Source organism: Lytechinus variegatus, chromosome 5 (assembly GCF_018143015.1).
Source record: "Lytechinus variegatus isolate NC3 chromosome 5, Lvar_3.0, whole genome shotgun sequence".
In the NCBI taxonomy this organism is placed as follows: Eukaryota; Metazoa; Echinodermata; class Echinoidea; order Temnopleuroida; family Toxopneustidae; genus Lytechinus; species Lytechinus variegatus.
In genome coordinates, this window is record NC_054744.1 from 13,592,760 (window position 1) to 13,725,367 (window position 132,608).

Genomic DNA, 132,608 nt, shown 5'->3' on the forward strand with positions numbered 1-132,608 from the left:
ACTTGTATTTCTCTTTGCTTGTCTGTTTTTCCAAGGAGTTTTTCTAGTTCTGCACTATTCTCATTTTAACTTACTTTTTCTTATATGTACTTTCTCTCTTCTGTTAATACTGGTGGTGATCTATTTGCTTTTCCCCTCTGCACTTTTTCAATGGGCGTGTTTTATGTTACTCTCTCTTCCTGTATTTACGAAACTGGATCTGTTTACCCGGACTTCTTCAAAAGCCATTGGAGTATACAGACTCTCACTTGGTTTGCTCTGGCAAAAATGAAAGGCATCAATTTTCTTGAATGGTTTCTACACATGTTTTCATTTGTAATTTTGCGGTGATGTGGTCCATTGGTTTTACGTCCACTGAATTGAGTTTCAGTTGCTGTCGGAGTAATAGGAAACCAGCACAAATGAATCCTATTTGTGGGTAGATGAAAGGAAATGTATTTCCGCCCTTTTGGCTATTGATAACAGAGAGTAATTAGTGTATGAAGTGTTGATTCATGTTTCATTGTTCTTAGATGTGAGTTTTGTTATTGTTGCTGGAGTTACCGACAAATTTGAATTCACAAAATTAACTAAGATTTTTCCCACTTGGCAGGAAAATATTGCATAAAATATAATTATTTGAATTGGATCAGTGATATTGTGATAGAGCTGCCCATAGTGCATTTGCATCAATCCTAGGATGACCTCTCTCTGGAATTTGGAATGGTGTGTGCTGATATTGTGTACATGAGTGTGGCACTGTTTACATAAGATGTTTAATTTGCACTTCAAATTCAACTTCAGTTAAACTTAGATATCGGCTACATGTTGTTTGAAATGCTCGTCTTTGTCATTTTGCAAAATGCAAGATTTTTTGTATTCTTTTGTGTCAAAATATAGGCCTATTTATTTGGAATAAAAAGTCCATTGAAAAAAAAATATATGCAGCTGAAAATTGTTAATGTACATGTATGTTTGTTGAATCGTTCTTTGAGTTTGTCAGCAGTAAATGATAGTAATGTCACAATGACTTAAGAATTGTAACGTAAGACGATAACAACCAACAACATGGGAAAAATAAGAACATAGCACCCTCTTTTTCTATGCAGGATCAAGCACATTAGAGAACAGTTCCTAATTCTTTTCGGTGAATTTCAGAGTCTAACACGTTTCTGGCTGATGCCCCCAGTACTGTAAGCCATTTCCAAATGCAGTATGCATCTCTTGCAGCTGAAACGAAGATGAGATTAGAAACACCCCGCCCACCTTTTTTCCCCTATTACTCCCTTTTCTTATCCGTGCCTTTCGGAATCAGGTCAACAAGATCGGCTTTCTGCTTTTGGTCTGTAGACTGTAGATCGTACGATATTGTTTATGAAATATCACTATGAATTCATCCTCCTCTGCTGAGCAGTAGATTTATGAAGGTGCAGCTTACCATTTTCAAATTACCTATAGCTCAAGGGATAATAAAGCTTGTGTAAAGTCGCTTATAAATCCACATATATATCAGAAATGTATTGCATTATTTTACAAGAGGGCATGTTTAAGGGACAGAATTTATCAGCTCAGTTCACTTACTGAAATAGTTGTATAAGTATGATTTTTGAAATAAATTAAAGCAGTCTTTGGACCTAATAGTTGTCTGCTTCACTATGATATTTTTTTTCTTATACAATTTTAATTAAACCTATGTCAATGACCAGGGTAGAAAATAGTGTTAATTTTAGGGGACTATTTAAAAATATATAGCTTGGGGGTTTGGGGCAATTGCTGAATTTTTTGTAGCTGTTTTTTAAATTTCTAACTACATTTTTTTTTGCAGAATGAGCAACTATGTGGTAGAGGCAATTATGTCATTATTGCACTGTATGTAAACTATTTATTTTCTAAAACATGAATATTATTTATGGCAGATCTACAATGGTCATCCCAAAGCATTTCACTTGGAAATTTTTTCAGGGGGTTGACTGTCATGAGGGCAAAATCCCCCGCTGCCCAAGATTGTTTGAGCTATGGAATGAAAAATAGTGATTGTACTGAAATGAAATTATGTTGAAATAGGAAGAGTATAACCAAGTATGAACAGTGCCTTATCAGAACAGTATGCTATGTGGTGAGCTCAAGAAGACATATTAATTGCACTTGGCCTCTTAGCTCTGTTGGAGACAAGACCATCATTGTTCTCATTGTTGATGCCTTCTGCAGGAAAGTGAAATCGAGCTGAAAAGTGAGATTAGGACTTGTAAAACGAGAGAAAGAATGAAAGATAGGGAGTGAGAAAATGAGAGAAGCGGAAGGAAGAGAGAGAAAAAGAAAGAGGGAGGGGAAAGAAAGAAAGAAAGGGGAGGAGAGAAAGAAGAAGAGAGAGGGAGAAAGATGGAGAGAAAAAAAAGAGGGTAAAAGAAAGAAAGGGGAGGAGAAAGACAAGATAAAACTGGTTCTTTCGTCAAGATGATAGAAAACTTTTGGGAGTGAAAGAAGATAAGATAATGGTGATAGAGAAAGGAAGAAAGAAGGTAAGACATTTTGTTTTTGAATATGAATAGATTAATGAAAATAGAAACAAGCAAATGTCATGGAACTGTTAATGCTTTCTATTTCAGGATCAAATCAGGCATTTGTTACATCCTAACTTCTAAGCATAGTTGCATCCATTCTCATTTAACTTTGATCGTTAACACAGATCATAAACTAAAAAGGTGCATTTACTTTGGGCGTCTATCCAAATAGACAGTTCCTGGGTTCACGCCATCAATTCTAACTTGTTTAACTGACGATTATAAAATTGTTTTTTTTTTGGTATAACAACATGATAAAAAAATTAAAAGTATGCGCCATAGTTTATTCTCACCTCCCAGGGTAACGTAGCAAAGAAGTATAAATATTACTCAGTGGAAGTGTGTATTTATGATGAGCGCTTCAAAATGCTCATTATGCCTTTACAAGGAATGCATAAACACACCTCTCGATGCACTGTTTGAAGGGAGTTGTGTCTGGCAAGGATTGGTATGAGTAGTCTTTTCTAAATTTGTATTAAAAAACTTGATAAATATTGGTAAATTGTATTTTTTGGGGTGAGAGAATGATGTAAGATTGAGAGGAGTATGATCCATGGGAAGGTAAAACTAATATTGGCAAGGTAATGAAAGATGATGGAATGAGAGAAAAGTGGGAGGAAAAAAAGATAAAGAGAGAATGTAATGAAGAGTGGAACAAAAAAAAAGAGGGGTGGAAATTAATGACATGTATATAATACCCTTTTCATGAACCCATCCTCCAATTAGCCGCCTAAGAGTAATGCGGATAATTCAATAAAAATTGCGTTCACAAACTCCGAAAATAAGCCGCATTATTTTTACGAGCGCCCGTCCTGAAAAAGGCGGATAATCGTCATGACAACTGGACACGCCCCCTCCGATGCGGTTGTGTTGGAAAAGGGTGACCTTGTGACCGCACCATGGCAATTATCCGCATTATTTGGAAATGCGTTCATAAACTCAAAATCTTGTCCCGATGCTGCTATTATGCGGATAATAGCAGCATCAAAATAATGCGGATAACTCTGGTCCTCCTCCAATTTTACGACCAAATTATGCTGCTATTAGCCGCATATTTGGGTTTATGAAAGGGGTATGATATGAAGAAATTAGAAAAAAAAATATTTTTCAATGGTTTATACTTAGATATGATTGCAAGGTGCAGCTAATATGGATAAATAGTGAAGACAAAAAGTAATTGAGAGGATGGAGAAGGGGAGGGAGGCATCTTGGATACGGGGAGTTAAAGTGGTGGGAGAGAATACCAGTGAGATGGGGAAGATATAGGCTTATGCGTTTGTTTCATTAGGTATAATGCAGGTGATCAATTGAGATGAGTCCTTGCTGTCTCTTGTCATTCTAACCCACTCCATTTGACAGATGGCACATAGTTAAAGGAGAATGCTCTCATCTCGGAATGGGAGAGAGAGAAAGGATCGCATCATCTCACTAATACGAGCCTGTTCACACTACTGTACAAAGCAGCTCAAATTATCATCACATGAATGAATTTGCTTGTATTAAATAGTTTGATTGAAGAAACTGTTAATGTGATGTACATGTATTTCAATATTACATCTGATATGCAAATTTCTATGTTTGAGAGATTTTTAAGGTAGCAACCATAGAGTGTTAACACTCTGCACCAACCAATGAATTTTCCTTGTCTGAATGGGGCACTGTCCCTGCGCATTTTATGGATGAATATATTCACTCTCATCATTGTGATCAGATTTATGGGAAGGTAAATGATATGAAGTAATGATAACATGAGGCGGTTTCAAACCGCCTCGATCACAAGAATCCCCGTTAAATTACGAGAACTTTTTAAGGCTAAAAAATACCCGTTAATTATTCCTGCATTCACACCGCCCCAAAACACATCCTTCGGGATAAGTTCCCGAAGTTACGAGCATGCGCAGTGTGGTCTGATAAGCAGGCAAGGCGGGAGATTCAAAATCTCTAGCCCAGCAGCCACCCACGCCGCCGCGCCCAACGACACGCTGGGATAAAAGTTCCCGTAATTTGCTTTCACATCGCCAAAATACCTGCGACCTTGGAAAAATCCCCACGAAAGTTCTCGTAATTTCGCCAAGTACCTACTATTTAGCGGGTATTTTCTTTCGGGGAGATTACGCGTAGTTTGCTTTCACATTACCAAAATACCTGGTATTTTCTGATCGAGGTAAATTTCCCGATCAGAGAATACCTGGAACTGGCGAACTTCGAGGCGGTCTGAAACCACCTATGGTGAGCAGAAGGGAGGAGGATCACGGCGAATGATATCAATCATAATTCTGTGATTCAAGGAACTAGTCATAGAGATTAATGATAGTTTTATTCAGATGTTCCTCAGGCTTTGGAATCTAAACTTTAAGTTTATGAAAGACTTTATTTCATTCAACCGTTGCCATATCATGCATGGAATTGATGAATGAAACTGAAATAAAAGTTTGAAGAATTTTTATTTTCTTGATAGATGAAACATGTAGGGTTTCATTATTATTATTATTGAAAAAAATAGGGTAGAAAACTTCTATGGGTGATTTCATGATGGAAGAAGAATGTCAGGGTGCTTGGACATCAAGCTAGCAATAGTAGCATGGGCCTAGGTTCATGGTACTAATAATCTGTAAACATTGTGACAAACTGCTACCCCCCCCCCCCCACACACACATCAATGAATTAATAAGAATATAGAAATGAAATTAAAAGATAAATAAATGAATGAATAGATAATGAATTAAGAAATATAAAACATGCCTGGCATAATTTCACTATAATGGTTATGGGAAACTATTAGGAGTTGAAGAGTACCTTCCTTTTCAGAAACTGATCAAAATCCTGATCGGAAAATCTAGATAAATGGATGAAGCCAAAGCAAATATTATAGGGCAAAGTTGTTTTCAGGGCGGGCTTGGCTTTTCTTTTTTAGAGAGAGAGAAGAGACCTCCAAAGATGCACTATGAATTGGCTGGGTATTTTCATCTGATCATCCACATCCCTGCTCTGATCTTAAAGCGATGCCCTTATTACATTGTGATATGAAGGTTCTCTCTTCACCGGTGGTAAAGGAAATATCCGAAGGAGAATTTTAGCTAAATATGCTTTACCATAGGGATGCAGGGGCTTCAACAGCTGAGCATGTTCCCACTACCACAACTTAACGATACAAAGCAATATAAATCCTTTATATAGGCCTACCGTGTAGGCCAATATTCCACAGACCTGTGATTGAAATCTTTGGAGGAAAATGAGCATGTTATACTAGGGATGTGAGACGGCTCTCATGTCCCTGGTTACACTGATAAATGTTAGTGTGCATAGTATTAGCAGTGGAAACAGAGCCAAGTGTTTTTGTATCCCAGCGCCCAAAGCACTGCGGTGGCAGAAATTGATACGGCTGGGACAAATCCACCCCATGTTGAAGTTAAACGTCCAAAGTCACGCTTAGCCAACCTTCCTTGTTTTATACGCTGTTGCTAAATAGCTGTCTGAGACTTGAAAAAATACTGCCCATCTTTAGATATCTTTGATTTTAATAAATCTTGCATCTACATGTGTGAAGGCCTACGTGTAGGTGGATGGATATTGAGTGATGTAATTATGAATATTTATGTAGCTTCTTTTCTTGTTAGTGTCAATTTAATAAGGAACTGAAACTACATCAATCATGTTTCTCATCCACTCAAGAAAAGAATGAAAGACCAATTGATGAAGATTTGAATACATTACAAAGTATGTATTGTATGATTGTTTTGCTTCATAATGTACATGTAATTACTTTGTGGATTATGCAAAATGTTTTGTAATATCATTCATTTATAAAACTTGCTTAAGACTAGTTCTTATGAATCTTGAGTAAAATTGTCAACTAGCCTAGCATCCTTAATTCAGACTTCAGAACTCGAAGTTTTATGAACATGGCCGAGATTTGACTGTAAACTAAACTATGAGCTTTAGCCTTGCATTGATGACCCTGAATTTGGCCCTTGCAGTTTGCAGTGCTTGATGCTATCAGTCACTCTGTCATGCAATGTGACTCTACAGCAGTCTATTGAATGTTCATAATAACCAAGGGTTCAAGTACTTGAATTTCTGTTTCTTCCTTGTTTGTCATGGGGAGTGTTTCATCAATATATTTGTCCGACAAGAAGTCAGATCTGACAACTTTCCTTGATTCTGATTGGCTGAGAAGCACTTTCATTGGAGTAGCAGTCAGGTGAAACCTCTATAAAGTACTCTCATGAAATGCTCTTCTGACTTTTGACTAAAAAAAATTAGACCTATAAAAATGCAAGATATGGTGAAAAATCAGATGACAGTTGATATTGAACCAATTTCTCTTTTTTTTTAGAAAAAAAGATCTTTCTTGTAAAAAAAGATTTGTATAAGAAAGAAGTTTAGTTTGTAGGGAAAAAAATTGGTCATTCAGCTTTCTGCAGTCATTATCACCCCTTTTCTGTATTTCCACGCTAGACGAACAGGTTAAAAATGGACAAGGCTCAAACATGTATTTGCATAATTTTTATATTGTGCATATATGCTGAACATGTGTTTCCAGCATGTTTTTTTTACATCAGGGAGAAAATGTTTTATAGAGCTGGACAAAGACTTTTTTTGAGGGGGGGGGGGTCTAATCTAAAGGTGTGTAAGATAATCAGTGGGCCAATGACACCTCTGTGATATAGGCCTATATTACTGCTACTGTGCATGATGATAAGCATGATTACTAGTTATTTTCTCATTGAGCTTTTGACTAAAGTTTTATAAGTCTAATATCTCCATAGTTGTAGGTCTATGGTTGTATCAAGGATAGAAAGTACTTAGTTATTGATGTGAAACCATGAAACCAAATATCTGGTCATTGATGTCAGCAGAGCAGCATTGATGTTTGGAAATCATGATTAAAGGTACTGTTTAACTTTGTGAGCAGCCGATTTAAAAAATTCTCAAACCAAGATGAAACGTGTGTACAAGTGCATGTATTAGAACTAATAAACCCTGAAAACAACCATTATTGAGAGTGAAAAGCTAAAACTACAAGGCAAACCCCGATTTTGTAAATAGGTGTCTTATAGACGCCTAAATACTACACATAAGTGTATGGGACGAAATTTAGATGGTGTTTCCGGTCACTTTATATTTCAATTTTTGAAGCACTAAATGATTATTTTCGAACTCGATTTTTTCTGGGCTTCATTTTTGTATCATATCACAGACACAGGTGACAAGTGTGACCTTCTAGCTCAGATTTTTTAAAAGTCAAACCAATGTTAACCAATCACTTTAAGGTGTCAGACACATTGGTAGGTGTGTAAGCGTATTGAATATAGACATGCATGATTTCCTTGATTATTGTGCGGTTTATACCCCACCACAAAACAAAGAGTCATAAAACTGATCTGTTTGTGGAAACGAAATTGAAATTACTGGCAGAACGTGACGGAAGAGTACACATCAGTGACTGAAAATTGATTGAGGTGTGCAAAATTATTTTTGGATGTTATTTAATCTTTTGTGAATGCGGAGACAGGGAAATGGTTGTTTGCGGTCGGGTATAAAAGATGGATAGTCATTATCATTCTGATGACACATGGATGAAGAGATGGAGGTGTTTAAAGAAAAAATGGAAAACGAGCTTTCATCAATCATGGCTTGATCTACGTTACACAGCACAATTGGTGTCATGATTAAGCTTGTCAACAAAACCCTATTCCTCCCAAGAGATAGGGGTGCTGACAGGCCCCTTCTCCTCCCTCCAGCACCCCTGCCTATGGCATCATTTTGGGTATGCGTATTTGCTGGGGAATGATGGAATCACATGTAGGAAATGGATTATTATGCCCCCAAAGAAACCGGATTGTTGCCTGATTACTTCAAATTAACGGGTAGGCAGGGTAGAGCTTTGTACTTTTGGAGAAAATAAAAATCGTAATTCTATACTTCATCTCCCATTGAGTTCATAATGTCATGGTGATAATGGTGAAATGAAGTATATAACAGCCCTACCATTGTTTTTTTTTATGTCTTTTTTTCTTTGGGTTGTGTTAGTTCATTGGTGAAATTTTTTCTGGGTATACCTGCCCTGTTTTCTTCAATCTACCAATAATATGATAACGGTATACGGATATAATTTCCAGACTATATATATTGCTTTTCATTTGGTTTATTTTGGCATGGAGAGGTTAATTCATCTGTTGATTTCGATTTCACATTCTTGATACCAAAGATAAGGTTTGTTTTACGTCATCCCCACAGACTAGCTTCATGTCCAATTAATGTTTGGGTGTATTTGATTGAAAGATTAGTAATTAACAAGGTTTGGATTTGAACCTAATGCGCAGGAATGTAGTTATCACTGACAGCAGCATGGCAGCAAACTGTTGCACAAAAGGAGGTATGCTATTAATATCAACCTTTTTTGATAAAAAAATATCCATGTTGAGAACCAGAAAGATGTAGGACCTAACTCCTTAACATTAATTTGATTTTTTCTTGATCTCATATGTACTGTGTTGTGGGCACCTTTCATTGCCAGACACTTGATCACTCTCTTCCCCCTCTGTTCCTTTCATAAATTGACTTAATTATATTACTAATTATTATAATGTGGTTTGGTGCATGTCCAGACAAATATCCACACCCCCCCCCCTCTCACCTCAAACAAAATCCATGCTTATTTAATTGCCTATTTTTGAATAAAGTCATTCATTGAAATTTTGTTTAAGAGTGAATCCTTCTTGGAACACTTTATCCGAGCAAAACATAAACATTCCATAAAAGATCCCAGGCTTCAGAACATGATAGCTGTGATCACATTGAAGGAAATGGCGCATTATCCCTCTTCGTTTGGACGGGTGTCGCTCAGCTAACAGAGCCTCACGTCTTAGTCATTTCTGGTCTTAGTCAGACGATATCGCAACAAAGAAATGTGCATTGCTGTGGCAGTCAGGGACAATCATCAAGACTTAAAAAATCTTTTTCATGTCTAAAATATCAACTCTGCAGATTTTCCAAAGTTATTTGTCAACAGTTCTACATAAATACTCTGGTTCACATTATGGTTGGAAATTGTATTCCCACTATTGACTGGAAAGGTTAACTTTTATATAACAAAAAGAAAATGTGTAGCCTTCAGTTCTTTCAAATAAAGTATAATGTTCACACCTTGTAGATATCAACTTAAATGTTGGCAGAGGTGTTGTTGACAAAAAAATATCCCATCATGCTGTATCTTGGTGGCCTCACTTGGCCCAGACAAAGAGATTGATACTTGGTATATCTTGGTGTCTGATAACTTAAATCTATTTGCATCATGCAGGGAAATAATATAAGAAAGTTTTGAACCTAAGTATTCCAACATATTTTCAATGAAATTTGGGGGGTTATATTTTAATCCTTAGTATTTTATTTTTTGAAGCAATTCCTCCATGGGATGTTATTTTTAACGACGGGAAAAGGGGTGTATTAGTTGTTTCTCATAATGCATACTTTCACCTGAGATGTCCATTATTCAAATGGGGTTTGTGGTTTAGATTGAGAGTTGGATGCGGTTCTGTATGGCGTGCCAAGTGTACGCCAGTATATTCTGTGCAATTCAAGCAATTCCGTACACAAAATGTGTTTTTATTCAGACGAAAATCTTTTTGTCATGACGCTTTTCTAATTTCGTACACGAAATTTATTTTGTGTCACACAAAATCATTTTCGTCTCGACGAAATGCACAAAATAAATTTCGTTTAGACAAAATGTAATTGCGTCCACAAACTTCATTTGGCGTGCCATACAAAATGGCGCACCAAATGTCCGATGGTAAATTCCGTCCAATTCACGTCATTCCGTACACAAAAGTTTTTTTGTTCGTATGAAAATGATTTCGTCATGACGCAGTTTTATTTCGTATACGAAATTATTCTTGTCACACAAAATAAATTTTTGTCGAGACAAAATGTAATTTGGTCCACAAAATTTATTTCGTACACACGAAATGAATTTTGATCTAACGAAATAGCACCCCAATTGTCCAAAGGAAAATTCTGTAGGAAAATATGTGTTTCACTCCAACGAAATTCATTTCGTCATGATGCAGTTTGATTTCGTATATACGAAATTTATTTTGTGTCACACTTATAATCAATTTCCTCGAGACGAAATAAAATTGCGTCCTCGAAATTCATTTCGTTGCGATGCAAATATTTATTCCGTCAACGAAATGATTTTGTGTCACATCACAAAAAATTCCGTCGACGAAATGATTTTGTGTCACATCACAAAAAATTCTGTCCATGTAAAATAATTCTGTCTCCTCTTTCTGGCAGGGAATATGAGATCGTCGCTGATTGGCTGCACCTTGCTCAAGCCGATATCTTCGCTCGATCGATATCCGGGCGCGGGACGGTCACACTCACAGGTCGGCATGTTGGTGAACCTTTCTTGTTTAGCTTAGATTTCACGTTATTCATGTCAACGAGAGCTGCAAACAACTTCTCTAATTGGTAGAATGTGGACGGACATTGCATTCGTAAGTTTAGCTATGTTTTCGACTTCAAAATTACGTTGAAAACAAAATGGGAATTCGTTAGTCGTTGCCAAACTTGCATTTGCAAGAAGCTGTGCAATTTATAGTCCCGTGTATTCAAGTTTGTGTAGGGTCCTACTGTAGTCGACCATGCCCATGCCAGGCCAGGGGGGATTGGTCTTTTGTGCACACCTAAAATGGTAATGAATTATACAGGCTGATATTTAGGCCTAGATTTTGATAAATGGTGTAAAATTCATACTCAGACTGACTCAGAGCAAAATGCATGTTGAAATTGGAAACTTCATTGGATGACAAATTTTATATAATTATTGACTGTCTGAGACTGAGTCAGTGATTGACGTGATTTTATTTTTAGATTATTAAAAACAGCTTTAGCTTGGGCACCCACACGCATTGCGAGGTTAGTATTAATACTGGTAAATTAAACCATTGAACCATGTTTGGCAGTGGATTTCGAATTGACAGTTAATGAGTTAGTGGGTCGCGCATGCTGGCTTGCTGCGATCCCACTTCTGCAAGTGATGTCCACGTCCATAAGGCATTAAACACACCACTTCTAAGTAATGGCTTGGTTTTTCTGTGCGCTGTGGCATGTCAGGGGCGGATCCAGCTTTTATAAAGGGGGGGTTGGGGTGGTATGTGAGGGAGCGTAGCGACCGAGTCCAAGCGAGCGGAGCAAGCGAGGGTGTTTGGGGGGTGTCCCCCCTCCCACGTAGGGAAAATTTTTGAAAATCTGTGTGTGAAAATGGCGTTTCCTTGCATCTAAAACACCACTATTTTTGATATAGAGGTCGTTGCCAAATTAACCCCCATGAAAATTTGTAAAATTAAGTTGCAATCCCCCATTTTTTTTTTTTTAATGGGGGGATTTTTGTTTGGGGATGAGAATCAGCAACCCTGGCCTAGATTGTCACTTCCGCGGTGGCCCGTGTCCTCAAAAAAGCTGATGGGGGGCAAAAAGGACTATGTGACATTTGTTCGCCCAACCCTCCCCCCAAATAAATAATAATAATAAATTAAATGAATACTACATAGAAATAGAATAAAATAAAATTACAAGTTTTTTAAAAAAGATAAGATTTAAAAAAAATGGTCCCCAGATTTTTTTTTTTTTTTGGGGGGGGGTTGCAACCCCCCCTCTAGATCTGTTTCTGCATGTAATGAACCCTTGACTATGAGTTGGGCTTGTCCGTAGACTCTAATGTTAGAGTCGAGGCCTATCTCGGCTCGGGCCCAAAGATGCGCCACCGCGCACAGAAAAATCATGTGGTATGGACACCAGAAGTAAGAATGAGATCCCATGCGCGACCCACTGACTTAGATATCCACTGCCAAAACGGTTCATGGTACAGGGTATAGGGCAAGTCCAAGAAAAGGTCACCCTAGAAGGTAAAATTTTATCTCCAATTTAAGAAGTTATCTTTGGAGGGGTAAGAAAGCCTATCGCCTGTTGTGGTAGCCTAAGTATGTTTGGCCTAGGTCCTAGCCCCACTCATTACTAGTACAAGTTTAGTTACTTCGAGCGATGTTTGTGCCGGCTCCACTTCACCACCACTACTATACGCTCCATCTGGCTGAACATCGTGTCCGTTAAGTCGATCTGATATTCCGAGTGACAAAGGTGGGATTTTATGGGGAAATATAAAACTCATGGAACATCACGATCTTTAAAAACAAAACTAATATAGGAGGGGGTCCAGTGTCCGGACATGTTATCTTTTGGTTACACTTCGTAATTCAGAAGGTTCGTAATTCCAAAACACGTGAATTCATTATTGCCTGAACCACAATGTTCGTTAAATCGAAAAAGGGTTCGTTAATCCGAACATTTGTGGCGTAATTCCGAAGGTTCGTTAATCCGAAAAGGAATAATGAGTGATAATTCCGAAGGTTCGTTAGTCCGAAAACGAAATGAGGTTCGTTAATCCGAAAACGAAATGAGGTTCGTTAATCCGAAAAAACTAAATGAACAACGAACCTCATTTTTTTTCGGACTAACGAACCTTCGGAATTATGACTCTCATTATTCCTTTTCGGATTAACGAACCTTTGGAACAACGAACGTCATTTCAATTTTTGGATTGTCGGACCTTCGGAACAACGAACCTTATTTCGCTTTCAGATTAACGAACCTCCGGAATATCCAAACCTTCGGAATAACGAAGCTTCGGAATTATGAATGTAAACAATCTTTTTGAAGCCTTCCTTTTTGTCTTTGGATTACACTAAAAATATGAATTCAATACTTGTTATCATCTTCTATTTTGTTCTTTATATTTCCCAACATTTTGTACTAAAATTTGATGAAACTTCGCTTCTAACTTTTTTCAAATGACTTTCTAACATTGATCGTGTGGACACACAACCTGTACGGACACACAACAACTGAGTGACCTGAAACTCAGGCAGGACGTTTAGCAATACTTGATTAACCTTATGCCCAAATTTCATGAACTAGGTTTCTAAGTTTTCATTTAAAAAACACAACCTTTTGTTAAGATTTGGTGTTGATGCCGCCACCGTCAGAAAAACAGCGCCTATAATATAATTTTACTCTCCTATGCAGGTGAAACAAAACGGAAGGAAAGAAGGGAAAACACAAATTTTGTGCATTTTCATGTATTTATTTTCAATAGTCTCGGCAGTGCAGCCGTCCTTGCATGGTAACTATTATATAAAGATTATCCAGCAGCTTGCAAAGGAAAGTCAGTTTCAAAGTAATTTCTTCAGTGCACAGATGAGGCGAGGGGTCTTCGGGCGCTTGCCCCCTCTCCTCTCCTACAAAAATAAATTATGACCAAGAAAGTAGAAAAGAAAATGGTGAAATATATTTTTTCTGAATATTATGCTTTCATTGGATATTTATAAAGTTAAATATTTTTATTTTTTTTGCTCGCTCACAAAAAAAAGATCTGCCCAATTATTCATATCTAGCCCCTTCAAAACTTTGGCTCACTTCGCCACTGATTTGTTTCATCACACTTCTATGCAAATACTTACGCCTATAGAATAGAATACATTATATCCTACATAGAGTAAATCATGTATAGTACTATTGGTTCAAGTAGCATCATGTGACCGAATATATTTCAACTCTGACGTCATACCTCGATATATTTTTGGATACTAGTATATCGAGGTCTGACATCATTATTTCACAAAACTGGATCTAGCTAAACTCTCAGGCACACCGGCCAGCGCGCTCTCTCTCCCGGCAAGTCCAGCGATGTGTCGGCACAGGCACTGATCTGCGTTCTGCTGAGCACGATGGCTCAGAGAAAAGTAGGTAATTCAACTCAAGTAACCGGACTTTGCAAGCTCATCACATAGATTTTGGTTATAAATTATAAAAAGTTGGATAAAAAACAAATATATCAGTCGTTTCATTCGAAAGCATAGTGGGAATTATTAATCCTCGGTTGGACTGGCAAAACTACTATATTTCCCTCGGGGCTTCGCCCCTCAGGAAGTAATTGTCAGACCAACCTCGGATAAATAATTCAACTATACTTTCTCAAAGCCTGATATATTTGTTTACTATTTCTCATAATTCCATATGGCTTTGTGTAATTATTTTGTGTCCAGAATTACTTCATTAATATGAAATTTTATTCAGAATCACAAAAACTGCAAGCTCTCTTTTTCTCCTAATAATCAGAGACAAAATGAGCCCAAGATTTTGAGGGAGTCAGATGTGTCATATCAGGCAAAATTCAATAGAAGTTGTGAGCGAGCAAGCTTTTCATTAAAAAAAATCACATTTTGTAGCTTGACATAAAAATATTCAGAAAATGTTATATTTCATTTTTCTTTCCCTTTTTTTTTTTTGGGGGGGGAGCATCCCAAGCCTCCCCCCATCTATGCACCTCTGTCTAGTGTCTATATTACTGTTATATTGTTATTTCAAGACTAATTTTCATAGAAACGATTGGTTCAGAAAAAATATTAAACACATGCAGCCTTTCATGGAAAGTTCCCCCGGTTGTCCCGAAAAGGTGTGTTTTGTTTGACTTTCCTCCTCAACCCACCCTTTCGAGAAAAGCTCTCGCGGCATATCTCAACGTCCGTATGACATATTTGTCCTGCCCACCAGAGGTGAAGGCGAGACTAAGGGATCCAAATGTCGTCTGTCCGTCCGTCACAAACCTGTAATGACACATAACTCCACAACCGTAAGTCGCTTTTAAACCAAACATGGATGGTAGATGGACCTGGGTGACCTGCATGTTGAGCTGCAGTCAGAGGTCACATGGTAAGGTCAAAGGTCATTTTCAGGTCAACGTTAAAGTTTACATGCAACACTTTTATGACACCTAACTCCACAACCGTAAGTCGCTTTTCAACCAAACTTGGATGGTAGATGGACTTGGGGGACCTGCATGTTATGCTGCAGTCTGAGGTCATATGGTAAGGTCAAAGGTCATTTTCAGGTCAACGTTACAGTTCACATGCAAGACTCTTATGACACCTAACTCCGCAACCGTAAGTCACTTTTCAACCAAACTTGGATGTTGGATAGACTTGGGGGACGTGCATGTTATGCTGCAGTCAGAGGTCACATGGTAAGGTAAAATATCATTTACAGGTTAAAGTTTACATGCAAGACTCTTATGACACCTAACTCCGCAACCATAAGTCACTTTTCAATCAAACATGGATGGTCGATGGACTTGGGGGACCTGCATGTTATGCTACAGTCAGAGGTCACATGGTAAGGTCGAAGGTCATTTTCAGGTCAACGTTAAAGTTTACATGCAGGACACCTAACTTCGCAAATGTAAGTCGCTTTTCAACCTAACATGGACAGTAGATGGACTTGGGGGACCTGCACATGTTACGCTGAAGTGGGAGGTCACATGATAAGTTCAAAGGTCATTTTCAGGTCAACGTCAAAGTTTACATGCAAGACTCTCTTATGAAAACTAACTCCGCAACCGTAAGTCACTTTTCAACCAAACTTGGATGTTGGATAGACTTGGGGGACGTGCATGTTATGCTGCAGTCGGAGGTCACATGGAAAGGTCAAAGGTCATTTACAGGTTAAAGTTTACATGCAAGACTCTCTTATGACACCTAACTCCGCAACCGTAAGTCACTTTTCAACCAAACTTGGAAGGTAGATGGACTTGGGGGACCTGCATGTTATGCTGCAGTCAGAGGTCACATGGAAAGGTCAAAGGTCATCTACAGGTTAAAGTTTACATGCAAGACTCTCTTATGACACCTAACTCCGCAACCGTAAGTCACTTTTCAACCAAACTTGCAGACTTATGCTGCAGTCGGATGTCACATGGTAAGGTCAAAGGTCATTTTCAGGTCAATATTAAAGTTTACGTGCAAGGCTGGTATGACAAGTGTTATTCCATCCCAGTAATTTCACAATGAAGTTTCGATATAATTCTTGCGTGCCCTCGCAAATCACAATATTTCTGGTTATTTTCATAAGTGGGCGAGACAAAAATTTCTTTTGCCTTGTTTTTTAGTCATGTTCAAAATGAATTAGTGATGATTTCATTTTTCTCGGCATTTTAATCCCCAAGTCTGCATGGTTTAATTATGTTTGATGCATGATTTGCCTTTAGTAGACAGCTGGCAGCCCTCTGTCTCGAGGAGTATTTTTATATCTTTTTCTGTATTTGGTGAGTGAAGCCAACGAAACTCAGCTGAACAACCAACATAAAGGCATGGTCACACCGGCCGAGCGTTGTTGGAGCGGTAGGGAAAGAGGGTAGAATTTTTCTCTCAAAATGGGGGAAAAAATCGAAAACAAAAAAAACTAAAATCGAACTTGAAAATGGTAAACGGTAGCGAGCAGTGATGATTTTTTTTTCTCTCCGCTCCACGACCGCTCCAACAACGCTCGGCCGGATGCCTTTACACTTAAGGGGAATCCAGCCTTGGTCATAAAATATAGTGTTGGAAAGGAGAAAATTAGATAAAACAGAATGGTGAAAGTTTGAAAGAAATCGGACCAACAATAAGAAAGTTATGGCTGCTTTAAAATTGAAATCCCTATGATTATGTAGATTTCAAAGTGGCAACTGGGTAAGTAAATTATGACAAGAGGCAAGGACAACTTTCCCATAGGCCATGTACTTAATTATCAGGGATTTGTGTTTTTCTCCTAACTGCCCTTCCCCTGGGGCAGTAATCTAAATATAACCCTGGTAGTATATTGTTTTATGTCCTCATGTGAAAGAAAAATAAAAATTTGAAGTAAAACATTTGAAAAAATGACATATTAGCCATTTTATGTATTGGAGTACATGGAAGAGTAGTCCTTGCCTTACATCACTGTGACATCACATATGTGGCCAATTTGCAGTCTCGTGGATCTAGGGATTACCAATATTCACAACTTTAAAAAAATAACTTTCTTATCTGTCAGATAGTGTTCAAACTTTCACCTATCAACTTGACTGATTTTTCTTATTCCCCTAAGAACAAGTTTTTATTTGGGTTGGATTCCCCTTTAACAGAGATTGAAGCTTTTGTTCTAGTTTTGGCTCTGCTATTTTTTTGATTGGATGTATTTCCTGATTTATCACAATAATTGCAAGTTTTATCATGATTTAACTTTTTGAAAATTATGCTATTATGTGATTAAGGCTACATCTCTTGTACTTTCTACCGATAGTCTCAATATAACGTTATTAATGGATTATTTCTTGTAAAAAATCCTAAAGATAGGAACTAACTCTGTGGTTAGTAGATAAATATGACTCACTTGTCCAGGTGTTGATAAACGGGCCGCTGCTGAGTAGGCCTAGAGTTTTCTTAATTATATATAATTGATTTCATGACATGTGTTTACATTTGCTGCAGATTCCCATTCAGCCGTTGGACTGAACTGGTACTGTAACACAGTATGGATGGTCAATATGAAGCAAGCTTCATCGAATTCCTCCAAGAGCTCTGAACTCTGTTCTGATCATTTTGAAGATGCTTGCTTTGACAGGACTGGGCAAACGATTCGTCTAAGACAGGATGCTGTCCCAACCACATTTAATTTGCCGCCTCGTCATCAGAAGGTACAGTAGATCTATATCATACGTGTTTTAAAGAAATATAATCTCTGTATTATCTATCTACCTTTGGTTTGACAGAACAATGTTTTGAATATTCCATTCTCAGTAGCCAAAGAGAAATGAAAATTATCCTATTCGGGAGGGTCACCATGGACCTCGGCCTATACTGTGTACCAGGGGACTGTGTATTTTAAGTTAACGCTTACTAAATGATCAAACAAATTAAAAATTTGGTTTAGCCCTACATAATTAGCATGAGCTTCTTTGAAATTGCAAAGCTAAGGGTGTATTGCTGATTTTTCATAATTTATTAAAATTCATTTTTGATAAATTATTTTATGCATAAATAGAGAATTCTCTGCTGTACAGTTAAGTAAATCTCTAAATAAGTTCCCAAGTTCTACAGTGCGTATGAAAAAATGGGATAGATTTGAAAAGTCTATAAAATTTTTGTTTCAAATTATGATCTCAATATTTTGGTGTCAATACATGCTATGGAGTCTTATCCTTCAAATGCTATTAAAATAATTTGGTTTTGTTCGTGCTTACGCAAACACAAATTTTTGTTTTGTCTGGGGTAAAAAAGGAAGCTTGCGCCAAAATGGCATAATATGATGGTCGGACTTCTTGCTATCAGCAGAATTCCTCTTAACCTTTTCATTATCTTTGCCATAATTTTCGAATTATGCAGTCAAAATTCATTTCCAAATCTACTTATTTATTTGGATAGTTGTGGTGTTGTTCCTTTTTAATATGTTCTCTTTTAGTTTTGAATATTCCTTAGGCAAGAACATTTTTTTAAACCAAATTATGGTAGAGCGTGTTTTTTTTCGAATCCTTTCATTGTGTTCTGCAAAGGTAATGATGCCTTTGAACAGTGGCATACTGAGGGGTGGGGGCTCGGGGTGCTCCCCCCCCCCTCCCAATACAAAATTATGACCAAGGAAAAAAGTGGAAAGAAAAATAACAGAAAACATAGAAAGTGAAATATGATATTATTCTGAATATTATGTCAAAATCACAAAATTGGATATTTTAGTAAAAACTGGAAATTTTTGCTTGCTCGCTTCACAACTTTTTAATGCATTTTACCTGATCTGCCATATCTTCCTCCTTCAAAATTGACTCAATACACCATTGCCATTGAAAGACATGAATATTTTCTTGTTTGTCCTGTCAAGCACATAATTAAACTTGGTGAAGGATTCAATGACCCCTTGAAAATAGGATTCATGTCTTTTATAGGTACCATTACATAAATTGTTTCACATAATTATTATCAAAGGTACCATAACATAATTTGTTTCACATAATAAAAAGGATTTGAATGATTACAAATTCTCCCAATTAAAAATGCAAATCTTCTCACTTGGGTTGACAAGAAAGTCTCTTCTTACTTATGAAGGAAAATTCAAAGGTAAAAGAAGTTCAAATTAAAACCAATGTAATTCAGGTAAATGAATAAATTTATTAGTGAAATTTGACAGCATTTTTCGAAAATTATGGCAAAGATAATGAATATATTATAAGTCTGCTGATTAGCCAAAAGTCTAAAAGTATAAAACGTCCCGTGTTCGCTCAAGCATGAATTTATTTTTTAAATGCCATTTCAAAGATAAGATCTTAGAGCATCTATTAATATCAAAATATAGATATAATATTTTGAGACAAAGCAAAGATTTTATAATTTCAACCAATAAGTGCAAGAATAATGATGCATTTGTCATTTATGATTTAAAATAGAATTTCCATTGGATTAGATTTGTAAGAAAAATAATGTTTTTGAGCAATTCTAGGTCCGACATGAACTCATACATTGTTGCATTACTGCGTATCCGGATGCCGCAAACTTGGTCCCTAAACTTCTGCGAGACTTGACCAACAAAAAAAATATGAGGACATGTTTCTAACTGTGGAATTATTGCAAAACATGTGGAGGGGGGCTTATTAAAGTGATGGTCCAGGCTGAAAATATTTATACATGTAGCTTAATAAATAGAGTAGAAGTCACTGAGCAAAATGCCGAAAATTTCATCAAAATCAGATGACAAATAATCAAGTTATTGAATTTGATAGTTTATAACAGTAGTTTGTGAAAACGGTCGTCATGAATATTCATTAGGTGGGCTGATGATGTCACATCTCAAATTGTTCTTTTGAATTTTATTATATGAAATTATGTTTATTAAATTTTATCCTCCAAGAACTAGAAAAATTGGATTGACAACTGATTTAGTACATTAGATATTAATTGCTGAAACTTATTTCATCATAATGGAGACACATCATTTACACATGTATGAAATAATGAAAAAATTATGATTTTATGAACCAAACAGAAAGTGGGGATGTGACATCATCCCACCTAATGAATATTCATGATATGACTATTTTCTCAAAATATTGCTAAACTTTAAACTTCAATAACTTTATTATTTGTTATCCGATTTTGATGACATTTTCAGCATTTTGCTCAGTGGATTCTACTCTATGTATTAAGATATAAATATTTTCAGCCTGGACCATCCCTTTAAGACCCCCCCTTCCTCCTTTGGGGCCAGATAGGGTTAATAAATCATCATGAATATTTAAACATGTTTATTTTGCTGCAAGTCCATTGAAAAGGATTCATTTCTAAACAAATATTATTCTAAATGTACTATTGAATATTAATTTGACAAATTTAAAGTCATTTTTTCATTCTTGCATCTCGGTTTATTCAATTTTTCTTCTTTTTTTAATGTTTTTTTTTTTTTATTCACTCTTCTCGTACAGAATGCACACAAACCAGGGAAACCCTCGAAAGAAAGTCATTTAGATTCAGCAAGCAACCTCCCAGATACTGCAAAGACACCTGTACCAAAGTCTTCAGCACCTTCCCTGGGACTACTACTCAATGCCAAAAATCTAAGAGGGGTAAAGTGGAAGATAACAGCAACATATATCTAAATGGGGTATTGTACAGTATGATTGATCAACCAATGATACCAGTTGTATTCTGACATTTAAATCCATGTCCCTCTGACCAATGTTGTCAAATAAAAACCTTGCTTTGAGCATAACATCCTCAAGGTGGTCTGAAATTCTATTAGAAGGTACATGTACTCTTCTGTGGAAGTTCATTTTATGCTTTGACTGCTAATCTATAAGTTTTATTATCAATATGCTAGTGTTCTGAAGTTGATGTGTTAATAATCAATTGTTTTAATGTTTTATTCTATTTAAAACATAATAGATGGAGACCAGCAGCATGGCAGCAGGAGCTAATGTTGGTCGTGATGAGGCATATACCACCATCAACAATGCTGCAATTGCAGTCACCACCACCAAGTCTGCTTCTGTCACTGCCATCACCATTGCCACCGCCATTACCAAGACCACTCCTGACACAAAGCCCCCAAGTCCTCAACTGACCAGATATTGCAGCTGGAGAAGGATATACCAGGAACTTCAAAGCCAGGGCTTGCCAGTCTCCTACAATAAGAAAAATGCCATGGGCCCATCTAATGAACTAGTAGTAGAATATTTGGCCACAGTTGTAGAAATGCAGAGACTAACATACTGCCACAGGTAAAAATCAATGTCAGATATGATGGATAGTCTTTGAAATATGGGTTGCAGAATGAATATCAGTAAAACCCATCATGATGTGCTATCTGATTTAACCCTAAAAAGGCCGTGGGAGCCCAAAAATTTTCACGATAAATCCACAACGTGAAAGATTGTGCCGCGTCATTATAAAGCCTTTTTTAAAAAAGTTTATGAGTGTTCAGACAAAATTTGTGACACCTGGGTACCCGGTTCTGCAATTATGCAACATTGTGCATTGTGTAAGTACACATGTCAGAATTGCACTAAAATGTGATTTCATGGACAAATCCAATGCAAAATCTGTTTCTAGCCAGAATTCATAATTGTATCGTACCGGTTAATGTTTATTTTTACTGATTAAAATCTATTAATTTCATTGTGCTTATGATCAGAAAATTTTGTCAACAATATAAAAAAAGTAAAAAAAAACAAAGAAATACTTAAGAAAGGAAAAAAATACATATGAAAGGTATGTGATATCAATTAATTTTTATGTGTCTGAACAAAAACTTCAAGGTCTGTGTTTATAGATTTCCAGCCAAATTCTAATTTCATGCATGATTTAGTAAAACATATAATTCTAAATAATTTTAGAATGATCAAATATACAATTTTTTCATCTGTGGCAGGCATTTTGCATTTCTTCACAATTGCGCAATTAACGGTCAATCTTGAGGGCCCCCACTCCCCTTCCGCCCATCTTTCCTGCCTCCAAAATACCCTGGCAGTCTTATTAGGGTTAGATTAAGTCTACATTAAGCAAACATAAAATTCTTACAATTGAATTCAGTGGCGTAATGAGCCAAATATTTTGAGAGGGCTAAATATGGCGAATGGAACAAAAGTTCTCCAAAGAGAGCGAAGGGAGTGTGCAAAATTTTAGAACTTTTTAATACAGAAATCAAAATTTGGAAAGATTTTGACGTAATAATATCCAGTAAATACTCTCTATTTCACCCTTTCTCGTTCGCTTTCTTTCTTTTTCTCCTTTTCTTTCTTGGTCGTTAAACATTGGGGGGGGGGGGCAGTCAGACCGCAGGTCCCTATGCTAATGAGCAAAAAGTCCAGATACATCCAAATCATCTCGTGGCTGAATCCTTGCAAAATCTTGTGATTCATGAGATTTTCTTTCTCGAGTCTAAGAATTTACCTGTTTTAAAGAGAAATTCCAGTATTGGTAACGATCTCAAAATGACTTTTTACAGAATCTAATATAATGACCACCCAAGTGTCTGTTTGTATGAATAAAAAATATGTGCCAAAGGATTCTGGAAGAAATTGTGTAATTGCTGAGAAATAAGCAAAATAAGCTCATATTCCAGCAATAATAATACACTGTCCCACGTGTGCCTATCTGTGTTGGTGATCTTCAGTGTGAACATTTTTCAGCGTAGATTTCAAGATTTCACAAAGTTCAGTTTATGTAACTTTACCAAATCTAGATCCTCGATGATATACTGACAATTAAGCCAGACTTTCTCATGAAATCAGTGTTTACTGCAACTACTGGCATTTCTTTTTAACCTCAAGTTAAATTAAATATTATTGCACTATCAGATAGAGTAAAAGTTACTCTTTCATATTGGTCATTTATTTTGTATACAATATTTTGTTAAATAAGTAAATTTCTGGCCTGAAAGTGTGCCTCAAAACTTAATTTTCTTCTTCCATTTTCTTTTGCACATTGTGCAAACTTTTTATTTTGAGCCTCAATGATATCCATATCACCATAAAGCTGAACTTCTTTTCTTTCTCACAATGCCACTCTTGATATGCGGCACCTTTTAATCGGGTCAAGATCACACTTTTCCCACTAAGGTACAATACGAGATTTCTGTAATTTTGTACTTGCATGAAATCCAGAGTTCTGATTGGCTGGATAAGGTTCACAGAACAACAGGCACAGGGTATTTGAGGAGATTACCACATGGGAAGTGTGACCTTCCTACGAACCCTGGCACTGGAACCGTTGGAATTTGCCACTGGGTGGTCTATTTGACCAATCAGAATGCAGTATTCTTGTTTTCAAACTGCTTTATGTACTTGGCAAATGAAAAGTGTGATCTTGACCCGATTAAACCAATTCTTATTTTGAAACCTATATCGTTTCAAAGCATACATATTCAGCTTTATCATGATATAAAAATCATTTGGGCTCAAACACAAATAAAGTGTGAAAATAGCAACTTTTGTCTGGTGAAAATATTTATTTTATAGCATATTTTAGATCAAACTTTGAACCTATATTACAAAATCTTTGAATAAATCCAAACATATGACATGAAAGAATGATTCTTCTTCTTTACAATGGTACCAAATTCATGAAATTCGATGCACAGTTAGAGCAGCAATGACCGAATGAAAAGGTGTTATGGTCCGCGTCAAGCTCATTAAATATACAAAACATCTCAAGTCATGAATATCATTTGGATGAAAGAAGCCACTCTCTTGGGACCTGCAGTCTGACTGGGGGGCATGGCCCCCATCTATACATCAGTGATGGATTTAATACTTTTTGCATGTACGATGACGATGCTCGCTCTCTCTCACCCATCCTCACTATGTGTATATGTGTGTGCAAGATGAATTATGAGGAATAATTGCATGAAGTGACGTTTTTCAACCAGAGATTGATCCTTATATATTATTTACTATTGCATTTTTGTTCATCATATTGACCCATCTTGACCCCTTTACCCCCCCCCCCCCCTGACAAAAACCTAATAGTCAAATGAAGTTTCCTTTTCTTTTCTTTTGATATACATGTAATGTATTCATGTGAGAAAAAAAATTATAGTGCCAAACATTTTTTGAAAATTTTAATTTATTCCTTCAGGTGAGGTTTTGTCCACAGTTCCAGAAGGACACAAAATAGTATCAGAAAGTCATGCCAGAATCAACAACTGAAGGGTTTGAAGAGCCAGATAAAGAGCCGAGAAATGTGATTTTAAAGGTAAGTTAAACTTATTTATAATTCTGATTCATTTTGGCATAGAAAGTAAGTCATAATAACAATTTGAATTATTTTTGTCTTCTTGATTTGCTCTTTGTCAGGAATCCAAATTTTAGAATTAAACTCTTAGTTTGAGGTGTTGATGATTTTTTTTTCAGCTGCAAAAGTAACAAACCAATATCAATCATTGGTCGATAATGTGACTTGCTTTCTCTTGCCAAATTGGTACATGTACATGTATATTCTGCATTTCTATAATGATTGACCCCACCACTAGCACATAAGATGCAACATGTCAAATAACTGTCAAACTCACTTCATGTATTTAATTATTAATATTTCATTAAAGGAGTAAAAGGACTCAGAAAGATTACCCGAAAAAGCTCACAGAATTTTTTTTACTGGTAGACCCTTTACATTCATTTGATGAATTGAGTTCATGCAAAATCAACTGAATGTTATGAGTACAAAATCCTGTTAATACACCTTACTGTGAGGCTATTCTGGTAGGTCATCCCGGGAGTGCCTGAGGATCTTGTCCATTTGGATAAATCTTGCAAAGTACCAAGAGGTGCCTCCACCCCCCCCCCCCACTCTATTAAGGGTTAACAATGAAATTGAAATTAGGAATAAGTTTAGTATCTTCCGGGGGGGGGGCACACTCAGTATATAATGCATAGTGGGTATGTGCCGCGGAGGGGACCCCCATTTTCACACTCAAATTTCCGTTCCAAGGCATAGCATTTTTGCCTTGTTGATAAAAAGAACAAAGAAAGCCGCTCCAAGGCATAGCATTTTCTTCTTATCGAGAAAAAAGAAGAGGGAAATCCGCTCCAAAGCTAGCATATTTTTCGTTACGCCGCTCCGATCGCATTGAACGAGTCGAATTTTGGTGAAAAGCGGCCGCAGAGCTCCCCCGGCGGAGGCCGCGCTAGCTGCATCATGCACGCATGACCGTTCCGTGGGGATGCATACGCACTCACACGCTGGCGATCCGTTCCAAGGACCCCCGTTTTCACAAACATTTGTCGTTCCGAAGCCCGTTCCGAGGACCCTCCTTTTTACAATAAGCCCGCTCCAAGGCCCCCGTTTTTTGTCTCGCCCGCGGCACACCCCCACCACATTTTTGGTCGAGTGCCCCCCCCCGGGAGTATCTTGCTCATATGCATTATAAATTAATTACTATTTCAGGTACTTCAATCACATGCACAGTAGGAGCAAAAACAGCAGCAAACACACAGGAGATGTAACACTACATTGACCAACAGCAACAACTACAGCAGCATCAACAATTTCTGCAGGAGATGCAAAAACCACACTGGCAACCTCAACAACATCAAGGTGTCCAACAAGCACTCCGGGAACGTTAACAGCAACCACAGCTTCAGCTGGAGTTTCAACAAACACATCAGAAAAAAACCAACAGCAGCAAAAAAAACACTTATGAATAATGAAATGAATCTAATTGAAACTCAAAAGCCAATGACGCAACATCTTTGACAAACTGAGACAATTATTCATTCTTTTACAGGATAAAGAAATACTTTTTTAAAGTGTAAATTTGCAGGAACACAATGGATGTTCCTATGTATCTATTTAATGAAATAAATTTGACTTTAATAAATTCAGTAAATTCAATTCAATAAATTTAGTGATTCAATAAATATCTACTTTTATTTGTCAATGAGTGAAAATACCTGTATTTTCTATTTAGAATGACAAAAAGCAATTTATCAATTCAATATCATCAAAAACTTTAGCAATATGGTTGTTAGGCCCTCCAAATTGTTGATATTTTGATGAAAAAGCCGTTTCTGCTGCAATATTTGACGCAACTCAAATAGATCAAATATTGTCGCAGAAATTGTCATTTGCCCCTGAAAGTATCTGCGGCAAATATTTGACGCAGCTCAAATAGCTGCATCAAATATTGCCGCAGAAATTGTCATTTGCCGCTGTTTTGAGATTTGCCGCAGAAAATGGGAGTTGCCGCTGCGGCAAATGTTTTATGAAACGGGCCCCAGGTCAATCAAAATATTTTCGAATTCGTGCTGGTGAGCAACACGTTCACTCCCAGCGATAGGGACTTGTTTAAAAATGGCATAGGAAATATGCATTTTCTAAGTATGGTAAACTCATAGTAGAATTTAGGTGTTGCAAGAATTAAATTGTGAATGAACTGTATTGGTAGGTAAGACATGCGTAGAGGATTATTTGTCTTTATCCATTTCTATTTTCCACATTTTTCTTTTGTTTGACTTTATTTTCTAGGGGGAAGCCCCACTCCCCCATTCCTGTGGATGCCAATTGGTTGGGGGCTTGGAATAGTGCAAGTTAAAAGGGTGAACCTGAACTTTATAGATATCAAGAGAGAAAGAATTGGAAAGTTAAAATGAATAAAAAGAAAGATGGAGAGAGTGAGAAAGATGGTGGACTTTCAAGGGGCATTAAAAAATCTCATATTAAAACATCATTTTTGTTTTTGTAATTATTCTATTTACCCAGGGTCAGTCAAAATATTAGCATCCACAGGAGGGTGGGATCCTTCCCGCCTTAAAACTGAAATCTAAAGAAAAGTGTAGAAATGGATAAAAGACAAAGATCCTCTGCGCATGATTTACCAGCAAATGCAGCTCATTCAGAATTTAACTCTTAGAGCACCTAAATTGTACTATAGGCCTACAATATGTGTTTACCATGCTTAGGAAACACATATTTCCTAAGCTATTTTAAAACGAGTCCTACTGCTCGGAAGTGAACAAGTTGCTTCCTTACTCATATTCAAGAACGTTTTGACTAACCTCCTTTTTTAATTGGTTGCTTTGCTCCCTCACATACCCAACAATTTGTTGTCCTCTACATTTCTTCTGCTTGGTCACTTCGCTCCCTCTTACATATTCCTCAAATCTCTTGGCCCCTGCATTTTCCTTCTGTCATTTTGCTCTCTCGCATATATCCCCCCCACAAAATTCTGCTCTGTCGCATTCGCTCCCTCGCACATATCCCAAAATTGTTTTGCCCCACCCTGCATTTTTTTTTTGCTGACAGCCATGTCCTGCCCAACCTCTCTCTCCAATACCTTGAAATGATGGGGGGGGGGGGTAACTTTAGATATGAGAGTGACCGAACAATTGTAAATCAGTGAAATATTTGACTTTTCTTTTGATTAGTTAATATTTTCTGTGAGAGTGATTATTGCAAAGGATTATACCCCTTTCTGTACACAAAACATACCAGTATTTTGAGAAATAACAACAGAAAAAAGACCACATTCTTCCTGACTGTTCAAATCCTTAAAAAAATAAAATATGGTAATTTTTACTTTCTCAGGCATTCATCACAGGCTCCCCAATTCCTGTCTCTATTTCTCTATCACCCCCATTCTTAATTCATCTTTTTGTCTCTATCCAACAGCTCATTTATAACTGTGGCCTTGTTCTATCCTACATGTATTCTATTCTTCTGTCAGCTTGCCGTCATTCCTACTTTTCACAAACTTTTTTCTCTTCTGACATTCAAATCAGAATGAATATACTGTAAGACATCTTCAAATTCAATGAATTCATTTTTGTTACATGCCCAGTGATAAACGTTTTCATTGAGCTATTTTAAATAATCAGAATCCACACAGCGTAAATTTTTTGTTGTAAAGTTGTGCAAATCAATGTTTGTCCAAACTTAAAAGCAAGTAATGTATAAGGTAGGACTTCTGTGTGGTTTTCAGCCTCTTCTCCAAGTTTTAATACAGTCCATTATTGTTGTTGACTTCCACTTTACCCCTCTTGGACTTTCTGGTATTCAGTAGGAGTGGTCTTCGAGAAATTAAGGTGCTGAAGACTTTGGCACTGGTGTCTTTGCAGTATCTGGGAGGTTGTTTGCTGAATCGAAAAGTCTTTTGGGAAATACCTTGGTTTGGGTGAATTCTGTAGGAGACGAATTAATAAAAAAATAAGAAAAAAGAATATTGAACAAAAACAGATACAAGAATGAAAAGATAACTATTCAAAGATAATTTTTCAATCAAATATTCGATTATCCATGAAGAACAATATTCGTTTAGAAATCAAACCTTTTGCAGTGACTTGCAACAAGATAATTTTTTTAAAAATATACATGATGATATATAAACCCTATCTAGCCCGGGGGGGGGGGGGGCTTAATAAGCTCCCCTCCCCATCCACATTTTTCATGATAAGTCCACAATGAGAAATGAGGTACCATGATTACTTTTTGGTCAATTCTGCAGAGCTTTTGAGACACCCGGATATTCAGTTACGCAACATTTTATGAGTTTATGTCGGACCAAAAATTGCTCAAAAATATTATTTTGTATACACATTTAATCCAATGGAAATTCTATTTTCAGTCATAATTGACAAATTTATCATTATTCTTGCACTTATTGGTTGAAAATAATCAAATCTTTGCTTTTTATAATCAGAATAGTGCCATGAACAGATCCCATTAAAAAAACTATAAAATACATAAGGCCCCAAAACAAAGAAATACATATGGAATTATAGAAACAATAAAATACATAAGATTAGAAATGTCATTTACCATTTATTTTTGAGCAACTTTGTTAGAAATCATAGAATTTCGGGAATTCTTTAGAGATTAACCTTTAAAACAAAGAATTCTCTATTACGCATAAATTAGCATTACTAATTTATTAACAATAAATAATTTATTAACAATAAATTTTAATGAATTCTGTAACCTTTAGTTCCATGCTTGCAGATTACATTGATGTTGATGTGTGCATTGGTTTTCGTTTTGATCAGAGGCAAGATCTGAAGAGGGGGACCAAAAAAGCCCACCTCCCCCTCCCTGGGCTATGCAATCTCAAAGTAGCCCAGGATTATGAGTTAAACCAAATTTTAAAAAATATATTTATTTAGTAGTTTACTGTAAATACACAGTATAGGCCCCGGTCCATGGTTATCCTCCTGATTAGGATAATTTTCATCTCTATTTTGCTACTGAAAATTGAATAATTAAAGCAATGTTCTATCAAAACAAAGGTAGATAAAACAGAATATATATTTCTTTAGAACGCATGTATGATATAGATCCACTGTACCTTCTGAAGACGAGGCGGGAAATCAAATATGGTTGGGACAGCATCCTGTTTAAGACGTATCGTCTGCCCAGGTCAAAGCAAGCATCTTCAAAATGATCAGAACAGAGTACAGAGCTCTTGGAGGAATTCAATGAAGCTCGCTTCATATTGACCATCCTTACTGTGTTACAGTTCCGGTCTTGGTACCGGTTCAGTCCAATGGCTGAATGGGAATCTGCAGCAAATGTAAACACATGTCATAGAATCAATTACACATAATTAAGAAAGTTTGACGTGTCCAAAGGAAACAGATGCCCCCGCAGAATTGTAGTACAAAATGTTTTTTTATTGTTTTATGATGCAATTTTCTGTAAATCAATTAAACTATACACTAAATAAAATAAGATTTCAGTTCTTGATGTTTTAATAAGAGATTACCACAATTTTGTTTATGAATTTTGAACAGAAAAGTTGATATTTCCCCCCAAATTACTAAATCATGGAAATTGAATGCCTACAAAAAAAAACACTTTATAAGTAATATGACATTTCATTCCTAATACATGATTATATACGTGTTGTCCCTAGGTGTCCTGAGTCTTGTCAATCGAGGGGGGGGGGGCGAGGAGAATTTGCACAATGGAAAAATTGATATACATTGGGTTTCAAAGCTTAATTTCATTTCGGGTAAATCAATATGCTTTATTTCATTTGAATCAATTATACCAATTTTAGGGCATAAAATACAAATTCAATTCAAACCTATAAATATAGCCCTTGAACTACTTATTTTTTTAATTCAGGAATTCTGATCAAATGTATATTAAAAACAATCAGTAGGCCTATATAATGTTTTTAACCCTTATGAGACTGGGGGCTGATTTACCCCCTTGTCATATTTTGCAATAAATCCACTGCACAATTTTTTTTACCGCATCACTCACAGACTTACAGCATCACTCACTTTTTCGAGTCTCGCGCAACTTTTGAGACCAAAATTGCGACCCCCTGGTATGTGCTTTCGAAATTACACAACATTTTGGAAGTGCATGCAGACCAAAAGTTGCTGGAAAAATGTGAATTTGCGTACAAATCTATGGAAATAGTGTTTTTAGCCATAATTCATAAATGTGCCATTATATTTCCTTTTACTGATTAAAATCAATTAATTTCAACTTTTTTACGGTCAAATATGGTCCCCGACTATTTCCATTGAAACAACAATAAACACATAAGAAAATAAGTGTGATGTTGAAATATATTGAGTCTGTGAACCAAAAGTGATCATTTCAGGGGCATTATTTAGTTAATTAGAGCAAACTTTTGATTTTACGCGTAAATTAGCAATGAGATTTAGGCAAAATTTGATTATAGTTTTTTAGAATATACCATGGGTAATGCGTTTGCCAATCATCGCTGTGATCCCATGATTGACTGCCCAGATCATAAAGCCCCCCCCCCCCCAGTCTTCTTAGGAAATGAAATAGCCCAGTCTATGTAGGTTACTGGTAATGTTTTTTTTTTACTTTTTCATTTTTCTTATGTACAGATTTTCAAATTTATTACTAATAGAAATTTTCAGCAATTTCTGAAAATAATGATACAGATACAAATTTTGGCAATGACTCACATTGAGTTGTACATGAAATCAAGTTTTTAAGCAATTCGGGATCTGATAATATGCACTTGTGTATATCATAACTGCGTAACCATGCATGCATTCCAAAAATAGTCTTGAATGTTGTGTGGCCCTGCCATGTTTACGAATTTATTGTAGATAAAAGTGAGCTAATCACATAGATTTGTTTGTTAAAATGATATTCTTAATATTGATTGCTGTGCAAGATTGAACAGGGAGAAGAGGAACATGACAAAGCAATCAAGAAAGAGTAAAGGGGGGAAGAGAAAGAGGATTTATTTATAACACACAAGTAAAAAAAATGTGTTTTAAAACACACTGGTTAAAACGTGCCAACCCGGGCCCCAGTTAACGCGATCAGAAATCCATTCAATATGATTGAACTTAATATCATGCAGAAATCAATACGCATATAAATATAATCAAAAAAATAAATTTTGAACCAACTTGCATAATGAGCTGTGAACTTAGCCTGTATTTTGGTGACATCTACCTACACACCAAATTTTTTTAAATCCATTGAATGTTTTTCAAGTTATTGCGCGGAAACCAAGGGGGGGGGGGCTGACAGGGGCAACACTTAATGCCCCCTCCGGGCTTCATCTGCAGGGGCATAAAAACTCTAGGCCTACTCATCAGCAGGGGCCCGTTTCTCAACACCTGGACAAGTTAGTCCTATTTATCTACCAAACACAGAATTAGTTCCAAAATTACCCAAAAGGATTAACTAGAATCCATTAATATCATATTGATACTATTGGTGGAAAGTACATACCAGACGTAGCCTTAGTCACAAAATAGCAAATTTTCCAAAAGTTGCAAAAAATAGAGGCAAAATATGCTTAAAAAGTACTTAAACATGCAGACATGGGCATTAAATTTCTGAGGAAATGAAATTAACACTAATTCATATCATGATAAAAAAAATCACATGTAAGTGGACATTGAGATATTTATCCCAAGATATAAAATTTGAATAGTTTACGTAAGTAAACCATAAGGCTTTCTTCCTAACATGATGGTTTCTAGTGTTGCTGTTGGATGTTTGTGGTCTATATCATGGTTGTTCCACTTTATATGTTTGTCATTTTGCCTCCGACGAAGATTCTGCTAGGATCGAAAGCTTAGGCCCCTTTTGACTCTCTAATTTACTCCATTGGCTCTTTTTTTTTTTAGATAAGCAGTTTTCAGCAGCTTCTTTTTGCCTTTAACATGATGATAATCAAACAGATTTTCAGGATTCCAAACATCATCAAAAAATATATTATCATGGATTGTTAAACTCTTTAGATACCTAAACGCACAATTTTATGAATGCTATGCGTATATTAGAGGAAGAATTTATTAAAATTTTGATAAGGGTCTGAAAACGAGTCCAATTATGGATGACCTGAAGTGGTAGAATCTTTGTCAATTCAATTATTTTACTACCTTAAATTAACACTTGTTATAATTTCTGTGCATTACAATTACTATTGAATGATTTATCCCACTTGTTTGCTATATAATTCATTTTTCTTTAAATTATTACGTAATAAAATTTTCAAATTTCGAGGCTCATTTGAATGTCACAGTCTATCCACATGATATCACTACATAAAGGACAAGTCCACTCCAACAAAAACTTTATTTGAATAAAAAGAGAAAAATTCAACAACCATAACACTGAAAATTTCATCAAAATTGCATGTAAAATAAGAAAGTTATGGCATTCTAAAGTTTCGCTTCATTTCACAAAACAGTTATGCACATCTCGGTCGATATGCAAATGAGAAACTGATGACATCACTCACTATTTCTTTTGTAATCTATTATATGAAATATGAATTATTTTTATTTCTCGTCATTGTCATGTGAAATGAAGTGTCATTCCTCCCTGAACACGTGGAATTACATTATTTTAACATTTTGTGCTTCAGGCAAGGAGGTCCTAATTGTCAAATTTGTAAAAAATGAAATATTGTATAATTCAAACAATAAAAAAACAAAAGAAATAGTGAGTGACATCATCGACTCTCTCATTTGAATGTAACTGGCTCGTTAATATAACTATTTTGTTCAAAATAAGCGAAACTTTGAAATGTCATTAATTTATTATTTTACATCCGATTTTGATGAAATTTTCAGCATTGTGCTTGTCTGGTCTTTCTCCATTGATTCAAATCAACATTTTTTCTGAGGTGGACTTGACCCTTAAGAAAGAAGTAAGTTATGACAGGTTTGGAGATGTCATAACTATTTGGTCAAGTTGTCCCCGATCTTGGCAAAGAGGGATTCGTGAAACAGTTCGCTAACAGGTAGCTAACTATTTCCAATTTAGTTAAGAAGTTAGAAGACTTAACGGTGTTGAGAAACGGGCCCCAGTCTACGCAAGCAGAACCAAACAGAATCAGTTTGCCACACTCAAATTCCCAATTTGCACTCGCATCAATTATTTAGTTACGTACCTATCATTTTATGATCTAGTGCATAGAACAAATGACCATTTTTTTTAGGTCGGAATGTCAACAATTTTCAGCTCGTGCTTCGCATTCCCATTATTGAAATATGTACCATCCTCATGGTTAAACAGTCCTTAACAGGATCATGCTAGAACACTTATTAAAAATTATGTTCGTGCTTGGCATTCTCAGTAATTATCTAGAACACACACATCTTGTTCAGGATCACAAACGGTGCCTAGAATGTTAAATTTTCAGGACAAAATACATCCTAAATACATATATAAAAGTTCCAAAAAAAGTAAGAAAAAAAATTGCTTGCCTTTGCACTTTTTATATAAGGCCTACGTGATTATTTCATATTGATGTTATTTTATAAGAAACCAACTCGCATATTTAATGACCCAGTGTAGTGGTCCACCCGGATACCCCCAACCAGTAATTGGGAGGAGATACCTGCGGGTCACAGTTCTGTGTGCGCACCCTTGTAGGCGACCCAGATTGGCTGGCTCCTCCAATACGCCTTGGAATGTCTTTAACAGATATATGGCACTATATAAATGCTGTGCATCATCATCTACCAACACACCCAAATTTTAAAAAATCTGATGACTTTTGATAAGATATCGTGAGGAATCCAACTCGCATATTTAATGAGCTGTGATCTTTGACCAGCATATTCCGAATTCGAACTTAGCCTGTATTGGTATCATCTACCTACACACCCAAATTTGTTCAAATAAGTAGAATATTTCATAACTCATAAAAAAGACATTATCATGCGGAAACTAAATTGCATATTTAATGTGTTTTGACCTGCCGACTCCAAATTCAAACTTGGCCTGTACTATCAGAGGGTCGTGTGTTCGAATCCCGCCATGGACTAGCGTCCTTTGGCAAGGCGTTAATCCACTTTGCCACTCTCCACCAGGTGTTAAATGGGTACCTGGTAGGATGTGAAAGCCTATGTATAATGTAGTATGCCTAGCAATTGAGTCTTGGAACTCTTGTTGGAGTGCTCCCCAGGGAGTGGAGAAGGTGCATACATTGTACGCAGGCATACAAGGTTCTGATGACCGTGGTAATACTGAGTCTGGAAAGCGCTTAGTCTCTTAGAGACGTCGTTCCGATGCATTAAGCGCTATATAAATATGTGGAATATTATTATTATTACTATGGTGTCATCCACTCCTATGGTGTCACCCACTCCAAGCTGTGGGGAAGTTACACATTGATGCAGAGGTTCGAGCCCTGATCACGTCTTTCGGATTGTGACATTAAAGGTCGGTCCCAGACGTAAATAATCAAACCTGATTGATATACGTCTGTCAAAAACTCAAAATACACACACACACTCCTAGTACCAATGATTAATGTTAATGTTTGGACCTCATAGGCGACATTACCCAAAATATGGGTTGCCGGTTGGACAATGCTGTTCTGAATCTGATTTCAAACTCAAGACTTTGGTAAATGTACGCCTTAATACAAATTGGAGTTATGCGATATGACTTTCATTTGGTGGGAAGACATTTAATACTTTATAAAATTAGTTGAAATTAAAATGGATTATATTAATGCTCACTGTTGGTGAGCATTTCTACACGATCCCCCTATTGAGATTTATAGTAAATATTTTGGAATTATATTAGTTATGCGACCCCTCCCTCATGATGATCACAGCATTATTTGTAATGGGGATATATTTCGTTCATATTCTTGTCTCTTCTTTCTCTTTTTAGCCTTTTTTTTGCTTGTTAAAACCTTTTCATTTTTTTTTGGGGGGGGGGCTTGCCAAATTTTATGTGGGTCAAAATTACATTCATTTTTTTAGTGACAATCTTATTTTTCATTTGTCAAATTTTACGCAAGACAAAATTACCTTCGATCATTATTACAGTTAAAACCTTTTTTTTAATTTTAATTTTTTTTTTGGGGGGGGTTGCCAAATATAACATGGACAAAATGACTTTCCCTTTTCTTATTTATTTTTTTGGGGGGAGCTTGCCGAATATCACGCGAACGAAATGACTTTCATTTTTAGTGACCATCACTTTACGTGAGACAAAATGACCGGTTTTTTTTAAGTGAGAACCTTTTTTGGGAGTTGTCTAATTGTACTTGAGAAAATTCACCCCACCCCCCCTACTTTGGAAAATCTTGGATTTACCTCTAGTTTTAATCATGATTAACCCTAAATAGACTGGGCTATTTCGATGCCTAAGAAGACTGGGGAGGGGGGCTGATTCAGCGCCCCCTTATGATCTCGGACGTCGATTGCGCGATCGCGACGAAAATTGGCACACATTACCCATGGCATAATCTACCAAATTATCACATCAAATTATGCAAAAAATCTCATGTTTCATTAATTATGCTAATTTTTGCGTAAAATCATTAGTTTGCTCTAATTAATAAAATAATGCCCCTGAAATGCTAATTTTTGTTTCACCTACTCTAGATAGGCATCTGATCAAATTTATTTTTAAAAAATTTCAACATCATGTTTATTTTCTTATGTATTCTATTGTTTTCTAAATTTCTTATGTATTTCATTGTTTTTCGACTTTGTTTTTCATTGTTTTTTCAATGGAAATTGTCAGGGACTTTATTTTGACCATGAAAAAGATAAAATAAATTGATTTTAAGCAGTAAAAGGAAAAATAATAATACATTTATGAATTTTGGCTAAAAACACTATTTGTATTGGATTTGTACACAAATTCACGTTTTTGAGTAATTTTGGGTCTGCATGCACGAACGAAATGTTGCGTAATTTCGAAAGTGTGTACCCGGGGGTCACAATTTTGGTCTCAAAAGTTGTGCGAGACTTGAAAGTAAAAAGTCAGCGAGCAACGCGGTCAAAAAGATTTGCGCGGCGGATTTATCACGAAAAATGTCGAGGGGGGGGCTGATTCAGTCTTTTTAGGGTTAAGATCATGCGTATACCACGGCAGAGGCGTAAACCGCTGCAGGGGCATGCAGGCTGGCCCTTGATCCCTAGTGGATTTCACCGGAAAAAAAATCCAGATAAGAGAAAAGGAAAGAAAGAAAGAAAGAGAGAGGGGGGGAGAAAGGGAAGACTGGGAAATAAACGAAAAGGTCCCCCCCAAAAAAAAGGAGGGGAAAAGAGAGAAGAAAAAGCGAAATCATTAAAGGGGTGTAGGCCTATATTATAACTTCATTTATAATTGTTTTTCCTTCTTTTATGGGGGGGGGGTCAAAAAAATAAAAACCTTAACGAAATGTTTTTCTATAATTACATTTAGGTCTACACTCGCGATTTAATAAAAAATAGTAGCCATCTATATACAAATGATGCGTTAGAGTGGGTCAGTAGGAACTCTGTGTACAAGGTAACCACATGCACACAGTTCCACTGACCCACGAAAGAAACCCATGCATCATCTGTTTTATAGAATGGAATTTTTTTTTTAATAAACCACAAAAATTAATGATTTACTGGATGCATGATAATTTCATGCGTCCGGTAAATTTAATTTACCGGACACATGATTTTTTTTACCGGACGCATGATTTATTTACTGGACGCATGATTTATTTACCGGATCGATGCATGAAAATTCCAAAATCTAATGCAGAGCGCAGACACTTTGATAACCCTGGACAACATAAATATGGGCTTAACTGGATAATGTTGCCACAAAGATATTGTTATACCCAAAATGCCAGATACAGCTTTGCATTGACTATATCTTGAGCAGTTGAGGCAGCCTCCGACCTCCAATACATGTAGCTGTGTGTGTGTATGCGGGCCGCGCCGGGGGCCAGCGCCTGCCTGGGCCTGCAGTGGATATTTCGCTGTGCACAGCCAGCCCAGGGCAGTATAGATCTAACGTTAGATCGTACATGTATGTCTGGACTTCTCAACTAACGAGTATGTGGGCAGTTTTAATCCCAATGACAATTACGGTACCGTATTTGTACTTACAGATCATTTTGCATCCTTTGATTCATTCTGCTTTGATCGAAATTCAAATTTTGACGTAAACAAGCGACGGTAACAGTACATGCGCGATGACATCACAATGACCTTTTCGGACGATTGCTTGTTTACAGTGGATATCGTTGCGTTTTGATTATCGGGATATCGTTCATGCAGCCCAGTAAAATTTTTGCATTGCTCTCAACCAATCAGATTGCAGGGATTTTCTCATCCATTACAACTATAAAAAGTTTTAAAATTGCTAAAGATCCAGAGATATCAAAACCCACCTGCTGATTTAGCACTGGGGTACACAAGCCAGGGTTATGCCCAGTGCATGCCCCCCGAATGTTCTACGTACAACCAAGATATAAAAAAATGAAGGGAATTAAAGAAACCAAAATTAGGAAAAGTGTAAGGTAAGATATCTGTCTCAAATTTAGATTTGCACGAAAGGTTTTTTCTCGCTTGCTTCATTCGCTTGGAACATATAAAGCAACTTTATTCCCACGTGCCATATGTTTCGGCCTCTTTCTACTATTTCATTTTTTTTACTCATCATGCTCCTGCCACACAGGGGTTTGCCCTAATGCATGAACAATCATTAAAAAATATCATTTTCATACCATGTGACTGGGATTTTTTGCTCTACCCCTCCCCCCTCCTCGATCCCTGTATCGATTTGACTTGACATGGGCCTATACCTGATGTATTCTGCTTCAATATAAAATCATAACGGATAGAACGCCTTGAATACAGGCCAAACAGCCTAACGACACACACACACACACATTGCCGTGTCACGTGACAATCAGTATTAAACGAGGATGTGTACAACCCTATGGCGACAAGGCTAGTCGCAAAAGTTGAGCAAGTTCTGGACGAATAGGCTTCAATACCCCAAGAAAAGAAGTAGTATCTAGGGACTAATTAAAAATAGTTTTCTTAATGGAGTTCCATGTTAAAATCTAGTAATTTAAGTCCAACTTTTAATTCGCGTGCACTCACTTTTTTAACACAGGAATTAATAGGCACGGTGCCTAGAGTGTCATCTACCAACACACCTAAATTTAAAAAAAAAACAATCAAATATATTTCAATTTATTGCACTGAAACCAAGTGGGGGTGGGGGGAGGCAGGCAAATCAATGGACAGGTGGAACGCTTAATGCCCCCTCCGGACTTTGTCTGCGAGAGCATAATTACAGAGGAGCTGAATTTGAAGAGGGCCTGAATCAAGACTGAAACATCGCAATACGTGTAAGTGGAGTAGGCTAGGGCACTCACACTAGTACGAGGCCCGGGGGGGGGGGGGCACTCAGTATATAATGCATAGTGGGTATGTGCCGCGGAGGGGACCCCCATTTTTACACCCAAATTTCCGTTCCAAGCCAAGGCATAGCATTTTTGTCTTATTGAGAAAAAAACAAAGAAAGCTGCTCCAAGGCAAAGCATTTTGTTCTTATCTAGAAAAAAGAAGAAATTCGCTCCAAAGCTTCGCATATTTTTCGTTACGCCATTCCGGTCGCATTGATCTGCTGCAATTTTGGTGAAAAGCGGCCACAGAGCGCTGTCCGACCATCGTCTCTGAGCGAGCGCACCCGGCGGAGGCTGCGCTAGCTGCATCACGGATGCCCGTTCCATAGGGATGCATACGCACGTACTCACACGCTGGCGATCGATCCGTTCCAACTTCCAAGGACCCCATTTCACAAAATTTTAGTTCCAAACCCCGTTCCGAGGACCCTCCTTTTTACAATACTCCCGCTCCAAGCCCAAGGCCCCCGTTTTTGTCTCTCCTGCGGCACACCCCCACCACTTTTTTGTTCAAGTGCCCCGGCCCCGGGGTACGAGGTTAGTGAGGCTGGGTAAACTTGCGCCAAGTTGCGGCCAAGCCCGCCCAACATGCCCAAACTGTTGAATAAATTTGTTATTTCAAATTAAAAAAAATATATTTGTCATCTGATTTCAATGAAATTTTCAGCATTTTGCTCTGTATGAATTTTACATTATTTGCTAAGTTCTAGGCCAAAATATCTTCAGCCTGTATAATTCCTCACCATTTTAGGTGTGCAGAAAAGACCAATCCCCCCCCCCCCCTTTGTCTGACTACAGTACACAAACTTGAATACATGGGACTATAATTTTTACAGTACACAGCTTCTTGCAAATGAAAGTAGCAGGTATGGCAACCACTACGATTTCCCATTTTGTTTTCAACGTAATTCAAACATAGCTGAACTTACGAATGCAATGTCCGTCCACATTCTACTAATTAGAGAAGTTGTTTGCAGCTCTTGTTGGCATGAATAACCATGATAACGTGAAATCTAAGCTAAACAGGAAAGGTTCACCAACATGCCGACCTGTGAGTGTGACCGTCCCGCGGCCGGATATCGATCGATCGAAGATCGGCTTGAGCAAGGTGCAGCCAATCAGCGACGATCTCATATACCCTGCCAGAAAGAGGAGACAGAATTATTTTACATGGACGGAATTTTTTGTGATGTGACACAAAATCATTTCGTCGACAGAATTTTTTGTGATGTGACACAAAATCATTTCATCGACGGAATAGATATTCGCATCGCAACGAAATGAATTTTGAGGACGCAATTTTATTCCGTCTCGACGAAATTGATTATAAGTGTGACACAAAATAAATTTCGTATACGAAATCACACTGCATCATGACGAAATGAATTTCGTTGGAGTGAAACACAAATTTTCCTACAGAATTTTCCTTTGAACACTTGGGGTGCCATTTCGTTAGATCAAAATTCATTTCGTGTGTACGAAATAAATTTTGTGGACGAAATTACATTTTGTCTCGACGAAAATTTATTTTGTGTGACAAGAATAATTTCGTATACGAAATAAAATTGCATCATGACGAAATCATTTTCATATGAACAAAAAAACTTTTGTGTACGGAATGGCGTGAATTGGACGGAGTATGGCACGCCAAAAAAAGTTTGTGGACGCAATTACATTTCGTCTAGACGAAATTTTTTTCGTTGAGACAAAATTAATTTTGTGTGACACAAAATAAATTTCGTGTACGAAATAAAACAGCGTCATGACGAAAAGATTTTCGTCTGAATAAAAACACATTTTGTGTACGGAATTGCTTGAATTGCACAGAATATACTGGCGGACACTTGGCGCCCCATAGTTCTGAGGGTTCCCATGAAACCAGTGTGCAGGGGGAAGCCTTGGCAACCTTTCAGGGGGATAGAGGTGCTGTGATATACCTCTCACTCACCCGTTTCCTTTCCTATAGCAGGTGCTCCGTCTGAACCTAATTCCCCTCTTTCCTTACCTTTTATTCTCTCACTTGGAATTTGTCTGTCTTCACATCTAATCCTCTTCTCATCACCTTACCTATGCCCTACATGAATTGAATGGGGCCAGCCAAAGAGGCCTAAAGAACTCACTTGTAACCTCTTTCTCGGCTTTTATCCTATTGTCATTCATGACAGCTGTATAGAACGCGACAGAGACCTAATTTGATAGCCATTTTGTCATTTTATGAAGCGCTCTAGGAGTTGCTTAATTATGAGAAATAAAAGCCACCAACTGACTATTAATAATTGCTTCTTAATTGAATTAAAAAGAACGTATATGAATTTTAATCAGTTTATTCAGTTTTGAATGGAGGCCAAGAACAAAGCACTCTTCTCTTTTCTGTATTGCCTAGACAAGTGTCATTGAGATCAATATAGCATTATTTGGATTCAAGCTTCCTATATTTTGTTTCAATATTTGCTTGAATGCCATTGATATTGTTGCACCCATAAACTTGAGAATAATAACAGATGCCAATTTGCCCAAGCATGAGAGCAAATAGTCTCCCTTTTCAATGCTACTATTCAGAACTGTTGTGTTGGCTTGTGAGAAAATGGTGTGTGTTTTACCACCAAGGGATTAGCTTTTAAACTGGCTTTCAAAAGAAAATTGTGAAAGGAAGCTGCTTTGATTAAATCATCATTTTTACAGCATTCATATTTTTCGTCCATTTGCCCATGTATTTTTGATAGGAATGATAATGGGAGCATTCCAAACAGCATGTTGTAATTGTTGAAAGGAGTCAAAACTGTTTGGCAATAGATGAACTGGAAAGATTTTTAACAGTCTGCAGATCGTCTGACAATGAACACAGGGCCTCATTGGGAAGGTCAGTCAAGGTGACTGTATAAACTGGCAAAATGCTTCTAGTTGCAATGAACTAGACTGTGAACAACTTCTGCGCTTTACAGGAAGGATTTATTGGGTTTGGAAGATAAGACTAGGAGGTTGTATGACAAGGCAGTAATCGGATTACCTGGATTGTTTGCAAAGAATGATGAGCATTGCCCTTTAAAGAGGTGATTAAGGAAGATAATAGCATTATTTTTGTTCATGGGGGATTGAGAGTGGGTGAGGAGGTCTTGTGTGGAGGCTACCTCCTACCTGTGTGAGAAAGCAAATAGTGAACCACTCACACAACAGGAAATTTCACCTGTCAACTAATGCCTGCTCATGTGTACTGTGAGTGTGTGTGTTTGAAGGGAATATTTCCACCTCTTTTGATCGAAGAGGGTGCTGAGATGATGGTGGTAAAGCTGGTATTTCAACATTCTTTGTTCATTTCTGTGTTTTGCAGGTGCAGTGACTTGTTTGGATTTATACTCTCTGGATCACTCTACAAGTTCTTGGAGCCTATGGTGTTGGATATGTGCAAGTGATACAGCAATCTGATATCTAGTGATTTTGTGGCTTCTTGATTGCTGTCTGTGCTCCCGCAGCCCAGATGTGATTGTTACCAGCCTTACCGAAGAAGGTGTCACAGTGCGGCTCTTTGTCGCACTCCACCCGATAGCTTACTCCAAAAGGCATCTTGGCCCGAGTGTCACAAGATGGACAGTAGCCACACTCGGGACGATACCAATGCACCAAGTTACGACAGCAGCGACGAGTGGGAGATAGGATTGGGTAATCTCATCATCGACCTTGATGCTGATCTAGAGAAAGATGGTCACCATGAAGGTGCTCCTGCGCATCTGGATGCCAGCCCCATGAAGGTCGGCAAGATGAAGATCAAACGCAAAGTTAGCAGTAGTGTCACCAAAGGTGAAGGGGTTTCTCCTATCACCGTTCGTAAGGACTCGAATGCAAGCACAGGATCCTCGCCCGCCATGGACGATGTATCTGGTGCTTACGCCTCTCCGGATCGGTCGGGGAGGACTGAAGACCTGATTGGAAAGCCAATGAAGATTGTCGCAGCACCCTGCACCCAGAGTGGAAGTAGCAATAGCAGTGGTGCTAAGCGAGAGATGAATCCCGGGTTAAAACTTGATAAGCTCGTCCCGAACCTTGCAATTAAACCCATGGCAACCATGAGCAACACGTTGCAGCTAAAGACTCCCAGTACGAACCTCCTCAACCCCTCTCCTGCTACCACGTCTACACCCCCTCAGAACCCTCCTCCAACCAGACCTAGCACCCTGCACCTACCTGGAGAAGGGAACAGTCAACAGAAGAGCCCTGGTGAGGAGGGGGAAGGAGAGGAGGCTAACAGTAAAAAGACCAAAATGGAGAAAGACTGTAAGGTGGATGGTGCGGTCGGGAAGAGGAGTGGAGAGGCCAGCTGTAGTGGAAGGAAACATGGCGGAAAGAAGGCTAAGGTTGATAAGGTAATAAACTTATTCTCATTTTAAATTCATCGATTTTTGCATCCTCTACATCTGTGTGCTAATTTATTTGTGAGTCTTAATTTTTGTGCCTTTTCTTTTTCTCTACCATTACTGTTCCTCTTTGTTTTATCTCTTCATATTTTTTTAGTGTCATCACTGCATTTACATTTTTTTGTTAAATTACTACTTTTTGTAAATCACAAAAAATAGAAAACATCTTTTAGTCAAATTCACACATGATATCAAGCCATGGTGAAGAAGTTGCTTGTATTTATTTGTTATGAATCTGCCAGCATTACTTGCAAAATAGGCCTGGGATGTTATCCACTGAAGCAGTCATTCAGGTTTAGATTCTCTGGAAGTCACACGCACTCGAGTGCCATCCCACGTTTCTCGTTTGGAGTGGCTGATTAGGTTCAACCTCACAACATCCCACGTTCAATCCCAAGAATGTGATAATAGACCTCATAATCACTTGTGATGGGCCTTCAGCTTATCGCCGCTTTGCACCCATTTCATTCAGAGTTGCTGTCTCCCATGCTGCATGATTCGCCGCCGCAGTAGATGAATGATAATCATTTCTAATATCCTTCCTCCTTTTACTGATGGGTCAATTTGCCATGTTTTGGGAATCGGGGGAAGGGGAGACCTCGGAGAAATTACAATTCTTCCCTGGTATTGATTCACTATTGAAACAAATTAGCTTTTAATTGTTATTCTCATGAATGAGGCCTACGTAACATTGCAGATCATAGATAGAATTGGAAAATTTTACATAGGTAAAGAGATACACAAGGTGAATTTTTTTTTTAAGTAATCGGTAATGATGATGATTGTGTCATGTACCACCATCGATATAGTTACTTTGTAAACCAAATCTTCACACCTTTTGGAATTGGGAAAGCATTCAAGAAGAATTAGTATTTCAAAACAAATAGGGCCTACATTCTGTAAAATACCTTGCAGGTTAAAGGTATTATTTAACTTTGTGAGCAGCTGATTTAAAAAAATTCTCAAACCAATATGAAACAAGTGTACAAGTGCATGTATTTGAACTAATAAACCCTGAAAACAACCATTATTGAGAATGAAAAGCTAAAGCTACAAGGCAAACCCTGATTTTGTAAATAGGCGTCTTATAGACACCTAAATAGTACACATAAGTGTATAGGATGAAATTAAGAAGGTGTTTCCGGTCACTTTATATTTCAATTCTTGAAGCACTAAATAATTCTTTTCGAACGCAATTTTTTTCTGTGCTTCATTTTTGTAACATATCACAGACACAGGTGACAAGTGTGACCTTCTAGCTCAGATTTTTGAAAAGTCAAACCAATGTTAACCAATCACTTTAAACGGGGAATGTATGGCTGTTTTCTGATCAAATATTACTTGGCTTCAGCCTGCTTGCTGAGGGATCAAGGGGGATAGGTGGTGTGTCACCCTGTATAAGCTTACCCTAAATTTAGGGGTCATTCAAAGGGGGAGTGTGCTACTCATTTCCTTAATGGTGCAGTGCCAGTCTGTATGGCTGGCCAGTCGAGCACCAATAGTCACATCATGTTTCCCCTGCCATAAGTTTGTAAAATTACCTGGTACTGTAAATTCAGGAAATATATTTAAATACATTAGAATAGAAAATTATATTAATTAAATCCAGCTTTTAAATAATTGTTTTGACAGGCCTTCTCTTATTTTTCTGATAAGGAAATATTTTAATAGTTGCCTACTTCAAATTTTAACATTGGAATGTCGTAGATTGATATGTTTTTATTACAAGAAAATCCCCCATTAGCTTTTTCTACAGGTTAATGCATTCTATTTTGTTATTGTTATTTTGCTATTAAAGAAGGTTGGAGGGCAGATTAGATCAAGTATTATTTATTGAGAATTCTTGGAGTTACGTAACAATAGGAATTAATCAGGCTGGTGACCTAAAGGAGGCCACAGTGATCGACTGATTGAATAAAGTGGTCATTAAATAGGCAATAGAGTTGTTTTATGTCAGCTTGTATGCATTCACACTCCTTTTTAAATATTGTCAATTCCCTGGGTTGAAATCATTTAATTTGCTTTAAAAATATTTAGCCTGAGCATTCAGACCATTAGAATTATTATATACCTGGAATTTATACATGTAGTTTACATTCTGTTTTGTTTGGTGTTATAGGAGCTTTCTCACTTTGCATAATTTCCTTATACAGTTTTCAATGTACTGCAGATTAGCTTTCTGTAGATTTTCTTCTAGTGTGCACACACCAAATCCTGATGGAGGGCAAATTCTTGTGTACTTACATGGATGGGTACACACGGCTTAATACTGAAATGCTTTGTTATGTACCTTCTTTTGTATTCAGATGTTCTGCAAAACTTTTCATTTTATAGGCTTGAATTACCTGTGGAGGGATTAGAAAGATTGATATCTGTGAAATTTTAATGACATGAAACATTTTAATTGTTAGATTGAAGAAGTTACTCTGGGGGATAATACTTTGTGTGAAAGGTGTTTATGGGGAGGTTTGAAAGTTGAATGGGTTGTTTATCAGACAGGGGGAAGCCAGCTTACTTCCAATTGTTGATATATTTGAGTGACTTATTTCAGTGGAATAAAATGAAAATATGTCTTAGCCAATTTCAGCCAGTAAGATAAACAATTCTGGCTCTAAAGCTATCTATAGGTTGTTTCAGACCGCCTCGAAGTTCATCAGTTCCAGGTATTTTCTGATCGGGAAATCTACCCCGATCATGAAATACCAGGTAATTTTGGAAATGTGAAAGTAAATTACTTGTAATCTCCCCCAAAGAAAATACCTGCTAAATAGTAGGTACTTGTCAAAATTATGAGAACGTTCACAGGGATTTTTTTCTAGGTCGCAGCTATTTTGGCAATGTGGAAGCAAATTACGATGGCTAAATAGAAATGCTTGAGCAGTTTGCACACAAATTTGACTTTGCAAATCCGCACAGAAATGATTATGAAGCATGCAAGATATGGAAAACAAATTCTACCATGTCTTGGCTCCATCATCCATGAGATTTCTGCATTTGTTTTATGTATCAGGCCCTCTTCATTGCCATCCATTCCTATGAATACAATTGAGTTCATTTCTGTCTTTCATCATCATGCCAGCATGAATTGCAGTTCTTCATGAGCCAGCTGTTCCGTACCTATCTTGGGACCTTTACCATCGATCTTCCAACTGGACAAGCGCGCAAACTACGAGTAGTCTTTGGATTATGACATTTTGTTGGGAGGGCAAATCTCTCTGGACTTGGTTGACTGCTGATTCAATGGGTGATTGAAAATCAACCATTTCTCCGACCTACTATTACATTTTATCAACCCTTTACATCTGTCTGTCGAGGAGACTACTGCTTTTCTAACCCTGTTCACATTTATCCTCCTGATCTGGACCCCACTGGACCAATTCGATAGTGGAAACAGATTCAGGAAGGTGACAAATGTGAAAGGTCCTTTCTTTCCCCAATCCTTTATTTACTGTGAGAAAACTGGGAAAGAAGGGGGTAGGGGGCAGCCACAGAGTGGGTTGTCAGGTCAAATTTCCTGACTGGTTTACCACACTCCTGCAGTACTTCCTACCTGTGCCTGTTGCCTGGCTGTTTTTCATTCATAGTTCATCACACTTCAAACCCCCTGGTCAGACAGAAAAACCCTTGGGTTTTTTTTCAATGATTTTTATATGTAAGTACCATAAAAAAATCTGAAATATTCTTGATTGATGAAGACCTGCTGAAAAATACGGACTTGGCCCTATGATGTTAGAAGAAATTTGACATGCTTGTGTAGGTCAGAATTCATTTGCATGTTCAACTTGCATCACTTTGCTCTTCCACAGTTTCAACATAATTATGATTTACTTATTCTTTGAAAATTTTCCATATAATTCAATATTCCTATCCATATATTTTATGCTATTTACTTTCCAAGAAATATAATATGATCAAACTCACTCCAGATTTTAATGCCTAAATGGTCAAATCACTCTTTTCCCATATTTAGTTAATAAGTTGTGATTAAATATTGTATGATTTTATTCAAGGTTCTGAAATGACGAAAATCAATGCCTTATTTGAAACTTAATTGACCGATGTCTTGAAGGTTTTTAGTCAATGGAATCTTTATCTCTGAATCAAGCTCTTATAGGAGACACATTTCCAGGATATGTAGTGTAATACCCCTTTCATAAACCCATCCTCCAATTAGCCGCCTAAGAGTAATGCGGATAATTCAATAAAAATTGCGTTCACAAACTCCGAAAATAATCCGCACTATTTTTACGAGCGCCCGTCCTGAAAAAGGCGGATAATCGTCATGACAACTGCACACGCCCCCTCCGATGCGGTTGTGTTGGAAAAAGGGTGACCTTGTGACTGCACCATGGCAATTATCCGCATTATTCGGAAATGCGTTCACAAAGTCAAAATCTGGTCCCGAGGCTGCTATTATGCGGATAATAGCAGCATCAAAATAATGCGGATAACTCTGGTCCTCCTCTGATTTTACGACCAAATTATGCTGCTATTAGGCGAATAAATTGGGTTTATGAAAGGGGTATAAGTCTCCTGATAATCACCTTTAGCTAGTATGACTAATGTGATTCAAACTGGCCATTATTATAGTACTGTGAAGTGTGGTTGATGAGTTTCCTTGGAAGGGAGTTAATACCAAATCCCCTCGTGCATAAAAACTAAACTAAGTTTACAAAGGAATATCTGATCCTTAAAATGCTCTTTAACATTAACAATGTTCATTCTTCTTCCATTTCATTATCACAGTCTCTCAATTAGGCCTACGCTTTGTTATCATATTTATAACTACCAGGAAAATGATCTTGAGCACTCAATATTATTACAAGGAAGTCTCTTGTAATAATGCAGTGACAGGGTTACTATTTTTGTTGTGTTCACACTCGATAAGATCCTGGAGAGTGGGAGGACTTGACGTCTACAAAACATTTCTGAAAGAATATTTGTTTAGACGTCTACAAAACATTTCTGAAAGAATATTTATTTAGATTGAAAGAGAACTTTAAAGCTAAATTACAGTAGTTGCAGTAAAACACTGATTTTGTGAGAAAGTCTGTAAAACCAAGGTGAAGTAATACTATATAATCGTCGATCTAGATCTGGTACAGTTACATAAACTGCACTTTGTGAAATCATAAAATCTAAGCTGAAAAACAATCACACTGAAGATCGCCAACACAGATAGGCACACGTGGGACAGTGTATATTGCTGGAACAAAGACCCGACGGAAGTGCCCGAATCCGCGCTTATATTGCTTATTTCTCAGCAATTACACAATTTCTTCCAGAATCCTTCGGCAAATATTTTTTATTCATATAAACAGACACTTGGGTGGTCATTATATTGGATTCTGAAATACTTAATTTTGAGATCGTTACCACAACTGGCATTTGTCTTTAAAGATCATTATACCTGTGATTGAGTAGGAGTAAAGACGAGTATAGTACTGATGTTATGAAGATCTTACTGTGCTGTCATCACTTTATTCCCTCATGCCTACATTTGGTTTGGTTTTGCCACGTTAGGTTGTTTCAGACCGCTTCTGATTTCGTCAGTTCCAGGTATTTTCTGATCGGGAAATTTACCCCGATCTGAAAATACCAGGTAATTTTGGAAATGTGAAAGCAAATCATGCGTAATCTCCCCGAAAGAAAATACCCTCTAAACAGGAGGTACTTGTCAAAATTACGAGAACTTTCGCAGGGATTTTTCCAAGGTCGCAGGTATTTTGGTAATGTGAAAGCAAATTACATGAACTTTTAGCACAGTGTGTAGTAGAGCACGGGCGCTGTGGGTGGCTGCTGAGCTGGCGAATTTGAATCTCGCGCCTTGCTTGTATACTGCGCATGCTCGGAACTTATCCCGAAGGGTATGTCTATGTATTTAACAGGTATTTACTTGCCTGAAAAAAAGCTCTTGTAATTTAACAGGGATTTTTGTGATTAAGTTGGTTTTATTGATGCATATACTGCAGCAGTAGCACAGCATCTCACCTGAGATCAAAAATTATCTGAGATGCATCCACACTATAGCCAATTTTCAAGAAAAGATTATTTAAGAAAAAGTCTATTCATTGATAAAGGAATAAAGTTTTTTTAAACAACAAAAATGTGGCTTCTAAAAACACATGAAAATCAAAATGATGAAAACAAAGACCTGGGTAAATAACTGAAAAAAAAATATTGTTGTTAATGATAGTGAGTTAAGGAAAACAAATATATGGCTAAAAAATTCTTCAAAATATCCAGCTCTTTGGGAAACCATGGGAAGAATAACCTCTCATTTTTTAAATATCAGACATATACCCTTTTCATAAACCTATCCTCCAATTAGCCGCCTAAGAGTAATGCGGATAATTCAATAAAAATTGCGTTCATAAACTCCGAAAATAAGCCGCATTATTTTTACGAGCGCCCGTCCTGAAAAAGGCGGATAATCGCCATGACAACTGGACACGCCCCCTCCGATGCGGTTGTGTTGGAAAAGGGTGACCTTGTGACCGCACCATGGCAATTATCCGCATTATTTGGAAATGCGTTCATAAACTCTAAATCTTGTCCCGATGCTGCTATTATGCGGATAATAGCAGCATCAGAGTAATGCGGATAACTCTTGTCCTCCTCCAATTTTACGACCAAATTATGCTGCTATTAGCCGCCTAATTATTTAATGGGGTTTATGAAAGGAGTTATAGTAATTATATAGTTATGGTATCCATTGCTGTTAAACGATTATGTGTTTTTCCTTTTGATGATACCATAATGTCCTTATTTTCATACAAATTTCAGTTTAAAAATATTGGCATAAACATTCATTGTGGCTTGTCATTGTGCAATTATTTTTTTCAACTGAGTAACACATATGTTTATTGAAATAATAAAGTTCACTGTCTAAATACCATCTTCTGTGAAATGAAGTTCAATGTAGAGTTGAAGCAGTGTGAACACACCTAGTCTTAATTTCAGTCTCTGTCAACATCTACTAGATAGTGATGCACTGATTGAACCAGGGGGGAATAATTAAGAGAGTCTGTTTTTCTCCCTCGATCATGTTTTCAAAATCAGTTTCGCGTCTCTCACTCGCGACTTCCAGCTGCCCCATGTGGAATTACGGGAAAAGCTAGTAATAAACACTTCCTATGTAAATGAGTGATTTTCCAGAGCTTTAGATTGTCTATACATGCTTTTGAATTGTGACTGTTGAAATTGGAAGAGACTGTTTAAAAGATAGAGAAAGCCAAAAGACACATTGTAAATTGAGAAACTCAATTCTTATCATGGATCTATGCACTAAGAAGTCTCAAATTTGAATATGAAATCAAAAATGATTTTTCGTCCTGAATAAAGATTTCTTATTTTCAGCAAAGTTAAATATATCTCCATTTATTCTGGATTTATCAGGCAAATCTTTAGCATGGGAGACCATTGCCTCTTATATGAATTGGAAAAACAAATCAATTATTCATTCAATGAATAAAGACTTGACAGAAAGAATATTAGTGAGGATTTAAAAAAATTGATGAATAAGTAATATGACAACGACAAGAATATCATATTCTGTTGTAGGGCAATAAGACACGCAGGGAAGGAATTCAGTGTAACAAATAGTCATACTTTTTTCATGTTCCCAGTGTGTTGATTTAGCATGAGAAAAAAGTTCTTTGCACTGTTATTGAATTATTGATGGTAATTGTCTATCAAAAGCAATTTCATATTCCTCTTTCGTTTTAGTTCATCATAGAAATTGTATCTTTGTTTTTTTTTCTTGCACTGTAAAACTATCAATTTCATATATTATACTACATTCTATATTTTACAATTTATTAGTCACAAAAACATACCAGCATAAAGAAAGCATTTTTATTATGGTATAAAATTTAATATCCCTATGTGGCAAAGGAAAGTGAAGTAACACAGAATCCGGTTGCTATCGAGCATTTCACAATCAAGGATAAATGCATTTCCCTTTTTTTTTACATTATCTATTCATGCTTTTAGAAAATTTGGGTTATTCTCACAGAGCATGACTCATGTACAGTAGCTGTCAAAGGGGGATTTATTCATGAAAACAAATTATTCAAGCCCTTCGTAATAATTAAACGTAAGAGCATTTTTGTGTATTGGAGTAGAATGGCATTCGGTGTTGCATTATTAGTCAAAGAAAATAAATTGTGCTCATCACCATTATGGATGTATATTTGATGGGGAGAATATAATTTTGCCTACATGAATATGTGCCTGTGGGATTGAGACAAGATTGCATGCCTGCTCCATATTTCCCACGGTGAGAATCTATCACGGCCGAGTGTTGTACCGAAGAAGCTAAATCAGCGGGGGATTTGCTTTTAACATTTGCACTGCAGGCAAGCAGGGGAAGTATCAAATTAGCCTGCTTATTTTACAGATCATGATGCAAACAAATTTCATCTCGCTGTGTTGCAACGAGAGACAATGTCGTTTATCAAAACGCTGTGGCAGAGATCATGTTGGGAGCTCTTTCAGGTGGTGTTCAGGTGACAAAAAGAAGCATCGTGCAGAACAGCCCTGAATCAATAAAAAAACAATCACACGTTATTGCAACAGATATCTCGGTCAAATTGTATTCTTATTAAGAAATATGTCACACTGCTTCACAAAGCTTGAAGCACTATCAGCCATACTCTAAGAATACCCCCCCCCAAAAAAAAAATGGCTTATTGATTTGTGCTATCAATTGCGATTATGTTTTGGGGCAAAGGAATTAGTGTGAACATACCCTACAGAATAACTGTCTCCCCTTGATGTTGCATGGCAGCTGAATAGCTCTACATTTTCAAGTGTCACAGTGTGTGATTAATGCCTCTTAATTCTAACCAGCTAGCTGGTGCTGGATCATAACTATATTTGACCTTAGCTTTGATTGGCAGGGACTTTTCTTTAACAGGGAGATTTCCTACAATTTTCCTTACCACTCCCTGTGGATATGTCCATCCATACTCAGACTCTAAAAACAAAAATGATTTCATTTGAGAGTGCATGGAACAATTTCCATCTAATGAACATGTGTATGGAATTCAAATTATGAACCAACTTGTTCAGTGGTTAGAGAGGGAAAAATGAAGTGCCTAAATTAAAAAGGAACCTACATAAAAGATTATAGGCACAATAAATAATAGTTTCATACCTTATAGGAAATTACCCTTTCTTCAATATTCTTTAAGAATGTGAAAGTGCCCCAAGAGACAAATAAACCAAACACTGGCAAATGAATCCGATTTCCGACTGATATAAAACTTAATGGAATGTTATATTCCGGATTTCATTCAACAATGAATATTGATCAGTAACAATGAAAAATTACTCATGTAATCATAACCAAACCGAAAGAATGAGGAATAACAATAAGGCTTTTTCCTGCTCAATTTTGGATTTCCCTTCTCGACTGATAGAACCATTTAAGGATATATACAAAATTTAGAATATATTTTAGTGCATAACCTGGAGGCTATTGTTTCGGAGTAAAGATATAATTACGTTAGCACATGGCGGGGCTTTGTACAGGGGAAGCTTTCGGAATAGGGAAGGAAATGTTTTCTGCTGGTTGGTTTTTCCAAAACTGTTTCAGCGTGGATTTGACACCGACTTGTCTTATCTTGTACATCTATCCTGCAACCTCTTTGTCTGTCATATTTTTCTTGAGGAAGTTACTCAAATTTGCCCGTGAACTCTTGTTTCTTTAGTGCGACGCCTCATGACACGTCATGTAGGGCTCATTAGAGCTTTAACTCCCATGCAGCATTCTTTGAGCAGTTAGGATTCTACTTGACAATCTCCTGAGAATAGCTTAGCATACTGGGTATTTTTTACCCATGAAGTTAAGGAATATTCATGCTAAAATGTCAGATGACTTGGCAGAGGTAAGAATACTTTGTTGTTAATTGATATTATCAATATTCTGTCAATCAATTCTAATGTGAGGTCTTTAAAACGTTCAAAAGCACTCCTGACAGAGTTGTCATTAATAGGCCTAATCATTTACATCCATGACTTTATAGGGGCTGTGATAATACACCTGTGTTTTTTAAATGAAAAAAAAAAGGTAAGGAAAAAAAATAACTTGTTTGTTTGTCTTCTGCGTTTCTTGTTCATGAGGGGGTTGTGAGAGGGTGTCCTTGGAATGTAATGGACTTGCTTCCCTGTTCTGTATATCGTTGATAATTCATGTGCTTGAAAGTTATTGAATTGTCCCTAATTATGTGCAACCTCAGTTTTTTGTGTTATTGTTTTGAATTTCCCCTCAGGTATTTCTTACCAATTCTATTATTTGTTCTTCTCTTCATGGAATAAGAGTTTGTATATTAAAAAAATGTATAGATTTTTGTTCTCCATAAATGATAAAGAATTCCACAGCCTCAGCCTAAATTAATTTGTAGCTATCCTTCAGAAAAAAATTTTAAGGACCATTGGTTAATAACAATAATAGGCATTTGTATAGCACCATCTATCTAGAAATATTCTATTCGAGGCTCGCTGTTATTATTATTACCCCGCCTTTAGCTCGAGCTGCCTCTCAGCGCTCATGCATTCAAGGAATTAATCCTGCCGAGTACCCATTCACCTCACCTGGGTCGAGTGCAGCACAATATGGATAAATTTCTTGCTGAAGGAAAGTACGCCATGGCTGGGATGCGAACCCACGACCCTCTGTTTCAAAGTCAGAAGACTTATCCACGGGGCCACAACGCTCCAGATTCAGTTCAAATTGTGTTAGAAGAATAGCATTTATGTATAAAATTCAAAAAAATTGTTGCCCTTGCATACATGCAATTTTTTGTCATCATTCCTTCAAATTTTACCGTAGCTCAGCTTCACTTTTGTATTTTACTTGATTTTTTTTCTTCGATAAAATAGCAGGGATTTAGCATGCTTGAGATTTGCATTGTGATTTGCATTCATGCAATTTCTTCTATGGTGATTCTGGCAAAAACATGTTTGAAAAAAATCAAAAGGAAATACTTTTTCTTGTTTTTTATCACAAGTGTTCAAAAGCCTTTTTTGGTCCCCTCTTGACTACAAATATATTCCAAGCTTATTATTTGGCCTCCCAAATCAGATACTTGCCTGCATGTAAATTACATTCGATATGAAAGATTTTCACCTTCATCTGGAAAGGTTTATTTTCAATTTGGTCCAATACCAGTTCGTCCAATTGCCAACTTGTTTACTATCATTTGGTCTACCATCAGTTCGTCCACTATCCACATGGTCTAATTGCTATTTCGTCCACTCACCATTTCGTCTAATAACCAGTTAGTCCAATAGTTATTTGGTCTATATACCGTTTGGTCTTATTAGACTACATGTTAATGGGGCAAAATGATTGAAAATAAAACGAATATTAGACCAACTGGTTATGAGACGAAATGGTCATAGATGAACTGGTGATTAGACAAAGTCATGATTGGACCAAATGATTATTGGACCAAATGGTTGTTAGACGAATATTGATGGCAGAATGGCATGAGACTAAATGAAGGTAGACCATGTCGTGAGTGGATGAGTTGGCAGTGGACGAATTGGCAATTTACCTCTAGAAATACGAATATGTAGGCCTTCATGGATATACTCTGAATTCCCTGCTCCTTGTATCAGTCAGGAGTCTATGCAGGCGTACAGGTATGTTTTTTTTTGTATGAAACTGTTTTACCATGGTTTTACAATGGATGTGGATAAAAACAGGTAAAGTTGTGGTTGGGTAGTGGTTTTGGCATTAGCTGTGGGAATAAATTATTCTTTCATTGTGGTTAACAAGAGAAAAGGCATGGCAAAGCAGACAGCCATTGTTATCAACTAGGATCGTTAATGGATGCTTTCACACGTGTAATATCCATGTTTATTTTCTATGTTTTGTGAACACGGTGATCCGTATGAAATGCAGAAAGCGATTTCAATCTAGATCTGATGTAGCTTTAAATCCAATTTGTTCATGTTTATTCCTGATGTTTAATAATGTTTATATTGTTTGTTTTGTGTGAAATGAGTCTTGGATTGTAGTGTGTGCCTACTACTTCTCTCTACTTAGCTCATCACCATCTGTCCCTGTGGTGTTCACACGGTCTCTCATCTAATGTCTTCATCTCTATCTTATTTACGTTTTATTCACCATGGAGTGAACATAGTTTCAGGGTCCTACATCCTTGCCTTATCATCTGTAGTCTTGCAGTTCTAACCATCGTTCACTGCTACATTCATTATGAAATGTCTTTTTTGTGTGAACATAGTTCTGGGGTAGATTGGTACAAGTAGTTAATGATTCACAAGCCAAAATGCAGGGCACATGGAGTGTGAGAATCGTCTTTTATTGATGTGTCATGACAGACGGAGGGGGAGAGCGTTGATCGCTTGATTCCTCTTCCCCATCATACAACGTGTGGCAAGCAATCCATCTCGGCTTATCAGTAATTCACCAGCGTTCATGTCTTAAGAAGCTGCATGGGCGAGAAAGGAAAGAGAGAGAGAGAGAGCATGACGAAAGGAAAAAGGCGCATGTTTGGCATTTCACTCACTCATGTAAATTACAATGTAAATTGAACATTAAGCCGTGGCTGTATTGGTGTGCATGCCTGAGTACTGTTGCGTGTAGATTATAGCTATATTTATAGGCCTGTAATTCACCAGTAATGAATGTACCATAGATTTGCTGCTCCATGCCTCCATGAGCATAGGAAACAATTAGAATGTAAATTTGTTTGGTAATCTTTGCCACAACCCTTATTTCTCCGGAAAATTTTATTTCAGTTGGGCGGACTAGGCGTGTTTCAATTTTATCACAGTCCATTTTGTATAAGGCTTTTAAGATTTATTCTTCTTAATTTTTAAGAAACTTGCTCTCAATTATGTAAGTTCTGTGTGAATTTTTATTTTGGCAAAGGCCTTTCCCAATCCCATAACCAACATAGATCCTCAACATTCTAGAAAAAATGCTGCTTCTAATTTATGTTGATTGATATAATTGTCAGACTGTTTAGATGAGGAAAGGTTGCTTTTAAAGTTTAAATTACTTTATTAATATTTGTTATAGTGTTTATCATCAAATTTTCATGCCCAAATTTCTTGATTTTTTTTCTCAAAGGAGATGAGAACGATCATGCCATTATTTTGATGGGTGGGTGGCTTATTTGAATAATGTAATTGCTGATCATAAATCCTAGTATGATCCAATTTGATTTTGAGAATTATTTATTGCTAAAAACATTATCAAGGAGATCTTTCAAACCTAGATTTCTTCTAAATTACATACTGATCTCAATTCTCAATGATTAATCTTGGACCTCTCATACAGAAAAGGTTATCAGAATGGTTGCGATTGAAGGGAATTTCCCATTGCTTTTTTATAAGACTTCATTGCCTTCAGACTCTTTTCATTTCCGTTCAGTGTTTTTCTTTGTTCCTCTCAACAGAAAACAGCCTCTGTACTTGTTTTTATTGATTGCCCATGTTTATCAGAAATCACTGATATTTCTCAATCAAGCACTGATCAATATAATCTCCAGCTTCTCATTTGAATTTGATCAAATGTATTGTGTCATGATACACTGCCTTAAAATGTATCTTTTTAAGTGATATCATGTAAAATTGTTTGCAGCAATATCTCGTTAAAAACATTTTATGTTGAATAGCTATCATTTGAATGCTTCCAGAAGTCATATAGTTTTATGCTAATATATGTATCGGGATTGTAAATGTCTGTTGTTGGAGACCTCTACAGTGTGATTGAGCTCCTGGGAGGATGGCTCCCCTTGAAATAATGTCATAGTTTAATATCAAACAAGAGAATGGGTTGGACCTCTCTTGTCCGTCTAGCTATACCATGTCAAGCCTGATTAAGCGCCCATGCAAAGATGTGTTAGGAGCATCGCTTTACAATCAATAGGAGATGAGCGGACCAACAAATAATAGATCAATAAAAGTGATGGCATTGAGCCGTTAACCTGATTGTTAACGACTCCCTATTAAAGGCAAGTCACATCGTTGAGATCATGCCAATTGGCAGTGAACGATTGGATAGAATGATCATGTTTTGGGTTTCGCTCTTTTTTTCTTGCTTTTTATACTTCTCATCTTCTCTCATTCTTTGTATTTATATCCTTGTATTTTTTCCTCATTTCCTTGCTTTGTTCTATTCATCTTATATGTTTTCACTCCCATTTCCTGTATTTTTTGTCTTTCTTCTGTCACGTTTTTCCTTCTTTCTCTTCAACACTATCTCTTCCTTTATTTCTTGTTCTGTAAAAAAAATATTTGAGACTGTGAATCAGCTGGAGTATTGCAACTAAATTAGGGCTTACATGCATGTTTGTAAATCAATTATCTTTTAAAAATGAATTATCGCTTACAGAAATGAACTAGGTCCCTGCAAACTGCTGAAAGATAAATATTCTGTGTACTTACAATCTTTCAGAATAATTAGATCTTTTGAGATGGCTCCTCTAATGATGACTGCAAATGTTCCCAAAGTGATTTTAAACAGCCGTATTTTGAAAGAAGACATTTCTGGTCTGTACGTCTCAGTGATCCTATACTGATCTACCCATACATCAAATTATATTACCTGGGCAGTACAGTGGCAGGAGAGCTGGGTTACACATCCCAAATGCCATTTTGAAAAATCATCAATTCTCTGGAGTGCCATGTACAGCAGTACCCACGGAAAATTTTATGAATGTAGTACTCTAAAATGTATTCTATTGTTAATCTTTTAATTGAAAAGATATCAAAAGACCCCCCCTCTCCTTCTCTTTTAAAAGCTTTTGTTTGAAGCACAATTATAATATTAATTCGAAAGCCTCCTTGTAAAGTCTATAAAGCATAAGTTAGCTGTTTCATAGCTGTTTGTGTAAACCCAGCTACTAAAAAACATCATTAGGCGGTGCTGCACCATCCCGAGTTTGCTCAATCTCGAGATTTTAGCCCGATCGATCCTCTTCGCGATTAATCTCGAGATTCAAGAAACCCCGTCTCCACCATCGCAAGAGCAATTCCTGCTTGAGCGAGGCATCGATGCATTATGGTCTGACGCCATGAATAAAATAATCCCGAGTGCGTCTGCACCTACGAATTAGCGCGATAATTCGTGAAATAGCGCGCTATTTTGCAAATAATCCCATGTTGACTTGGGATTGCAATCTCGAGATTAACCCTACGAACTAGCGCGATAATTGCATCTCCATTGCAAATAATCTCGAGATTGTCCAGATCGGGATAATTTGCCGGATCAGAAAAAGCGCGCTAATTTGAAATCTTGGGATGGTGCAGACGGCCCTTATGATCCTGTTTTTCTCCCCTGCCAGGTAATAGTCTGATAAAAATCACAGTCACTGCAATGAACAGGAATTGAGATGAGTTCTTGTCCGCCTTTTTCAATCTCACTTCCGATCTTTTCCGCCTCTCTCTCTCTGGATCAATAGGATCATGTTTAATATTTAGGTCAACTGCCTAATGTTGCCTTTCAGTTTTATAACAAACATTTTTATGTCATAATGATTTGCAAGTGCTAACGTAGAATTAGATGTGATGGTAGTTGCTTATCACGCATTAGTCTTCCTTACAAACATGTTTGGGTAGAATGGAGTCAATACTCCGAATGTAAAGCTATAGAATTCTATTCATTGTTGAGGTTTTACAGGTTCTTTTCAATTTTCATAATTAGAAAATGCACACTATGTAATCAAGGTGTGATATGAATTTTTACTGTTTACTTTGATTGAATAGATGTTTCAGTACAAAGTAAAAACTCATGATTATTTAATTTCCTGAAGAAGAAGAAAAAAGAGAAACGCATTGCATCATCAGAGTATTCACCCCAAACTATAAGTAGATGTTAATGCCAGGCATTCATAGGCGAAACCACATTGGTCATTCAAATGTTAGTGACCTGCTGGTTTGCCCATGATGTAGCGTGGAAATCAATATGTAGGACTGTGTGAAATTGAATGAAATTGCGGATACTGTAAAGTGTTAAGTTTCCTTTGAATAAATGATCTATCTTACAACTTTACTTCTCTCCTAATGGCAGGCTTTTTTTTATAGCTCTCAATCCCCCTGAATCTCATTACACAAACACATGTACCCCATCTCTGCAAATGATTGCAATAACGTTTGGTATTCATTTGCAAGTTTTTTTAACCACAAATTTGTAGGTAAACACTTTTTCATGTAATCTAAAAAATTACTTCAACAGTGCAAAGTGGTATAAAGATCAATACAGACTTGAATGTCACTGGATCAATATTACCAAGTACATTTTATTATAACATTTATTTTTCTATATACGGTACACTGTAGGAGAATCAAGGATATGAAGAAAAAAAAATAGGTGCGAAAGGAAAGCAATACAGAACGTGTTTGTCAGGCTGTAAGCATAACTCAAATGATACTTAATCACAAAAGCATCGGTATTCTGTCTATTTTCTTTCATTAATGTTGAGTTGCTTATTTGTCACCTTGGCTCATTTGGATAAAATGGAATGATACAGAATCTGTTTATTGAACCGCAGACACGTTGGCATTAGCACAACGCGACTTGCTCTCTGGATTGTCAGGGGCAATTTACTCTTTTATTATTGTGCACAGGAAATGGAGGTTATTGTGCTCACTGCTTCCATCAAGCGGAGAACTACTAGACGTCAAACCCATACCCATTTATTTTTCCAGCGCTGCAATTCCAACAACATGCCTTTCGATTCTCACTATTACAGGACTGTAATAGAATGTACTCTGCTGTATCGTTTGCGTGAAGGTCTTTGTGAGTTGGAAGTTATTGATTTAATTGGCCTGTGTTTGTCACATCGTTTTGAGAATGGAAATGAAATTTTTCTCTGGGCGCCTTGCTTGGGATCATGGACCTATTCCAATTATTGTTATAGGTCAATGTTGGAATAGAGTTAATGGATGGTGTCTGTGATGATAGACAAAGTGAGAAAAAATGCTGATGATTGAACTTTGTATTATCCTGGCTCTTGATAATTTATCTTTCATTCCTGATAGTATTGCATTGTGCTTGGTGTGAATGGAACTCGTTCTTCGGGTATTTTGGTAATGTGAAATGGGAGCATTAATTGGGGCACTTGATTAATTGGTATGTTCTCTGTAGTTAATTTGATGTAACCTTGAAAGTGTTGACTTTTGCATTACATTTATCATCTCCTTGGGCACTATTCAATGACACTGCAATCAATTGCATATTATCACTAATTATAGACCAACTGCAATCAATTCCTTTTTTCTTATTTTAAGAAAATTTGCCCGTTCTCAGATTAATGAAATTTTTTTACCTGGCCTTACTTAAAATCAATTAAAAAAAAATTTATATGCAAAATCTTCTGAAAGCAATTTTAGTAATCTCTTAATTTGATCAAAGAAAAAAATATGTTGGCCTTATGCAATATTGATTTGCTTGGAGGGTAGAAATTCCTGCGTTTTTCAAAACAATACAGTTAATTTACATTTTTTAATTTCAGGAGGAAGAAATAATTGCCAGTCTTGTTATTTTACTGTATTGATTTGTTTTCCTTTCTTTGCCTGTGGTTAAATTGTTTTGTCAGATTTGTCGGTGTAAGGAAATCGTGTCAAGCTGGGCGTAAACTCCTCTGGATGTCTGTAAAATTTGATTGTGATGACACTGAAGTGATAGTATGCATTATTCATGATTATGTTTCTCTGTGAATTCCCTTGGTCGTTTGATGAAAACTGCGATAAGATTAGGTTTCTGGATCCAAAGAATGGCGTGGGAAGGGAAAGATAATGAGAGATCTTCTGTACATGTCATCATTTTCTTGAACTTGATATCTTAAGTCTACAGATAAAAGGCTGTTTGTTATTTTTTAATAATGACTTATTTTTTCCATTTAAAAGAATAGAATGATAGTGATTTGTTGTATTTATATTCCCATGAACAGGTAATTTAAATGTTTTTTTTTTTTTCAGAATATCCATAAATCCCTTTTTCCAAGCTACGCTTTGCTAAGTTCAAACCTTTCTTATCTCGGAAAAAAGCACCTAAATTTTTTTTAATACACATCTACACAGGCCTTCACGATATGAGCATTTCTAAATCAATATATGGGTTTGTTTTATATGAAGATAGCAAATCCGCAAAAGTAAACTATTAGTTTCATAATACAAAGAATTTAGAGTATGAACTTCAGAGGTGGATCTGCAATTTGGCAAAAGAGAGCCGATGTCAACTGACCTCGTTAAGTTTGTAATCTGATCTGATTTATCCTCTATTACAGTTGATCTTGATTGGTGTAGTAATTCTATAGGCCTCAGCAATATGTAGGAGTCGGTTGCATACAAAGCAGTCAGAGCTCCACATCCTGACATATATATTGCATGTTCTAAATATAGGATCACAGAATGCCTATGAGGAGGCATTGGTACTCCAATACAATGAAACTTATACTGAAGAACAGAATTGCTTTTATTGTAAATTGAGATTGAATCAACTTACCAGTCATTCTTACATTATTAAAATCTAATGTTTTAATATTATATTTCTACAACATATTTCTTTCAGCTTGTTATTACTGTTATTCACAATCCCCCCCCCCCCACACACACACACAAACAGATATTTGTTTGGATGATAAGATAGTCTTTGTTTTATTTAATGATAACTGTATTCATGTTTTGGTCTTTTTGTTTTTTAACAGTTTTAGACCTTCATTCAATAGGAAATAAAGATAGAGGCCCTATCTATAAAACCCACTGTTGAAAGCTATGGAATTTACCTGACTTGAATTATGTATCTTCGATGACAAAATAGAATGAGTTGTCATAAAACCAAATGTAGCCAATATAATCAAATATTCCAGCTCTCTTTTACCGCGAACTGAAGAGAGTGGTGGCTGTCGCCATCTCATCTGTCATAACAAGTTGGAGAGACAGACAGTTAGGGGGGGAGGAAAGGGCAACAATACAATGACACTTGTGTTACCAACTCGGCGTAGTTTGGCTCCGAGCCTTCCATAACACATGTCAAAACCTGTATGCTGTTTATGGCATTAAATTGGCAATGAATGTTCTCTCGGTGACCTCGGATGCCTCTTCCATGGAGCTGGGAATGAAGATTGTTTCCAACATGAGCTGTTTCTGTAGACTTGTATTTCCTTTTTTTGTCACAGGGATGTAGGAGTTTCATTTGTCTGGATTCATTTGCTCGTGATTAGATCTCTGTTAGTATTTGATTAGCCAGTCATTGGGGCATTTTACATGATACGGCTGCAGTTGAATGAGTAATGGGCCCTGATAGGAAGGTATGAGAATGAAAATGATGGACTTCGTGTATGTTTTCATAGAATACTTGTGGTTCCAGGGGCCCGTTGCAGAAAGAGTTGCAATCAAACGCAACTCTAAAAATCATGCGCAACTTGATTTTCAACCAATCAACAGCGCGCATTTTTGACTTGCGATTGATTTTTTGACTTGCGTTTAAACGCAACTCTTTCTGCAACGGGCCCCAGGACTGAAGGAGTCTCTGTATTAAAGGGAATAAAGAGTTGGCCCCTTTATAAACATCAATACAACGAAACAATTTATAGGCTAAGTATAAGTGAATTCAAATTCAGAGTGATCTTAATTCTCATAGTTGTGCTTTACCTCCCTAAAACCCCCTGAGATTTGGGACCTGAAATTCATGAATTCAAGCATGATGCCTTAGTATAAATTCTCTTTTTCTAAGAATTTAAACATCTTAAAAATTCAATCACAAAAAGTGCAGTTGGAATCAGATGTTATTTTGTAAGTTGTATTCAAACCTCTTCAATTATAATTTGTTTATACCTGTACATATTTTATGAACTTGAAATGGCTTGGTTTTCTAATTCTTGTGGTTTGGGAAGGTTTTGATTTGTGTAGAGGTCGAGTGTGGACCCACCTCCTGATAATCAGACATTCCTGACTTGACTTCTACTGTGACCTTTTTTCAATCCTTGAGTAAATAAACAGCCCTTCAGATAACAGCAGCAGAAGGGCTTCCATCCAGTCCAATATTCAGACTCTACCTCGGCGTGTTTATGCTTTCATTTTTCAGGCCAGAATCAGTGTTTCCAAACGTGAATAGTCCAAAACATGGTTGCGTCCATGCTTACTTTCATTTAAATGCTGATTTTAAACGCCGATCGTAAACTCACAAAAGTGCGTTTGTAAACATTGTTTGACCAGAATCAGGCTTTCCCATATCCACAGGTTTTTAAAACAAATCAATGCATATATCTAATTCTCCACATATACCCATGTTATTTCACACATGGTTCATGTTTACCTATAGGCTATAGGCCGACATTTACCCCTCCACAAATTATAAATCCTGTAAAGCCTAAAACATGCCTCTTTTTATCACAAGAATTTTAGTTCACATTGAACTGAAAAGGGAACAATATGCAAATCTAGCAAAACAATGCAAAAAAACAACCCACAAATGAACACGGATCCTAGAGTGCTTTTGAATTTATCAGAAATTCAGAGGCAAATCAGGCGATACTTACAAAATCTATTCACATAATCAGCATTCACTCCGAGACACCACATACGAAGAGTGAATCAATTATAACTGCAAATTGAACAATCAATTATGCAGCGCCTGCCTTATTTGTAGTCGCTGGGGGTGGTTGTTTGCAGTGCAGAATCGTGTGCAATTTATCAATAATTTGTTGATGTGTTTACATTTTCAGAGTTGATTGAGAAATGGCATTGCCCTATTAATGGAATGGATAGTCTGGATGTCAGACAGCTAAAAGGCTTTTATCATTAGAAATTAATGTGTCGTTTTCTTTTCTCTCTTATTTCTAAATTGAATGATGTCCAATAAAGTGCTGTTTTATTAATATATTTCTTTGATTGAAATGATTATAAAGGAAAATGTCGTAGCAACTATCTGTTTATAATCTTTAGGAATCCATTTTTGTCTCCTTTGGATGTGATCTTCACCACAAGACCATCTTTTTTTAATTTTTTTTTTATATCATTATTTTATTGAAGATGCATCAAAGAGCTCATATTCATTCAAAATTCAAATTGAATTATCTTTTTTTTATTATTACTTTAAAAAGATGCCCTTGTACCTCAGTCACATTTGCTCTCCGGTGGCCGTTTAGCTAGTCGAAAACAGCCGTTTTAACATTTTTGTACCAGCTTCATGTAGGTGGTTATAGTAATGAGGAATTGGAGGTGGCCTTACAGTCTGAAGATAATGTTTTTATCGTAAGCAATCCCCGCTTTTAATTCATGACCGTCTACATATTTGTTTGATGATAATCCCTGTGGCGTTCTTTATACATTTTAATTGTGCCCTTGGGTCCCCGTACACTGTTTGTCTTTTGTGGGGGGCCTAACTTCAAACTATCATTATGCATATACAGTGAATGACTGAATATCTATGTCAATCATCTTTCATCACACACGATGAAAATTGCCTTCTTTTTTCCCCCCTCCTACGATCCCACTCCACTTATTATTGATTTTGGTTAATTAACAAATCAATTGTCCATTTCATTCTGCTCACAGCCTTTACGTCATTCAGTAGCAGTGGATACAATGGACATTGGTGTAGCGACGGAGCCTGAATCCATCGGACCATGTGAACCTGGTACCTCCGTCAACTTAGAGGGCATAGTTTGGCATGAGACAGACCAAGGTGAGATTTTGTTGACTTCAGAGCTTTCATGTTTGATTCAATTCAAATCAACATTTTTTGTAAGAGTTTGTGATTTCTTTTAAAGTTTAGTTTAGGGCATTGATTTTATGTTCCCTGTGATTGATGCATAATTCATATTGTTTTTATTCTTTAACTGTGTGTTTTTATGATTTGTAACTCCCAGTACATTGATTTTTTTGCTAATTTCTGTATTCAGTTAATTTTGGATGTATGCAAAATTAAACTGGAATAATTATCAAAGTGATAATAAAGGGGTACTCCAGGATGACATGATATAATTTGAACAAATAAGATCAAATCAGAAAGTTCTGTAAATTTCATCAAATGGGACAAAGAATAACAAATTTGTGACATTTAAGTTTTGCCTTACTATGGTAGAGCAGTTTTATGCATGTCTTCATGAATTATGCAGTGAGCAAGCTGATGATGTCATATCCTCACTTTGTATTTTGTGTTCTGTTATATCAAATTAAACTTATTCAAATTTGGTTCTGCAAGAATGAAAAAAAATTTATGATTTAATGTATAAGAAAATTACTGCTGCTTCAACATACGATTCTGCAAGGGAGACATATCATACACACATGTATGATAGATGATTATAATTTCATGTAATGACATAACAAAAAATGGAGAGTAGGGACATGACATCATCAGCATACCTATTGCCTACTCAAGATGGCATGCATACAATTGTTATTGCAAAATATTGCTTAACTTTAACATTTTTCTTTTCTATTTTAATTTTTTCTCTGATAATTTTTTTTTATATTGATAAGAAGGAATGAAAGGTTTGACAATTTTAACTTTTTTTAGTATCGCATTCCTGATTGGTAAACAATCTAACTTTGTTTGGTTGTTGATTTATTTTGCAGGTGTGCTTGTTGTGAATGTTACGTGGAGAAACAAGACGTATGTTGGGACTTTGATGGACTGTACACGACATGATTGGGCAGCACCAAGGTATGTACTAAACATTCTTCATCATACCCTAATATCATGAAGATGTAAAAAGAAAAATAGAAAATCAGTCATACATAAATTCATCCTTATTTAAAATTATGCAAATGATGTTAGGTGAAACTATTTGATTATTTTTAGTGAAATTATGAAATGAGACAAATACAATTATATATGTGATTATTTTAGTATATGGATTAAGTAAGCAAGTCTAATTATTAATATTGAAATAGATTTATCATTCAATGCACATATAATCCTAATTTCTGCTGAATTCTTTGATACAGCCTTATTTCAAATAATTGTAGATGGTATGCAAAAGTTTTGGACAAAGTAAAAGACAAAGAAAATCTAATATCTGATTGAATTTTTGTTTACAGGGATGTTTTAAACTAGGTTACGATTTATTAAAATTGAAATTGATTCAGTGCTTAGATAATTTATCACTTTTTTATTTTATTCTTCATGAAATTGATTCAGTGCTTAGATAATTTATTACTTTTTATTTTATTCTTTTTTTCATTATTGTCAGATTCTGTGATTCTCCAACAAGTGACATGGAGAGCAGAGGCAAGGGTAGTGGACGTCCCAAGCGAGGAAGGAACAACAACAGTTCCAGCAATGACCTCAGCAACTACACAGAAACTAGGTCCTCGATCCACAGCAAGCTACGCAACTCAACTAAAGGACGACGCGGCAGTAACGCTTCCAACGGCACACGCACCCCTCCTTGCACCTTAGATAAGAACACCAGCAAGAGAAAGACCAAAGAACCAGATGTCGAGGAACCCGCGCCGACCAATAAACGCCAGAAGACAGGTGTCCGACCAAACTCGTCTGCCAGCGAGGATCGGCATACTCCAGTACTTATTGAATGCCCACAGCCGAACTGTAATAAAAAGTACAAGCACAAAAACGGCCTCCATTACCATCTCTCCCATGCTCATCACAATAACTTAGACAAGGATGGTAACTGGAGAGAAAGGACAGACTATGACGATGACAGCAAGTCAAATGCTTCTGATGATGTGGGTGTGCCTCCTGTTCAGACAAAAGATAAAAAGAAAGACTTGAAAGACAAGAAAGAATCTTCTAAGGAGGAAGAGGAAGAGGAAAGGATGGAGGTTGACAAGGGTGATGTCAAAGCGAGCGTTACCCCAGAGGAGGAGAATGCACCAAGTTTGCAACAGGGCGGTTCTCCAGAGGGAAACGTTGACAGCAGTAGTGAGACTACAGGTCAGAAGAAAAGTGAATCATCAAAGAGCAAAGATGGTACAAAGAGTCCAAAGACACACAAAACACATGTGGACAAGTTTACAGCGGGAATGAAATGTTTGGGTATCCCAAAACCCAAAGAGGCTAAGTCTAGCCCTTCCAAAGCACCAAAGAACGATGCTAGCGGAGAAAGAACAAGTAAGGGTGCCAAGAAACCTCCTGCAACCAGCTCAGATAAAGATTTGTCAATATTTGACTTCAATTCTGCTCCTGATGAGCAAATGACAGCCAATGCCACGCCTGGAAGCACACCTGAAAAACATGTCAGTGTTAGTGTTATACGACCCAACCCAGAGCCTACGACTGTCAAGTCAGAACCTGTTAGTCCCAATACTATTGCCAAAGCAGCAGCTGCAGCAGCAGAACATGCCAAAGGACCAAAACAACATTCAAATACAACTAGCGACAATGGGCCCGAGGATAAGACCTCAAAAAAGACTGATAAAGACAAAGTTAAAGCTGATAAGCATAAGAAAGCGAAGCATGAGAAGGTGATGGTGAAGGCAGGAAAGACAATACGTCCAATAGCTCCAGCTCCATCACTGGCCTCTACTTCTATTCCACCCACGACTCAAGCTCCACCTCCACAACTCATAGCCATACCAACTGCTCTTGTTCAAAACCCTGTGACTGTTTCATGTGTACCCACTGCAAATACTATCCAAACAAAACCACAAGCATCACTTGTTAGTCCCGCCTTGAAACCCATACAGCCTAAGCCAGCTACTATGAGTTCAGTACCATCAAATGATGCCAGTGGTAACATTTTAGCAATGAAGGACAAAGATAAGAAATCCAAACAAAAGAAAAAGGTAAAAGGTGATAAGGAGAGGGAAAGGGACAAGTTGCCAGGGTCTCCAGTGGACAGTTTGAAAGTTGCAAAGGAGCAGCTAGGTGAGCAGAGGATTAAGAACAATCCATTGTTACCTGCTGTGCCAGAAACAAACATTCTAAAGCAAGCCTTGACTGCATCTGGTATAGTTGAACCTGACAACAGTGATAAGAACAAATCAATTGCTCCTGATGTGTGGAAACGTGATGGTAGTAAAAGTGATGGACCTATAGACAGAGTTACAAAAGTACTCCCATCGCCACAGGATAAACCTGCCAGTACTGCCCCTGTGAGCAATGTGGCCATGCCTCAGATCCCAAAGTTGATACCTACGAGCAGTGTGACTGTACCAACTAGTAGGCCCATGAAACAACTTCCTCTGTCCTCCCAACACCCACAGCATTTAATGCAACCAAGTCATCTTCAAAACCCATCTCAACTTCAGCAACCCCATCCTCACCAACCCTCTATGTCCTTGGCTTCAGGGATGAAGCTGTCAAAGCCAGAAACCACTGGCCAAGATAGGGCTTCCTCAAACCTTTCTGTGCATACATCACTGGCCAAAGATGGGCCTAGGAACACTCAATTGTTGTCCCCTCCTAGCGGGAATAGGACTGGAAACATAAGTCCTGCTTATTCAGACATTTCAGAAGATGGTGTAGATGACCAAAATAAACAGGCAAAACCCTCAGAGACTTTTTCCTTTGAAAGGCCAGACCATCTGAAGCCTCACTCAGAATCCTCACAGAGAATAAATGAAAGCAGTTTGGGAGGGGAACGTATGCCAATGTTTCATAGTAATGACAGAACATCTGCAGATAGTGTAGGAAGTGCAAGCATTACACAAGGAAAGCCAACTCATGAGAGAGACGAGGGGAGGAAAGGTGATGCCAAAGACCAAAGTACTCCAAGGTCTTCTGTAAACACTTCCCTTCCACCTCCAGTACCTCACATATATTCAGGTGGTCATTACCCTTATCTTCATGGCTATGTTAACATGGACCCTTCCTATCACATGCGCTTGATGGCTAGTGATCCACAGTACAGACAACAGCAGGAGAGAATTATGGAAGACCACAGAAAGAGAGCTGAAAAGCATAGAGGTCAGGAGGGTTCAGAAAAACCTGGTGAAAATAAGGCTGAAAATTATGAAAAGAGGAGACCCATCATTAACATTCAAACAGAACCTATTACACCACCTCAGGCCCCAAGACATCCAGACAGTAAATCAAGAGACAAAGAACTTATAACAAAGTCAAGACATATAGAGTTTTCAAAGAAAGATGTAAGTTCACCTAGCACTGCAAGGACTCCTGAAAGTGACAAACAAAACAGTGCTATGTTGCATGAAAAGAGACACAGGGAAGAAATGAGGCAGTATTATTTGTATCAGCAGAAGTTAATGGAACAGCCGCAGCACAGGCAGGCTGATGAGCCTAGGAAAACTGTAGAACAGGAGATGCGAAAAAAGGAAGGACATGAGTTGTCAAAAAAGGACTTGCGTACCCCTGAGCCAGGGGAGAAGAGTAGAACCCCGACCCCTACTCATAGAAATGTGAGTACCCCCACCAAAGAAACATCAGGTCGACTCAGTGCAGACCCGGACAAAAGAGACAGCAAGTCCCCCTCAGGAAAAGGGTCTAAACCTGATGGTAAGAAGCTCATAGATGGGTACCCCTACCTCCAACCCCCTTACCCCTATGGAACTATCCCATATGACCCATCCCATCCAGCCTTCCAATCTATGGTGTATCCATCATTCCTTCATCCAGACCTCCGCTACCCTGCTGCTGGTGCAGGGGTTGGTCCTGCTTGGAAGTCACCCAGTGATAAGGCTGGCTTTGAGCAGGAACCAGAGCGAAGCTCATCCTCTCCGCATAGTCTTTCCTCCAAGGGTGGGAAGTCACCTGACAATCCAGACCTTCCAGCCCGGGCACTGGACGTCCTTCAGCAACATGCCAACCAGTATTTCAGTCCCCCTCAGAAGCACGGCTCCAACTCTCGCCCAAGAACACCCGAGAAAGGACGGACCACCCCGGTGCAGCGGTCCCGATCGACATCCCCAGCAGCCAGGAAGACACCTGAAACATCATCAACGTCGTCATCTGTCTCATCGAGCAGGGAAGATGGGAAGAGAGCAACAGTACATCAACACATGCATACACATCAGCACACTCATGTTGGGGTGCCAGTAGGAGTGACGTATCCAGTACTGCCTTCATATGATCCATATGGTGAGTATATTAAAAGCAAGTTTCTTTCTTTGCTGACAGGTCAACCTATCAAGTACTGATCCAAACTGACTTTTCATAAAACTTGTTATAATAACAAAGTTACAACAGTTGAAAGCTTTTGAAACTGTTCAATCTTATCTGATAGTTAATTTGTTATAGAAAGTATGCATTTGTCTTTATATCAAGTCTTTAAGAAGCAGGGTCCCTGATTGGTATATTAAATTATAGTCACTGTAACTAGATTATGTAGATGCATTTATCCAGATTACTGACTTAATCTCAAGATACTACTCAAAAAATACAATCCGCCTGTATAATGCACAGTACCAACAATTCAGTTTCAAAATTTACCAAAGTTACATAATCATTACGGCACAATGTCCATCAGCTTATTGAATTGAATGAAATATGTTCTCATTGATGTTTCAGGATGACGTAATTTCTCTTTCCATTCTAATTTCAGTTATGGCCAGTCAGCAAGCAGCAGCAGCTGCAGCAGCCAGTGCCAGTGCAGCAGCTGTTAATCAATACTCAAGAAGGTAAGTCTCCAATGTCAGCATCTATGATCATATTGTCGCTCAGGTGTTAAAATCTTGTATCTCAAAATATAGGATGGCTCAGAAAACACTTGATTTTCTTTTTTTTTTAGTTTAAGGCCTGGTCACACCGCAGGAGCGTTGTTGGAGCGGTCATGGAGCGGAGAGAAAAAATCATCACCGCTCACTACCATTCACCATTTTCGATTTCGATTGTTTTTATTTTGTTTTCGATTTTTTCCCCAATTTTGTGAGCGAAATTCGACCCTCTCTCACTTCCGCTCCACGACCGCTCCAACAACGCTCGGGCGGTGTGACCAGGCCTTTAATATCAATAGAATTCCGCTTTTATACATAGAAAGTGTTCTCTACCTGAATTAAGAGACAGTTTTCTGACCATACATGATTGCCTAAAAAAAACACAATGTTTTCTGATCTGTCAGATTTAAACACCCCAGTGGTGATATGATATACTTTTGTTATGATGTGTAGAGACGAGATGTGTAGCTTACAATAGCTTACCTTCATGACAATAGATGAACAACAGGGCCCTGTTGCAGAAAGAGTTGCAATCAAACGCAACTCTAAAAATCATGCGCAACTTGATTTTCAACCAATCAACAGCGCGAATTTTTGACTTGCGATTGATTTTTTGACTTGCGTTTAAACACAACTCCTTCTGCAACGGTCCTGAACATTATTCTCAACCCATATTAGAGATCAGGGGGTGGCTTCATTTAATATTTTGTCAGTTGTATTTAATGACAATAGTTCTAAGGCTACATAAATCTTTGCATCTTACGATTGTAAAGAAATATTTCAGTGAAAATCACTACAAGATGTGTAATAAAACGCTGGGTGTTGTATGACCTTTCTTTTTTGTTATTGTTGAATTAGGCCTATATCTAAAACATTTTTGTGGCCCTACCTTCCTCTTTGTTGTTAGATTATATTGGAATTTCATCTTTGTTTTCTACTTTCTTTTTTCTTTTTGACAGGGAAAAGTCATCATGAGCTGACTAATGTTGATGAAGTGAATGGTTATAGAATTGGTGATCATCAAGGCTCAAATATCATTCCTGGGGACTGCCCTTTTTTTAGCAATGATTGATGAGTACAAACTTTTACCCAGATGGGACTGAACAATGAGAAATAAACTTATGGGACTAAGCACCAAACTCAAACACCACTAACATTCTATATGGAACAAGATAGAGCAGCTGAGAATACCTTTTCATTGTTCCTGTGGCCAAGATGCAGTTCATTGACACCAGAGTAAAGGATGAAATGAAGCACATCTCAAGCAAAGAATGTCATCAGATATCACTTGAAAGGTTATGGTGCATTTCAGTAGCAGCATCTGTAAGAACTTGTAAGAACATCATTGGGGAGCACTTTACAAGAACATCATTGAAGAATTTGTAAGAACATCACTGAAGAATTCATAAGAACATCATTGAACGAATCATCCCAATGCCAATCTGGCTTTTCCTACTAATTGCAATTTGCAACAATTGTGCCATTTGGTCTGTCATTGTTTTTGAGAAATGTATGGAGATGAAAAATGATTGATCATTTGAATGTTATTATGAGTATTAAGATGTTAACAAGATTGGCTCATGTATAGATTGTACACAGGTATACAGATTGTACAAATGTAGAGAAAGGTTGTGATTTGTACAGAGAACGGTCAATGAAGAATTTTGACGGATCATGTTTTAGTGGAGTTTCTTCATGTTTTACACTTGATTTACTGCTCTCTACTGCTATCCTCTATTCTCCGGACTCTGTCTTTTTTCTGTCCGTCTGTCTCTCTTCTCTCTCACTTTCTCAATCCTTGTCCTAATATGCCTTTATGTCTCTTGGGGTTGATCTTTCGGGGGGGGGGGCAATAGTCTTGCAATCACAACAGGCATTCATTACTCACGTATTCTGTTGATTTCGGTTACCCCAATCATGCCATCAGTGTTTCACAGATACTTCATTGAGCTGTGTATAATTTTATTAATGTTTAGTAACGAGCTTTTTTATTCTTATATCATTTTGAGATATCCCTGTTATCTGAGAAATGCACAAAATATTGTTTGGTTGAAACAAAAACAGAAACAAGGAAACTTAGTGAAAATAGTAATGTTCTAGTGTCCTGAGGATATGTTCTTGGAAAAAAACAGTTATACCAATAATTTGTTGGCTAATCTAGGGCCCGTGACACAAAGCTTAACAATCATAGTAGAACTTTTTTTTACGAATGATTACATTGACTACAATGTACAATATATCATGAAAATCAAGCGTACAATTATAATAGCTAACCTTTTGTGTTGCAGGACCCTGTTTTATCAAATGCAATGGTTATCAGTGGTACCACTACCAGGGGTGATTCACTAACAGCTCAAAACAATTGTGAGATAAACTCAATTCTATTAGACGTGATACTTCTGATGCCTCTAATAATTGATTTCAGCTGTTAGGGGATTACACCCAGTTGGATGTATACATCATTGATCATTCCGAATCTTGAATCCTCAGATCTTCATTTACTGTAGCAGTTTCAACCAATTTTTTTATTTTTTTTTATTGTATTGCAGTTACACACAAAAACATTCTAATCGCCTAGGGAATATCAAGGTGTATATGATCTGAAGAAGAATGACTTCCACAGCTTTTCTCTGTAGAGATGAGATGGATTTTGATTGATCACATGGTTTGTGTAGTCTTGTGAATCCTTCTGTATCCAAAATATAGTTGGCATGTGCCTCATCTACTGAAGACAGTGTTTGATTTATACCAATCTTAACAGTGGAAAGCCAACAACTCTATAATTCATCATTTATTATGCATATTTCATAACGTAGTGCTCCTGATAGATGACTTACATTAATCTTATTCTTGAATCACTAAAGGCCACCGCACACCTTACGACCCGACCGGTCTGCAACTGGCTTGCGTCTGAGTGAGGGGAGATTAATCGCAAGGTAGTCATAAGCCTCGACACCGCACACCTTGCGATCCGACTATCATGCTGTCTGCGACTCACGCATGTTGTTTATCATATACGCGTCATGCACCTCTGCTGTCTGATTGGCTGGAAGTTGGATTGAGCTTGTGATCCAGTCATAAGGATTCAACTTGTGAAATCCTTACGATTTTCCTTGCAACTTATCTCTGACCGGTCTGTGACTCTCAAGCTGACAAGAGCTGTGACGTCACACCTCCCCTCACTCGGTCGCAAGCAAGTCATAGACCAGTCGGGTCGTAAGGTGTGCAGTGGCCTGAACTTGACCATCTGCCATTCTTCATTTCTTAGCAAGGAGCATCATATGCCATTTACTAGTAGATGACGAGTAGGACATGGCCAGCTTTCCATGTAAGATTGATTTGAATTGATTGCACCATTTTGTTAGATGGGGCCAAGGAGGTGCTCTAACAGCTACCAATTTTTACCCAACAGTTGTAACACCGAAAAACTGTAGATGTCGGCATTACCATATAACTGTGCTGTGTCATTTGGAAGCTTGATGCTCCAGTGAGTTTTATATGGATGCAGTGGCTGTTTGCATCAAAAAGAGGGTATTTTAAACAAGAACTTTGTTTGTATATAAGCATGTACAGATTGTCTTCCAGGACAGAAGGTGGTGTTTGTTACAGCTGTCCTGGAAAGAAGATTGTTCATATGATCATGGGCTGATCTTTCTAAAAAGTGTATGAGAAGCTGAAGATTTTTTTGCTTGAAGATGGGAATATGTGAAACAGAATGGTTGGATCAGGATCTGTGTTACCACAAAGCTCAGTCAAACAGACAGATTTGAGTTGCATGTGCTGAAAAAAATTTGCAAAGAAATTTGTGAAATGTTCATTTTATTACTTTCTCAGATCCTTCGGACAATTCATGCTGCTTGCAAACCTCAATGCATATTTGGCCAGCTTGCATAGTGTTGAAATTTTGACATTATATAGACTTAATAATTTGAATCCTGTGTAAATCAGTTATGTGCCTCTTGAAAAACGGTCTGTTTTAATCAAAACTATAATGGACTTTGGACATGGACCCCCTGATCCCCAGTGTTAAAGATTAATCAAGAGAATCTGCACGATTCTTCTGAACTTCACTTGACCATTGTGACTTTATTGGCTCAGTTCATATAGATTTACATTCGTGGTACATATACTTTGCCATTACGTTACAGGTTTTGAAGAAGATGCAATAATGACAGAGTTACAATACTTGTTTGAGAAACAGTCCTTATGAATATACGGCATAAATTGCACCTGTACTGGTAATCAAATTCTTGTAGCTCGGTTTTGTCATCTGTGTTAGTGTGTGAGTTCTTATTTCTATACTTCAAGTATTGAATTAGCAAGTACCCTGAATGTTTTCAGGCCCATAGCTGAGCTACAGAGTTTTGAATCTCATAATTGTCTTTAAACTACGAGTTGTTTTGTTTCTAGTCTTTGTTGTTGAGACTTTAATGCAAAGATCTCAGATACATAGAAAGTGGTGATATTTACCCATATTTTTATCTCTATCAACAGCTTGTAAAGCAGAAATTTTCTTAATGTTTTGTTGCATTTCAGTTGAAATGCAACAAAACAGAAACTGTAAAGCTCTCAGTTAATTTTTCACATGCAACAATGATTTTGATTTGCCATTGCAAGTTTTTTTAATTGATTAATACTTTTGTGTCATTGAGCCCAGAAGGGTATTCAGTCCTATACCAGTAACTATTAAAGCTCTCTTTCAATTAATTTTTCAGTCAGCATTCAAAGACTATATTCACATTTTTATGTAGCTGCACATGCGTGTGTGAACTTTCACAATAAATAATTGGAAGAGGTTTATCACTCTGTCTTCTTTTTGAAACCTTAACATCTCTGGCCCTTCTTGAAGGGGAATCTTCCCACAGAGTAGAGCGATATAGCATATTCATTCCTTCCCATGGCAACTACTTTTTAGCAGATTACAGCCCAAACATTTTATAATATTTCAATGGCCTCTTATAATACAAGTCCACTGCTCTCATCAATTGATGCCTGATGGTACAAAGATTTCTTGTTCAGAACAACTGCTATGCTGAAATGCGAGATGGTGATATCTTTTGTTTCTATTGAATATGGATTCACCAAGAAAAGTACTATTCTCTTATGAATCTGTAGTTGTGTACATTATGTCACAGTACGTAAAGCTGCTTTTCCTTCAGATTGGGAGAACCATTATGTCCTTTTGGAATTACGCCTTTTTCAAGCCAGCCCAGGATAAAAATGTTGGCTGAGATTAATTTTTGCCCACTGATTATGTCCACTATTGTTGTTCATTTTAAACCTTAGAGAGCATCGTGTCTTATTGTAGTGTTAAAGAGAAAATTTCCTTGTAATTTGTCACCTTGATTTCTTAATAGAATACAATCAAGAACATTCTGTAAAGGCAGATTATTGTTCACTTGGTGGAATACTCACTGCAGTACAGTTTTGTTTTGTGTATTATTAATTGTGAGCTCAGATGTGAGATTAAAATGATAGACAATTGGTGGACAATGGAGGAATTATACAAATCATATATATTAAGGCAAAGAGTTGTGTTTCGTTAGTTTCTTTTTTGTATTCATATTTCAGTGAGAGCATCTATGTGAGACATTTATACCTTGTCTATTTTTTGTTTACAGAATTTCCAAGTTTTGTTTAATTTTGATTCATTTCTCAGATCATCTTGTCAATGTTCAAATTATGAAGAGGAATGATGTGTTTATTTACTACAAATGTGTAATCTTCCATTTGGAAAGCAAAAAAATAAAAATTAGAAATCAGAAAAATTATCCAGACTATAGTGAAATGTTTGGGATAGCTCCATTGTCTAAATTGTAAAATGATCTTTGTACATTCTTGTATAGTATTGATGGTACATCCATTAACTGTTGTCTTGTTCTTTTAGACGATCTTTTGTTTTTGAGGAAAAATTAAACATGGAATATGAAGCGTTAAAAAGAAAGTAAACTTTGGATTTGTGATTTTGTTACTTGTTGAAATGATGTGTGTTTAGTGTTGATATATTGGAAACTCTAGGCCCCATAGCATGAAATCAAAGACACTTCCGTGAATGACTTGTTTTATGATTGATGATATTAATGGCAACGTTCATTAAATTATAGAAATCAATTGTAGAATCAATTGCGAAGCTTTGTGAGAGAAGGCCCAGGGGGCCGTTTCATAAAGCTGTTCGTAAGTTAAGAGTGACTTTAAGAACGACTGGTTATCCTTTCTTATGCGGTAAGCTATCGCCAATTTATTATGTCATTTACCACAAGAAAGGATCGCCAGTCGTTCTTAAAGTCGCTCTTATCTTACAAATAGCTTTCTGAAACACCCACCTGGTATTGTTTGCACTGTGAGAATGAAAGATTCGATTTTGATGCCATGGGACTTATCACATTACCTGGCTGACATACAAGGGCATTAGGATTGATACCTGGGGGCCGTTTCATAAAGCTGTTCATAAGATAAGAGCGACTTTAAGAACTGGTAAACCTTTCTTGCGCACTAAACCATTACCAATGAATATACATTTACCACAAGAAAGGATCTCCAGTCGTTCTTAAAGTCGCTCTTAATTTACGAACAGCTTTATGAAACACCCACCAGCATCAATTCCTATTCCTATTGGTCAGGCAGATCATGTTAATGTGGAGTTGAAAATTATACAGAAGCACAATCACACATCAAATGGAACAGCAAATGGAGAGGAGAAGATGGAACTTCACTCTGAAGACACAGGAACAAAATTGAAGTTAACTCAATGAAGTCTGGTAGTGCACTGCTTTATTTGCTGAGCTTCCTTGCCTCAGTAAAACTCAGAATTGCATTACAAAATTAACATATATTCAAATTATACAAAATCAACCAATGAAAATAGAGAGATTGGGGAAGTCAACTGAAAGTTGAAAAGTCTAAAGACATGTTACATAATAGGAATGGAATGACAGGAGAAGTAGCTTGAAAGTCATTTAAATGTAAATGGATGACAACAGAAGCATCAAGAATGTCCCAAAGCTAAACTAAATACCAAAGCTTGAACTATAAATAACTAAACTATGAAAGGAAACCAAATGTCAAAATGACAGTCCTACATTAACTTGCCCTGTACATTTTGTGTAGCTTACAATAGAGATGCACATGAATTAAAGAGAAATTTCAGTAGTTGCAGTAAGCACTGATTTCACGAGAACAAGGCTTAATTGTCAGTATATCATCAAGGATCTAGATCTGGTACAGTTACATAAACTGAACTTTGTGAAATCTTGAAATCTACGCTGAAAAATGTTCAGACTGAAGATACCCAACACAGATAAGCGCACGTGGGACAGTGTATAATTATTGCTTTGAATGTCGGGCCCGACGCTCTACCTGAATCCTGTGCTTATTTGCTGATTTCTCAGTAATTACACTATTTCTTCCAGAATCCTTTGGCGCATACGTTTTATTTATACATACAGACACTTTGGTGGTCATTTCATTGGATTCTGTACGAACTTATTTTGATATTGTTACCAAAACTAGCATTTACCTTTAAAGATCACTTGTGAACATGCATCCTAGCACCCCTCTGCCAGCTAGACAAAGATCTTGACGTACAGTAAATAAATGTGTATGGTTGGAAGATGGCCTGGTTATGGACAATGGCACCCAAATTACATGAACCCAACTATTTTCCTGAGGTGTTCAGCCCCAAATGAAAATGGTTGCCTTAATGTAACTGAGGGCACCATAGTAATAACCACAAATTAACTGAAATATATAGAGAAAAGATGCACAAGGATAACGATTAACATTTCATCAAGATCAGAAGTAAAAAAGTTATTACGTTTTTGTGTGCGTGCTCATTTTCACTTTAATAAAAGTTACAGTTGGCTATATAGCAAGGGTGGGGAACCCAGAGATGCCAAGTTCAAGACCAGCTATGCATGAGATTTTCTGTGAATCTGAGTGAGATCACACCCATTGTGTACAATGTATATGAGGATAGGCTGTGATAGTTGCGTTAGAGATTTGAGGGGATGAACAAGAGTCCAAAATGCTTGAGTCTCACGCATAATGTGTGAGACTTGGTAGCTCTGGGAACCAATGATGTCACAAGCTTACTATTTTATAATATGTGGAAGATTTCCATTTTCATTGCTTTCGTCATTATGGATTACTCTTCTGTTTGATAATGAATCATGGTAATTGTAATTTTACACCTTCCATGATGATTCAAGCCAAGTTTTAGATTATCGAAGGAAAATCTTCTCTAATTGATAAGATAAAATACAAAATAATAGTGAGGGTGTGGTACCTGATTTGCATACTGCTTATGATGTGCATATACATGTATCTGTTTTGTGAAAATAAGCAAAAGTTGAATATATCTAACTTTCCTAGCTGTAAGATCTGATTGTGGTGATATTTTAGGTGTTCTATTCATTTGACATTTTCTCAATTTGTTCTAAGCAACTCTGATTTTGGGTTACAAAATTAAATTTAAAGTCACACTTTTTGTTTGTTTTTACATCTCAAATAGTATTAATTTTTTATTTCAACTTCACAAAACAGTCATGTGCACATCTTGCTTGGTGAAATTAAGGTTTGACATCGCTTACTCACATTTTATATTCTAAAGTGGGGTTAAGACGCAGAATGTATTAGTTACAAATCAAATATTTGTAACACAAAAAGAAGAAAAGATGATAAGCATGTTACTGGATTCGATGACGACAATGATGATGATGTTGATTATAATGATAATATGTTGATGATTTTGATGATGATTATGACAGTCACAGTGGCCTAATGAGCCAAAAATTTTGAGGGGGGCTCGATATGGCATCTCGTGTAAAATTAGTAAAAAGTTGTGAGCAAAGCGAGTGAGCCAAAAATTTTGACATTTTTATTACAAAAATCCAACTTTGTGATAGATTTTGACTTAAAGGGATGGTCGGGGCTGAAAAGATATCTTTATACATAAGAGTAGAATTCACTGAGCCAAAAATTTCATCAAAATTGGATAACAAATAATAAAGTTGTTGAAATTCAAAGTTTAGCAATATTTGGTGAAAACAATCGTCATGAATATTCATTAGGTGGGCTGATGATGTCACATCCCCACTTTCAGTTTTCTTATGTTATTACATAAAATCATATTTTTTTCATTATTTCATACTTATGTGAATGTCTCCCTTATAATGAAGTTATAAGTTATAAGTTATAATAAGTTGCAGCAATAAATATCTAACTGTCTAATGCATAATTCAGTTGTCAATCCAATTTTAGGCCTACTTTTTCTTGGAGAACAAAATTTGAATAAACCTAATTTCATATAATAAATACAAAAGAACAAATTGGGATGTGACATCATTAGCCCACCTTATGAATATTCATGACAACTATTCTCACAAAATATTGCTAAATTTAATAATTCAGTATGTTTGTTATCCGATTTTGATGATTTTTTTTTAATTTTGCCCAGTGAATTCTACTCTATTTGTAACTATGAATACTTTCAGCACGGACCATCCCTTAATATTCACTAAATAATATATTTCACTCTTATCTCTCGTTACTTTTTGGGGGGGCCAAGAGCCCCCCAAGTCCCCTTCCCATCTGTCCGCCAGTGGATGATAATGATTAACCATTGTAGGACTGTTATTTTGACATTTTGTTTCCCTTAGTAGTTTAGTTATTTACAGTTCAAGCTTTGGTATTTAGTTCAGCTTTGTTTACATTCCTGATGCTTCTGCTGTCGACTTTCAACCTCCTACTCCTGTCATTCCTTTCCTATTCAGATGTGTTCATTCATTACATTCCCCACATCTGATTCTTTTGTTCAACATTCTTATTATGTAATCATCCCAACATCTTATTCATCTCCATCCTCTATCTCTCATAGGTTATTTTTATGAATTAGACTTTTCAGTTGGCTCCTCCATTCTCTTAATTTTCATTGGTTGATTTTGTGTAATTTAAATATATGCTAATTTTGTATTGTCATTCTGAGTTTAGCTGAGGCAAATTAGCCCAGCAAATAAACAGTGCACTACCAGACTTCATCGAGTTAAGTTTTGTTTTGTTCCCGTGTCTTTCGAGTTAAGTTCCCTCTTCTCTCCGTTTGCTTCTGTTTGATGTGTGATTGAGCTTCTGTTATTCCCATCTTCAGTTGAACATTTATTCCCCCATAAACTGTATCAATTTTTCAACCCCACACCCCCCACACCATCTTAATCACTACCACCCCAGGCCTTAAGCACTGTGCAGTTAATTTTAAACAGAGGCACTGCCCCCCCCCCCCCCCATTCGCTACTATACTCGAATCAAATTTAGCGTGCCGCGCGCCATCGATCGATCGCCAGAGCGCTAGAATACCACCACCACGCCACTGGGAGCTGAGGAACGTTAGGCTGCTAATTATACGGAAAGAAAGGAATTGCGGGTAATTAGTGCCTTTTTGTTTCATACATGCATGCACTTAATGAATTTAATCTGCAGATATACTGAGGCTAAAACGTACAGTGTGAGAGTTATGATTAAAACAAGATAAAATTAGTTTTGTTTTCCAGTAGGCCTAAGGCTAAGGCTGTATACGGTATCGAGGAGATGAGATGTTCCCACGCCTGCACCTGCGGCTTGGAGCGAGGGGCTTTATCGCCTCTGCCTCCGGTGGCGCTGGGAATTGGGGAACTGTATGTGGCAGTGTATACAGCCACACGCGTGTGGTTATATCCAGAACACCTATCTGTGGATACCGCCACACGCCGCCAGTAATAACAGTAAAACGCGTATGTAGGTCTGACCGTCTATATCACGATCAAAATAACCTCATTTCTCCATTAAATTCTTACATTCTAAACCACTCTGATTTCTTTAAATCGTTTCAATTTCATTCTCACCGTCTTCTTTCCTTGCTTTTCTTGTCTTGTTTTGTTACAAAAGGCCCCCTGTTAAATAGCAAATTTCCACACTTTTTCTACCTGTGTCGATTCTCTACTGACTCTAGGCCATAGAGTTAAATACGTATGTGCGCGTACGTGCGTACGTACGAAACTCGGGATTCGTGCATGCTTAATGCATTCGTGCATGTTTTCATTTCATCTCCTGAGGCTATCGATATCGTTAGCAGGAGATCGTAAAAATGAAATCATGCATATTCATGCAAGCACTACCAAGACGTACTACTAAGTTATGAATATTCATAATTCGTACCAAACGTAAACCCAAACTGTGTATGTCTACTACTGCGCTGCGCTAACGCTGTATGGGTCTGCCACCGCGAAGGAAGCCAGAATCGACACAAGTAGAAAAAGAGAATTTGCTGTTAAACAGACGACCGTTTGTAACAAGACAAGAAAAGCAAGGAGAGAAGACGGTGAGAATGAAATTGAAACGATCTAAGGATATCAAAGGGGTTTAGAATGTAAGAATTTAATGAAGAAATGAGGTTATTTTGATCGTGATATAGACGGTCAGACCTACATACGTGTTTTACTGTTATTACTGGCGGCGTGTGGCGGTATCCACAGATAGGTGTTCTGGATATAACCACACGCATGTGGCTGGATGGTAAAGACACACGCGTGTGGCTGTATACACTGCCATGTTCTTATTGGCAAAACATTGGCAAATTTTGTTACCCATTTTGTGTCTGCTCTGAGAAAATTCGAGCTTCTTGAGAAGCATCAAGAAATCGCCAATTTGCAAGCAGAGGTATCCAAATAAATGAGTCAAATGTTATACCAACCAAATTTATTGCTTTTTAACATCCATTTGATACAATTATCATGCCTTTGACTTCAAGGCTTTGTTTAATTTCTGTTCTATAAATAAAGCTTAATTTGCAAAACGATGGTGCGAAAATTAAGGTCACACTTTTTTATGACACTTTCAGCCGAGCGCGCACTAGACGATCGCCATGGAATCTTGAGATTGGATATACGAGCAAAACCCTTGACCTACTTCATAATTCCGTCAAGCTTATTTGACTTTGGAATCTTGCCTGCCATCTGGTATTCATGATTTAAATTGATTTTGTGTGAACTAAGAGAAATTTTGGATTGAAAATCAACTTCATGATAATTTTTAAAATGTGCACAAATTATGGTCACCCCATCATACCTCAAGTGATGTTCGTACAGGCTCCACTCCACTACCGCTACACAACGCTGTACACCTACCCGAACATCAAGGTCCAAAACTAGCTCTGATACTCCGAGTGGCCAAACGTGGGAAAAAATGCATATTTTTTGTAAAAATTATAGTATGTCGAAACGGGCATCAAATAAGAATAAACACTTAATTTCTTAATTTACACCCTATTTTCACTCTTTATCCATCCTCCGGTTAGCCTCAAAATTTTTAATTTAGAGCCAACATCGAGTTCCTCACACATATAAATAATTCACTGCCGTTTTCAAACCTTGCATGTGCATGCACGAGGGTCTGAGCTCTGATGCGCATGCGATGTTTTGAAATTGGCAGTGAATTATTTATACGTATGAGGAACTTGATGTTGGCTCTAAATCACCAATTTTAAGGCTAACCGGAGGATGGATATGGAGTGAAATTAGGGTGTAAAGTAAGAAATCAAGATTTAATTCAATTTTGATGCCGTTTCGATGTATAATTTTCACAATAAATATACATATTTTTTCCCAACTTATCCAAGGTTAAAGGTCATTTGAAGTTGATAAACATTGGCCATGTTGTACAGGTAATTGTTGAATTGCCATCATAATTTTGAAAGTTTATAATTACATGTATAGATATAGTTAATGAAATGAAGACATAGGGGTAATCCAGTATCATTGCGTGCACAAGACGTAGGTCACTTGATCAAGGTCAAATGTCATTTAGGGGTCATTTCATTCATTCATTTCATTTATTTCAAATTCTCATTAAAAAACATACAACATACAAATCAAAGAATACACTACATGTATATACAGATAAGGATACAAAAATAGAACAACAGAATAAATGAGAATATGAGGGAGCCAGCATAGGCCAAAGGCCTTTCTAAGGCTGGGCTCCCGAGACCATAATAAAATCATAATAATTGTAGATGGGAGAGAGAGAGAGAGAGAATGTAAAGTGTGTGGGAGTAAATGAGGCAATTATAACCTATAACTTTCAGATTTATATATAGGCATCAATAAGAAATTTTTTATAGCTGTTTTTGAAGGAGGCAAGAGATGGGCATCTTTTTATTTCTTTGGGTATTTTGTTCCATAACATAACTCCAGAATATCTAACAGAATTTCGAGAAGATTCATAATTTAACAAAGGTAAATATAAATCACTGGATTGTCTTGTTGGATATGAATGGACATTTGCAGTTAATTTAAAATATTTTGTAAATATGGGAGGAAGCAACTGGTGCTCAAACATATACATAAAAGATGCTATTTGGAAATTATAAATATCAAAAATCTTAAGTACTTTAAACTTATAGAACAAAGGTCCAGATGGTGTTCTAGGGTTGGAGTTATTAATTGCTCGTAATGCTCTCTTCTGTAAGATAAAGACTCTATTTAAATGTGTTTGAGCACAGCTGCCCCATGTCATTGTGCAGTAAGATAAATGTGGTAAAATTGTTGCATTATAAATATATAACAGAATTTGACGTGGTATGAAATGTCTTAATCTAAATATAACACCAATGGCACAAGATATTTTTTGTAAAATTACATTTACATGAGGAGACCATGACAGGTTTTCATCTAGAGTGATTCCTAGAAAATTAATTGTAGAAACTTGTAATATGCTTTTATTGTTCATGAAGATATCACTGAGATTGTCAAGAAGTTTCTTATTTTTTGTTTTGAATATCATATAATTTGTCTTAGAAGAGTTAATAACCAACTTATTTACAAGGAACCACTCTTCGATCCTAGGTATTTCTACATTCAGGATAGAATTTAAATCAACAATACTTTTACCTGACAAAAAAAAACTTGTATCATCCGCAAAAATAATAGGGCACAATTGATGACTAACATATTGGACATCATTGATATATAATAAAAATAATAAGGGGCCGAGGATTGAACCTTGCGGCACGCCTGTGTTTATTTGCAGTAATTGTGAATTTATACCATTGATGGATACAAACTGTTGTCTGTTACTCAAATAACTCTTAAACCATTCTAAAAAAGTACCTCTTATACCATAATGATGAAGTTTATATAACAGAATTTTGTGATTTATTGAGTCAAAAGCTTTTGACAAGTCGAGAAATATACCCAACCCAATATTTTTGTTTTCAAATGCTGTATTGAGATTTTCAATAAATTCCAACAGGGCCATGCATGTAGAATGTCCAGATCGAAATCCAAATTGTTTATTGTATAATATATTATGTTTGTTTATGAAGGACATTAATTTGTTATAAACTAATTTTTCAAATACCTTTGAAAAAATAGATAAAAGTGAAACTGGACGGTAGTTTGTACACAAATGTTTATCTCCTTTTTTAAATAAAGGCAAGACTTTGGCTATTTTCAAAGATTCTGGAAAGCATCCAGTTTCAATAGAAATATTGAATATATGTGACAGTACTGGAGCTATTACATGAATTGACTTTTTTAAAACTCTGCTATCGATTTCATCATGCCCTGGGCTCTTGCCATCTTTTAATCCCAATACAGCATTTATAACATCAGCTTCAGATATGGCTGTACAAAAAAATGAATGTGGGTAAACAGTAGTTAAAAAGTTTGATGGATTCTTGGTACAAGGAGGTATTGTATCAAGAATACTATCTCCAATAGAAACAAAATATTGATTAAAATGCAACAAAATATCACCAGGTTCTGTTAAACATGTATTATCAACCACCAGAGATGGAAATTCAGATTTCTTTTTGTTTTTCAAAACATTATTAATTACCTTCCAAGTTCCCTTTAAATTGTTCTTAACGGAACCAAACTTTCTCTCATAATAATCTCTTTTAGCTTTTCTAATAGCAGAATTTACAATATTCCGTTGCTTTTTATATACAATTTCTCTGTATGATGTTGGATTTTTAATAAACTTGTGGTAAAGGGAATTCTTTTTGCGACAAAGCATTTTCAATGATTTATTATACCAGGGGTTCCTTTTTATTTTGTTTTCTCTATATTCAAGCTTTGGAAAATGTGTATTATACAATCTACTGAATACATTCATAAATGCATCATACATATTGTTTACATCAAAATTGTAAGAGGAATCAACAAGTACAGTATTCCAATTGATGTCCTGCAATGAAGAACAAAATGATAAAATATTTTCTTCATTAATAACTCTAATCCTTGGTGATGAGTGATATGACTTTTTCCCCGGTGAATCAATATCAGACAATGTATAACTAAATATTGGCATGTGATCACTTATCGGGTATGTTATAATACCAGACAAAGAGATATTATTAAAATCATTTACAAAAATATTGTCTAACAAGGTAGAAGTTTCGATCGTGACTCTGGTGGGTTTATTAATCACAGGTGTAAATGCATATGAACTCATAAATTGTAGAAGTTCAGATGACTGTACCGAATCGTGTAAATAATGATCGATGTTAAAGTCTCCCATTATGTAACAGGATTTGTTTTCATTTACAATTTTAAAAAGCATTGGTTCAATATATTCTTTAAAAGAAGTTACTGACTGAGATGGCGGTCTATAAATAATGCCCACAATAACATTATGTCTATTGAACTTCAGTTCAATAAATAATGTTTCAACTTCATTAACAAATAAATTTAGGTCAATACGTATTTTATAATTCAATGTATCTTTTATAAAAAAACCAACACCACCACCGGTTCGATCCTTTCTTCCTTTGTTTACAAAATTATAACCATCTAAGCTGAACACTGGTAATAAATTTTCATTATCTTTCAACCATGTTTCGCTTATCCCTATAACAGAGAAATTAGTATTTATATTTGTTACACATGAATGGAGTTTATCAATATTCTTCTTAAGACTTCTCATGTTACAATGCATAAAAGACAAAGATGAAGTATTGCACAAAGGTAAATCTTTTAATTCATAATATGATGAATCTAAGCATTTAGTAGGGACATCGTCCATTAAGAATGTGCATAGGTAATTGTACAAAGCTCAACCTTGCCTGGCTCACAAAAAAGCTGTGACCTATAACAGTTTGTATAGAAATATCCATTGAATTGCCTGAGAAGTAAACTGAATAATAAAGATGCATTAAATATGGCAAAATACAATGAAAAAAAAAATGGGGGAATGTGAATGCAAATCTAGATACAAAAGTAATAAATAACAAAGGAAAAAAAATTAAAATCCAAGATAAATGTATAAAGTTATGAACACTACAATAAATTAGTATTGGTTAAAACAATATGATGAAAATGTCATCTGAACAGTTTTTCTTACTAGATGAAGACAGTTTGTAAATTGCACTGACCCTTGATACATGACGTAGATTACAATTTCAGTAAATCTTCTTTACAATGTATGAAGTGCTTGGCTGTACTGCCATTACTCTTCGTAGTCAGTGCAAATATGTGGCCATCGGATGACCATGCAGCTTGAACTTTATCACAAGTCTGTGTTGCGTGTAGAAGATCAAAGTTCTTTGATGTCAAGTCTTCATATACAGCGATTCCTGTACCTTTGAGTCGACTTCGGCCTTTTATCAACATTTGACGAACACGATAAGAGCAGAGCTTCGCAATTATTCCACGATTCTTCTTTTTGTCTTGATGACGCTTACCAACGCGATGTGAACGATCGATCTGCTCAAGGCGAAGTTCGATTCCCATCTTGTTAGCGACAGAGATCACAATGTCATCAGTAACTTCATTCTGCTTTTCCTTAACACCGAAGATGCGAATGGAAGTTCTACGCGAATATTGCTCCAAATCGTTGACATCATGTTGCAGTCGGTTGATGGTGTTGGACTTAAACTCTAGTTGACTCTCAAGTGCAGCTAGTTTTTGGGCGTTGGAATCGGATAGATTCTTGACATCCATCATCAGCGATTCAAGCTTCTCATTCATGGAGTTTAGGTTTGAAGATTTGCGATCGAGATCTGATTTCATATCCCACAGGAGCTTTTCAGATCTTCTTGAAGTTGCTTCAAGATCAGACATATTGCTTTCGGATTTGCCAAGTCTATCCAGAGTTGGTTTCAACTGGTTCTCTACAGCTTCCGCAATGGCAGTTAGGAATTCCTCACTTGACAATATATCCTTAAGCATTTTAGTGAAGTTTTTAGTGCCAGCCATGATAAAGTAGCTAAACTCGGAGTGATGATGTAAATCAGTTTAACAAGTAATGGAGGATACCATCTGACTACACTAAAGTGTAGGCATAGAGTCTAGGCATTGATAGCCTACAATGTGCGCATACATGAACGTGTGCAGTTTGCTTGTTCTGTTATACTCGTTCTCCGTGCTCTGTGCACTGTAGTACAGTCACACAGAATTCAGTACGTGGGACCACACAATAAAAATTGAAGTCGCTTCCAAAAAATTGACGACAAGCACAGACAAATTCAACAGTTTCTTACCGCATTCTGTTCATTGTGACGGCAACTGATGTAAATAAGATGATTTACATGGTATCGAATTGTTAAAAAGATCTATGAATCTTAGGGATTAGCTGGTCTTTCTCGATCTCGTTCTCGATCTCTCCGCCGGTGCATCACATGATTTGTAAACTTGCAAAAGAAATGAACATAGTAGCATATATGAAAGGTGTTTTTTGTGAATGATGATTTCATAGTCATTTTCAAATGAATTGCGTAATGCATCGAGACTGCCAGAAACGCTCCACTTGTTTAAATCATTTTCTGATATTTTTTTCAACCTTCCTCCTACACACAAAATGTTCATTATCTCATAGGACTTGTAATAGTGCAAAAGTGGTATTTTTGAATCTGCAGTGAAGAAATGATCCAAGGCCATGGCCTCCAATACCCAAAGAAATGGCTTTGAATGTCCCCTAATGTTAGCACTGCCTGAAACTTTTTGAGCAGCCTATTTATAAAATTCTCAAACCAAGATGAAACATGTGTACAAGTGCATGTATTAGAACTAATAAACCCTGAAAACAACCATTATTGAGAATGAAAAGCTAAAACTACAAGGCAAACCCCGATTTTGTAAATAGGTGTCTTATAGACGCCTAAATACTTCACATAGGTGTATGGAATGAAATTAAGATGGTGTTTCCGGTCACTTTATATTTCAATTTTTGAAACACTAAATAATTATTTTCGAACGCAATTTTTTATGGGCTTCATTTTTGTAACATATCACAGACACAGGTGACAAGTGTGACCTAGCTTAGATTTTTTTAAAGTCAAACCAATGTTAACCAATCACTTTAACTGCCCTTGAAGTGCCCTTATAAATAAACAGCCTTGCCCCCTTTGAGTTCTTAATTCTAGCCAGCTTGCATTTATCTCTTTTATTTCTGTGAACTGGAGTCGTTACACTTACGGTTGGTTTCTCTATTTTTCTTTTATTTACATGATCATGATGTATGATCTTACATGATTTGAATATGTAAATTTGATTGTTCCATTGGTAGGTGAAACTTGTTAGCATTGCATTGTTTCTACAATGGAGAGAAGTCAAGACGAACCAGTTGATGGGCCATCGACCTCAGATGCTGTCGTTTCCAAGTCCAAGTTATCTGCAGCTCAGAGAGCTAAGGTAGAGAGGAATCGACAGAGGGCACTTTTATTAAAACAAGCTCGACTGTCAGCAAGGCCTTATCCTGAGGGACGGGGAAGTAAAAGGTATGAGAGCATCTCAGCATGGATGATGTTGATTCATTCTATATCAACAAATAAGAATTAAATAGTCTGTAAAATTGGTATTCTTTCTTGAATTTTGCATGTATATACCGATATTTACCATTTCTCCGGAACTATAATTTAAGTGGGTGATTACCGGTAGCTGAATTTCTACACAGTAGTTGCATCCTGTGTTAGGTGGAAACTCTACTCCAGTTCTAGCATCAATTTGGATAAAAAAAAATTCCACAGCAAATGTGATGAGGAAGCAAACAGCTGGCCTTTGGATGATATGGTATCTTAGAGAGTTTACGCTTTATTCTGGATTATAATTAATTCAAAGGCTCTTTCTTATTTTGATTGGAGTATTCTTACGCTTTCTTTGCTTAAACATGGTAGTGGATTAATATAAAAAAGGGGGTACTATTTTTTAGTCAGCTGTAAGTCTTTGAATGAGATGGACATCAAATTTGGGTCAGGGTTCGATTGATATTTTCCTCTACAATGTCAAGTGGATTGATATTCTGGACACGTCAAATCTTAAGAAAATACATCCAACAATATTTCTGTTAACTGCAGTTCTGGGAATGCTGAGGTGTTGCTGAAGACTGGACGAGTAGTGGACACTGGAGCAGGGTTCCTACTAGAAGAAGGGGATGAAGACCCTCTTGACATTGTTCCTGTGCCTCAGGAACCTGGTAAGTTCAACTATCTTTTACAGTAGATTTTCTTTTTTTTAAGCCAATATAATTAGTAATTCATATTTGTAGACATTTCTTGTCTGAGGCCATATTATGCAAATATGTAACAAAAATTTATAATTGAATTGTAAAATTGACTGTTTACAAAAATCCACTTGGTCATTGGAGATGCCAGTGTCCAGCATTTTGTATAATTTCAGACCCTGACAACTTCCCATTTCTGGCTTTTTCAGGCTTTGCCGGCTTTATCAGTGTTGTTAATTCATTGTATTTGTGTGTAGTGAAAGTGTCATCATGCATTTCCCGTTGGACACTACTTGAATGTGCTCAAAATCTTACTCCAATACCTTCAGTAGAACCCCTCAGATCTAAATGTGGTAAAATACATGTACCTCTTTGTCTTTCACAGGCCCAGTTCTTGGTGGAGATCCTCTACGATGTGACGAATGTGGGCGTGGCTTCCAAGACTCTTACCTCTTCAAACACTTCGAATATACAGTCTGTGATGAGTGCCGGTAAGAACAACAGGAACAATAGTCATTTAAATGTGTGGTTTATCTATGGTGATAGGTCTGAGCCAGAATCTGCCTGAATAAAAAAACCAAGTCCATATCCCCCTGAATGAAAGTTATTCGCAGGGAAATTGGTTTTGGTTTATTTTATATAGCTAACATGATATTTGATGTCTGTTATGATGACAAGGCTAGAGAAAGACTCAACAAAATAATAATTAGCAGCCCGTCGTAACCCCTTCTGAACATATACCCTAGACATCTGCCAGTTCACAACACATCGGGTGGCCGGGCATAGCCGCCTAGGGAAATGTCGTTTAGAGGGGTATGAGAATTGTCCATAAAATTTCGATTAACAAATGTACCTACCGTCATGAAATTAATTTCGACTTTATTCTTAAGTCATTGATTGAAAGCCTTGAAGTTCCCTGGCAAAGTTCAAACAGACGCCAAGCATACTCAGTAAGATTTTGTCACAGCCGAGCGAGAGTCAAGTGAGAGCTTGCGTTGTGGTAATAGTGTGACTTACCCCTCGCCCGAAGTCCCGTTAAGAAATTACTCGTGCACCAGCTTATTTTTTCTTTCGTTTTTGCTTTTCATAAGTTACCACCACACATGAGAGACGGCACGAAGTCGTAAAATACAACTGAAAAAATTTCTTTGTTTCTTGAACCTTCCTGTTATCCTGTACCCAAAATTCATGCTAAGACATCGAATGCTAGACAAATTCTGAAAGTGATAGTGAGGTAGTGATGCAGGAAAATGTGAATGTTTCTTCCTCTCCTACACGGGTAAACATACAGTAGCATAATTTGATGATATCGTGATTTAATGTATGGTATCGTACTTTGCAATGTACAAGAACGGCAGTGCTGTGTGTGTGTAATACTGTGAGGTGAGTGTGTAAGTGACCAATAATGTTGGAACCTTGCTTTCTTGCTTTCATTTGTAGATGAATTGATCAAGAACAGCAGATTTCCGTATACCAGTAATCTCTTTTGATACTTTGAAATCTTTAACTTAATTTTCGTTACTTGGTACCTCAAATATGCATGTAAATGTCAGAAGGATTTAATAGGAGCGTGATAAGTATTAAGTTGGAGGTGTAGTTAATCCATGGGTGCAATTTATAGTCCGTTTCTTATGGTGAAATGTATCTTTGCAAATTTGCAATCAATTTCATTTTCAATCTTGTACTAAATTTGCATTATCTTTGCAGAGACAATGAAGAAAAGCATGCCCTCATCACCAAGACTGATGCAAGGAATGAATTTCTTCTGAAGGATGCTGACTTTGACAAGAGAGACCCACCTCTCAAGTTCATCACCAGGAAGAATCCACACCATGTCAGATGGGGAGAAATGAAGCTCTTCCTCAGACTACATGTGAGTACCATTTCAAATAAAAAAAATTGTAATGTAAAAATGCCATTAAAACAGGTGTGCCCCCTCTTTTTGTTTTTGCTTTTGTTTGTGTACGAAATATCCTTCATTTGTGGCTGAAAACCACAAATGGGGGGGGGGGTGGCTTTTCGAAATTTTCCTCTGAAAAATTTGCCCCCCCCCCTTTGGAAAATCCTGGATCTGCCCCTGGTAAGACCGGGAAATTTTTGGGTCTTGCCCCTCCTGGCCACCGACCCCTGTTATGTGAGTACCATTTCATACACTCTATGGCCTGTATTCTGAAGTCTATTTAAACTTAAGCTGTGGTCCAACTATCTAATAAAATTATGGAAAGCCCAACATGCCAAAAATTTGGGTGCATTGTATGCTTGTTATTTTTGCAGCATTCTTTTCTCATGTTTTAGTTTAGTTATCATTACATAACAGTTATGAATGATTTGAGTGTCAAACAGTGCTGAAAATTTTGAATCTGGATTCTCTCAGATTTGTGTCACCATTGGCTTTCCATAGTTAAGCAACAACTTTAGGTCAGAGTTTAAATTAAACCCGTGTTCATAACATGGGTCTATTAGGCTTAATACCTGTTTACAATTCTGTAAATTTATAGGATTTTGCTGATGCCTGATCATTGGTTGGTTTGTGTAGAGTGGCATATCCTTTACATTTTAAGGATCACCAATTGAAAATACACTAAGAGAGCTAAATGTAAGAAAATGCTCTTTGTATCCCCTCTTTCAAAATTTTCTGGTGTGATATTTTATTAGTCTTAAATAATGTATCAATTTTGCTCACAAAGTGGCCTCTTAGAATATGAAATTGCAATACAGATTCTTTGTAGATTGGTGTAGAGTGTGTCATCTTGTTAAACTTTGTTATCATAAAATCAATGATGGGTTTGAAATTGTAAAGCCAGCCTAAACTTATCCATTTCAGTGAATGGATGCTCAACATCAATTTAGATAATCCATTCCCTTGGTATACTGTCTATCCATATCAAATGAATGATGAATTCTCTTTTTTAAAATGTGATTTAGGTAGAGAAGAGAGCGTTGGAGGTTTGGGGTGATACTGAAGCATTGGAAGAAGCAAGGGAACAGAGAGAGATCAACAGACAGAAACAAAAACAGAAGAAATTTGACAAGAAAGTTAAAGGTAATGAGAATCAATCTTCCCGACAGTAGTGAATCAACTGTGGGTAAACCCGAGGACATCATGAACAGGGGGTTGGGATGGTTCAACACATTCTTATTTGATTCAAAATCTGCTTGTCCGTAGTGCAATGGTATTTTTTGTAGCAATCAAAAGTGAATTCCCTTTTATTTATAGGAAGCAAGAACTCCAGTCTTATCAAGAAGAAGAGTTGGATGAGTTAAGAATAGATTTAGAAAGGAAGAAAATAAAAACCAAATTCATTTTTTTTTCAAGTGCAGGGAAAGGATAACTGATCAGTAAAAAGATCTGTTGTTATGCCAAGTTCAGCTAATGGTATTTTAATGGTCTTGTTTATAATTTTATCTGTATCAGACCTCAGACGAGCAGTACGGACGAGCATGTGGACAAAAGACCTTAGTGTTCATCAGCATACGTACGGTGAGGAAACATGTGATGATGAGGAGACAGACATGTACAGCAAGACATGCTCAGGATGTGGCCATGTTGTAAGCTATGAAAAAATGTGAACGGGGCACGATAAAGTTGATGTTCAACGCAATATTGTGCCTTTATTGAATTTATGTTAAAGGTATTGTTTAACTTTGTGAGCAGCTGATTTAAAAAATTCTCAAACCAAGAAGAAACATGTGTACAAGTGCATGTATTAGAACTAATAAACCCTGAAAACAACCATTATTGAGAATGAAAAGCTAAAACTACAAGGCAAACCCTGATTTTGTAAATAGGCGTCTATAAGACGCCTAAATAGTATACATAAGTGTATGGGATGAAATTAAGATGGTGTTTCCGGTCACATTATATTTCAATTTTTGAAGCACTAAATGATTATTTTCCAATGCAATTTTTTCTGGGCTTCATTTTTGTAACATATCACAGACACAGAAGACAAGTGTGAACTTCTAGCTCAGATTTTTTAAAAGTCAACCAATGTTAACCAATCACTTTAAACCAAAGTTATTTATTTCTTGAGGATATGGATATCATTCGGCATTGCCCTGATGGAGTCATGTTCACATTTTCAGAGATGAATCACAGCCATTTATTGCTGGGGTATTTTAAGTGTACCTGAATGTTTTGTATCTTTGAACAAACACACATTTCATTTTCATAATGCATTTGTAGTGTAGGGTTAACCTTTGACAATAACATATGCCATTCTTCCATTTATAATATCTTGGCCTTGTTTCTTTTCTTTTGTTTATAGGAAGCTAAATAGGAATATGAAATGTTACCCCTCCCTGGGTGGGATGGGCATTAAACTGTAAATAATAATGAAGAGAGAAACAATGGTAACATGTAGCTTGTATGGCATCAAAAAGGTAATGATGACCAACCACATGCTTGACATCTGAGATAGGGAATTTGGGTTGCTCCACTATAAAATAGGGGTGTGTAAGAGTTCTAATTGAGGGTTGTACAATACACTGATAATGAATGGATGGTATATGTGAATAAGTAAATCTGAGTGAATTTTGTAGGGGTGCCCTTTATTTCGAGGGGCCTCACATCTTTCCCTCCTCAAAGAAATGTCCTCATTCTGATATCCCCACACTAGATCTAGATCTATATAGGCTAAGTTCAGGAAAACATATTTTGACTAAGCTAGAGTGAATTCACTTCCCAAATCGCTGATATAATCCACATTTATCCTTGAGAATCAAGTTTTTGTACCACGATACGGTCTCGAAAGCATTGCGCAATCACACTCGGAGCCAATATGAGAATCACCAATTGCAACAGTGATCGTTGCATATTTTATGCTGGTGCACATGTGCTGCAAACTCAAGCTCCTCAAATTGAAAATAAAAAATGATAAAAATCAATCAATAATTTCAGTTCCACTTCAGGGGCAATCCGTGCAATGATCTCCAAACAAAAGAAGGCAAGTGTTCTGTGACATTGTGAAAGTGCTCAATTACAGCGGTGACAACTTTGACAAAATCATCTGTTCGCTGCTGCTCATGTGTATATAAAAAGTAATATATTGAGGAGCAGCGTATTATAAAGCACGGTAGCAGTGAATGCATTGATAATTGCATGGGTACAGTGAACGTGAATGCTGCTGCATAAATCTATCACATGATCGTCAGGCTAGGGCCCGCACCGCACTGACGTAATTCTGCTGCCGTGCAGCTCGCAGGCATTCTTTATTCAATTGTGCCAATTAATGTGGATGAATGCTTCTACTTTTACAGGTAAGCTTTACACTCGTGACTTTGGCTAGACCCCTATTTATTTCATGTCGATGTGGGTGCGTGCATCCGATTCATTGTCACATTCTGTTTGGGGAGCTGATCAATTAGGGTTAAACCCGGTCCCCTCGGGTTGACTCTTGCCTGTTTCCCTGGTTCTTCTTCCTGCATCCATGGGCATACCAGTAATGTTCAGATGAACCATACTTGTAACAGTTCTGGCAGTCATTTCCCCGACAGTGTTTTCGGCATTTCCTACATCTCTTTGGCCGGGATGGCCTGCCTTCTACGGATGTTGGTCCAGTTGAGGGTTTCCGATCCCGCAAGGCTTACACATGTGCTTTGAGTTCGGCCAGTTGTGCCGCAAAGCCCTTTATCATCTCGAACTCCAGGTGCTGGCTCTTATTCTTTTGTTTTGCAGGTTGTTCAGCGTTGTCCTCTGCGATGACGTTCACCCGAGCTGAAGGTCGGATCCCAGCTTTCAGTTGCCGCTTTGATTCAAGGGCAACTGCAGTATGCTATTTGTCCAGGAGCTCCTCATCACTGGTTGTGGCAGACAAGGATGATTTAAAATCTTGTCTGATCTGGTCATTGCACAACCCAGTAATGATCGTGTGGATGAACAAATTCTGCACAAGGCTGACTTCATATTTCAGTGGTCCAGTGGTTATGTCCTTGGATACCCAGATTGTCCGCTGACGCAGATCCAAGGCCCATATCACGAAGCTCTGCGCTGACTCAGCCTTCCCCTGGGTTGCCTGCGAAAGCTCTTGGTATAATTCTGTGGCATCCTGCTCCTGAAAATGTGATTTCAAGAACGCATTGAGAGTCCCCAGATTGAGATTGGAGTGGCTTTCCAAGCAGGATCGAAGCCTTAGGTTGGTGTGAATGGTCTTTAAAACACTCCTCACCACCTCAGCTTCTGAGCATCCTTTCAATAGGGCCACTTCTATCTGGTGGTTGAGGATAGATAGAGTGAGCCTGTCCTTGTGATTTGAATCGCCCACTTGGCCGCCAATTCACAGCTCCTGTCTAATCATCTGCCGTGGTTGGGCTGGAACTGGAATCATAGGCTTCTCTTCCATTGCATCAGCAGTTGTCGACCAAATATCGCCTCCTCCACCTCGAACACCAAATTCTCGATGTCTGCCATTTGATGAAAGCTCTATTGTGGATCCTCTAACTGGTTCTCCTACCACTTGTCTGCCCTTGTAGAACATTATTGGTAGTCTTACAGTTCCCTGTCCACCTCGTTTTTCCACCTTCACATCATCAACGATTTGAGTTCAGACGTTCAAACTTCTAATTGGCGCGGTCACATCCTGAATGATTCCAGGTGGTCGTCCATAGACAGCAATTTTGAAGATTTACATCTAAAGTTGCTGTCCTGGCAGGGTCGCCAAAATGTTACCGATCCCTGGTTGGGATGGGCGTTAAACTGTAAATAATAATGAAGAGAGAAACAATTGTCAGTCACATGTAGCTTGTATGGGCATCAAAAAAGTAATGATGACCAACAACATGCTTGACAACTGAGATAGGGAATTTGGTTGCTCCACTATAAAATAGGGGTGTGTAAGTGTTCTAATTGAGGGTTGTATAATGCACTGATAATGAATGGATGGTATATGTGAATAAGTAAAGGTGAGTGAATTTTGTAGGGGTGCCCTTTTTTTGGAGGGGCCTCACAGATATATTATCAATATCAACTTGCGACTGATATTAAAACGTACTGGATTCTTGGTCTTTAGTTGTATGGCTGCCCTCTTTGATGTCGATTGACGTCTTGATGCTGGTTCAGAAGACATGACGTCACACCTTCTATAATCACTCTGCTGCAAAACTTTAATGCTCTTCGATTGTTATTGTGGCTGCCTTCGTAAATCTTCATACGAAGGAGTTTCTTTCGCATCTATTTCCAACTGTTGTTATTCGCAAGGCTTCTCAACGAAATACACACTGGACACAATTTGCTATAATTCCACAAACTTATGTTTTATTCAGCAACTCAATAGTGTCAACCTTAACACTATCTCTGTAGCCTTGATCCAAACTAAGTTCAAACCTTGAGTCACATGACGAAAATCTCGCATTTGAGAGCTGTATACCCCATTTTTTTCCTTATCATCAAATCTCTTCTCCCAGTAATACAAATCCTATTGCCCTCAAGCATGAAATTTAAGTATAGAAACACCTGTTTCTTGACCTCGGTCCGAAGATAATTCACCCCAGCATCTACGGTCACAGCAGGGGGCCACACACGATGGATTGCAATACACGCGTTGATAGAAAGTTTTTTCTTCCTTTCTTTCTTTCTTTCTTTCTTTCTTTCTTTCTTTCCTTCCTTCCTTCCTTCCTTCCTTTCTTTCTTTCCTTCTTTCTCTCTGTCTGGCTGTCTAATTTTTTTCTTTCTAGACTTATTTTTCTTCATCCACCCCCTTTCTACACCTCTAAAGAACGTGCATTTGCCAATCATATCTGTAGTTAGGCCTATAAATGTCCTTTCCTCAAAGTTGAGGTGTAGGCCTATACATAGAACATTATAATACAAAGACCAGCATTATGAATCATAATGTTTGGATAGCATTTCAATGTTCTATTCATATCTATTCAGAACGTTTTCTAATTCACATGCGTTATTAGCAGGTGATCTTCTTTATCTCCCATTATTGTTCTTATTTTGTAGGCCTATAGCCTGTGTATACGGTAAACCTCCCTCTGAAATACCTTTCTTGGTTTCATGTTTTCTTTCAGATTTGTTTCCACCCAGGCGCGCCGGAACACTTTCATTTTTTTTTTTTTTTTTTTTGGGGGGGGGGGGCAAAATCCCAAAGGGGGCACAATATTTTTGAAAGCGTGACATACGGAAGCGATCGAGCGGGAGAGGGTGTGGTTGAGGGTGTAAAAATTGAGTGTAAAAGTTGCGTTTCTAAGAGCATTCAAAAATAAATTTCTTGAGAATTAAACAGTCTTGGAGTTCTTTTTGCTCCTGTTTCCTCCCTTCTGACCCAGACTGGTGTTTCTTCATGATCAGGGTCGCAGTTCCAGCAAATTACGAGCCTTATTGCAAACTCTATTGCTTCAAACCAATGTAATATAGGCCTTTTAAAGACTTTAAGATGACAAACATGACCGTATGCATCCGGGGCCGCCGATCGAGAGGGCAAAATTCACCCAAAGTGTGCACAAAATCTTTCAATTTTATTCTAGAAAATGCAAAAGCTCCCCCATCACCATGGGCGGAAATCCCAGGGGGACAGGGGGGACGCGTCCCCCTACCATTTTGGAAAGGGGGTACATAATATCAAATGTCCCCCTACTATTTGTGCTCTTTTATTATGGAAAAAATACATAATTTAAAATCGAAATTATACACATGTATCCTCGAATTTCGAAATATATATAAACAGATAGTTTTTGTTAAGAACTTGGTTAGGAAAAGAAAAGGCATACCGGCCCAACTATTCTCCAACTCTCATCTAGCCCTATACAGTGCGTCCCAGAAAAAACGAAACCGAGATTTAGCGATGATTTATCATAACTTAATCATAAATAAAATAGACAAATGACCTATCAATGTAAAGCTTAGAATCTCCTCTTTCATCTGGTATTACTTAGATTATTCCTCATTCACGCATGAGTGAGTAAAAACAATTCGAAGAGAAGATGCCAAAAACTCACTTGGCGGGGGTATCTGAATTTCAAAAAGAAAATCACATGACTAAAAAGTTCAATATCTGCTCTTTTCTTTGATACCTTAATCGCAGAAAATGGTCGAGAATTAAAAAAGTTATGATCCCTCGAAACAATGCTTGTATTTCCCTAATTTCATTAAATAAACTTGTTTTCACCGGTTTCCCACAGAAGCTATCGCACGGTAATAAAAGACTTCATGCATGGCTGATCGTCAACAAAACGGAGTGTCGAGTGAGTTTGAACGCTAGCCTGTAAAACCTCTTCATTTTCTGAAATTATTGAAATTCAAGCCTTATTTCAAATAACCAGAACTTTGTTATTTCTTGACCATTTTCTGTAATTGAGGTATCAAATTAAAGAGCAGATATTGAACTTTTTTAAAATGTGGTTTTCTTTTTAAAACACAGATACGGCCCGCCAAGTGACTTTTTGGTATCCCCTTTTCAAATTGTTTTTGCTCACTCATGCGTGAATGAGAAATAATCTAAGTAATACCAGATGAAAGAGGAGATTCTAAGCTTTATATTGGTAGGTCATTTGTCTATTTTATTTATGATTAAGTTATGATATATCATCGCTAAATCTCGGTTTCGTTTTTTCTGGGACGCACTGTATACCAGCCAAAGAGTGATGACATCGATGGCCATTGTCAATTTCATAACTAATAAAAATGATGAAAAAAGAAAATCGCCTCTGAATTTAGTGCATAGACGGTTAGACGAGAATGTTCCATACCCAGTAAAATCATACCTTTGTTAATCCAATTCACTTTCCCTTTATTCCAAATTTACTTGGAATATACTGAGAATATTTTCATTGTTTGCGTACTCAGTATAAAGAATAGTTTTCATGAGTTATGATTAATCCTTCACAATGAACTTTAACTATGCTTTATCCCCAAAATTTGTTTTTAAACACTCTATTAACGAGACTTATACTCCATTTTTACACAAAATTCCTGCTGTGGGAGGGGTCATCATAGGTAGATCAAGGGGCGAAGCGGCGGAAGGTGAGGCGAAAAATAAGAAGAAAGATAGGACCGGGAAGAAAGTTGCACACCTTATTCAAATCGTCTCCAGGGCCCTGTGTATAGGAATCCCATTCTTTTATTAGAGACTGATATTCGCTTCCAAGAAAAAAATGGACCCGGCTTCGGATCATCCATGGGCCACACACAACTGAACGGCTGCCATAACTGTATCAAGGGCCGGCAGAGTCTGCTGACGAGCGAGCCTACACCAACATGACCAAAGGCTCTCAGTGCAGAATAATGAGATCTGTCCTCAGGCTGAGGTCAAGCGAGGTCGCACGCGACAGAGATCAACTGACTTCACTAGCCGAGACCCCTATAACGACTACGAGAGACTGTTCTCGTCCTTATGTAAGGACAAGGTCAGTACGTGTTTCCTAGTTTGACCTCGGCGGCTGACTGGCACAAGAACATCACAAGTGAAAAGAGGCTCGTTATATACATGTAGGGCAGTTGACAACAGCCGTTTTGATACCAATGTAATGATTTGTATAGTTGTAACGACTGTTTTCGACTTTGCACCGTGGGGGAATGTAACTGTGACATTACCATCAGCCTAACTATCCTCCCCCTCTTTACTTTTAGCTCTCCATTGGCGTTTACCCCCCCCCCCCTTCTAGCTCTTTTTCTCTTTTCTCCCCCTTTCTCTCCTCGGGGCTGCGGTCGTTTTGACCACCTTGATCTGCCTATTATTATCTTTGCCTTCCCGACCTTATCTATAGTTTGGTACATGAAGGAAGCATTGATTTTACGCTCCTTGGATTCACAATTTAGTTGAAAAAACCTCACATTTTTAATCACACGGTATTTCCCTTTCCTCTCTGTTCTGTTTTCTTTCCTTTCAATATTTCCGTATTTCTCTTTGAATTTTCCCTTCTCCCTATCCTTCGTACACATGCTCTGCTGGGGCCGGCTCGGAGACCTGCCTCTCCAGTCTGACTCTGAAGAAACTCTTGAAGTTGAACTTCGTCTTCGATTACTGAAACGATCTTTCCAACACTCCATCTTCCCAACTCATCAATCGCCTGAACTCGCTCTCCAACGATGAACATTTTGACTTACAAAAAAATTAGCACAACATATCTAAGTTAGACATTTAATGGTGGAAACTAAAAGTATAAACGACCCAAAACAAACGGTGGAATGGATGCAGCGCACATGGGCAGTTTACCGGATATGCTTTTTTAAACGTTTACCATTACTGTCCAGAGCTCCATCGGCCATGAGGAGCTTTACCTTTCTTAACACGTCCATCTTCACTAGGAAGTAGCTTGTTCAACCCTTCCACCGAAGTCTAGCATCTTCGCCTTCCTTTATAATTACCACGTAGCCGATTTCGAGGTTCCGATGAGATTTCGTCCACTTCTGACGAGGCTGCAGCTGCTGGAGATACTCTCAACGCCAGCACAACCAGACTTTGTTGGCGAGGTACTGAACCCTTCTCCACCACTTCCTGGAGTACTTGTCTGCTCCCTGGAACTTCCCTGTTGGCGGTAGTATGACCTTCGGCTTCATCATCAGAAGATGGAGAGGACACAATGGCTCAGGCACTTTTGAGTCACTTAGATCATTGATGGTGAGAGGTCGAGAATTGACGATGCACTCTGCCTCAGTCATGAAAGTGCGAAAGGCTTCATCGTCAAGCTGGCTGCCGGCCTTAGCAAGTACAGTGTCCAAGGCTCTTCTCACCGTGTGTATCTGTCTTTCCCAGACGCCTCCCATGTGTGAAGAATGTGGAACATTCAACTTGAATGGTATCCACTCTACCCCGTTTTCTAGCAGATACTCCTGCACCTGCTGCTGGTCCATCTCCTGAAGAGCTAGCTTCAACTCACTCCTGGCACCTATGAAGGCTGTCCCTTGATCTGAACATAGTTGTCGAATGGTTCCTCGGCGATTTATGAATTCCCTGTAGTCTCTGCCGAACTTTGGGTTCCTCTGCAACCTTCCAGGCAGCTGGTTCCACCTCTTCAGTGCTAGAGGCCCGTTGAAGGGAAGACTAAACTTTGGAGACTTCAGAGGTAGCGCCATCTCATAATGGCCATCATCACGTCTACGGATACCACCTTCCGGGATTTCTACAAATTTTTCCTCTTCGACAGAGTACGGCTCACCATTCGAACTCGAGTCCCTAAAGTCCTGTTCGAGGATTTGGATCATCTTCGCTGTGTCCTGGATCTCCTTGGCCTTACTTGTGAAGGGAAACCTTGGGTACCTCACCACTGCAGAAATCCTATTACAGATCTGCGCCTTCCCTGAAGATGTTTGGCATACCTTGCCGACTACTCTCCATCCAAGTGCTGTTCTTACTGCATATGGGTCGTCTTCACCGGCAATGACTTCACGAGGGCGTATGGCTCGGGGGCAGTTGTTTCCAATAAGGAGCGATACCTTAATACTTGGGTTGTAGGGCATGAGCTCATGAGCCACTTGCTCCAGATGAGGCCACTCCTTCATGACTTAACCTTTGGGAATCTGGGACCTTTGAGCTGGAACAGACTCTCTGGAGAAGCTTGGTGGAAGATCGATCTCATTCTCCTTCTTGAAGTCCAGCACCTGCAGTCCACATACCTTCCTGCTCTGGATGCTCGTTGTGGCGTGCATCGTTGTGAGTTTGAGAGTGGTTTCGGCTCCTTGCGCTCCTAACTGCTCACACAGTCCATCTGACACAAAACCTACATTGCTTTGATCATCTAGGATTGCGTAGTGCAAGAACTCTCTAGATGGCTCATCCTTGTGTCTCACCCACACTGGAACGATCATTCAATGCCCTTGGCCATCTTGGTCCGGAAGGGAGCAAACGTTGGTGCAATTGGATGAAGCTCCCTCACCCTGGGTCTTAGCATTTTCAAATCGATGAAGGCTTGCAAGATGATTCCCATGGTACAGGGTTGCTATTCTGCTAACCTCTGTTAGCTGCACGCATGGGAGCTGCAAGTGAGCTGAGCCAAGCAATTTTGCAATTGGCGTTCGCGCGAGAACCAAGCAGACTTATTTGACGTCATATCTCATGTATATTCATGAACTTCCAGCCAGTCACTTTCATAAGCTACCTTCAACCTCCTTGGCTAGAGTGAAGTGAAGAGCGAAGGAGCTCTTGGTTTCCTTCTCCCCCTGCTTGGTTGCTGGCTTCTCGCTCTCCATCATGGAAAACTCATCCTGGTTTCCCTTCTCTTTCCCTTCTGCGATCTTTGTGGCTTCATCTTTCAGCTCTCCAAAACTTCCACCTCTATGTTGACGCCATTAACGTGACACTCCAACCTTCACTTGGCCTTGCCGTAGACCTTCAACAAAGTAGCTGCTGAGTAAGTCACTCATGGCTTTTACATAGTCTTTTTTAATTGTTCTAATCCGTCCCCCAATTTCTTGTGATGCAAGTGCATATCTCCTAACAGATTCTTCTCTGGCTGGCGTCTTCCATATACCCTAAAAATGACGTCAAATTCACGTTGTCATATTGACGTCTTAAAGACGAGATCTTGCACCGCGAAAAACGTCAATATGAAGCAGACTACGACGTATTAATGACGTCTTTCTAGCTTATTCCTGACCACTTTTAGATGTCAGATTGATGCAGTATATTGATGTGATCTTGACGTCTTTATTAGTCAACAACGACATCTTCATGACGTCCTTATAACCTTTTCCTAACCAATATCAGACGTCAGATTGACGTCATATATTATAACGTCTTATAGATGTCTTTGTAACATATTCCTGACCAGTATTAGCCATATACTGACCAGTATTAGCCATATACCGACATGATTTTGACATCCTCATTAATCGACTAAGACATCGTAACGGTATCATGACGTGATTACATATCAAATTTCACATTCATACTCAGAACCTGCATGGCGACTGAGGTCTGATAATGCTCAGCATTCCCAGTAGCAATATTATAATCCTCCATTGCCAGGGCATAACTTGAACGTACACTCAACCTTGCCTAGACTATATAGGACTACAGCTTTGGGTAAATGAACTATTTCTTCAGAACTTGACAAATGCAAGGTTAATTGTAGATCCAAGATCCAAGAAAAAACATGACACATGAACAGATACGCACAAAACAAGTCAAATACATATTTCAATCAGGAACTAATTTACAGTTTAATAATGATAGAAGTTGCATAACCCTCGACCCAATGAGGTTTTACAAATGCATAGTTTAGTGCATACTTATACACACATGTATCTACATCATATCAAAGATTAAAAAAAAATTAGTTCTACATGTATATGTCATCTATTCATGTTGATATACAATAGAGACCTATAAAATTGAAAGTAGAAGTCCAAGAAATATGGCTTTCAGTGTATTGAGAAATATTGCTTACATACATGTAGGCACTGAGATATATGGCACTTTAAAGGTCAAGTCCACCACAGAAAAATAAACAGAGAAAGCTCCAACTAGAATAACACTGAAAATTTAAATCAAAATCAGATGTAAAATAAGTTATGGCATTTTAAAGTTTCTCTTATTTTTAAAAAAACTGTGATATGTACAACTCGATGTCATGCAAGTGAGTCAGTCGATGATATCCATCACTCACTATTTCTTTTATTTTTTTAATGTTTGAATTACGCCATATTTCAGTTTTTAAAGATTTCACATAGTATTAAATAATGATAATCCCACTTGTTCGGGGAGGAATTAATCATTGTTTCACTTGACAATGAGGAGAAAATTAGAATATTTTAGATTTCATATAATAAAATACAAAAGAAATAGTGAGTGGATGATCATCGGTCTCCTCATTTGCATACCGACCACGATGTGCATATAACTGTTTTGTGAAACTAAGCGAAAATTTAAAATGTCATAACTTTCTTATTTTACATCTGATTTTGATGAAATTTACAGTGTTATGCTGGTTATTTTTTTCTCTTTTTATTCAAATCAACTTTTCGTTGGCAGAATCGGCAGATTAGTCCTTTAAATGAGGAATGTACTTGTACTGTATTTCATGAAAAAGAACAAAAAATCACGAAAATGGCGAATTATTGCAAGTGTAATACTGCTGTAGAATGGCTATACAAGTTATAAACCTGAATAAGAACAAGCAAAGACATAACTTGATAAAGACAAGAAATAGTGCTTGACAGAGTTACAACTATCAACTATTACACATATTACAAAAGCTGCATTTCAGTGAACACATACATTCCTTAAAAAAACAAAATGACTATGAGAACATGCATATACACTACCACTTCAAGTTTTGGCATCGGTTTTACCTTGTCATTGGCAGGTCCTCATACTTTGTGCAAATTCAATCATTTCATGGAACTGAATCAGCATGCAGAAACATTTGGACAGTGTGCATGGATTGGTTGGCATTGCATTATATGAATATTGCAATGTGTAGAATAGATTAAATATACATGAAAATTGGTTTCCATGTAACACATAACGGAATAATAATGGGCAAAGTCAACAGATCTGGAATATGCATATAGAAGCATAAGTGTAATCATGCCCTAGTCAAATGGAAGCCTGAATTAACATGTAGGTTAAAGCAGCAAACAGGAAATACATATGAAGATCCAGTCAAAAGACAAGATTTATATAACTTACAAATGTGAGCAAAAACACAGATTAAACCATTTCATATGGCACTTGGAACAAGCCAAATACCTTGTATCTACAATTTCCCCCCTACTTTGACAACCATTTGGAAAGAAAATAAGCACACTTCCCTAAAAGTTCTTATGTCACGTTTTGCAAATTTACATAAGTTCATAATCTTTCCATATTACAGTAATACAGTACCATTAAATTAATTCAGATAAGGAAACCATCAAGAACATGACAAATATTCAGCATGATAATAAATAATTTTAACCCGGGCGCGGTGCGGGGACCCGTTGTGCACCACAACCGGACCCCGGCCGTAGTGTTCGGGCGCGGCTGTAGTGCTAGATGAAGTGCATGCCGGTGACTGTCGGAAGTTATCAATTACAAGGTAGAATCTTAAGTTATGTCGATTAAGTCCTTATAGGCATAAAAATGAAGAGGGTGTAAAGATTTGATGAAAATTAGTTCTACTCACATGTCTTACTCCTCGTAGCTCACTCTAGCGCTCGAACACCTGACTATGAACTCTGATCGTTCCTCTCTTTTTTCTAGAAAGTTCATATGCTTTAGAGGACTCCCTCCTTACAAGTCGGGTACCTAGAGAGGCACCCTTTGGTCCCCTCCTTCCTCATCCCCCATATCCTCTTGATTACTAGTAGCTTAATTATTTGTGCCGTACGGTGAGACTGGGAACCTGCTTTCCTTCGGCTTCGGTGAATTACAGTACATAGAGCGCTTCGTGTTGGTTGCGGTGTAGCGCTAGAACGATTGCCGGCCTGGCTGGGCCAGCTACACGTACCGGTAGATGCTGACCGTGCATTGCTGCAGCAACTATGCACTTGGCGAAAAAAAACAAATCTTTGCAAACAATGTGGAACAAAGAAATAAGAGATGAAAACTTCACGGGTAAAGGGGTGATTAAAAATAGAGAACGACTCGGTAACAATTAATATTAAACATGCACTATCTTTACATAGATGCACGAACACCATCGTGGTGCGACTCAAACCAAAACAAATGTTCTACTTTCTATTGTAGAAGGAGCTACATAGTAATTCAAATACAAACCACCACGGTGCGCCGAGCCGACGAAAAAAAACCCTGTGGGGATACCCATGTTTTTATAAAATCGATTAATTTCACCATCAAAACAGAACTTCTATCCTTGTACTTCATGTCATATCATTTTTAGGGCAAACACAATCATATTATTCATAAATGAAGTGAAATGAAGACAAACGCATTTTTGAGAATCTCCAAAACTATCCACCCTCTTTAAGGACTCTGAAATATCCTCTTCAGAGAGGAAGATATGTTTAGCCCTAAAAATTCATGGAAAGAAAATAAGTATATGTATTTTTTTTCATGTTACGCTCTGAGCCTGTACACACATGTATTCATGTACAGTTTGACAAATACGTCTTGTCTACTAGCCTTGGCATTTCAAAGAATGAAGAACAGTTGTATACATATGGAGAGTATGCACTCATGAAAAATTCTTTACCTTCAGTTGATGCTGCCGGTCTGGGCAGACTCAGATTAGGTAAGCTGCTTACTCTTGACGGGTAACTGCTGGTTGGTCTTGCTGACGTTCCGCTGCCTGGTCGTGAGTTGGAAGTTCCGTGGACAGCCATCTGGCGGTTAATGCTTGTTCGAGATGTTGAAGGGCTAGAGTGAGAAGTTCAAGAGTGCAACACTATTAAAGGTGCTAGTGCTTTTCCTTCCTGTTTTTGCTCCTTCCCATTTTTTCATGATGTGAAAATAGAGGTTTGGTCACAAAGATTTAAACCCAAGCAGCTTCATATTCAGATTTTGAAGAAAACAATTATAACTGAATGAATATGTGCAAAATCATAGCAAGTTTAAGTACAAAGTATAATGGCCTATCCAAAAGACAACCTTGCTTATTCCCAAGGTATGTATCTGAGATACATTCTACCGTGTAATATTTAATTCAAACGATTTCAAAATGGCAGCATAATTCACTCACTTTGAAAGTCTTATCTCCGGAGCTAGAGCATGCTTTTTTTTTTTTAGATCTAGGAGATCTGCATGATCTCAATTTATCCTCATCACTGCTACTTGCGGATAGCACATACCTTGGATTTGGCCTTAAGAGTGATAGAATAGAAAGAAAAGAAGTTTTTGTACATCTCGGCTGGCAGAATGTTGGACAGAACAACTTGGCCTGTGTACAAAAGGAACTGCCTGAATTCAGTGGCTTTCCACCTCTCCAGATCTAACAATGACCTTGGCTTACGGGCAAATTCTCTTGGGACAAAACCCTTCAATGAAATCATTCGCTCTGAAATTTCACCTTTCGCTCTGAAATTACACCTTTCGCTCTTCCACCAATCCTACAACTCAAAAGTCCTCTTTTCCATAGCATTATTAGTCTTCGAGTGACCCCTAAACAAATTAAGTGCATATAATCTAGAGGAAACTGTGAAACTAAATTGACCAACCTTATGTCCAGAAGAGGGAATCGTCCTGTTTTATGGTTATCATACGATAGTTGGGAAAATAATTCATCTGTACGTAAAGGGGAATCCACAGATGGAAAGGTTACTCTAGATTGAATGTACACCCCGTGCTTGGTGCATCGCTTGCAACTGTTGTAGCCAGAATGACATTTAACTTGCTTGATAAAGGCTCTTGCTGGGGCATCGCATATAAAAGCTGAAATGTCAACAGGAATATTGATTCCTAATACCGGTTTCTTTCAGTGAGTCTTAATTCTGAATGAAGAATGACAAATAATCATGTACATTTATGGTTTGGAACTGCCATAAAATATACCAATTACATAGGAATCCTTCACAGGCAAGGAGTCAATCATTCCAAGAATGGGCCATACCTGTCCTGAAGAACTCTTGAAGAGTGGCAAACCATCAATATTGATGTTAACTAATATTTGTGTCAAATTCTCTGCATTGACTCAATATGAAGAAAGCTTAGCCAAAGTACACTCTCCTAAATGGTAATATTCTCCACTGGCTAACTTCAGTACAGTTTGATTTACGTTGATTGATAATAAGGTTTGTGGATCTTTGGGTAGGTCTGGGAAATCAGGTCGCAGAGCATCAAGTAAACCAGCTAGGGCTTTATGAGACACTTGATTTTGAAATTCATTGGCCCACTGACACAAACGATCCTCTATACAAGTGCTGAATCCTCATTAATCTCGCTGTCAAAATCAATTGTACTGTCATTGTCCCAGTCAGATCCCGATTAAGCAGAATAAGCATCGTGATCAGAATGTGTAAACTGATCGTGTTCCTGCTGAACTTGCTCTACATGTACTTCAGAGTCAATAGTAGAAGTATCCAGATCATCCTCACTAGGTGTCTGATGCCCTAAAGAAACTTCATGCTCACTATCTGGACGCATGTTTCTGTTCATTTCCTCCAATTCGGCATCAACAACTGCACATGCTCTACGGTGCACTGTCCATCGTGACATGATCTAATGTATACTGGTAATTCCAGACACTCAACAAAACAAGGAAAACGGGTTTGAATTGATATCAATCAACTTAACATGTACATGTAATTCAATGATATACATCTATACATGTACATGTGATGTCTCAAAATGTGAGACCTACACTACAGTGTAACTGACAGCAATAGAGTAATCTTAAACACTACATACAAGTATTAAGAGTTCTGTTATTTGCAAGGACTTAATACATATCCATAATAATAGTTTGTACAGTGATTTGGAGGGGGCTTGCCAAGATTACATTTTAGCAAATGTTGTACGAGATTACTTGTACATGTATGATATATGCAACAAATCCAAAGGTAGATGCTACAAGCAGCTTCACATATGCTTGTTCTTAATATTTGATAAGATTGTTTTCACATTCCAAAAGATAAATTTATGGCTGCATCTGTAAAATTGATGTTAAGTCTACCTCAATGCCAACACCTGAATATGACGATCCATACTGTCTATGATGGTTGTACAACAATCTGGAAAAGAGAAAAGAGATCAAACATTTGTTACATTTGCTCTTCCCGTAGCTTGTTTACATGCACAATGCCATTTTAATCATCTGAATAACCATGAAACTGAGATCCCTGTTGATTCTAAAAAAAAATCTTACCCAGTTGCCAATTTGAAATTTACATAATCTTAAGGATCTCAAGTTTAAAACAGCTCTACAATGTAACTTTCTTATCGCTTGTTAATTTCTTTCAAACTTTCACCACTGTTTTTCTTTTTTTCTCTTTTCCAACACAATATTTATGACCAAGGTTGAATTCCCCTTTAATGTTCCAGCGCAATCAGTCAACAAGTCTGACACATTGTGGTCATACATGTGTACCAATGTAACATAAAATAATCTTTCACAGTTGAGAAAGATATGAATATTCTTTATTTTCTTGATAGTGTCCAACCAAATAAGAACAAACTTTGAGGAAATATAAGTCAATTCATGGACACAAACCTGTCATACAATAACAAACCTCTTGTCCTATTTCAATATCAATCCCACCACTGCCACCAAATTATAAGGCATGGTTTTGCCTTAAGCTCTTGTGGTGTATGTTTGGATTAGCCAGTAGTTAACTGCGGGTGTCAAGGAAATAGAAACATGTTATCTTGAAATGTTATGAGATGCCATCTATCACCCTCACAGTTTACTTACACTGTAAACACTAACAAACAAAACTGAAATGAAGAAAGAACAAAAGTGTAATTAAATGTTTGAATTACTGTTATTTTCTTAGATTGGTTTAAAAGAAAAAACATGCTAGTCCTATTCCACATCTACATTACCATATACTTACTGTAGCACCCTGATCTTTCATTTGCCACTTTCTGCTCTTAGTTCATACACCTGCATCTCCCCTCTTTCACTCACCACTACATAGACCTGGTCTTCCCAATAGTCATGTAGTTTTGATGGTCCTGCACTCGGTTGCATGTTTCTAACAAGGACACGATCTCCTGGCATAAGAACAACAGACCATGCAGTTTTGTCATAGTGCTGCTTTCGTCGGTCAGCCGTCTGACTTGCATTTCTAGCTGCAAGGTCATAGGCTTGCTTCATCTGTTCCTTCCACTGCCTTACATAACTCTCCTTGTTAGAAGTATGTTTTCCCTTGTCATTATGGTCCAGTCCAAAGTCTAGGTCTATTGGGAGGTGCGGGTGCCTACCAAAGAGCAAATAGAACGGAGAATATCCAGTAGACTCATTGCGAGTGCAGTTGTAGGCATGTACTACCTTTCCCAAAGAAGCACTCCAGTTGCTTTTCTGCTCTTCAGCCAGAGTTCACAGCATCCCAAGGAGTGTCCTGTTGAATCTCTCTACCTGGCGGTTACCTTGTGGGTGATGTGGAGTTGTACGAGAGTGTGAGACCCCTGATAATTCTTGCAGATGCTTGAACAAATGATTCTCAAACTCCCTCCCTTGGTCATGGTGGAGTCCTTGGGGGAATTCATATTTCAGACAATAGTTGTTGAAGATTATGTCTGCTGCTGTTTTTCCACTCTTGTTTCAGGTTGGGTAGGCTTGTGTGAAACGGATGAAGTGATCAACCACCACAAGGATATACTCATAACCACCTTTGCTACATGTACGTTCAAGATGGAGGAAGTGATGGAGACTAACTCAAAGGGCTGTGTTGTTTTGATTGGTATGAGATTAGCCTTGGTTTGTCTTTGGGGTCTCTTCTGTTTCAGGCAAAGACATTGCTGGGTGATGTACATGTACCTGGTTATGTCCTTCTCCATGGTCGGCCGATAAAACCTTTCCCGTGCTAAAGTCTGCACCTTTTCTGGACCCAGATGTCACATGTTGTGCAGTTCTTGGTACCGGGTATACAAAAGATTTGTATTTGGCTGTAGCACAATCTGAAAGTGGGCAGAAGCCCTGCGTTGTAGGATTCTGTCGCTATTTATCTCCAGCTTCTTCCACTCACGAAGGGTCTGGGACGTCTCCCTGGGGAGTTGTTGTCTCTCTTGTTGACTTGGGGATTACCTACGTGGGATTGAATAAAGAAGAAGCACCTCTGATGTCATACCAATTTTCTATGATGTTGTAGATTAATAGCAACTTCCTCTATACAGGGTTGTCAAATTATGTTTTCTCATCTCATTAGCCGTAAGAATGGATTATTGGTGACTATGTTAGTTGTTATCATAACTGTGAGATAAAATAGGGCCTTGATCCTGCTCTTCACATCTATTCTAAAATTGGATGAGAATACAGCAATATTGGTGATAGTCCAGACTGGACCTTGGTATTTGAAAGTTCCCTTTCGCAAAGCTAACATAGAGGGCACATCATGTCTCCCAAATCTCTAATCAGCGCCAATCCGCTCATCTTCCCTCCCTACCAAGCAGTCCACAGTCACTGCTCGTCGGCAGGAATCGCCACTAATATTTCTCTTGATTTCATCTGAAGTACCATGCTTCATGTCTCCTGGATATTTCATGCTTATGCTCAAGCTGTTCTTCCCATCTCTTCCAACTCTCCCAGACATCTGTACATAGTCATCGATGTGACTTGGTACTCCATACATAATGACATTGTAACAGCCTTGCACGTCCACACCCATGCCAAAAGCAATCGTTGCCACAAGCACCCTGATCATTCCCTTGCTGTCTCCGAAATCCTTCACTATATGTTGTTGGAAGTCATCCTCGCTGTTTGTATGATACATTTGTACATAAGCCTTGTGTGTGGGGGGCAGCTGGTACATAAACATGGAATAAACTTCCGAAACAATCTTCCTTGATTGGCAGTACACAAGAAAATTGTCACAGGCTCTTCCTCTATCTGGCAGCTCTTTGACAAGAAAAGCCAGATTGATATCCGGAGAATCGGATGAAGATTTCATGAATGAATGTTTGATATTACTCTGGTCTGGTGATGTAGTGATTGTGGTGTAGTTTTTCAAACTTGAAGATTCGATGATACTCCTTGAAAACCTCTTTGGTTGCAGTAGTTGTCAAAGCAACTACTGGAACTGGTGGAAGAATTGAGCGTAGCTCACCAAGCTTTTAATAGCTCTCTCTAAAGACCTTTGTTTTCCCAGTTGACTGGCCCTACATGAATGGAGAGATGTAGGGAAAAAATAGGTTAAACTATGTGTATAAGAGTTGATTGTTAAAACTTTTTGGTAGGCTCTGCTCTGTACATGTAGGCAATATATTGTACATGGATTATTTATGATTATTTATGATTACATGATTAATTTACCCGGTAGTAATTTTTATGCATGTAGGGTCTATTCTACATATGAAAAGGATGACAATTTCAATTTTGGGCCAGGCAGGCATCTATAATCTGATTCACATTGATTGACCAGTGACCACTGCAATATTTTTTACCTGTAGATCTACATGTACTGTTATAACTCATCATCCTATGCCACCTGTCCTACGCTATACAGAGGAATTGGCTATTTACTCTGAATATAAAATAATCAAAGTTAGAAAAATAATTCAGAACAAAAAAATCAATAATAACCATGAAAACATCTTACCAGTTCTTCACACAGTGGCTTTCATCCACAAAAAGTCTGCATAGCCGATCCCTCATAGTGCTTATTGTCATTAGGTCCCTTCCACAGTCTCCTGTCAAAACTCCAGGGCTTGAGAGAATCAAGGAATGACAACCACTCGCTAGTTCTTCCCTGGTTTTGTCTGTGATTCCTCCACTCAAATCAACAGCTGAGATACCGCTCTTCTTCGCAATATCAAGTTCATCTTGGATAAGCAATTTTAGAGGCATAACAACTATGGCAAGTGAATTAAATCCGACATCTTGTTGACCACGAAGAAAGTCCATGCATAAAGGGGCACCACGGAAAACTACACTTTTTCCAAAGCCTGTTTGCAAGCTTAAAAAACAGATCATGTCCTAACAAAAATGAAGACAATGCCTCTTCTTGTTGCTTTCTAAACTTGATGGAAAGTTTTCCTGATGCATAAAGTAAAGCGTCCTATACACTAGGTCTGGTATCCATTCCTCTCAAAATCCTCTCACTGGCTTTTAACAAAAATAGATCTAACGTTAGCTTAGATCATCATGCACATGGTCTAGAGACTCTATAGACATAGACAATAACGTATGGTTCAACTTCTTGATAAAACAAACAGTAGGGGAGAGCGGGGAGAGTCAGCCCCATTTTTTCCCGCTCTTCTAGAGCTGTGCTTACTTCAGCAGGGGCCTGTTGCATAAAACTTTTTACCTGAGAAAACTCAGGCTATTTTTACCGGAGTTTTTGGCCTGTGCTAAAGTCAATGGCGGAAATCAGACTAACCTTAGTTTTCAGTTTTTCCCAGAGTTTTCTCAGGTAAAAAGTTTTATGCAACAGGCTTCAGGAAGGTTGTGTCTTATCAGTTATAAAAGGCCTAGGTAATATCTACCTTATATCCTATTTTCGACCAGGGGTGCATGCTTACGGTGAAACTCCCATCAATCTTATGCCTTCTTATATATGATAACAGTGATACGCAGAGCATTGCACAATGCAGGAATCAAAATGTCACATGTCTCCGTGTTGTACACTCTGTTGAAGATGTATTTGCACAACTCACTGACAATATCTTGGGATTCAACTGCAAAGTTCTCGTAATATGCCTTGTTGTACACGACCTCACTGACCATGGACTCAGAAATTCCATTCTCTGTGATTTTCAGACCCTTATCTTTGAGTGCGGCAGTGACGGCATGAAGGAGACAATGACCATCTCCTGCAACTTCAACTACTTTGCCACGTAGTTCTACGATTTTTGGTTTTATTGTGATCACTGCGTGCTATCTCCCGATGTAATGAGCAAGGTTGTATAACGAGATTTCTTTATAACAAGCCAATTCTTCTGGTACCAATTTTAAACATGTGTCTAAAATTTATGTTGAGAATAAGAAGATAATTGGCTTGTTCTCAAGCACCTTGTTATGTTAGTATTTGTTTATAGAATCTGTATTCTATTATTTTGTTATTCCAATAGAAATTTCCTGTGGGTCTAATAGAATATTTTTGATGGTCCAATAGAGGTTTTCTGTTGGTCCAATAGAATTATTCTGTTGGTCCAATAGAAGTTTCCTGTGGGTCTAATAGAATATTTTTGATGGTCCAATAGAGGTTTTCTGTTGGTCCAATAGAATTATTCTGTTGGTCCAATAGAAGTTTCCTGTGGGTCTAATAGAATATTTTTGATGGTCCATTAGAATTATTCTGTTGGTCCAATAGAAGTTTCCTGTGGGTCTAATATAATATTTTTGATGGTCCAATAGAGGTTTTCTTTTGGTTCAATAGCAGATTTCTATGGGTCCCATACAAGTTTCCTATGGATCTAATAGATTTTGTTGTAGGTCCAATACAAGTTTTCTGTTGGTCCAACATAGTTTATATTTAACCAACATAAATTTTCTGTTGGTCCATCAGCATTTTTCTGTAGGTGGATGTTGGTCCAACTGATATTTTCTTATGGTTCTGTTGGTCCCATATTTCATAAACCATTAGACTCCAACAGCTCTAATGGTTTAATGGTCTATTAGCCTAATGGAATTTCGTTTTACATAAAGTAAAATTCTAGATTCATACTCATTCATACTGGCTGTGATTACTCAACCTGTTCTTAGCCAATTTCATTTATTTATTTTTTTTTTTTGGGGGGGGGGTGGCTGAGTTAATAATGAATGTCTCACTGTCATCTACTTTAACTGTTGTCAACTTGACTGAAAATTATTCATGTTCTAGAAGGAACATTTTGACCTAAATGAAATCCACATTTTTATATGGATCCATCTAATGGAATTGTGCATGGCACATAGGACAGATGTAGTCTGCCGGTGGTGGTTCTTGAAGATCTACACATGTTAATACATGCACCCAATCTGCCGTGGTTCATTTTTTAAGTTACGCTGGTGTGAAAATGCACAGGCCAGCATGTCACATATGCGCAAGGGTTTTTCGGGGGGAAATTGATTTGTTTAGCAGTTGATCCTGAACATGGGCTCGTTGCCTTTTCACCAAGTAGGCTGGGATCAACACCCTTAACAAGGGTGAGAGCATTCTGTAGAGTGATGTAAAGATACAAAATAAAAGAAAGGAGTCGTGCATTGTCATAATCTTTAGACAATTCACTCCATGCTTCCTCCTTTGAATAATGATATAATAAAGAAAATCTAGTTCTAGTAAAATATTGTAAATTTGCAGAAACAAAATCTGTAGTTGAATAGATGGGAAAGGCCAGTATGAACATCACCAGAAAAATCGAACTCTGTGACCTTGACCATCAACCTATTGATCTAAAAAATTCAACAAGATCATTGTCTCTCTGATATGAAAGCATGAGCTATGTCTGAACTTGATCTTTGAGAATGCATTTACATTAATTGCAAGAGCGGTTTCACAGACTTTAAAAATTATGCACATGAAATTAACTTTAACCTCATGATCTCAAAGTTGATCTACATGTATGAAACGTTTCTTAAGTTATCAGAACACACATTTTCATTATTTAACTCTGTGATATTACCCCAAAGTCTAATCAGTTCATTTTCACTCCTACATGAAAACATGAGCCAAATTTGAAATTAATCTGTTGAATAGTTTTTCATTATAGGAATGAAAACGGGTTGGACAGACAGACAGATGACCTGAAAACATGATGCTAGTATAGTGAAGTCAAATTCAACATGTACCACAGTCTAATTCTTGGCTATATGGAAAATATCAAAAAGGGTCAAAGACTTGTTTACCCAGTATGCTTCCTGTGTTTGATGGACCCTTTTCGCATGTTAAAATGATGAAAGTATTGTTCATCATTTTCAGACAGTTTGTAATCATATGAGTGCCGAATGTGAGTATCAAGTGATTACCTAGTTAAAGAAATTTAGGTCACATTCAGCTACCACAGTTTAACCCTAGATTTAGAACATGGTTTAAAGTTTAATTGGAGTTCAGATACAGGCCTATGACTCCAGCAACCATATAAGGCTGGCTGTGGGCGGCATAAGAATACATAGAAGGCATCATCTGAAAAAAAATCAAGTGTGTACAGGACTTACTGCTAGATGGATTTTAGTTAGGAAAATCCTATCTACATATATATTATACAATTTACCTTGTAGTCTGTATACATAACTTCCTTCAGGACTAGTTTTGCAGGCAACCTTTCTTTCGAGATGCCTGGCATTTCTTGTAGGATTGCTTCAATGGTAGTGGATGATCTTCTTGAGAAAAAAAGCGAAAAAACAAAAGAAATTTTTTTTTAGATACTCTCCTTTTCTCCATTAATATAGTACAGCCATGTTTACAGATCTGACTCTTTTAAATCCCAAAATCAATAGCAAAGTGAAACCACTTTACAACCCCAAATAGATGTTTCACAATTGTTGTATTCATGAAGTTTCATGGTTGAATAACACTGATTTGATTTTTTGCATCATTTATTTAAAAAACTGCAGTCTAAAAATGACAAGATAATGCATACATTGTATGTTTAATGTTACTTTATTACATGTATGCATGTATGTCTTTTGTTTTCCTATTGTGATCAATTTTCCATGCAGAATTTTTACTCACTGACTACAATTAGGTGTGATTTCTAACCAGGAAAAGAAGCTTACCAGTAAGCAGTTCTCCTTTTCAACTGCAGTTTTCTGTTTTCGTGTAGCATGCCTAATCCCTTCCAAACATACATTCGTAGGTATCAGTATGTAGGATGGAGAACGGGTGTTCATTGTTGCAGATGACATATTGCTTATCAATGAAATGAATGTTCACTCCATTCTCTAAAGAGTGAGAGATAAATTTTGAAATGATTATTTCTTTGTTTTTTTATAGATTTTTTAATGTCAGTCTTTTCCCCCCATCCTCTCTCTGAGGGCAGAGGAAAACGCATCTGCATGCCATGATGAAGATTATTCCCAATAGCTGAGATACATGTAAGACCATGAAACCCTTGGAATGAAACACCACTCTCCTTTTCATTTTATTAATATGCTGGTGTCAATCTTAATCTATACCGCAAACTCAAAATTAATGTATGATTACAGTTTGCTTGCAGCTAAGGAGGTATGCAGTTTGCTGCACGGCCCCTGGTTAAATGTCCATTGGCCTTCCTCCAACTAGGCTCCATCATGTAACACTAACACTGAAGAGTTCTGCAGATACATAATGGCATGCATATTGGGCTTGTTGTCATCTCTTAAACTTCAAGACTAAGCCTAGCCTATATACGTAATATTTCTAAATCAAGAATCCGCTAGACCCCACTTGCACTGCTGAACAACCCTGTCTGTAGAGAATCTTTGCAGCGCACAACTTACACTCAAAAAATTCTTGTGACAAACAGAAAAATGAATGAATGAATGTTATGTATTCCATTATAAACTGTGCTTTTTTTTACAACAGCGCTCAAATCTGTAATTTTGAGCATATTTTTGCAAGGCTCTCTAGGTTATTGGCATGGTTTTTACAATTCCATATTATAGACGTCCTTGTGCGAATGTGCTCAGAATGAAAGATTTGGGCTCTCTTGTGAATAAAAATCAACCTAACAACCAAGATAACCCTTCTTTTTGCTTCAGACTCTTTCGTAATGCCTTCTTACTCTTTCTTGTCTTTAAATTGCTCTCTCTTCCTCGTCTTTTAATTGCTCTCTCTTCCTCAGACTTACATACGAACGAACATATGCGGAAACCCTGATCTTTACCCAATAATTTACCACACTTCCAATTAATCCATCTACTTCTTTGCTTTCCAAGTCGGTATTCATAGTGCATTTCAGCCACTGTCTTTGTGCATGTTCACTACCATATATGTTTTTTACAATTGTATCTTTCATAACTTCATCCTTCCGCTGTATGTAACCGACATTCAGATAACTTTTGGTGACAAACTCCATGGCTCAAAAGAGCATGTATATGTCATCCGTGACGATGAAGAGTCCTCCCCTATTCTGGATTGTTAGCCAGACGGCCGAGTATTGCAAATGAAAGATTCTGCTTGGGTGTGTACATCGTCTTCGTTCTTCCATTCGTGGAGAGTAGCACAAATCCTCCTAGCACTTGCAGAATTTATCTTGGCATACTTTCTCGAAAGGGCATGGGGCACATAGCCAGCGACATATCGCAAGACCTGCTCATCATGTGATGACAATGGTGAGGCAGCTTCATTCCCTTCACTTTCCGACTTACATGCATTCAGAGTCTTCTCCAGTATGAAGTTCAGAACATATATTGTTCAAAATATGACTGAGCAGTTGCGTCACTGCCAACTTGGACAAGTCTTCTCATCAACATAGTGACAGACTCTCTGCTCCTGTAGTAATGGAATGCTTTCATAATATGAGTATTGGCTGCTGGACCAGCATGTGTATCTTTCGCAGACATTAGAATATCGAAGGTCATTCACAATTTCCTGGGTGACCTCTTGAAATGCTTTTGAATCTGTATCAACGTTCTTCCCAGTTTCAATCGCTTTAGACCCTATCACTGAATTTATGTAGAACTTGTCTTCAAGCAGGGACTGCACTGCAATCTTTCCATAACAGACGGCTTCAGACACGATTGCGTCCATTGATTTGGAATTCATTCAAAGTTCTGAAATGAGAGAAAAAAAGTCATGATTGTTAAATTACAGACCCAAATTCTGCATGCAGTGTATTTCACATTTAAAAAAAAATATATCCAAATAAATTATTTCAACCTGTAGGAATTTGTATGTTCTTTGTATACAAACAAAGACTTTATTTCTAACCCTAGTTACTGCCTTAAAAATGATCAAAATTCATCACTAATATAAACCACAGAGGCATTTTACATCCCAAACCCAGGGGTGAAAAAATAAGAAAAAAAGTATAAATATTCTGAAGTGGGCCTGGGCCACTGAATACTGCAACCAACTTACTTGCTCTTGTAGTATGTTTTTATTTTTTTGGATGATCACTGTAGGTTGGAGCAGGGATATCACTGGTTGGAGCATCTACACTTGCTGAAGCATCTTTAGAGCTTGTTTGACCTTTAAAAAATTATGACAACAACAAAATACATTTTTATCTATTTTACACTGGGGAAACTTTAAATTCTGTCTGGTTTAAAAGGGAATGAATTACGTAAAATTTGAAACTGAAATGACATTTTTTCCCTTCAATTTCTTATTCAGGTTTTGATAGATTAATAAAATTAATACAAAAAACATATGTAGATCTAGATCAAGATCTAAATCTAGATGTAGATGTAGATCTAGTAATCATTAATAGAAAAAGAATAGAAATCTAGACCCTGGCCTGGGCCTGGCTAGAAAAGATTTTTTTCTAGAAATAAAAAAGCAGAAATAAAATCTAGATCTATGTCTAGAGATCTAGATCTAGTCTAGTCAATAATTGACTTATTGGCACAGTTGAGGAAAAATTAGAATGCGGTAATTCAGTAGAGCAAAACTCGCAAAACCACGAAGCGGATTCATCTTTCACCTTCCGCTTTCCTGTCAAGATCGAATTTGAAGTTGAGGCCAAGGCGGAGCTACTGGTATTGCAAACAACATCATCGGCTGTTGGTGGGACTATGAGACCCACACACTTGCGACGATACCATCCTATCATTACATGTATATTACTTACGCCTGTCCGACATGCTTCGCGGCATGCGGATGAATTACTCTCATGTGCCCATTAGAGATTTGGGAGACTTGTGCCCTCTGTATTAGATTTGGGAAAGGGAACTTCCAAATACCAAGGTCCAATGTGGACTATATTGGTGATAGTGTTCCCTGGGAATACTCAATACTTACCATATAGTTAAGTAAAATCAAACTTGGTCTGACACTCAAGGACATACTAAGAAATCATTTGTAAGATCTGCAATACATATCCAGGTATTGTATGTGTCATTTAGTTCTTAATAAAGCATGTTCCTTTTGCGTTTGTAATGATACAAGAATTTTTTATTAGAAAAAGAATCAATATTTAGGGAATGATCCATGTTTTACTATTTATTATGGAAGAACTTTAATCTTCAACTTAAGTTGTCCGAGAAAACTTCTTGTAGTGAAAACAGATTTGATTTCTTTCTAGAATTATAAGATTTACTAATTACCTCATTGATTAAAAAATGCTTGTCACTCATTTTGTTCCTCTGTATAAGTGAATTATGGATATTAAGTGATTTTCTAATTTCTCTAATTTTGTAAATTGGATTACATGTTTTATGAATAAATTAGATTATTTTATATACATTTACAACAGAGTAAGTTTGATGACTTTTTGAAATTTGTTGTATATGTTAAATTGAGAGTACAGTAGGGGAGATGAGATAAGTTGAAATAAATGTGTTTGATGATAGGAGAGTGGGTGAAAGAGTTGAATGGAAAACTAGAGTCGAGGAGGGGTGTGGATAAGGGGGGGGGACATTGGTTGAGAGAAATAAGGGGAGAAAAGGAAGACAAGGAAGACGGAGATACGGATGGGGTGTAATTGTGACTCAAGAACATGGAATCATTGATAATGCAGAAAGTTTGACAGTGAATGACTATGGCAGAGAGAGTGACTGTGTGTGTGTGGAGTGGGGGGGGAGTGGTTGATATTATACTGATATTGCCTACCTAGAGTTTGATTATAACATTTCCTCTCCCCGACGGAGTTATATTTTTCCCAAGGGATTATATTTTGCCCGAAGCGCGCAGCGCTGAGGGAAAATATTACCCCGAGGGAAAAATATAGCTTCGGAGGGGAGAGGAAATGTTATTTATTAAAACGATAGACCAGGCAATATCTGTTATATTATATAGTATATGTGGATTCGCCATCAGAAATTTCATTCATCATCTGGCTCAAACCCGAAATTCTTGCTTCTCTGATCCATCTACGTCATAAAAGATTTTTTTTTTATAATGCATCAAGCGCGTTCTTCATTCAATCGACGCGTTAACATTAGCGCGTACATTTTTACACTTGTTACGCAACTTGTATGCAGAGAGTGACGTCACCTTAGTAAATATAACGCCGCAATTGAAAATACAACGCAGTATATTCCCTGAGGTGACGTCAAAACCTGGAATATAACAAATGCGATCCTCGCAGCTATGGTCACGTGATGGCGTATTGATCTATCACTGATTCGAATCTACATAGCCTATGTAATATTCAGGATTGAAACATGTCAGGATGTTGACAAGGTAGAGAGAGATATGAATGGACACAAGTCATACATGTAGACTTGTTTATGTAGACAAAGTCAAACATGTTTAGAAGAGAAGATACAATATGGTGAGAAATCATAGGCGGCAAAATTTTTTGTGGTTCCCCCTAAAATTTTTGGTTGATAACCTTTTTTTTTTTTTGGCTTGTCAAATTTCTTACCTACGGTGTCAATTCCAAACTTTCAGGTGGACCCCCCCCCTAAATTTTTTGGCTTCTGTTGCCAATGCAAGAAATATGTTACAAACAATATACAGAAAGAATGAATTAAATTAGAATATAGAGGAATCTTTATGGATTTCATACTGTGCTTGATCAATTCTAGTCAACACATTTAAAGGAGAATATACCACAAAGGTCAAAATTGTAGCTCTGCAAAAGTACAAATCTGATCACTCTTGCTCTTTCTATCCCCTCTCTTTTTATCCCCTCTCTTAATTTTCCCCTCCATCCACCATTCTCTTTCTACCCCCTGCTTATATTTCCCTTTCTTCCCATCTCTTTCTTTCAAACTCGATATCTCTCTCTCTATCTTTTTATCCCTCTCTTCTAAATTTCTATCTATCTTTCTACATAATACTTCCTCTCAAAACCCCCTCTTCTGTGATTTAATTTCAAAATGGCAACAAACATTTCTCTGTCTATGTTCCCTCCATCTATATGCACTCTATCACTCTTGTCCTGTCTCTCCTTAATCTATACCCCAGGGTGACCAGACGTCCCGTATTTCCCGGGATTGTCCCGTATTTTGCTTCTTTGTCCCGGCGTCCCGACAAACCCTTCCCGGGACGCCTATTTGTCCTGTATTTCAGAATATTGAACAAAATGTATTTAAAAGTGACGAATTTTCATCAAAATAACCAACAGATGACGAAGCAGAGACAACAATAAAATCGATAAATAACCTTTTGCAAGTTCTGCGGTGATTTTCTTGCTAACCCCAATACATCGCAAACGGACTGGCCTCCTGCCATTGTGTGGCAGGCTACTAGGTAGGCATGTAGGATCTGAGCAGATTCTCTCCACCAAACATGCCAAAATAATCACAAAATCGGCGGGAAATTTGTATGACTACATTATGGGTTCTCAGATTACTGATTTGGAGATGTAATCTCGGAGGAACAAGTTATTGAGTTTTCATAACTAGATCTAGTTGTTTCAGCTTTCGTTTTGAGTCTTGTTGTGTATGATGCCGCGATGTTTCATCTAATTTTTGAGGGGGAAAAAAATCACTTTGAAATTTTTTGAAAAACACCAAATATCATTATGATTTTTGTTAGATGATAGGATTTTTTGCTTGAAGTTTGAACTTTTTCCTCTTTCTTTCTTTTCTATCCTTGTTTTTCATCCTTCTATCCTTCCTGCTTGCCTGTTTTTGTTCCATCTATCTTTATTTCCTATTTGTCTTTCCTGATCCTTTCTCTCTCTGTTCATTTTTCTTTCTTTCCTCCTTTCTCTTACCCGTCTTCTTTATCAAATTTCCCTTTTTTATATTCTTTCTTTCTTAAAATATTTTTTCTCCCCCTCCCTTCCTCTCCTTTTTCTTTTATTTCATTCTCTTCTTCCATTATGTTTTCATTCCCTCCACACTTCAATTCTTCCTCCCTCTCCTCCTTTTTTCTTCTCCATTTTACTTCTAATTCTTTCCCTTTTTGTCTCACCTGCGAAGCAAAGTGAGACTATAGGCGCCGCTTTTCCGACGGCGACGGCGGCGGCGGCGGCGGCGGCGGCGGCGTCAACATCAAATCTTAACCTGAGGTTAAGTTTTTGAAATGACATCATAACTTAGAAAGTATATGGACCTAGTTAATAAAACTTGGCCATAAGGTTAATCAAGTATTACTGAACATCCTATTAGAGTTTCATGTCACATGACCAAGGTCAAAGGTCATTTAGGGTCAATGAACTTAGACCATGTTGGAGGAATCAACATCGAAATCTTAACCTGAGGTTAAGTTTTTGAAATGTCATCATAACTTAGAAAATATATGGACCTAGTTCATGAAACTTGGACATACGGTTAATCAAGTATCAATGAACATCCTGCATGAGTTTCACGTCACATGACCAAGGTCAAAGGTCATTTAGGGTCAATGAACTTTGGACGAATTGGGGATATCTGTTGAATTCCCATCATAACTTTGAAAGTTTATGGATCTGATTCATGAAACTTGGACATAATAGTAATCAAGCATCACTGAACATTTTGTGCAAGTTTCAGGTCACATGATCAAGGTCAAAGGTCATTTAGGGTCAATGAACTGTGGCCGAATTGGGGATATCTGTTGAATTCCCATCATAACTTTGAAAGTTTATGGATCTGATTCATGAAACTTGGACATAATAGTAATCAAGCATCACTGAACATTTTGTGCAAGTTTCAGGTCTCATGATTAAGGTCAAAGGTCATTTAGGGTCAATGAACTTTGGCCGAATCGGGGGTATCTGTTGAATTACCATCATAACTTTGAAAGTTTATTGGTCTAGTTCGTTAAACTTGGACATTAGAGTAACCAAGTATCACTGAACATCCTGTGCGTGTTTCAGGTCACATGTCCAAGGTCAAAGGTCAATGAACTTTAGCCGAATTGGGTGTATCTGTTGAATTACCATCATAACTTTGAAAGTTTATGGATCTGATTCATGAAACTTGTACATAAGAGTAATCAAGTATCACTGAACATCCTGTTCCAGTTTCAGGTCACATGATCAAGGTCAAAGGTCATGTAAGGTCAATGAACTTTGGCCATGTTGGGGTTTTTTGTTGAATAACCATCATATCTCTGTAAGTTTATTGGTCTAGTTCATAAAAAGAGGACATAAGAGTAACCATGTATCACTGAACATCTTGTGCGAGTTAGAGTAGTATGCAAAGTCAGCACTGCTGCTATATTGAACCGCGTGATGCAGGTGAGACGGCCAGAGGCATTCCACTTGTTCTTTCTCTCCCTCCCTCCCTTAATTCCTTCCTTCCCTCATCCCTTACTGCTTTCCTTCTTTCAAAGAATGAAGGAAACATTTTCTTTCCTTCTTTCTTTCCTCCTCCTTTTTCTTACTTTTTTCTTTCTCTCCTTTATGTTGTCTTTCACATATTCTTCTTCCATTCCTTTCTTTCTGTATGCAATTCAAAGAATGACGGAAACATTTTTCTCTCTTTTATTCTTTCTTTCATCCTTTTATTCTTTCTTTTATTATTTTTAATTTTTCCTTCATTTTCCCCTTAATTTTTTCTTTCTTTCTTTCTTCTCAATTCATCTATTTTCTTTCGTCTTTTATTTCTCTCCTTCATTCTTTTGTTCACCCTCCCTTTCAATTCTTTATAATTGTTCACAGGTGTAACATTGTGTAGCCTTCTTTGTTGATTTTTTTTGTCGATTGTCCCGTATTTCATTTTGTGAAATCTGGTCACCCTGCTATACCCTGCTCCCTCTCATCCTCTCCTTTTCTAAATGATAAAATCCATGAGCAGACAAGCAGACAAAGAGTATATATATATGAACAATCTGAGTTTTAATATACATATAATACAACAATACATAGTACTTTGTGTTAACTTCACTTTCACATGGTGCATGATATCAAATGAGATATTCATAAATATATAAAAGAAATAAAAGCATGGTAACAGATCTTCATTATAAAATGATATCAAGAAAGTTCCTAATTATTCGAAGAGGATTAAGTTTCTATCTCGTCTAAATTTAAAAAAAAATGGAACATTTGACATTCGAAAGGTGAGAACATTTGACATTCAAAAGGTGAGAATATTTGATTAAAAAAGCCATTATTGGTTGGTCATGATGTGCATGTATGTATTGAATAAAAAATGTGCAGTTGCACTATTTAAAAATCTCGTAGTCCTCCAATATGTATGGGCCAATGGGCATTACACATTAAATAAGTTGTTTTTTATATCCAATCGGCAATTCCCACCAGAGTCATCCAATATATTCTAGTCTTCATGGGCAGTGAATGGGAAATGAATTAAGTTTCAAATATATACATGCTATGAGTACACACATTTGTTATACCATCCCAAAGAAGACATTTATCTTACAAAATTCACATAGAGTGTAATATAGATATACAAAAGTTTATACTTAAAACACACACTTTTTCTTCAGGACGAAAAAACCTGAGTGAGAAATGAAGACACTGGTTTGAATTTGAAGATTCAATCTTATCACCATTATTTCAAATATTTTATGACATCGCACCTCTTATGGAAAAAATAATAAATTACAGGGAATATTGAAGTGAGCAAGACAAAAGTGAATGTACTGCCAAATTCATAGAACAGCAAAACACAGACCAGAGGCCCTGTGCAGGGAGAATTGCATTTAATTGCAACTATGAGAATCAAAGTCCAATGGCGCGCTTCTAATTGGCTTACATCACGTTGCAATTGATTTCAATTCCTCCTGCAACAAGGACCTGATATTCCATAACAAAACAAGTACATGGCGACATCCCCACTTTCACACAGCTGTGAGAACAATTAACAGGTAACGTGTGCTGCAAACTTGCAATGTATCTCCATTGGTAGAAAAATCGTCATTCCAGTTCTTGGGATGATCTCTGTATTATTCAAGCTGGCTATTTTCTTTGGGGGATTGTGACTTCTTGATAACATTCATGCTTTAAAGTCTATTCGTGTAGTTGATTAAGCCTTGTATCCATAGCTCGACTCACGTTTGGAGGACTGGATCTGTTGGTAGTGTTTGTCTGGTCTCTTACAAACCAAGTAACAAGTGCAGCAGAGTGCCATAGACTGCAGAAAGAAAAAAAAAATGAAAATAAAATAAATAATATGTGGAGAACAGCCTCCCTTTCCAAGAGTTCAACTGACTGCTAAATTAGATTTCTTCACTGTATTAAAGAAATATTACAGTTAAATAGACATATTCTAGCAAATTTGTTAATGCAACTGTACATTTAAAGTACATACATTTGTATATGATTTCTGTAGAGTCATAAAGTTACAATTGTACGATTGATTACATCTCTTTATGTTATCAGACCCGAGATCGCCTTCCTGCCAACCAGGAAAAGGTCATTGTCTATATCTTACTGACTGGAAGCTGATTTATATTGAACTATGAGACCTTGCTACGACCTTCCTAATCTAAACCAAACATACCTATCGGATTTATCTTATCACACACTCAATGACAATCCTTCATGTATAGTCCTCATTTCAGACATATAGGCTCGAACTCACTAAAGTGGTTTTTAAAACCCACGGATGAGTCCATGGTTTTAGCAGATTTCCTGTATAAATTACGCTTATTTTACCACGTATATTAAAAATGTCCAATGCTGATGCGCGCTTTTGTCACAGTGCGTCAAATTGACCCCTGTTGCCGTGGTTATCTACGCTATTTTATTCATGAGTCCTCTGTTTTTATTCATGAGTCCACCACTCAAACAGAGGACTCATGAATAAAATAGCGTATCTAACCATGGTAACAGGCGTCAATTTGGCGCACTGGACAAAAGCGCGTATCAGCATTGGACATGTGTTATACGCGCACCTGATATGCGCTAACATAAGCCTAATTTATACAGGAAATCTGCATAAACCATGGACTCAACCGTCGGTTTTAAATACAATTTAAAAAAGTTTAAAATATTACCTGTAAAAGGAAGAGAAAAACTGCAATGATGATGATGTAGACAAGGTATGCCCGGATGTCTTCATAAAGCTTTTCTTGACAACCCTATAAAGGAAAAAAGAAACATATATAATATTCATAGAAAATTGATAGCTTTGGAAGTTGGTTATAGGCTTTTCAGATGAAGGGTAACAAATAAATGTAATTCAGTAGGCTATTATTGTTCACAAAGTAGTATGAGATGCTGTCAGGTATACATTCGCAAAAACCATGACCACTACTTAGTTTCCCGTGGCTACTTTTTGAGCCTACAGCAAAAATCTGTAGCATGGTATTATAGTTTCCAGTGGACTCTATAGGGGGATTTCAGGGTCTCTGTCTTAGTTTTCAAGGGAGTTTTATAGGGTGTTGGGGGATTCTGAGGGCAAATTCTTCTGGAGTACCCTGATACATTTCCTACAATAACAACTGGTGGACATTTTGATTGACTTACATCATGGTTGATGTTGAATGGCTCGTTGACCAGTGATCCTGTGCAGTTGGCCGTGGCGTTGTCCTTACAGCAGCTCAATGGAACCATGTTAGGGTGAGCTTTACCCCATGGTGTGGTAGTCCAGTCCTCAGCATGGTGGGAACCACAGCAATCGAGCTGGTAGGAAAGAAAAATAAATCAAATTAGATTACAAATACATAACATTACACTGCAAAAGCAAATTAGATTATCAAATTAGATCAACAAAATCAAATGGACATTAAAACAAGAATGGGATTTAACTTTTTTCCTACTCACCCCCCCCCCTCTGAAATTGATCATGTTATTAGTTATTACCTTAATTCATCTACCGGTACTAGAAAAGCAAAACACCTAAAATACTTATTCTTAATTTTGATTTAAAATAATTAGCAGCAGACCTCCCAACCTACAGCCCTAAAAAATATATTTATAACAAAAATAAAGTATTTTTTGAAAAAAAGAGTATTTTAAAAAAATTGTCTCGATGTAACAATCACTAGCCTTTTGTAGTGAAATCAGTAAAAAAAACCATGTGAAATGACTCTACTTGAACACTTGATAATTCACCCTTTTAAACATGTGCTCGTAGGCAAGAATATACTTGTTCTTTTCATGCAACAAGTAACTGGCCCGAAAGTGATTTTTACTGGTCTGGGACTGTTGGACTGGCGCTACTGTCACCCGCTGTAATACATACTTCATGATCAGAAATTTAAAAAAAAGTAACAATAAACAGCGCAATGAGAACAAGATCTAGAACAGGGTTAAATACTTACATGTCCCTGTACATAGTCCATTGACCTCTGGTAGTTCTCTTTCTCATTGTAATGTGTCATGGTATTATTAACACCCCTCTCAATGCCCATGCTGATCTGGAAAAATGATGTCAAAAGCAACATTATTTTAAATGTTTTATCAACATTATTTTCAATTTATTGGTTCTTTGTGTAATCAAAACAGTATTAAACATATATGGATGGTATCCCTCATTTTCATTATACCAGTAATTATACATTACTTTGATATATGCTTTATTCTTGAAAAAAGATGAATAGACAACAATGACAATGATAAAATTGCTGAAAATGATAAGAACAACAACAATAATGAGTAGAATATTAATAACTGTATCATCAATAATGATGATAATACTAATAGCAAAGAAATATTGCTTGACACTCACCTCTTCCTTGAAGACAATAGCAAGGACGGCTCCTGTGATCTCCAGAATGACAATAACCATCAGTAAGGCAACAAACTAAAAAGAAAAATTAAAACAATAATTTAAAAGAATTAAAGCTGCAAGTGTGAAGTGTCAGAGAAATATTCTAAGAAGAAGCATGGGGCGCGAGTGCCCTTTGGTAAGGCATTTATTTTCATTACCAGGTCCCTCAAAGAGGACCTTAAGCCATTGGTCTCCTGGTTGCTTGCTGACAGGCATTCATGCTTTCTTAGCAGTCAGGTAAAAAAAAACCTTGGTATATTCCATCTCCATCTATGATTTTAACTATTCCCTTACAAACCTTCAGTAATACATCATGTCTTGGGGGAAACACTTATGAGGTGGCTTTAAATAGAAGCATTTTGATGCAAATTATTTAATGTAGAAACCTATATGGGTTGAGTCAAGAATCAGAATTTATGTTCTGTAACCTACATCTCTGCCAGAAAGATGAGTAATAGTCCTTGCATCATCAATTTTATTCAGATATTATAGCAATTAAGTTCCTGATCAAGATACATAGATGAGATTATCAACGGTTAAGAAGTAGTTCATGCTGATCAGTAACATTTACAACCTATTCCTTGACCCTTCAACACAAGATAATCTACAAATTGAAGTTGTTGATCTAACACTTCCTGGTATATTGAATTATATCTGTCCATTAAAAAAATGAAATTGATTAAAATCTACATTTCATCCATTTCCCTTTGCCACATCTTCTTTCTAACATAGAATGAATTCACAGCACTTGCTATTCACATACCGTGGTGATACCAATCGAATATAGCTCAGAATTAATAATAATATGGTAGTCAGCATGATATATATCTACAATTCATACATAATTGATAACAAAATTGCACATTTTGCAGTTGAATTAGTATTGTTTTAGAAAATACCATGTAATAACAGACCACAAGAGTACAGATTAGGAACTCCATGTAACTTCTGTACTGGAAGTTAGTCTGAGGTCATTTCCTTAACAAGTTTAATCAGTGTCACGATTCTGGCGGATATCGTCTGGTTTCAAATTGGCTACGTCATATTATGCAGATAATACATCCTGATTACTGACTGACTGCAAATTTGTTCATTCTTTTTACAAAATGACCAAAATCTGATCAAATTACTCATATTGAAAAATTCAAATTTATATTAATTTACCAAACAAAGTAAGTCCTACATGAATTATTCTTAACATGAAAATGAATCATATTAAATTGCAAAAATTTTACAGATTTCAACAAATTGTATTTCTCTCTCAAATATTCCTTTTCTATTTCTAATCCTGAGATGCAGTGATGCGAATGATTTTCTACATCAAATACTTTAAAACAAGTTTATTACAATATCAGTCAATTGATCAGTCTTGATGCTATTTTCCAAAAGTTGTGTAAATTGGGTAAAGATGGGTAGTATTTCAAGAATATCTTTTCATCCAGCCATTATTTGCATTCCTAAGTTTCATCTCTGACCAGAAGTTCATGTTGGTAATAAAATCTATTAAGGAATTAACACTGTGGAAGTTAAAGAACTCACCATCCTCCTCAAACACTGAGCATCGTCCCTGGTGAGAGCAACAAGGCCAGTAATACCGACAACGAGGAAGAGAAGACTGAGACCAATGCATACACTGGCAGGGATGGTCAAGAAATAGTTGCTGGCAAGGTGGTGAATGTTTCCAGCGTAGGTAAACATCTCAATACCGAGGTACATGAGTCCAGCAGAACCACACTGTATGGGAAAAAGATGATAGATAATTAGATTCTGATGTTTTGTAATGAATGACAAACACTAAGTTAAATTCTAAAATACATTCAAATCACAAAGTTCATGATAATGATGTCCCCGCAATGACAAAAGCGAATATTCCGTTTGGAATGTCTTTCCGTTAATGCCCACAATCTGAGCGTCAAGTTTTAGTATCACATAGTATTTGTTCCTTTTATCACTTTAAAAACCCTCGCCTAAAGAAATTATGCGTACAAATAAAATAACAACCTTTATCATACGATACCAGGGAAGTATATTCCCTGATCGTACATTTCACTTCCACCAGTCTACTGCAAAATTCATAATGATAAAATCTTCCCCACAACATCAATGAAAAAAAAGTAAATACCCAAAAGAGAACTGAGAGACAGAACATGATGAATTTTGCCGAAATGGCCATCGAGCAGCATTTAAAATATTTCTTCATTTTGAAGGTATTTCAGTGTAATTCCAACAGATGAAAAGACAGAAAATCAGCGGAGTAAATGTTTCTCTGTGTGAGTTGAGCGTGTAAAGTGATGATCGCCGCTGTCCTCCGTATGGAATCAAGTATCGTATGGTTGCATCTGTTTGTTTACCCCCCTATTGTTCGGTCGCTAGCACCGGTAAACACATAGCAGACGATGCGGTCGATTTGTGTATGAGCAATGACAATTGGTCATGAGTTTTGCGTGTGTGCGCTATGGAGATCGTGGATGGGAAGCGTTCAAATGGAACGATGTCTTTTTTTTCAAGCAAACACATGGACGAGTACATTTTAAAATAGGTAAAAATTATGGCTTTTAAAAGAGATTTTACACAATAAAGTACAATAATAAGGTACAATCATGAATGTTTGCGTAAATATTTCTAACACGAAATTATGATTGTTTAATCGTATGTCAAAATATTATTCTATTTGAAAAAAAAAATCGAATTGCCATATGTAGCATCCCTTCTTTGATAAATCGACTGGTCTTATGCGATCTTTATTTTTGGAATGGAAGGATGCTTCATCCACAGAGATAGATATATTACTCGTGTGCGTTATCTTGACAAATCATCACGTGTTTACCTGGTAAACAGTGATGACGTAATACAAATGAAGATGGTTAAATGATGTAGCCTCAAGCTTTTGGACTACAGAGTCAACCGATAATTTTGATAACGCTGAACTGACTGAAAGAATGTGAATAACGTGTGTAGGACTGAAAGAAAATAAACCAATACCCAAATACCAGGGGAAACACGACTTGGTAAAATCTTTATATAGATCTCA

At 37.3% G+C, this 132,608-nt stretch overlaps 6 protein-coding genes and 1 long non-coding RNA gene across 14 annotated transcripts; 3 read left to right on the forward strand and 4 right to left on the reverse strand.

Annotated features, from left to right (window-relative positions):
• The first annotated feature begins 10,830 nt into the window (after positions 1-10,830).
• On the forward strand, positions 10,831-25,864 carry LOC121415418 (THAP domain-containing protein 5-like). Of its 4 annotated transcripts, none has more exons than XM_041608619.1 (6): positions 10,831-11,044; positions 17,891-18,096; positions 20,869-21,009; positions 21,329-21,663; positions 24,521-24,637; positions 25,829-25,864. In XM_041608619.1, the coding sequence occupies exons 2-5, from the start codon at positions 17,938-17,940 to the stop codon at positions 24,522-24,524; spliced, it is 639 nt and encodes a 212-aa protein (XP_041464553.1). In that variant the 5' UTR covers positions 10,831-11,044; positions 17,891-17,937; the 3' UTR covers positions 24,525-24,637; positions 25,829-25,864. The 4 variants fall into 4 exon arrangements, with proteins under 4 accessions (XP_041464553.1, XP_041464555.1, XP_041464552.1 ...); XM_041608618.1 differs by lacking the exon at positions 10,831-11,044 and adding an exon at positions 12,202-12,454; XM_041608620.1 differs by lacking the exon at positions 10,831-11,044 and adding an exon at positions 13,966-14,347.
• A 2,052-nt stretch (positions 25,865-27,916) lies between these two features.
• Positions 27,917-40,191, reverse strand: LOC121415419. 2 transcript variants are annotated; one of them, XR_005970005.1, is made up of 3 exons: positions 39,971-40,191; positions 29,721-29,934; positions 27,917-28,560 (listed from the first exon to the last, which is right to left on the reverse strand). It is a non-coding gene; the product is annotated as an uncharacterized LOC121415419 (long non-coding RNA). The 2 variants fall into 2 exon arrangements; XR_005970006.1 differs by lacking the exon at positions 39,971-40,191 and adding an exon at positions 37,732-38,264.
• Positions 40,192-41,993: 1,802 nt separating this feature from the next.
• Positions 41,994-73,622, forward strand: LOC121415420 (zinc finger protein 608-like). Of its 3 annotated transcripts, none has more exons than XM_041608622.1 (7): positions 41,994-42,091; positions 42,370-43,399; positions 64,991-65,120; positions 66,017-66,104; positions 66,634-70,442; positions 70,906-70,981; positions 71,977-73,622. In XM_041608622.1, the coding sequence occupies exons 2-7, from the start codon at positions 42,623-42,625 to the stop codon at positions 71,990-71,992; spliced, it is 4,896 nt and encodes a 1,631-aa protein (XP_041464556.1). In that variant the 5' UTR covers positions 41,994-42,091; positions 42,370-42,622; the 3' UTR covers positions 71,993-73,622. The 3 variants fall into 3 exon arrangements, with proteins under 3 accessions (XP_041464556.1, XP_041464557.1, XP_041464558.1); XM_041608623.1 differs by lacking the exon at positions 41,994-42,091 and adding an exon at positions 42,168-42,254; XM_041608624.1 differs by lacking the exons at positions 41,994-42,091; positions 42,370-43,399 and adding an exon at positions 53,136-53,343.
• Positions 73,623-81,358: 7,736 nt separating this feature from the next.
• Positions 81,359-94,181, forward strand: LOC121415422 (DNA repair protein complementing XP-A cells-like). Of its 2 annotated transcripts, none has more exons than XM_041608625.1 (7): positions 81,359-81,431; positions 89,552-89,762; positions 90,339-90,457; positions 90,870-90,975; positions 92,192-92,357; positions 93,410-93,527; positions 93,900-94,181. In XM_041608625.1, exons 2-7 carry the CDS (start codon positions 89,584-89,586, stop codon positions 94,052-94,054), a joined length of 843 nt encoding a protein of 280 aa, XP_041464559.1. In that variant the 5' UTR covers positions 81,359-81,431; positions 89,552-89,583; the 3' UTR covers positions 94,055-94,181. The 2 variants fall into 2 exon arrangements, with proteins under 2 accessions (XP_041464559.1, XP_041464560.1); XM_041608626.1 differs by having other exon boundaries at positions 93,414-93,527.
• Positions 94,182-101,289: 7,108 nt separating this feature from the next.
• Positions 101,290-103,965, reverse strand: LOC121415429. The gene has a single exon (XM_041608633.1). The coding sequence runs from the start codon at positions 102,921-102,923 to the stop codon at positions 101,862-101,864; it is 1,062 nt and encodes a 353-aa protein (XP_041464567.1). The 5' UTR covers positions 102,924-103,965; the 3' UTR covers positions 101,290-101,861.
• A 6,199-nt stretch (positions 103,966-110,164) lies between these two features.
• LOC121414892 (probable ATP-dependent DNA helicase RecS) lies at positions 110,165-118,803 on the reverse strand. The gene is given in 3 exon segments (XM_041607942.1): positions 110,165-112,923; positions 112,925-113,115; positions 118,753-118,803. Coding segments are annotated over 3 exon segments (798 nt in total). The 3' UTR covers positions 110,165-112,367.
• Positions 118,804-125,714: 6,911 nt separating this feature from the next.
• LOC121415455 (tetraspanin-36-like) lies at positions 125,715-132,023 on the reverse strand. Its single transcript, XM_041608659.1, has 7 exons — positions 131,700-132,023; positions 131,117-131,311; positions 129,536-129,610; positions 129,129-129,224; positions 128,332-128,487; positions 127,860-127,943; positions 125,715-126,994 (listed from the first exon to the last, which is right to left on the reverse strand). The coding sequence occupies exons 1-7, from the start codon at positions 131,775-131,777 to the stop codon at positions 126,887-126,889; spliced, it is 792 nt and encodes a 263-aa protein (XP_041464593.1). The 5' UTR covers positions 131,778-132,023; the 3' UTR covers positions 125,715-126,886.
• Positions 132,024-132,608: the final 585 nt, after the last annotated feature.

What these genes read in the sequence shown, in the direction of transcription:
- LOC121415418 (XM_041608618.1), top strand. Translation starts at nt 12,409, where the DNA reads ATGGTACAGGGTATAGGGCAAGTCCAAGAAAAGGTCACCCTAGAAG. An exon ending in AGAAAAGGTCACCCTAGAAG is followed by an intron (nt 12,455 to 17,890) that starts GTAAAATTTTAT and finishes CATTTGCTGCAG; the next exon opens with ATTCCCATTCAGCCGTTGGA. An exon ending in ATGCCAAAAATCTAAGAGGG is followed by an intron (nt 21,010 to 21,328) that starts GTAAAGTGGAAG and finishes AAAACATAATAG; the next exon opens with ATGGAGACCAGCAGCATGGC.
- LOC121415420 (XM_041608622.1), top strand. Translation starts at nt 42,623, where the DNA reads ATGGACAGTAGCCACACTCGGGACGATACCAATGCACCAAGTTACGAC. An exon ending in TTGGCATGAGACAGACCAAG is followed by an intron (nt 65,121 to 66,016) that starts GTGAGATTTTGT and finishes TTTATTTTGCAG; the next exon opens with GTGTGCTTGTTGTGAATGTT. An exon ending in CATGATTGGGCAGCACCAAG is followed by an intron (nt 66,105 to 66,633) that starts GTATGTACTAAA and finishes CATTATTGTCAG; the next exon opens with ATTCTGTGATTCTCCAACAA.
- LOC121415422 (XM_041608625.1), top strand. Translation starts at nt 89,584, where the DNA reads ATGGAGAGAAGTCAAGACGAACCAGTTGATGGGCCATCGACCTCAGAT. An exon ending in TCCTGTGCCTCAGGAACCTG is followed by an intron (nt 90,458 to 90,869) that starts GTAAGTTCAACT and finishes TGTCTTTCACAG; the next exon opens with GCCCAGTTCTTGGTGGAGAT. An exon ending in ATTTGACAAGAAAGTTAAAG is followed by an intron (nt 93,528 to 93,899) that starts GTAATGAGAATC and finishes TATCTGTATCAG; the next exon opens with ACCTCAGACGAGCAGTACGG.
- LOC121415429 (XM_041608633.1), bottom strand. Translation starts at nt 102,923, where the DNA reads ATGAAGGAGTGGCCTCATCTGGAGCAAGTGGCTCATGAGCTCATGCCC.
- LOC121415455 (XM_041608659.1), bottom strand. Translation starts at nt 131,777, where the DNA reads ATGAAGAAATATTTTAAATGCTGCTCGATGGCCATTTCGGCAAAATTC. An exon ending in CTATTGTCTTCAAGGAAGAG is followed by an intron (nt 129,225 to 129,535) that starts GTGAGTGTCAAG and finishes TCATTTTTCCAG; the next exon opens with ATCAGCATGGGCATTGAGAG. An exon ending in CATTCAACATCAACCATGAT is followed by an intron (nt 127,944 to 128,331) that starts GTAAGTCAATCA and finishes TTTCCTTTATAG; the next exon opens with GGTTGTCAAGAAAAGCTTTA.